At 38.2% G+C, this 144,179-nt stretch overlaps 2 protein-coding genes and 1 pseudogene across 2 annotated transcripts; all 3 read right to left on the reverse strand.

Annotated features, from left to right (window-relative positions):
* Positions 1 to 74,886: 74,886 nt before the first annotated feature.
* On the reverse strand, positions 74,887 to 79,651 carry LOC123946518 (annotated as a pseudogene).
* Positions 79,652 to 86,224: 6,573 nt separating this feature from the next.
* LOC123946519 (putative ankyrin repeat domain-containing protein 20A5) lies at positions 86,225 to 94,526 on the reverse strand. Its single transcript, XM_046011880.1, has 5 exons — positions 94,303 to 94,526; positions 91,349 to 91,463; positions 91,018 to 91,191; positions 88,397 to 88,503; positions 86,225 to 86,309 (listed from the first exon to the last, which is right to left on the reverse strand). Exons 1-5 carry the CDS (start codon positions 94,524 to 94,526, stop codon positions 86,225 to 86,227), a joined length of 705 nt encoding a protein of 234 aa, XP_045867836.1.
* Positions 94,527 to 99,056: 4,530 nt separating this feature from the next.
* On the reverse strand, positions 99,057 to 113,355 carry LOC123946520 (ATP-dependent zinc metalloprotease YME1L1-like). Its single transcript, XM_046011882.1, has 12 exons — positions 113,292 to 113,355; positions 109,962 to 110,114; positions 109,276 to 109,408; positions 107,887 to 107,949; positions 106,880 to 106,896; positions 106,538 to 106,633; positions 104,860 to 105,015; positions 104,155 to 104,306; positions 103,357 to 103,483; positions 103,000 to 103,073; positions 101,850 to 101,936; positions 99,057 to 99,200 (listed from the first exon to the last, which is right to left on the reverse strand). The coding sequence occupies exons 1-12, from the start codon at positions 113,353 to 113,355 to the stop codon at positions 99,057 to 99,059; spliced, it is 1,266 nt and encodes a 421-aa protein (XP_045867838.1).
* Between the last annotated feature and the right edge of the window lie 30,824 nt (positions 113,356 to 144,179).

Raw genomic sequence — 144,179 nt, forward strand, 5'->3', positions numbered from 1 at the left:
GAATAGTCTTTTTAACAAATGGTACTAGGACAAATGGATATCCACATGCAAAGTAATAAAATTAGACCTCTACCTCATGGCATATATACAAAATTTACTCAAAACATAAGAGGTAAAACTATAAAACTCTTAGAAAAAAAACATAGGTGTATCATTTGTGACTGGATTTGGCAACAGTTTCTTAGATATGACACCAAAAGACAAAAATGATTAAGTATACTTCATCAAAATTAAACACGTCTTTGCTTCAAACATCACCATCAATAAAGCGAAAAGTCAAGCTACTGAATAAGAGAAAAGATTTGAAAATCTTATATCTGATAAGGGATCTGTATTTAGGATACGCAAATAACTCTTACAATAATGAAAAGACAATCCAATAAAGAAATGGACAAAATAATTGATTCGGTCTTTAAGGAAGATATAGAAATGGATAATAACACACGTAAAAAGATGAGATGCTCAACTCAACATAATTAAATTTTTGTGGGTTTTTTTTTTTTACATTTAATTTGTTTATTTGACAGACAGAGAGAACACAAGCAGGGGGAGCTGCAGAGGGAGAGGGAGAAGCAGGCCCTCTGCTGAGCAGGGAGCCTAATGCAAGGCTTGATGCTGGAGGCATCACAATTCCAGACTTCAAGCTCTATGACAAAGCTGTCATCATCAAGACAGTGTAGTACTGGCACAAAAACAGACACATAGATCAATGAAACAGAATAGAGAGCCCAGAAAGGGACCCTCAAGTCTATGGTCAACTGATCTTCAACAAAGCAGGAAAGAATGCCCAATGGAAAAAAGACAGTCTCTTCAACAAATGGTGCCATGGGCGCCTGGGTGGCTCAGTGGGTTAAAGCCTCTGCCTTCGGCTTGGGTCATGATTCCAGGGTCCTGGGATCGAGCCCCACATCGGGCTCTCTGCTCAGCAGGAAGCCTGCTTCCTCCTCTCTTCTCTCCCTGCCTGCCTCTCTGACTACTTGTAATCTCTGTCTATCAAATAAATAAATAAAATCTTAAAAAAAAAAACAAATGGTGCCGGGAAAATTGAACAGCCACAAGCAGAAGAATGAAACTGGACCATCTCCTTATACCACACCCAAAAAATAGACTCCAAATGGATGAAGGACCTCAATGTGAGAGACAGGAATCCATCATAATCCTTCAGGAGAACACAGACGGCAACCTCTTTGACCTCAGTCGCAAGAACTTCTTCCTAGAAACATCCCCAAAAGCAAGGGGCGCAAGGGCAAAAAATGAACTATCGGGACTTCGTCAAGAGCAAAAGCTTTTGCACAGCAAAGGAAACAGTTAACACAACCAAAAGACAACTGACAAAATGGGAGACGATATTTGCAAATGACATATCAGATATAGGGCTAGTATCCAAAATCTATAAAGAACTTATCATACTCAACACTTAAAGAACAAATAATCCAATCAGGAAATGGGCAGAGGACAGGAACAGACATTTCTGCAAAGAAGACACCCAAATGGCCAACAGACAGATGAAAAAGTGCTCAACATCACTTGGCACCAAGGAAATACAAATCAAAACTATACTGAGATACCATCTCACACTAGTCAGAATGGCTAAAATTAACAAGTCAGGAAACATCAGGTGTTGGCAAGGATGTGAAGAAAAGGGAACCCTCCTACACTGTTGGTGGGAATGTAAGCTGGTGCAGCCACTCTGGAAAACAGCATGGAGGTTCCTCAAGAAATTGAAAATAGAGCTACCTTATGACCCAGCAACCACATTACTGAGTATTTACCCTAAAGATACAAATGTAGGTATCCAAAGGGGCACGTGTACCCGAATGTTTATAGCAGCAATGTCCACAATAGCCAAACGATGGAAAGAACCTAGATGTCCATCAACAGATGAATGAATAAAGAAGATGTGGTATATATACACAATGGACTACTATGCAGCCATCAAAAGAAACGAAATCTTGCCATTTGCAATGATGTGTGGATGGAACTAAAGGGAGGGTATTATGCTGAGTGAGACAAGTCAATCAGAGAAAGACAATTATGATATGCGCTCTCTGATATGAGGAATTTGAGAGGCAACATGGGGGTTTGGGGGAGTAGGGAAGGAAAAATTGAAACAAGATGGGACTGGGGAGGGAGACAAACTCTTAATCTCAGGAAACAAACTGAGGGTTGCTGGAGCGGGGGAGGTGCAAGGGATGGGGTGGCTGGGTGATGAACATGGGGAGGGTATATGCTATGCTGAGGGCTGTGAATTCTTGAAGACCGATGAATCACAGACCTGTACCCCTGAAACAAATAATACATTATATGTTAATTTAAAAAAAAAAAAAAGACTGAGAGATGGTGAAATCAACCCAATTAACTGAGAGGATACAAATGTGATGGCAGGGAAATAAAAACAGATGTCTAGACAAGAACTAAATGAACGTTCACAGCAGCATTGTTAATGGCCAAAAAGTGGAAACAACCCAAAGGTGCATCAAATGATGAATGATCAAGGGTTTTAGCCCCCAGTGGAGTACTGTTTGATAATAAGGAATGAAGCACTGATATATGCTATGACACAGATGAACCCCAAAAACATTAAGCGAAGGAAGCTAGTCGCAAAGGACCACACACTGTGTGATTCCTATACATAAGAAATATTCAGAATGGGCAACTCTACAGAGGCGGGAAGTAGACTGGTGGTTGCCTGAGCCTGGGGGCAACGATTAAGGGTTTCTTTTCAGGGTCATTAAAATGTTCTACTTGATGGCAGTAATGGTTGCTCAACTCTATCAATATACTCAGAAACATTGAACTACACATATTAAATGGGTGAATTGTATGGAATGTGTATTCTATCTCAATAAAGCTTTAAAAAAAATCCAATGGCAACACCTAGATAATTTTCTTAATTCTCTCTTTTGGGTGTATACATGATCTAAATATTTCTGTGCATTTATTATATATTGAAGAGGAAAAGAAAACAAAGGAAATGTCTAAGTTCAACTGGTTTGGGAAATCACTTTTCTATACAAGTTATCCTGAAATCAGTACAGATTCTGTATCCATTCAAAAGAGTGGAGATGAAAAATAAGACAAGTTTCTGGAACATTCTATTAAACATTATCTTCTGCTTTTACACGGCTTAGCTCATCACGATAACAGAGATATCATTAAAAAACATTGTTTAGCGCACCTGGGTGGCTCAGTTGGTTAAGCATCCAACTGGGGATTTTAGCTCAGGTCATGATCTTATGGGTCATGGAATCAAGCCAGCATGGGGCTCTTTCTGGGAAGGGGTCTGTTTGAAATTCTCTCCATCTCCCTCTGCCTCTCCGACCCCCACCCCCACCACAAATAAATAAATAAGTCTTTTAGAAAAATTATTTAGTAGGAAAAAAGTCCCAATTTCTGTGAGGAATGACGTGTAAGTTTCAACTTTCCTAAGGGTAACTACTATAAGAGAAAAATGTATAACACAAATAACAGAATGAGAGTCAAAGTTTAAGAAATAAGTACATTGTGGGGATACTAAAATTATATTAAATTAATTATAATGAAAATACAGAAGGAAGTGGTCCATGGAAATAAGCATCCTAAAACACTTCATATTATTTAACCAACTACAGATTAACTTGACATGTGACATTTCATACATACCTGATTCCTACTCTGAGCCAGTTTTTTCTTTAAGTCCTGTACCTCATCTTCTAAATTCGTACGACAACGTGATGTCTCCTCCAGTGAAGCCTCTGACATAGATAGTTTTTTTAGGGTATCGGCCAGTTCTTCTTGAAGTTGTCTCACAGCGACCTAATAAGACATTTCTGTTACTGGTTTTATAAATCATCTTACTATTAAATTATGTTAACAACATATAACTTTAACCTATGTACTCGGAAAATTTCAGTACAAACATCAGTTCATCTCCTTTTCCTATCATGTACACATTATGGCTGTTTAATGAATTTGGTTAAAGACACAAAAAGATGTTATCCTGCCTAGTCAGTATTATGTTACTGAGATAATTAGTTCAGCCCCACTATCCATTCCTTGTGGATGAATTTTCGCAAAGCTTCCCAATCGACTGAAGTCTCAAGAACAAATGGGTATATAGGTGGGACTAACACTGGTAAATTCTACCGTATGAAATGTTTTCCCTCTTCTTTATTAGAGGCTTCAGTTAATGTCAGAGTTCCTCACATGTTCAATCCTCTGCTCAAACCCTTTTAACAGATAACTATCTCAGAACATAAGTGAAGTCATTCTAATGGCCTTCAAGACCCTAGATGACCTGGCTTTCACCTCTCCCCCTGACCTCCATTCCTGCTACACAAGAATCCTGCCACCCCTCATTAATCTGAAAATGGAGATCCAATGCCCAATTAATAAATTACAGAGCTACAATTCTCCTTGTGTTGGACAAACTTATGCCCAAATGATAGTAATTGAGCTTTGAAATGAGCAAATTATTTGTAAAATTGCTTAAAAAATTATAAATAGCAGTGGGAAGATTAAATCAAATATAGTTTTGCTAAAGCTCATCACAGTTGTCCCAAATTATGATTTAATGAAAAGTAAGGGCCTTCAAAGGATTAAAAGGTCATAAGAATACATGATTTCAGACTAAAAATTCAAATTTATATAAATAGGAATAAAATTATGCCAGCCTAAAATGTATATAAAGCTACCATGTATAGTTTGTATAAATGTATAAATGTTTCAAAGTATATATGTATATGTATATATACATATATTTATGCTTATATATATATATATATATATACTTATACTTATGTATATATGTATAAAAAGTACTGAGATACTGTACATCCTAGGATAACATCCTAGCCCAAAGCCAGCCTCAATAGCCCAACATGTGCATGAACGAGGTTTTAGAAGATTCTAGTTCCCAGCTTCCAGTCATCCCAGGTGATGCCAAATGAAGAAGAAATGAGTTGGCCTTACTCAGCCTTGTCCAAAGATTTGTGAACAAGATAAATGCTGTTTTGAGCCACTAGGTTATGAGATGGTTTATTATACAGCAATAAATAACTGAAACAGACACTGATATTAAAATGGGATGCTGCCATTAAAAATAACCCAAAAAACTAAAACTAAACCTTCTTTGAACCAGGTGGTGGGTGGAACCTGAAAGAAAACTAAGAGTGAGAAGCAGAGAAGAGTAAGAATGAAAACCAAAAGGGCTTCCAATGACTGTTTGCGGAAACCTGACGGCCCTTGAAGAGGCTTACAGCAAAGGCTTCTAGACAAGTGAAGAAAATGACACTAGAGGGAAAAGGAACTCGTGCCACAAACCACTTGAAAGTAAAACTGACAGGAGAGAGAAGCTAAAGAAAGACTATTCAATATGAAGGAACCAGGACTTACTGGGTTCATCTACCTGTTCCTCATTTACAGCCTCTCCACATGCTGTATTGTCAAATAACGCTAAAATAAAGAAATGGCTTCTGAGATAAAAGCAAATCCTGGAAGACACGGCCTATGGGTGAAGCCAAAACTATAAACCCTTTATTAAGACTTGAGAAGGATTTAAGATGTGCCTCAAATTTCTTTAAGGATCTTAAGAGTATGAGAATTTGAAAGGCATTGTCAAATGAGAGCTGCACAGGAAACCTGAGGTGAAAAGCTTATCTCAAAAAGACCCAGGAGAATGGCTTTTCTAATGGCATGAAATCCAATCATATTCACGGAAAACTCAAAAAACGAAGAGAATTATAGTAGCAAAAACAGTGTTTGCGAGCTTGGACTAAAAGAGACCAAGATAGTACAAACTAAAAATAGGCCATTGAGTCTTAGAAGTCCCACCAGGAGGAAGCAGGCTGAAAAAGCAGCTACAAACACAGGTCATTCCTTAGGAAAAGGACAGAACCAAGAGCTCAAAGAGTAAAGCAAACAGCCATGGAGAAGCATTCGGGTGGTTAGGACCAAGTCCTAACTGAAGAACTGACAGCATGCTTCAGGGTGTGTTTCCAAACTGCTATGGACTAGTGTGCCTCCCATCTGCTTTCAATGGGAGAGTCCTCAGCAGGTTACCAGAGTGTTCCATTCTGAGTGGTAGAGAACTGTCTTCCTTAATTCACAAGGGTTCACTTGCACTCAAGGGACTATACTTCAGGCACCTTATCCCTGCTGTACCTGACTAAGATGATAAGATGTTGGACTCAGGCCTAAACCCAGTGCCAGGAGAACTGAGATTTATGGGAGGTATGGTGGGGAGGTGAGTGTATTTTTCATGTGGGAGGAATATAAAAAATTGTGGCTAGTGGGTAAATCACGCTGCTTTTTAAATGTGTGCATAGGTTTTTGTGTTTTCTTTTTACCTATTTTTAATTAACTTATTTATTTTTTCAACGTAACAGTATTCATTGTTTTTGCACAACACCCAGTGCTCCATGCAATACGTGCCCTCCCTATTATCCACCACCTGGTTCCCCCAACCTCCCACCCCTGCCCCTTCAAAACCCTCAGGTTGTTTTTCAGAGTCCATTTTCGCCTATGGTTCGCCTCCCCTTCCAATTTCCCTCAACTTCCTTCTCCTCTCCATCTCCCAAGGTCCTCCATGTTATTTGTTATGCTCCACAAATAAGTGAAATCATATGATACTTGACTCTCTCTGCTTGACCTATTTCACTCAGCATAATCACTTCCAGTCCCGTCCATGTTGCTCCAAAAGTTGGGTATTCATCTGTCCTTTTTTTTCTTTTTAATAAACATATAATGTATTTTTATCCTCAGGGGTACAGGTCTGTGAATCACCAGGTTTACACACTTCACAGCACTCACGATAGCACATACCCTCCCCAATGTCCATAACCCCCTCCCCCTCTCCCAACCCCACCTCCCCCCAGCAACCCCCAACATGGGGGGTTAGGGGGATAGGAGAAGAATAAATGAAACAAGATGGGATTGGGAGGGAGAAAAACCATAAATGACTCTTAATCTCATAGGTTTTACATATTCATTCCATTAAAAAAAAAAAAAAAAAGACCATGGGCCTATCTTAGTGACTTTCTCCTAACACAATATGGTGAATTGTGAGCATCACAATGTGTATTCCAAGGCTAGGTTGCAAAAGACAATAGAGCTTCTGCCTTGCTCTGCAGCTCAGGCAGCTTTGTTGGAATTGAGCCCCCCATCTTGTAAGAAAGTTCAGGCCACAAAGAGTCCAGGTGTGCCTTCAGTGTTTCGGGTGTTTCGGGTGCCTGCCCCAACGATAGCCCTAGGCAATAGCCAGCATCAACACCACCAGATGTGAGTGAACAAATCTTCAAACAGGTCCAGCCCCAAGCCTTTCAGCTGCCCCACCTGAAGCTAGGGGAAGAGAAACAAGCTGTCCTGGCCACGCTTTTCCTAACAGTAGATTTGTCAACAAAATAAATGTTATTTATTTAAGCCACTAAACGTTGGGGAGTTCGTTAAGAAAAAACAAACAGATAGAAAAACGGATGACAAGAAGAGTTAATAAGATACATAATTTATACAGTAGAAACTAGTCTCCATTAAAGTGGGAAGTAATAAATGTTAAGATTAATTTTTTTTAATTTTTTAAAATTTATTCATTTGGGAGAGATATGGAGAGACAGAGCACAAGCAGGGGGAGAGGCAGAGGAGAGGGAGAAGCAGACTCCCTGCTGAGCTGGGAGCCTGACATGGGACTCGATCCCAGGACCTGGAGATCATGACCTGAGCCGAAGGCAGACATTTAACCATCTGAGCCACCCAGGTGCTCCTAAGCTTAATTTAATAATGACAAACAGTGCTAATCAGAAGAAGCCCATAACCAGAAGCAAGATCTAAGAGGTTTTTCTTTCCGTTTTCCCCCATTTAGGATGTCATTACCTGTGCATTTTTTATATATGACCTTTATTATGTTGAAGTATGTTCCTTCTAAACCTACTGTGTTGAGGGGTTTTGTTTGTTTGTTTGTTTGTTTAAGATTTTATTTACTTATTTGACAGAGATCACAAGTAGGCAGAGAGGCAGGCAGAGAGAGAAAGGAAGAAGCAGGCTCCCTGCATAGCAGAGAGCCCGATGTGGGGCTCGATCTCAGGACCCTGGGATCATGACCTGAACTGAAGGCAGAGGCTTTAACCCACTGAGCCACCCAGGCGCCCCTGTTGAGGGTTTTTATCATGAATTGATGTTTTACTTTGTTATCATGAATAGATGTTGCACTTTGTCAAATGCTATTTTTTTTAAAAGATTTTATTTATTTATTTGACAGACAGAGATCACAAGTAGGCAGAGAGGCAGGCAGAGAGGTGGGGGGGAAGCGGGCTCCCTGCCGAGCAGGGAGCCCGATGTGGGGCTTGATCCCAGGACCCTGAGATCATGACCTGAGCCAAAGGCAGAGGATTTAACCCACTGAGCCACCCAGGTGCCCCTCAAATGTTTTTTCTACATCTTTTGAAATGATCAGATGATTCTTCTCCTTTTATTAATTTAGTGTATCACAATGATTGATTTGCTGATATTAAAACACCCCCATAACCTAGGAATAAATCCCATTTGATCATCGTGATGATTTTTTTAATGTATTGTTGGATTCCGTTTGCGAGTATTTTGTTGAGGATTTTTGCGTCCATGTTCACCAAAGAGATTGGCTTAGAGTTCTTTTTGGGGTGTCTTTGTCTCATTTTGGTATCAGGGTAATACTGGCCTCATAGAATGAATTTGGAGTTTTTCCTTCCTTTTCTGTTTTTTTGAATAGTTTGAGAATAGATACTAACTCTTCCTTTAAATGCTCGGTAGAATTTGCCTCTGGTCCTGGACTTGTGTTTGTTCATAGTTTTTGGATTAATGATTCAATTTTTTTGCTGGTTTTCAGTCTGTTCAAATTTTCTATTCTTGTTTCAGTTCTGGTAATTTATATGTTTCTAGGAATTTGTCCATTTCTTCTACATTGTCCACATTGCTGGCATATAGTTGTTCATGATATCCTTTTATAATTGTCTGCATTTCTGTGGTGTTGGTTGTTATTTCTCCTCTCTCATCTGTGATATTATTTGGGTCCTTCTTCTCTTCTTTCTGATAGCTCTGGCTAAAGCTTTATCGGTTTTATTCATTTTTTCAAAGAACCAGCTCCTGGTTTCATTGATCTCTTCTATTTTTGTCTTTTTAAAGTTTCTATAGTGTTTTCTTCTGCTCTAATTTTTAAAAAAAAAAATTTATTTGAGAGAAAGAGAAAGTGGGGAGAGGGTCAAATGGAGAGGGAATGAGAGAATCCTCAAGTAGACTCCCCACTAAGTACAGAGCCAAAAGCAGGGCTCAATCCCAGGACTCTGAGATCACGACCTGAGCTGAAATCAAGAGTCTGCTGCTTAACCAACTGAGCTACCCACTACTACTACTGCTCTAATTTTTATTATCTCCGTCCTTCTGCTGACTTCAGGCTTCATTTCTTGTTCTTTTTCTAGCTTCTTTAGGTGAAGGTTAGGCTGTTTTTAGATTTTTCTTCTTTCTTGACGTAGGCCTGTATTGCTATATACTTCCGTCTTAGAACCATATTTACTGTATCTCAAAAGTTTGGGCAATTGTGTTTTCATTTTCATTTGCTTCCATGTATTTTTTAAAAATTTATTCTTTTATTTCCTTTTGGTCCATTCATTGTTTAGTAGAATGTTACTTAACCCACATGTATTTGTGGTCTTTCAGAGTGTTTCCTGTGGCTGACTTCTAATTTAATAGTATTGTGATCAGAAAAGGTGCATGGTATGACTTCAGTCTTCTTGTATTTATTAAGACCGGTGTTGTGGGGATTATGGAGGGCACATATTGCATGGAGCACTGGGTGTGGTGCATAAACAATGAAGTTGGGAACACTGAAAAAAAAATAAAGTTAAATTTTAAAAAAAGACTTATTTTGTGGCCTAATATGTGATCTATTCTACAGAATGTTCCAGAATGTGGATTCTGTTGTTTAAGGATGGAATATTTTGAATATATCTCTTTAGTCCATCTAGTCCAGTGCATCATATAAAGCCACCGTTTCCTTGTTGAATTTCTGATCTGTCCATTGATGTAAGTGGTGTGTGAAAGTACGCAACTATTGGTTATTTCTATTCCTTCCTAAAATATCTGAATTGTACATTGTCTTCATGGATACCTTTGCAATTAGGAATAAAAGCAATGAATTTCATTTAAAACATATATAATAAAATTAAAGGGCCCTAGTATTATTGTATTATTATCAATTAGTTCTTTTATATTAGTCATTAATTGTTTTATGTACTTGGGTGATCCCATGTTGGGTGCATAAATATTTACAATTCATAGCTCTTCTTCCTGTCAGACTGTCCTCTTTATTATGATATAGTGCTCTTGTCTCTTACTACAGTCTTTCTTTTAGACTCTCTTTTGTCCAATTTAAGTCTTACTATTCTGACTTTCTTCTGATATCCATTTGCAGGATACATGTTTTTTCCATCCCCTGACTTCCAATCTGCAAGTGTCCTTATGACAAAAATAAAACTCTTGCAAGCAGCTTATACATGGGTCTTGTTTCTTCTTCTCCTTCTCCTTCTCCTTCTCCTTCTCCTTCTTCTTTAATCCACTCTGACATCCTGTGTCTTTTGATTGGAGCACTTACCCCATTTATATCCAAAGTAATTATCGATAGATATGTATTTGTCATTTTACTACTTGCTTTGTGGTTGTTTCTGGAGATTTTCTCTGATCATTTTTTGTGTCTTCGATGTTTTACTGGTTTTAGTGATATATTTGGATTTCTTTCTCCTCTTTGAGTGTTTATCAGTGGTTTTGATTTCTTTTTAGAGAGGGCACAAGTGGAGTGGGGAGAGGGAAAGAGAATCTTAAGCAGACTCCATGGCCGGAATAGAGTGCAGTGCAGGGATCAATCTCACAACCCTGAGATTATGACCTGAGCTGAAATCAAGTCAGATGCTTAACCAACTAAGCCACCCAGGCACCACTATTAGTGGTTTCTGATATGTAATTTGTATATAACCACTTCTGCATATAGCCGTCTATATTAAGCTGCTGGTCTTTCAGTTTGAGCCCATTCTTTTCTCTTCTCCCCATGATTTAGGTAAGGTATTATATTTTATATCCTTCTTTCCTGAGTTCCTTATTTTTTATATAAATGTTCATTTTTTGCTACTTTTGTGTTTCCTGCCTTATACTGTCACATTTGGTCTCTTCTTTCCACTCAAAGAGTCCCCTTTAATAGTTCTTGTGGCAGTCACAAACTCCTTTAGTTTTTAATCCGGGAAACTCTATATCTCCTATTCTGAGTAATAGGCTTGCTGGATAGAGTATTTTTGGCTACAGATTTTTCCCATTCACCACATTGAATAGATAATACCACTCCCTTCTGGCTTGCAAAGTTTCTGCTGAAAAACTTCCTGCTAGCCTTAAGGGGTTTCCCCTGGAAGTTACTGACTTGCTTTCCTGCTTTTAAGATGTTTTCTTTATCAGTATATTTTGAAAATTCAATTACAGTAGGTCTTGGTGTTGGCCTACTATTGTTGATTTTGATAGTTTTCGGTGTCTCCTGGATCTTGATGTCTGTTGCCTTCCCTAGATTAGGGAAGTTTTCTGCTATTATTTCTAGAAACAAGTTTTCTTACACCTTTTTTCTCCCTTCTTCTACTGGGACTCCTATAACATGAACGTTATTATATTTGATGGAGTCACTGAGTTCCCTAGGTCTGGTCTCATTTTGCATAATTCTTCTTTCTCTCCCTTCTTTGGCTTCATTGCTTTCCATTAATTTGACTTCTAAGTTGTTAATTTGTTCCTCTGTTTTTTCCAGCCTGCTGTTCATTTCATTAGGTGTGCTTCTTGTCTCATTTATTCCATTCTTCATCTCTGATTCTTTTTTAACTCTTTTATCTCTGTTGTAAGGGTCTCACTGATGTTGTCCATCCTTTTCTCAAGTCCGGTGAGTATCCCTATGATCACTGCTTTAAATCCTCCATCAGCCATGATATTTACGTCTGTCTCACTTAAATCTCTGGACCCGTGGCCTTATCCTGTTCTCTCATTTGAGACAAATTCCTCTGTTTTCTCATTTTATCTAAGTGTCTACCAGCTTCTCTGTGTTAGAAAAGCCAGTTACATCATCTGCTCCCAAAAGTAATGGACTTATGTAAAAAGACATCATGTAGTGCCCAGGGTCTCGTGCTTAGGGGAGTATCTAGTGTGTGCTGCATGCACTCTGCTGTTGTGTTCTGGCTGCTCTATCCTTCAGGCCAGATATCTGCAGAGGCTCTCCCTAAGCGCTGTGGGCAGTGTTTGGTACCTGGCCTGAAGGTAGCAACTTTGAACTAGGTGTGCTCTGGTGTGCTTGTGAAATGAGACCTGTCACCACCTCCACTGGAACTGAGGCCCTCCCGAATCTGGTCAGATGTGGTGTGGGCAGGGGCTTGTGCTGATTTTCTGGGGGAAAGGCCTGCTGTGGTGGAACTGAGGCAAGAATGATTGAGCAGGGCAGTTCCACTGGAGTGCAAAGCGAGGGTGCTCGGTGTAAGCAGATTAGGCAGCCAGTGTCCGAGCTGCACTGCTTCCCACAGATGGCTCTCTGCTTGTGCTGAGAGGCAGTGGAGGGAAATGGCCTTTGTTCCCATAGAGGGGTCTCTGTGAACACTGCCTCTCAGGGAAATGCTCTGAGAAGAGTAATTTCCCTACTGTATGCCCCAGACAGCATTCAGATCACTGTTTCCATGCTGTATGTTCCCGGGTTGTTTGCCTGCCTTCTCTCCAAGAGCAGCACAGCGCCCTACAGGCTCTATCCCAGCCAAGCCCAGTGACCTTTATAAGTCCAGGTTTTAAGTCCCCCTGGTTGTAAGAACTCATGAAATTAAGCTCCTTTCACTTTCCAGTGTAGCCAGTGGCTACAGGGAAATGTTCTCTTTGTGCAGTCCCATGTCTCGCTCCTGCCCTTCTCCATGACCAAGACTCCCTTCTCCTCTGCAGCAGCCAGGACCTGTTTCTCTCCTTAACGACATCTCTGTACTTCCTACCTTCTTTGATGTGGCCTCTTCTCTCTATTAGTGGACTTTGTTCTCTTAGTCTTCAGGGATTAGGTGAACCTAGGCTCCTCTTACTCTGCCACCGTCTTCCTTTCTCTTAAGATATTTTTCTAAGATTCCCTTCAATTACAAATTATTACAACTGGCAGGAACGCCTTTTCAGAATTTCCCCTCAAGCTAGGGGAAAAGAAAAACTTGCAAGCAGAGAGACAATGTGATTTGAAGTATAATAGCTGAAAAATTAGAAATAGTTTAATAACCAAAATCTGACCTTTTACCTGATCTCCATTAACTGAAATTCTTAAAGAAATAGGCAGCTTTGAGTATTTTTTAATCAATCTAATACTCAATCTTTATTCTGTTTTCATCAGTGAGGAAATAAAGAGAACATTATGGAATCATTTTTAATCTTTTCATTAGAAAACCAAATGTACTATCCTTTGGCATTCTTTAAATTGAATATAACCTTCTCCTTTATCTTACTCCAAGCTTGTTTATGTGGGCAGATAAGTAAGACCACCTCGTCTTTACGTTGTGCCACAAAGCTTTCCCATATCATACAAACAGGCTTTGAAGTTTTTTTTTTTTTTTTTTTTGGAACTTAAACTGATTATCTACTACTTGTCTCTGATAACTCCATTAAATAAAACCTGATAATTTACAGCTGTATTCTGGAAATAATGTAATAAATGTTTATTCCATTAATTATGTATTGAGCTATTAAAGTACATATCTTTCTATTTAAACTAAAAGAAGATGGATAAAGACAACTGAGTTTTCTGAGAATGTAGGATCTGTGCCAAGAATAGGATCAACACGAGTGCTATACACAAGAACCAGGTCAAAAGAGTATCGAATTGTGAGTTGCAATTTTGGATTAGCAAGATTTCAAAACAGGAAAGCTGAAGGCCCAGAGTTCATCTTTTCCGTCCTAGATGGTGAAATTTACGGATGAGTCTACACTTTATAACAAGTTCATAAAACATAATGAAGTAAATAGTAGACAGCAGATCCTACAACCAAGATCTGATGAAAATGGATATGCGAGGCACTGAGTGAGAGACTAGAGATATGAATGGAGAAAAGAAATAGGACTCTAGCTTTTTGAGCCTAATTTCTCATTGGATCAGGGAGTCAGCAAGGCATAAGTTGGTAAAAGTCTCCTTTTTAAGAAGCAAAAAATGTCTACAGGAGTAAGGTTAAGCTCTACTACAGTGACTTTTATTATTACATAAGTGAGTGGTAATTCACCAGAGGACTAGGGAAGATGTCTCATAAAATTTGATTGGACAGTGACATAAGGATAGACATATAGATCAATGTATTAGAACTGACAATCTAAAAAGAAAATGCTACATTATGGTGAACTGACGTATAACGAGGGTATAAAAACATTAAATGGAATAAGAATAGTCTTTTTAACAAATGGTACTAGGACAAATGGATATCCACATGCAAAGTAATAAAATTAGACCTCTACCTCATGGCATATATACAAAATTTACTCAAAACATAAGAGGTAAAACTATAAAACTCTTAGAAAAAAAACATAGGTGTATCATTTGTGACTGGATTTGGCAACAGTTTCTTAGATATGACACCAAAAGACAAAAATGATTAAGTATACTTCATCAAAATTAAACACGTCTTTGCTTCAAACATCACCATCAATAAAGCGAAAAGTCAAGCTACTGAATAAGAGAAAAGATTTGAAAATCTTATATCTGATAAGGGATCTGTATTTAGGATACGCAAATAACTCTTACAATAATGAAAAGACAATCCAATAAAGAAATGGACAAAATAATTGATTCGGTCTTTAAGGAAGATATAGAAATGGATAATAACACACGTAAAAAGATGAGATGCTCAACTCAACATAATTAAATTTTTGTGGGTTTTTTTTTTTTACATTTAATTTGTTTATTTGACAGACAGAGAGAACACAAGCAGGGGGAGCTGCAGAGGGAGAGGGAGAAGCAGGCCCTCTGCTGAGCAGGGAGCCTAATGCAAGGCTTGATGCTGGAGGCATCACAATTCCAGACTTCAAGCTCTATGACAAAGCTGTCATCATCAAGACAGTGTAGTACTGGCACAAAAACAGACACATAGATCAATGAAACAGAATAGAGAGCCCAGAAAGGGACCCTCAAGTCTATGGTCAACTGATCTTCAACAAAGCAGGAAAGAATGCCCAATGGAAAAAAGACAGTCTCTTCAACAAATGGTGCCATGGGCGCCTGGGTGGCTCAGTGGGTTAAAGCCTCTGCCTTCGGCTTGGGTCATGATTCCAGGGTCCTGGGATCGAGCCCCACATCGGGCTCTCTGCTCAGCAGGAAGCCTGCTTCCTCCTCTCTTCTCTCCCTGCCTGCCTCTCTGACTACTTGTAATCTCTGTCTATCAAATAAATAAATAAAATCTTAAAAAAAAAACAAAAAAAAACAAATGGTGCCGGGAAAATTGAACAGCCACAAGCAGAAGAATGAAACTGGACCATCTCCTTATACCACACCCAAAAAATAGACTCCAAATGGATGAAGGACCTCAATGTGAGAGACAGGAATCCATCATAATCCTTCAGGAGAACACAGACGGCAACCTCTTTGACCTCAGTCGCAAGAACTTCTTCCTAGAAACATCCCCAAAAGCAAGGGGCGCAAGGGCAAAAAATGAACTATCGGGACTTCGTCAAGAGCAAAAGCTTTTGCACAGCAAAGGAAACAGTTAACACAACCAAAAGACAACTGACAAAATGGGAGACGATATTTGCAAATGACATATCAGATATAGGGCTAGTATCCAAAATCTATAAAGAACTTATCATACTCAACACTTAAAGAACAAATAATCCAATCAGGAAATGGGCAGAGGACAGGAACAGACATTTCTGCAAAGAAGACACCCAAATGGCCAACAGACAGATGAAAAAGTGCTCAACATCACTTGGCACCAAGGAAATACAAATCAAAACTATACTGAGATACCATCTCACACTAGTCAGAATGGCTAAAATTAACAAGTCAGGAAACATCAGGTGTTGGCAAGGATGTGAAGAAAAGGGAACCCTCCTACACTGTTGGTGGGAATGTAAGCTGGTGCAGCCACTCTGGAAAACAGCATGGAGGTTCCTCAAGAAATTGAAAATAGAGCTACCTTATGACCCAGCAACCACATTACTGAGTATTTACCCTAAAGATACAAATGTAGGTATCCAAAGGGGCACGTGTACCCGAATGTTTATAGCAGCAATGTCCACAATAGCCAAACGATGGAAAGAACCTAGATGTCCATCAACAGATGAATGAATAAAGAAGATGTGGTATATATACACAATGGACTACTATGCAGCCATCAAAAGAAACGAAATCTTGCCATTTGCAATGATGTGGATGGAACTAAAGGGAGGGTATTATGCTGAGTGAGACAAGTCAATCAGAGAAAGACAATTATGATATGCGCTCTCTGATATGAGGAATTTGAGAGGCAACATGGGGGTTTGGGGGAGTAGGGAAGGAAAAATTGAAACAAGATGGGACTGGGGAGGGAGACAAACTCTTAATCTCAGGAAACAAACTGAGGGTTGCTGGAGCGGGGGAGGTGCAAGGGATGGGGTGGCTGGGTGATGAACATGGGGAGGGTATATGCTATGCTGAGGGCTGTGAATTCTTGAAGACCGATGAATCACAGACCTGTACCCCTGAAACAAATAATACATTATATGTTAATTAAAAAAAAAAAAAAAGACTGAGAGATGGTGAAATCAACCCAATTAACTGAGAGGATACAAATGTGATGGCAGGGAAATAAAAACAGATGTCTAGACAAGAACTAAATGAACGTTCACAGCAGCATTGTTAATGGCCAAAAAGTGGAAACAACCCAAAGGTGCATCAAATGATGAATGATCAAGGGTTTTAGCCCCCAGTGGAGTACTGTTTGATAATAAGGAATGAAGCACTGATATATGCTATGACACAGATGAACCCCAAAAACATTAAGCGAAGGAAGCTAGTCGCAAAGGACCACACACTGTGTGATTCCTATACATAAGAAATATTCAGAATGGGCAACTCTACAGAGGCGGGAAGTAGACTGGTGGTTGCCTGAGCCTGGGGGCAACGATTAAGGGTTTCTTTTCAGGGTCATTAAAATGTTCTACTTGATGGCAGTAATGGTTGCTCAACTCTATCAATATACTCAGAAACATTGAACTACACATATTAAATGGGTGAATTGTATGGAATGTGTATTCTATCTCAATAAAGCTTTAAAAAAAATCCAATGGCAACACCTAGATAATTTTCTTAATTCTCTCTTTTGGGTGTATACATGATCTAAATATTTCTGTGCATTTATTATATATTGAAGAGGAAAAGAAAACAAAGGAAATGTCTAAGTTCAACTGGTTTGGGAAATCACTTTTCTATACAAGTTATCCTGAAATCAGTACAGATTCTGTATCCATTCAAAAGAGTGGAGATGAAAAATAAGACAAGTTTCTGGAACATTCTATTAAACATTATCTTCTGCTTTTACACGGCTTAGCTCATCACGATAACAGAGATATCATTAAAAAACATTGTTTAGCGCACCTGGGTGGCTCAGTTGGTTAAGCATCCAACTGGGGATTTTAGCTCAGGTCATGATCTTATGGGTCATGGAATCAAGCCAGCATGGGGCTCTTTCTGGGAAGGGGTCTGTTTGAAATTCTCTCCATCTCCCTCTGCCTCTCCGACCCCCACCCCCACCACAAATAAATAAATAAGTCTTTTAGAAAAATTATTTAGTAGGAAAAAAGTCCCAATTTCTGTGAGGAATGACGTGTAAGTTTCAACTTTCCTAAGGGTAACTACTATAAGAGAAAAATGTATAACACAAATAACAGAATGAGAGTCAAAGTTTAAGAAATAAGTACATTGTGGGGATACTAAAATTATATTAAATTAATTATAATGAAAATACAGAAGGAAGTGGTCCATGGAAATAAGCATCCTAAAACACTTCATATTATTTAACCAACTACAGATTAACTTGACATGTGACATTTCATACATACCTGATTCCTACTCTGAGCCAGTTTTTTCTTTAAGTCCTGTACCTCATCTTCTAAATTCGTACGACAACGTGATGTCTCCTCCAGTGAAGCCTCTGACATAGATAGTTTTTTTAGGGTATCGGCCAGTTCTTCTTGAAGTTGTCTCACAGCGACCTAATAAGACATTTCTGTTACTGGTTTTATAAATCATCTTACTATTAAATTATGTTAACAACATATAACTTTAACCTATGTACTCGGAAAATTTCAGTACAAACATCAGTTCATCTCCTTTTCCTATCATGTACACATTATGGCTGTTTAATGAATTTGGTTAAAGACACAAAAAGATGTTATCCTGCCTAGTCAGTATTATGTTACTGAGATAATTAGTTCAGCCCCACTATCCATTCCTTGTGGATGAATTTTCGCAAAGCTTCCCAATCGACTGAAGTCTCAAGAACAAATGGGTATATAGGTGGGACTAACACTGGTAAATTCTACCGTATGAAATGTTTTCCCTCTTCTTTATTAGAGGCTTCAGTTAATGTCAGAGTTCCTCACATGTTCAATCCTCTGCTCAAACCCTTTTAACAGATAACTATCTCAGAACATAAGTGAAGTCATTCTAATGGCCTTCAAGACCCTAGATGACCTGGCTTTCACCTCTCCCCCTGACCTCCATTCCTGCTACACAAGAATCCTGCCACCCCTCATTAATCTGAAAATGGAGATCCAATGCCCAATTAATAAATTACAGAGCTACAATTCTCCTTGTGTTGGACAAACTTATGCCCAAATGATAGTAATTGAGCTTTGAAATGAGCAAATTATTTGTAAAATTGCTTAAAAAATTATAAATAGCAGTGGGAAGATTAAATCAAATATAGTTTTGCTAAAGCTCATCACAGTTGTCCCAAATTATGATTTAATGAAAAGTAAGGGCCTTCAAAGGATTAAAAGATCATAAGAATACATGATTTCAGACTAAAAATTCAAATTTATATAAATAGGAATAAAATTATGCCAGCCTAAAATGTATATAAAGCTACCATGTATAGTTTGCATAAATGTATAAATGTATCAAAGTATATATGTATATATGTATATACATATATTTATACTTATATATATATACTTATACTTATGTATATATGTATAAAAATACTGAGATACTGTACTTTTTATTCAGTTCATTTGGGAAATCTGGAGCTAACTCTCAAGTTAATCCACTTAACTGAATCTCAATTTCAAAAATATGCATGCTTTAAAAATCCTCTATACTTGCAGTGTTGGCTTTTAAAATATATATACACATATAAATGGAGAAAATATATATATACAAACACATATATATACATATATATTTATACATATATATATATATACACATGGAGAATATATATATATATATGTACACACACACATATGGAGAAAAAATAATAATTTCAGAAACTAAAATATATATACATACAAATACATACAAACGTGTACTTCAAAATAACTAAAGAAAATACCACAGAACTACTTTTGTTATCCATTTCTATCTCCTTTTGTTTGCAAAGGTGATTGTTTAGAATTCCAATTTGTAATATTCTGGCATCCTGTTCTCGACAAAGTTGTTTCTTAACATCATTCCGTTCTTCCACAACCTAAAGACATATTTCATTAGGATTTTGGATGACACCGTTAAAAAAAAAAGTCAAAAGCTTAAGAGAACTTAAAAAAAAATGTTCAAAAGAAGAAGCCTTTTTAAGTACAAGGATTTTTATCCTACATAAATAACTCATATTTTAATTTAAATGACAGCTAAATTTGTCATAGAGTAAAAATACAGGAAGATATAGTATGTGAAATAAAATTTCTTTACAAAACATTTAACTAATTCCATCATAGTCTCAAGGTGATTTAGCCTGTATTTTAATATAAAAAATCCAAAACTGGGGTGCCTGGGTAGCTCTGTTGGTTAAGTGTCCTACTCTTGGTTTCAGCTCAGGTCATGATCTCAAGCTTTTAAGATCCAACCCTGAGTCAGGCTCTGCACTCAGAGTCTGCATGAGATTCTTATCCCTCCCTTTCCCTCCCCCTCTACACATTCCCCTACTCATGCTCTCTCTCTTAAAATAAATAAAATCTTTAAAAAAAAAAGCCAACATGCATATTTATCTCAATTTACCCTCCATCCCTTCATTCAGAAAATATACATAGGGTTTATATGAGAAGCCAAGAATTACAATAAATTAATGATTTTAGCTATAAATATCATAGTTCCTATTAGTATAAAACTAAATTTTTTATCTATTTTATACCTAAGTAATATACATTAAATCAAAGGGATATTATAAATAATACTGATGGAAATACGCAACTTTTATCAAAGACTTACCTGATTGAAATCATATCTTACAGTCCTCAATTCCATATCTAGTGTTCTAAGATTAAGTTCAAGTTCTTGTTTCATTTTAATTTCTTTATTATATTGCTTGTCTCTTCTTGTTAGTTGCTCCCGAGTCTTTTTATATAACGTTTCAGCAATTGCTCTGTTCTCCTTTTCTTGTTGTAAAGTAAATCTGCAAATAAATGTGCGTATTTTAAAATTTGTTTTGTAAGCAATAAAAAGCTCATGTTATGATCTGCTTCCACATATGCTGTTTTTTTTTTATCCAAATGAAATTTCTACGTTCTCAATTTTTATTCCTTTCTAGGGCTCATGTTTTTAATTTCTCACTTCAATCTTCTCCAAAAGATACATGTAGTTGAAAAGAAGCAATGAAAAGCATTATGCTGCTTAGTACTAATATCTCTGGGAGACATTGTAGGGAAAGGAATTTTGAAATTATTCAAGAAAGAATGGAAGATTATTGTTTTTTCCACATAGTCATAATTACTCCTCCATTAGAAGAGATACTGTAGTTATTATTTAAAAAGAGAAGTTGCTGTTCATAAAGAAGTTATAATTCACTTAAAGTAAATTGCTACTTCACGAAATATCACAGGTACGGCGTGTAAGACAGCATCTGCAGATGCATTTACAGGTCACCCGCAGACTGCTGTGATCCAGGACGAGGCTAGGGAGTCGAATATCTGTTGCCCTACGATTTTTACGTTTCTTCTTCTGCAATACTCTCAATTTACCTTGCTGATTATTATTCATTTCATTTTTTTGAAGATTTTATTTATTTATTTCATAGAGAGAGCACAAAAAGGTCTCGGAGTAGCAGGCAGAGGGAGAGGGAAAAGCAGGTTCCCCGCTGAGTAAGAAGCCCAATGGGGGACTCAATCCCAGCACCCTGGGATCAGGACCCAAGCCAAAGGCAGACACTTAAACACCTGAGCCATCCAGGTGCCCCTTATCAGTTTTTTTTTTTAATTAACACATAATTTATTATTTGATTCCCCTATTATCCATTTAATAAATCATTTGAAAACCCCTTTTATAACAACACAGGATCTATATTAAGTAAACAATAAAGAGTAATATGTGCTTGCAGGACAGACTTTTCAATTAATTTTATCAACATATAAGAGAGATGCTGAAAAAACATAGCAGTAATCATTTTCCATTTTACTTTTTAGTCACACCAAAATTAGTTTTAAAAAAACTAGTTTTTAAAAATTTTTCTGTCTCGAGAAAAATGGCCATTTTATACCCTATTGATGGGTCCAATTTAAAAATAAGATCAAAGAACTTTTTTTTTTTTAAAGATTTTATTTACTTATTTGACAGAGAGAGATCACAAGTAGGCAGAGAGGCAGGCAGAGAGAGTGAGAGGGAAGCAGGCTCCCTGCCGAGCAGAGAGCCCGATGCAGGGCTCGATCCCAGGACCCTGAGATCATGACCTGAGCCGAAGGCAGCGGCTTAAACCACTGAGCCACCCAGGCGCCCCAGGATCAAAGAACTTTTTAAAAAATTTTTATACTTCAAGTAAACAACAGTACATTGAAGAATTTATTCCAAGTAACCAGAAATGTAGAAACAGATTTATATAAAAAACATTCCTTACAGCATTAATTAAAGTATAGAAAAATGGGGGTAAAAAACCCAAAATTCAATTTGTTAAATAATGAGGTTTCCACATGGTGGATTTCTATACGGTCATTAAAATTATGATTTGGAATATTCATTAAATTATTAAAAGTATTTACTGTTAAGAACTTGCTGTATTATTTTGAAGAATCTCATACTTCACAATACTAAATAAGTTTTCTTCCCTATAAAATCCCAGAAAGTAAGTTGGCAATTTTAAAACTTGTACACATCTGTAGTATAAAAGTAAATAATTCAAGGGGTGCCTGGCTGACTCAACTGGTAGAGCATGTGACTCTTGATCTCACGGCTGTGTGTTCAAGCCCCACATATATTGTGTGTGGAGCCTATTTAAAAAAAAAAAAGGTAAATAGTTCAAGTATTTCCTTAAAACCAAGATTATCATACCTCAAACTGCAGAGTTCTTGTTCCCATTCTATTTTTTGAAGCTCCAACTTCGATATCATTTCTTTTGTTTCTAATAGCTCCTTTTGTAGTCCCTTAACCTTATTTTCCATTTTTTCATTTTTTCTTTTAAGTTGTCCACAGTGATATTTTTTACGTTCTATTAATCTTTCATATGAAAGAACCGCATCCTGGATTTTCAATAAACTGACAGAATCTACATCAGAAAAAAAACAAAAACAATTAAAATATATAGGGCACCTGAGTGGCTCAGCTGGTTAAGCATCTGATTCTTGGTTTCAGCTCAGGTCATACATAATCCCAGAGTCGTTGGATCGAGCCCTACATCGGGCTCCACTCAGCATGGAGTCTGCTTAAAATTCTTTCTACCCTTCCTCTCTCCCCCTCTGTTCTTTTTTTTTTTTTAATTTATTTATTTGACAGACAGAGATCACAAGTAGGCAGAGAGGCAGGCAGAGAGAGAGAGGAGGAAGCAGGCTCCCTGCTGAGCAGAGAGCCCTGATGCGGGGCTCGATCCCAGGATCCTGGGATCATGACCTGAGCGGAAGGCAGAGGCTTTAACCCACTGAGCAACCCAGGCACCCCTCCCCCTCTGTTCTTTTCCACACCCCCAGTCATGCTTGCTCTCAAATAAATTAATTAAATATTAAAAAAAGAAAAAGAAATAAAATATATGAGTACTTTTTGCATATAAAGGGTTATTACCTGCCTGAATTACAGTTATGGTTTCATATGCATATATATATATGTCAAAACTATCAAATCATACACTTCATACATGTGCAGTTGCCCTAACTTAAGCTGTTGAGGGGGAAAAATCTCTATTGTAAGGAAAAATATCTAAAACAGTGGCTGAGACACGGAAAGAAGGATATGACACAATGCAAGATGAAGCTGAGGACTGTGGTCTTTCACCCCAAAACGATGAGAAGTAATAGCTAAGCTTTAAGCAAGGGGGTCACGTGATGAAATATAAATTTTTAAAAATATATGGTAACTATGGTTGCAGTGTAGACCAAGATCCTGGGAGGTGGAATGACAGGGAAAACAGTCCGAGGTCGTTTCAGTATTCTAGGACAAATATAGTAGTAACCTGACCTTGGGTGAGGGCACGGAAGAGGAGAGTTAACACACATCAGGTGTGCCATTCCCATGACGAAAAGCATAGTGGAAATTACAGCTCTTTGGCTAAGAGTATTCAACATTTCTCTATTTTCATACAAAACATATTTCTGAGATGAGTAGCTCTATAACACATCAGTGTTGTACGGTACAGCACGAGACAAGAAGTTCACATATTACTATAGTAATGTACATACAAAGGCTTCATATTTACACAATGGTCTTACCTTTACAATGCATGCCATGTTGTTCAATTAGCGACATGCAAATCTTATGATTAGAGCAAGGCATGTGGAAATCCTCCAAAATTGTTTCAGAAGATGGAGTTAAGTCATCAAGATCATCCATAGAATCAAGTTTCTTTTTGACCTACAAATAAATAATACTACTTCAAAATGTCCCCTAAATATTGATAAAATATACTAAGTGTAGAGAGATGATAAATACCCATATCTTTTTATAAGAGCAAAAAAAAGGTACTTTCAAAAGGACTGATTTTTATCAAAATGACCTTTATCAATAACTAGTGTTTCTGAACAACTTTTTCAAAGTATATGTCTGTACAACAAAGGCAGATTTTCTATTTTTTCACTATACTTTTCCTAAAGTAATATTTTATCATGGAATAATATTTCTGATAAACATTATTTATCAAAATAACATCATAAAATAAAAATTTTAAAATTAATAAATGGAAAAAAATTTATATATATATATTTACCTCTTCCAAATCACTAGATATTTTCTTTATAGATCTAAAAAAAAAAACAAGTCTTTTCAGGCAAATATTAAATACTTAAAATACAAATAATATCTAAATCATATCTAAATTATATTATTAATAATTTTAACAAAGCATTAAATTTAGATCAAACTGACAAAAAGCAAAGGAAAATCATAACGTTACTTGCATTATTTGATACGAAGAAACATACCACATTTTTTGTTGTCATTTTCAATAAAAACAAGCTTTTACTGGTTCTAAAAACTATTTGGAAAGTGCAAGTTAAGTTCTTAAATGAAAGAAACCCTTTTTTAATAATCATGATATTAGTGTTTTGAGGATCTACTGTGTAAATACTATGCATTATTATGAAAACTTCGCATGTTTTAAAGGTATTTTAAGCCTCACAACAATCTTATAAACATAGGTAATCATATTAGGTATTTTACACAGGAAGAAAATGGGGCACAGAAAAAAGTAACTTCCGAAAGCTGGTACAGGGGGTCAGGAGTAGACCCAGCATCAAATCCAGGAAATGTGCCTTCAAAACATGTGTTTTACAGTATATGGTGAAAGTAATATTTAAGTGTTTTTAAGTTATCTGATAGCAAAGGAATCTATTAGTATTCCAGTTTTAGCTATAATTGTAAATATTAATTCATGAATCTTAATCTTTTTTTAAATAAAAAGACTTCATATGTAGGCAATATTGAAAATCTACTTTCAAACAACTCAAGATTTGCTTCCTCTAAATAAGTTGATCAATGGGCATTCATTTATTCATTCAACTGTTTATTCACAGACACTTATTGAGCACACTATATATGTGTCAATGACACTGTTGGTACAGGAATCTTCAGCTTTTGTAATTTAGAACTTTATAAACCAAAAGTAATAATCTATGATAGATTGATAGTTTATTTTTCAATTATAAATAAAATCTTTCCCCTTCCCCCAGAATCTAAACAAATATTAAGTAAATATAACCAGATAACTCAAAGTCCCTAATAAAAACCATAGCTATTCATGATACTGTCAAAGGCACTGAATATCTAAAATTATCAAGGAATGGGGGCACCTGGGTGGCTCAGTGGGCTAAAACCTCTGCCTTCAGCTCAGGTCATGACCCCAGGGTCCTGGGATCAAGCCCCACATTGGCTTGCAGCTCAGCAGGGAGCCTGCTTCCCTTCCTCTCTCTCTGCCTGCCTCTCTGCCTACTTGTGATCTCTGTCTGTCAAATAAATAAATAAAATCTAAAAAAATTATCAAGGAATGATTAGTTCTATTCACAATGGCCTAAGGTTTGTATATTTACTATTATACGTATTGTTTTAAATCAATGAATGATAGTATCTGCATATTCAATTATATGACAATACTCCACTGTGGAAGCAATTCTGAATAAACAATTTCTTGACACAAAACTACATGAATAGGAGTACTAAGGACAATTACTACATCATCTTTAAAAGAATGTAATACAATCAATAAGCTTTCTAACATTTGGAAATATGAACAAAATTAAAATAAATAACCATGTCTATCTCTATTGGATCATTGCTGGGAGCATACAAAGGTATTCTAAAAGTTCCCATCTTAAAATTCAAAAATAAAAAAAATTCTTTTAAACTCCACATTCTTTTTCAGGTATCATCCATTTCTCTATTACCTTTCCCTGAAAAAATTCTCTAAGGAGTTATTTATACTTATTCATTACAGTTCAACTTCCATGGTGACTGTCCAAACTGCTCCTTGTCAAAGTCACTTGTCCTCATCTTAACCTTTCAAGCAGTGTGTCTAATATACTTGAGTATTTCTTGTCTTCTCCTGTACCTACACTACAGCATTTTATTTCCATAAAAAGTAATCACTGTTAAAATTCCTTCAGAGGGAAATAAAGAATTTATAGATTTTACCTTCCTTCATCCTGATCCGTTCCACTTGAAGTGCTGTCATCATTCATTTGTAGTGGACGAGAAATTAGAGAAGGGGCTTTTGCAAACCTTGATGTAATCACAGATTCTTGTGATATTTGTTTTTCTTTATCCCCTTTCCTTACTTCCTTTATATCCAAAGCAGGATCACTGTTTTAAAAAATCCATTTAAAATATCCATTAAAAAGCTAATGTTTTCGGGAGCCTGGGTGGCTCAGTTGGTTAAGCCACTGCCTTTGGCTCAGTGGTCTTCTCCCCTCTCATGCTTTCTCTTACTCTCTATCCCTCTCTCTCAAATAAATACTCGACCATTCTCTTATACCATACACAAATATAAACTCGAAATGGATAAAAGACCTCAATGTGAGGCAGGAATCTATCAAAATCCTAGAGGAGAACATAGGCAGTAACCTCTTCGACATAGGCCACAGCAACTTCTTTCAAGACATGTCTCCAAAGGCAAAGGAAACAAAAGCAAAAATGAACTTTTTGGGACTTTCTCAAGATAAAAAGCCTTTGCACAGCAAAGGAAACAATCAACAAAACAAAGAGACAACCCATGAAATGGGAGAAAATATTCACAAATGACACTACAAACAAAAAGCTGATATCTAAGATCTATAAAGAACTCCTCAAACTTAACACACACAAAACAGAAAATCACATCAAAAAAATGGGCAGAGACATGAACAGACAATTCTCCAAAGAAGACATACAAATGGCTAATGGGCACATGAAAAAATGTTCATCTTCACTAGCCATCAGGGACATTCAAACCAAAACCACATTGAGATACCACCTTACACCAGTTAGAATGGCCAAAAGCAACAAGACAGGAAACAACAACTGTTGGAGAAGATGTGGAGAAAGGGGAACTCTTTTACACTATTGGTGGGAATGCAAGTTGGTGCATCCACTTTGGAGAACAGTATGGAGATTCCTTAAGAAATTAAAAATAGAGCTTCCCTATGACCCTGTAATTGTACTACTGTGTTTTTACCCCGAAGATACAGACGTAGTGAAAAGAAGGGCCATCGGTACCCCAATGTTCATAGCAGCAATGGCCACAATCCCCAAACTGTGGAAAGGGCCAAGATACCCTTCAACAGACGAATGGATAAAGAAGATATGGTCCATATATACAATGGAATATTATACCTCCATCAGAAAGGGTGAATACCCAACTTTTGTATCAACATGGATGGGAATGGAGGAGATTATGCAGAGTGAAATAAGTCAAGCAGAGAGAGTCAATTATCATATGGTTTCACTTATCTGTGGAGCAAATAATAACACGGAGCACATTGGGAGATGGAGAGGAAAAGTGAGTTGGAGGAAATCGGAGGGGGAGACAAACCATGAGAGTGATGGACTCTGAGAAACAAACTGAGGGATTTGGAGGGGTGGGGGTGGTGGGTTGGTTGAGTCTGGTGGTGGGTATTAAGGAGGGCACATATTGCATGGAGCACTGGGTGTGGTGCATAAACAATGAATATTGGAACACTGGGAAAAAATTAAATTTAATTTAATTTAAAAAATCTTTTAAAAAATTTTTAGAAGATTTAAAAAGCCAATGTTTTCTAATAATTTTACTGGTAAAGAATAAAAAAAAACAATTTTTTGTAAAATTCTGCTACCCATCTCAATTCCTTTATTACTTCACAGAACAGTTATGAAGTCCAACCATATATAAGCAAATACACATCCCTTGCTTCAAAGACTGATAAATATGCAATTACAGTACAACGTCTTTGTGGTGACAAAGCAGCTGTGGACCTCTTTGTAGGAGCTGTGGAACCAAGCACCATAAACCAAGGGACCTAGGAAAACTCTTGCCTACCCATGTATCAGACAACAGGCACACTCACTACAGTCCCAGCTGTGGATCCAGCAATAGCTCATACACTGGCTCCAGCCCCTTCCTCTCAACCACATCTAGCAGCCCCTGGAAAACACTTAGATAATCACCTATTAAAAAAAGAGCATTTTGAGTGAGGAGGAGTCAAGATGGCGGAGAAGGAGCAGTCTGAAACTACATCAGGTAGCAGGAGATCAGCTCGATAGCTTATCTAAACATTGCAAACACCTACAAATCCAACGGGAGAGCAAAGAGAAGAAGAACAGCAACTCTAGAAACAGAAAATCAACCACTTTCTGAAAGGTAGGACTGGCGGAGAAGTGAATCTAAAACGACGGGAAGATAGAACGCGGGAGGAGGGGCCGGCTCCCGGCAAGCGGCGGAGCAACGGAGCACAAAATCAGGACTTTTAAAAGTCTGTTCCACTGAGGGACATTGCTCCAGAGGCTAAACCGGGGTGAAGCCCACATGGGGCCAGCGTGGCCCCAGGCCCCGCAGGGTCACAGAAGGATCGGGGGTGTCGGAGTGTCGGAGAGCTCGCAGGCATTAGAACGGAGAAGCCGGCTGCAGAGACAGAGCCGAGGACTGAACTCTCAGCTCGGGGTTACCTTGAGCTGGTCGCAGGCTGGGTGAGCTCGGAGCGCGGCTAGAGGCTGGGGATACGGGAGTGATCGGGTGCTGTCCTCTGGGGGCGCACTGAGGAGTGGGGCCCCAGGCTCTCGGCTCCTCCGGGCCGGAGACTGGGAGGCCGCCATTTTCATTCCCGTCCTCCGGAACTCTACGGAAAGCGTTCAGGGAACAGAAGCTCCCAAAAGCGAACCCGAGACGATTACTTAGTCCGGCCACCGGTAAGGGCGGTGCAATCCCGCCTCGGGCAAAGACACTTGAGAGTCACTACAACAGGCCCCTCCCCCAGAAGATCAACAAAATATCCAGCCAGGACGAAGTTCATCTATCAAGGAGAAAGCAGATTCAATTCCTAAGACAGCAGAGCAATTCCAGAGGAGGAGAAAGCAAAGCACGGAACTCATGGCTTTCTCCCCATGATTCTTTAGTCTTGCGGCTACTTCAATTTTTTTTTCTTTTTTCAATTTTTTTTCTTTTTTCAATTTTTTTTCTTTTTTCAATTTTTTTCTTTTTTCTTTTTTCTTCTTCTGCTAAATTTTTTAAAACTTTTACCCATTTGTTTTTTAACGTTTTTTGACTAGTTCATCTAAATATATATATTTTTTCTTTCTTTTTTATATTTTTTTATTTGTTTTATTTTTTAAATTTTTTTCTTTTTTTTTTTTTTTTCAGAACCTGTTTTTATCCCCTTTCTCCCCCCCACAATTTGGGGTCTCTTCTGATTTGGTTACAGCGCATTTTTCCGGGGTCTTTGCCACACTTTTAGTAGTTTATTTGCTCCTTCATACCCTCTTATCTGGACAAAATGACAAGGCGGAAAAAATCACCACAAACAAAAGAACAAGACACAGTACCAAAGGCTAGGGACCTAATCAACACAGACATGGGTAATATGTCAGATCAAGAGTTCAGAATGACGATTCTGAACATTCTAGCCAGGCTCGAAAAAGGCATGGAAGATATTAGAGAAACCCTCTCTGGAGATATTAAAGCCCTTTCTGGAGAAATTAAAGAACTAAAATCTAACCAAGTTGAAATCAAAAAAGCTATTAATGAGGTGCAATCAAAAATGGAGGCTCTCACTGCTAGGATAAATGAGGCAGAAGAAAGAATTAGTGATATAGAAGACCAAATGACAGAGAATAAGGAAGCCGAGCAAAAGAGGGACAAACAGCTACTGGACCATGAGGGGAGATTTCGAGAGATTAGTGACACCATAAGACGAAACAACATTAGAATAATTGGGATTCCAGAAGAAGAAGAAACAGAGAGGGGAGCAGAAGGTCTATTGGAGAGAATCATTGGAGAGAATTTCCCTAATATAGCAAAGGGAACAAGCATCAAAATCCAGGAGATGCAGAGAACCCCCCTCAAAGTCAACAAGAATAGGTCCACACCCCGTCACCTAATAGTAAAATTTACAAGTCTTAGTGACAAAGAGAAAATCCTGAAAGCAGCCCGAGAAAAGAAGTCTGTAACATACAATGGTAAAAATATTAGATTGGCGGCAGACTTATCCACAGAGACCTGGCAAGCCAGAAAGAGCTGGCATGACATATTCAGAGCACTCAACGAGAAAAACATGCAGCCAAGAATACTCTATCCAGCTAGGCTATCATTGAAAATAGAAGGAGAGATCAAAAGCTTCCAGGACAAACAAAAACTGAAAGAATTTGCAAACACCAAACCAGCTCTCCAGGAAATATTGAAAGGGGTCCTCTAAGCAAAGAGAGAGCCTAAAAGTAGTAGATCAGAAAGGTACAGAGACAATATACAGTAACAGTCACCTTACAGGCTACTAATGGCACTAAATTCATATCTCTCAATAGTTACCCTGAATGTTAATGGGCTAAATGCCCCAATCAAAAGACACAGGGTATCAGAATGGATAAAAAAACAAAACCCATCAGTATGTTGCCTACAAGAAACTCATTTTAGACGCGAAGACACCTCCAGATTTAAAGTGAGGGGGTGGAAAACAATTTACCATGCTAATGGGCATCAGAAGAAAGCTGGGGTGGCAATCCTTATATCAGATCAATTAGATTTTAAGCCAAAGACTATAATAAGAGATGAGGAAGGACACTATATCCTACTCAAAGGGTCTGTCCAACAAGAAGATCTAACCATTTTAAATATCTATGCCCCTAACGTGGGAGCAGCCAACTATATCAACCAATTAATAACAAAATCAAAGAAACACATCAATAATAATACAATAATAGTAGGGGACTTGAACACTCCCCTCACTGAAATGGACAGATCATCCAAGCAAAAGATCAACAAGGAAATAAAGGCCTTAAATGACACACTGGACCAGATGGACATCACAGATATATTCAGAACATTTCATCCCAAAGCAACAGAATACACATTCTTCTCTAGTGCACATGGAACCTTCTCCAGAATAGATCACATCCTGGGTCACAAATCAGGTCTCAACCGGTATCAAAAGATTAGGATTATTCCCTGCATATTTTCAGACCACAATGCTCTGAAGCTAGAACTCAATCACAAGAGGAAAGCTGGAAAGAACCCAAATACATGGAGACTAAACAGCATCCTTCTAAAGAATGAATGGGTTAACCAGGAAATTAAAGAAGAATTGAAAAAATTCATGGAAACAAATGATAATGAAAACACAACAGTTCAAAATCTGTGGGACACAGCAAAGGCAGTCCTGAGAGGAAAATATATAGCGGTACAAGCCTTTCTCAAGAAACAAGAAAGGTCTCAAGTACACAACCTAACCCTACGCGTAAAGGAGCTGGAGAAAGAACAAGAAAGAAACCCTAAACCCAGCAGGAGAAGAGAAATCATAAAGATCAGAGCAGAAATCAATGAAATAGAAACCAAAAAAAAAAAATAGAAAAAATAAATGAAACTAGGAGCTGGTTCTTTGAAAGAATCAATAAGATTGATAAACCCCTGGCCAGACTCATCAAAAAGAAAAGAGAAAGGACCCAAATCAATAAAATCATGAATGAAAGAGGAGAGATCACAACTAACACCAAAGAAATACAGACAATTATAAGAACATACTATGAGCAACTCTACGCCAACAAATTGGACAATCTGGAAGAAATGGATGCATTCCTAGAGACATATAAACTACCACAACTGAACCAGGAAGAAATAGAAAACCTGAACAGGCCCATAACCAGTAAGGAGATTGAAACAGTCATCAAAAATCTCCAAACAAACAAAAGCCCAGGGCCAGACGGCTTCCCAGGGGAATTCTACCAAACATTTAAAGAAGAACTAATTCCTATTCTCCTGAAACTGTTCCAAAAAATAGAAATGGAAGGAAAACTTCCAAACTCATTTTATGAGGCCAGCATCACCTTGATCCCAAAACCACACAAGGATCCCACCAAAAAAGAGAACTACAGACCAATATCCTTGATGAACACAGACGCAAAAATTCTCGCCAAAATACTAACCAATAGGATTCAACAGTACATTAAAAGGATTATTCACCACGATCAAGTGGGATTTATTCCAGGGCTGCAGGGTTGGTTCAACATCCGCAAATCAATCAATGTGATAGAACACATTAATAAAAGAAAGAACAAGAACCATATGATACTCTCAATAGATGCTGAAAAAGCATTTGACAAAGTACAGCATCCCTTCCTGATCAAAACTCTTCAAAGTGTAGGGATAGAGGGCACATACCTCAATATTATCAAAGCCATCTATGAAAAACCCACCGCAAATATCATTCTCAATGGAGAAAAACTGAAAGCTTTTCCGTTAAGGTCAGGAACACGGCAGGGATGTCCATTATCACCACTGCTATTCAACATAGTACTTGAAGTCCTAGCCTCAGCAATCAGACAACAAAAAGAAATTAAAGGCATCCAAATTGGTAAAGAAGAAGTCAAACTATCACTCTTCGCAGATGATATGATACTATATGTGGAAAACCCAAAAGACTCCACTCCAAAACTGCTAGAACTTGTACAGGAATTCAGTAAAGTGTCAGGATATAAAATCAATGCACAGAAATCAGTTGCATTTCTCTACACCAACAACAAGACAGAAGAAAGAGAAATTAAGGAGTCCATCCCATTTACAATTGTACCCAAAACTATAAGATACCTAGGAATAAACCTAACCAAAGAGACTAAGAATCTATACACAGAAAATTATAAAGTACTCATGAAAGAAATTGAGGAAGACACAAAAAAATGGAAAAATGTTCCATGCTCCTGGATTGGAAGAATAAATATTGTGAAAATGTCTATGCTACCTAAAGCAATCTACACATTTAATGCAATCCCTATCAAAATACCATCCATTTTTTTCGAAGAAATGGAACAAATAATCCTAAAATTTATATGGAACCAGAAAAGACCTCGAATAGCCAAAGGAATATTGAAGAACAAAGCCAAAGTTGGTGGCATCACAATTCCGGACTTCAAGCTCTATTACAAAGCTGTCATCATCAAGACAGCATGGTACTGGCACAAAAACAGACACATAGATCAGTGGAACAGAATAGAGAGCCCAGAAATCGACCCTCAACTCTATGGTCAACTAATCTTCGACAAAGCAGGAAAGAATGTCCAATGGAAAAAAGACAGCCTCTTCAATAAATGGTGCTGGGAAAATTGGACAGCCACATGCAGAAAAATGAAATTGGACCACTTCCTTACACCACACACGAAAATAGACTCCAAATGGATTAAGGACCTCAATGTGAGAAAGGAATCCATCAAAATCCTTGAGGAGAATGCAGGCAGCAACCTCTTCGACCTCAACCGTAGCAACATCTTCCTAGGAACAACGGCAAAGGCAAGGGAAGCGAGGGCAAAAATGAACTATTGGGATTTCATCAAGATCAAAAGCTTTTGCACAGCAAAGGAAACAGTTAACAAAACCAAAAGACAACTGACAGAATGGGAGAAGATATTTGCAAACGACATATCAGATAAAGGGCTAGTATCCAAAATCTATAAGGAACTTAGCAAACTCAACACCCAAAGAACAAACAATCCAATCAAGAAATGGGCAGAGGACATGAACAGACATTTCTGCAAAGAAGACATCCAGATGGCCAACAGACACATGAAAAAGTGCTCCACGTCACTCGGCATCAGGGAAATACAAATCAAAACCACAATGAGGTATCACCTCACACCAGTCAGAATGGCTAAAATTAACAAGTCAGGAAATGACAGATGCTGGCGAGGATGCGGAGAAAGGGGAACCCTCCTCCACTGTTGGTGGGAATGCAAGCTGGTGCAACCACTCTGGAAAACAGCATGGAGGTTCCTCAAAATGTTGAAAATAGAACTACCCTATGACCCAGCAATTGCACTACTGGGTATTTACCCTAAAGATACAGACGTAGTGATCCGAAGGGGCACGTGTACCCGAATGTTTATAGCAGCAATGTCTACAATAGCCAAGCTATGGAAAGAACCTAGATGTCCATCAACAGATGAATGGATAAAGAAGAGGTGGTATATATACACAATGGAATACTATGCAGCCATCAAAAGAAACGAAATCTTGCCATTTGCGACGACGTGGATGGAACTAGAGCGTATCATGCTTAGTGAAATAAGTCAGTCGGAGAAAGACAACTATCATATGATCTCCCTGATATGAGGACATGGAGAAGCAACATGGGGGGTTAGGGGGATAGGAGAAGAATAAATGAAACAAGATGGGATTGGGAGGGAGACAAACCATAAATGACTCTTAATCTCACAAAACAAACTGGGGGTTGCTGGGGGGAGGTGGCATTGGGAGAGGGGGAGGGGGCTATGGACATTGGGGAGGGGAGGCGAACCATAAGAGACTATGGACTCTGAAAAACAACCTGAGGGTTTTGAAGGGTCAAGGGTGGGAGGTTGGGGGAACAGGTGGTGGGTAATAGGGAGGGCACGTTTTGCATGGAGCACTGGATGTTGTGCAAAAACAATGAATACTGTTATGCTGAAAAAAAATAAATAAAATGGGGCAAAAAGAGCATTTTTAGAAAACTAGATTTCCTACAGTAAAGTTCCAGCACACCACTGGAGCAAAAACAAAACAAAACAAAACAAAACAAAATCGGGTTTGGATACACTGGAAAGGAAGTCATTAAAGACTACTTCAAATGCAAAGACAGCAATGTAAAACTTCAAAGAATATAAAAAGTCAAGGAAATATGATACCACGAAATGTCACAATAATCTTCCAGTAATTGATTTCAAACACATGAAGATCAGTAGTTTATCCAAAAAAGAATTCAAAATAGCAGTTTTAAGTAAACTCAGTGAGCTACAAGAAAACACAAAAAGCCAATTCAGGGGTGCCTGGGTGGCTCAGTCGGGTAAGGTCTGCCTTCTGCTCAGGTCATGATCTCTAGGTCCTGGGATTAAACCCCAAATCAGGCTTCCTACTGAGCTTCTCCCTCTCCCTTTGCCCCTCCCTCCTGCTCATACTCTCTCTCTCTCACAAATAATTTCTTTTTAATTTTCTTAAATAAAATGATTTGGTAACTTTTGTATACTTTTAGCTTACTATTTAATCCTAATATAAAAAGCTAGATTTACTAATATAAAATTATAATTACTTTTTCATGTACTAAATGCATGCAAGAGAATATTATTAGCATATAGCTACATAAACTCACAAAAAGACTAAATTTCCCACAAGAGATTATTAATTTAGGAATTGAACATGAGCCCCTAAGAGCACTGAAAACAAAAACAAAGCTAGCAATTATTGTTTTGTTAAAACTGTTAGATAATTATTTTAGTTAAAATTTAACATTCAAAAAAGAAGGATCTTACTGAAAGCAATTATTAAACAATCTTTCTCGACCTAAATTTCAAAAATAAATCTATAATTACAGAATATGAAATAGCTTTCATTTTGAACACAGTTGATAGAAGCAACTTTTAAATAGAAAAAATCTAGTTAAAGTCGCCTCAAACTTAGGGTGGGGGGAACCCAACTCTGAAGCGATAGTAACAAGAAGCCACCAGATGCAGTTTTAAATGTGTGTAATTGATCGAGGCCTACTGGCCTCACTCGCCAACCAGGCAATGTCAGCTCCTCCTTTCTAAAAGAAAGCCAAGATGGAACAAAATCACTCCAATACACATGCCCTGAGTGCCAGCCAACCAACAACAGTCTCACCCAAATTACCATGGTGTTTCAGATGATGACAAACCACTTAATTCTCTGACAGTCCCCCAAACCTTAAACTCTACTCTTCCCAAATCCTTATATAATAACAGACTGCTCTGTCAGAAAAGACTGACCAGCATAGTTCTCACTTACTAGCAGGCAATAAATTAGCTTCATCTTTTTATTTTACATATTGAGGGCTCATAATCCGTTCGCAAGAATTGTTAAAGTCTTATAATAATTTACCATCATATTTCATTTTCCCTAATAAAATATAAATGAAGTTTGTGATTCCTTTGATCCATTTTACTATAATTAAAACTAACATAAATACCAGTAAAAGAATAAGTAGCAAGTAACCACAATATTGGGCCCCCCAAAAATTTAAAAAAAAAAAATGTATACAACTGACAGGTTAAATTGGTAGAAGGGACCCATGTCAAACTTTCCTTTTGTTTAAGTGAGAATTAGTATTATGTTAAAAACAATACATGCAGGTTAAACTCCATTCACTCAATATATATTTATTGGATAAAACTATATATGCTAGAACGTTTTCTAGGCACCAAGAACATGGCAATGAACAGATAAAAATCCTACTCATGAGTGAAGTAAACACACAAAAAAAATAAACTACACAGGCAAAATAGCCAGTAATAGAGGAGAAAAACTAAAGCAGAGAAATCAAATTTTGATGTGCTCTAGGATAAGAAAGAAATCAGGACATTTCCCAAAATATAGGATAACCAAGAAATCGGGATAACCAAGAAAAGTCTTAAATTTTTTTTAAGATTTTATTTATTTATTTGACAGAGAGAGAGATCACAAGTAGGCAGAGAGGCAGGCGGGGGCGGGGGGAGCAAAGAGCCCGATGTAGGGCTTGATCCCAGGACCCCCACATCATGACCTGAGCTGAAGGCAGAGGCTCAACCTACTGAGCCACCCAAGCACCTGAAAGGCCTTAATTTTTAAGCAAAAATTTTTTTAAAAAAAGGAAGGCGCAAGGAGCAAGCAAGCCATAAGAGTATTGATGGGAAAATCACTCCCGACAGAGTCAACAGCAAGTAGAGAGGTATGCTCAAAGTGTTTATAGTGAGCAAAAAAAAGAAGCGAAACATTCAGTGTGCCTCGACAGAGTGAAAAGGACAGAAAATAGGAGTTCAAATCAAGGAGAGGTGGTAAGCAATAGGGAAAGACCCGAGATGAATAGATCATACAAGTCTTTGTAGGTGTTAGAAAGAACTTCGGCATATACTCTGAGTGAAATGGGAGGCAACTGGGGTTTGAGCAGAGGAAGACATAATCTGACTTATGTTTTAAAAGACCCACTGTGTTTAGAATTAATGGAAAAAGAAAAGACAAAAGAACAAACAAGAAGACCAATTAGTTAATTATTACACTTATACAGACAACAGATGACAGTGGCTTGGTCATGGAGGATGTGTTTGGCTTCTGGATATATTTTGAAGGAAGACCTGACGAGACTGGCTGACAGATTAGATGGGATGTGTGTGAAAGAGAAAAAGACAGGAGTCAAAGATGATACCAAGTTTTTTGGCAGAGCAACTAGAAGAATTGTCATTAACTTAATTAGGAAAGACAAGAAGGGCAGGTATAAGAAATAATATCAGTAGTTCAATTTTGGACATGTTAAGTTTGCAATACCTAATAACTATCCCAAAGAAATATCAAATAGGTGGTTTTATATGTACGTCTGGAATTCCACAGAGAGATGTGGACTGGAGATACAAACTTGAGGATTATTAGAATATACAAGATAGCAAAAGTCAAGAGAAAGAAGATCAAGGACTGATTCCTGGAAGGAGAATCAGGAGAATGAGGAGAAAGAAGCAAATCAGGCTGAGATGCACAGACTAGAAAGGCAGGGGGGAAACCAGGTGAGTGAGTGATATCCTGAAAGCTAAATGAAGATAGAATTTTGGAGAAGAGAGTTTTCCAATGGGTCAAATATTGCTGATAGGTTAAAAAAAATGAGATCTAAGAAATTATGTCTAGATGTATTAAAATGAACATCAGTGGTAACCTTTGAAAAATCAATTCTGGAGTAATGGGAGTAAAAATTACTAGTGAGAATTCAAGAGTGAATGGGAGGGAAATAAGGATCATTGAGTGTACATGGTTCTTTTAAGGATTTCATAGCTAAGTGGAATGATCATAGATGACTTAATTTTCTTGTTTAGTTCAATCCTTACACAATGGTGATGTAGTATTTTTGTAATATTTTGAAATTTTTTAAATTGCATACATGTAGCACTAATTTTTTTTTTTTAAGTGCCTGACCAAGGGGACGCCTGAATGGCTTAGTCGGTTAAGTCTCCGACTCTTTTGTTTTGGCTCAGGCCATGATCTCAGGGTTGTGGGATCAAGCCCTGCACAGGGCTCTGCTCTCAGTGCCAAGCGGTCCCTCTCCCCACCACCGCACCTCACCCCCACTCTCTCTCTAATATAAACAAATAAAATCTTTTTAAAAAGCCAGACCAAGGCATTAAAAATTCATGAAATTATACAAGCAAAAGACTCCTTAAAATTTTTTCTAGATATATAATATTATATAACCTGATTATCATTTTTCTCATGCTTAGAAAGACCACAGAAAAACTCTAAGTTCCAACAGCAGTATTTCATGCTTGATAAAAATCATCGAACTCTAGGATATCTTCTACTATCCAAAATCATTAGTCATATTAAAATTCTGTAAGTAAAGTACAAGGGGTTTAGAATGTAGAAAATATTCCTATTTTGTAAACTGAATTCTCATAAATTCTATAATATGAAGTCACTATTGAAAATTTTGGTGGGGTGCATGTAGAAATAGATTCTCTTTAAAAAGGAAGGATAATAGCACACATGCATGGTACCTTAAGAAGATTCAACGCATTAGAGACATCTTGGTTTATAGCACAGGGATCAAATCAAATGTTTGTATAGAACATGGGACAAGTTGCCATATGAAATCTCTTGGTAATACTCAGATCAATTTGAGGGTCCAACATTTGAGCACTCGTACATTAGGAACCAAAAACCAAAACCTAGTGACTAGCAATTTTGTTGGAAATAAGAGTGCCAGTATAGCAGGTAACTTCTTTTTGCAACACAGCAGATTTTAAAAGTATTCCATTTTCCACAGAACTCGACCATTCTCCTACACCATACACAAAGATAAATTCTAAATGGATGAAAAACCTCAATGTGAGACAGGAATCCATCAAAATCCTAGAGCAGCACATAGGTAGTAACCTCTTTGACATCAGCCACAGCAAATTCTTTCAAAACATGTCTCCAACGGCAAGGGAAACAAAAGTGAAAATGAACTCTTGGGACTTCCTCAAGATAAAAAGCTTCTGCACAGCAAAGGAAACAGTCAACAAAACAAAGAGACAACCCACGGAATGGGAGAAGATATTCGCAACTGACACTACAGATAAAGGGCTGATATCCAAGATCTATAAAGTACTTCCAAACTCCACACCCAAAAAACAAATAATCAAGTCAAAAAATGTGCAGAACAACAGACACATGAAAAAGTGCTCCACATCACTCGGCATCAGGGAAATACAAATGAAAACCACAATTAGACACCACCTCACACCAGTCAGAATGGCTGAAATTAACAAGTCAGGAAATGACAAATCCTGGTGAGGATGTGGAGAAAGAGGAACCCTCCTAGACTGTTGGTGGGAATGCAAGCTGGTGCAACCACTCTGAAAACAGCATGGAGATTCCTCAAAAAGTGGAAAATAGAGCTACCCTATGACCCAGCAATCACACTACAGGGTATTTATCCTAAAGATACAAATATAGTGATCCGAAGGGGCACGGGCACCCGAATGTTTATAGCAGCAATGTCCACAATAGCCAAACGATGGAAAGAACCTAGATGTCTATCAACAGATGAATGGATAAAGAAGATGTGGTATATATATATATATATATATATATATATATATATATATATATATATACAATGGAATACTATGCAGCCATCAAAAGAAATGAAATCTTGCCATTTGCGATGACTTGGATAGAACTAGAGGGTATTATGCTGAGTGAAATAAGTCAATCAGAGAAAGACAATGATCATATGATCTCCCTGATATGAGGAAGTTGAGAGGCAACATCAGGGACTTGGGGGGTAGGAAAGAAATAAATGAAACAAGATGGAATCAGGAGGGAGACAAACCGTAAGAGACTCTTAATCGCACAAAACAAACTGAGGGTTGCCAGGGGGAGGGGAGGAGGGAGAGGGTGCTTGGCTTATGGACATTGGGGAAGGTATATGCTATGGTGAGTGCTGTGAAGTGTGTAAACCCGGCAATTCACAGACCTGTACCCCTGGGGCTAATAATACATTATATGTTAATAAAAAAAAAATTTGTTAAAAAAATGGGCAGAAGACATGAACAGACACTTCTCCAAAGAAGACATACAAATGGCTAAAAGACACATGAAAAAATGTTCATCATCATTAGCCATCAGGGAAATTCAAATCAAAACCACATTGAGATACCACCTTACACCAGTTAGAATGGCCAAAATTAACAGGACAGGAAACAACAAGTGTTGGAGAGAATGTGAGAAAGGGGAAACCTTTCACACTGTTGGGAATGCAGGTGGGTGTAGCCGCTTTGGAAAATAGTGCGGAGGTTCCTCAAAAAGTTAAAAACAGGGCACCTGGGTGGCTCAGTGGGTTGGGCCTCTGCCTTCGGCTCAGGTCATGATCTCAGGGTCCTGGGATCGAGTCCTGCATCGGGCTCCCTGCTTGGCAGGGAGCCTGCTTTCCTCCTCTCTCTCTCTGCCTGCCTCTCTGCCTACTTGTGATCTCTCTTTTTCAAATAGATAAACAAAAATCTAATACACACACACACACCTATATATATATTTTAAAAAGTTAAAAACAGAGCTACCCTAAGACCCAGCAATTGCATTACTGGGTATTTACCCCAAAGATACAGATGTAGTGAAAAGAAAGGCCATATGCATCCCAATGTTCATAGCAGCAATGTCTACAATAGCCAAACTGTGGAAGGAGCAGAGGTACCCTTCAACAGATGAATGGAAAAAGAAGATATGGTCCATATATACAATGGAATATTCTGCAGGCATCAAAAAGGATGAACACCAACATCTGCATCAATGTGATGGAACTGAAGGAGATTATGCTGAGTGAAATAAGTCAAACAGAGAAAGACAATTATGACATGGTTTCACTTATTTGTGAAACATAAGGAATAGCATGGAGGAATTAGAAGGAAGGGAAAAATGAAGTGGGGAGAATCAGAGGGGGAGAAGAACCATGAGAGACTACGGACTCTGGGAATCAAACTGAGGGTTTTAAAGGGGAATGGGGTGGGGAGTTAAATGAGCCCAATGATGGGTATTAAGTAAGGCATATATTGCATGGAGCACTGGGTGTTATAAACAAACAACGAATCACAGAACACTACATCAAAAACTAATGATGGACTGTATGGTGACTACCATAACGTAATTTAAAAAAAAGAAAAAGAAAAAGAAATGCTGGGATAGAAAAATAAATGAGTAAATAAAAGTATTCTAAAATTTGCATAAAACATGACATCAAACCAAAAATTTTAAATATACTTTGTTAAACAATCAGTACCTTATAGACCTAAACTCATTTTTTCAAACAGTCACATACTACATTGTTTTACAGGGGTGAAAATTTACTTCCCTATTGACAGATACTTAGACTATCTTCAACTTTTTTATATGAAAATAATGCTATAATAAATATCCTTAACATATGTCATATTTTATATCTATAAAAATGTATAATAAATATCCTTAGAATAATGTGTGTGTGTGTGTGTGTTTACACAATTCATGTTTTCCTCTAGGATCTAGTCCTGGCAATGAAGCTCTTGGGATAAAGGGACAGAATATTTAAAGTTTTTGAAACACACTGCTAAATCATCCTTCAGAAAGAGTTTACCAATTTTATTGAACAACAGTGTATAAGAATTCCCTTTTCTTCACATCTGCTAACTTTGGTTGTTAATTTTTTAATAAAATATTTATCATTATGATTGCAAAAAATGCTATCTCATTATTTAAATTTTTCTGATTAGCACCCAAGATGAAATAGCCTTACTAAAAAACATAAAATTTGTTAATCATGAATGTTAGCTCCAACTAGAATTTGTTTTATAGGAAAATAATAATTACTTACTATTTAATATTGCTATAGGCTTACCCATCAGAATCTTCATTTTCCGTAATAGGACATAGGTTGTTATCAGTTTTTCCACTCGCTATTGGATGCATTAGTCCAGCAGCAGCAGAAGCATATACGCTTTCTAACACTGCCATTTCATCATTTTGGTGCTTCTCCGTTTCTTCAATCTTTAATGGAAGTTTGATACAAAGGATAATCGTTACTAGTTTATTCATTAAAAAGAACTTTTTTCATTAATTATACATGTTTTAAAGATTTTATTTATTTATTCATCAGAGAGAGAGAGAGAGAGCACAAGCAGGAGGAGGTGCCGGCAGAGGGAGAAGGAGACTCCCTATTGAGCAGGGAGCCCAATGCAGGACCCCATCCCAGGACCCTGGGATCATGACCCGAGCCAAAGGCAGACTCTTAACCAACTGAGCCACCCAGTCATCCCAGAACTGTTTTCAATAATTTCAATCAAAATCAATCATTTGACTCTTAGCTTTTCATAATTTTAATTGATAAAAATATTTTGTGTTTATCATTACAAGTAACTGCAATTTTTATAAATTCTGCTTCATTTCTGTTTCAATAAAAAGAGAGGAATTGGGACCCATGGGTACCTTGTTGGTTAAATATCTGCCCTGGGCTTAGGTCATGATCCCAGAGTCCTGGGACAGAGTTCAGGCCTCCTTCTTCTGCCAGTACTTCCCCCTGCTTGTGTGCACACACTGTCTCGCTCTCTCTCTCTCTGACAAATAAATAAAATCTTTAAAATAACTAGTTTGGTTTATACTTTTTGCCATTTGCATGTCAAACTCTTGGTCTTCTTTCACTTCAAACGTAACCCGTGGGTTCCTTACTTTTTTATTTTCTCTGTCACTATCAAAACTCATTTTTGTTAAAAATATGCTCAAAGTCTGATTTGTTATCATTTTCATAGTCTGATTTATTTTCACTTAAAGAAAGATCAGAAGATGACTGGCAACTATGATCTGAGGATGAATGGGAAAGAACAACATTTTCGGGTCTAGACTCTTTCTGTTCAGGTAATGCCTGAAATGCTACAAAGACAGGCACTGCAGATGCAACTCTTTTTTCACAATCAAGTCTATCATTTGTCAAATTAGAAGGTATTTCCATTAGGTTTGCTCCTTCTTTAAAGTGACTATTTAGTGACTCTTCCTTAGGATAAGCAGTAATTTTGTTGTTTGTGTTTGTTTTTTTTTCCACAAATTTCACCAAACTTCTGCTTTAACTCTCTGGTGATGAGTTTTAACTTATTTTTCCACTCTAATTTGTCTTGTTTGGTCTACATGTCCTCACACTTTTGAACAGAGGGGTGTTCTGAATATAAAAATATATCATCCTTTCTATCACATTCCTTAATCATTTGGGTTCTTGAGCCATTTTTGATAGATACAAAAATGGAAAGTTAAAATGCTGTATTTGATTTTCAGATGTCCTTTCTGTCAGCATACGTGTTTGTAAAATAACTTTATCCTTAAGTAATCAAGTATGGACAAAGAAAAAATTAGAAAATAATTAAAATTTAACTGTTAAATTTCTTAATCTATGTTAAGCTGCTCCCAAGTCACTGGATTGTAACTAAGAAGCGAAAATAACTTGCCCTAGCCTGAGACAGAAGAAAAACACAAATCCATAAACTTAACTTTGTCAGTTTTTTTAAACTAAACAATTCATTACATGTTACAGCTACCAAAAAATGAATTAGATGATTTCCAATGTTACAAACTTAAAAATATTTTATCTTACCATACCTTAAACAGTGAGCCCCAATAGTGCATTTGAGGATTTTTTTAAAGATTAATAACTAGAGAACAGGCAAACTTATTATTAGGAGCCAAAATCAATAAACATCAATCAGAAAGAAAAATAAATTCCTAAATTTTAATGCAAATTACATACTATGATAGTGTCATACATCACTATAAATTATCTGCCTGTATCCAGCTATTGTAACGTCCACCGAGAGTGGATAAGAAAAATGTTAATAACATCTACAGATTCCCTATACGGAAATGAAATAACTGAAAAAGTGTCAGTTTATTACCCAAACACAAAAGTCCCATTCTGGAAGGTTTGATTCTACAACAGGCAATTATGTTGATTTTATGACCCCTACGCTCTGAAGTCAACTACACAGAGATCACAAGGCAAAATAAATCTTTAGTCTTGGCATTAGTGACTGGCAATACAGAAGTGCACATTTTGAACCACTGAGAACTGCACATTAAGAACCACTAAGAACCATTCCTTCTACATGAATCTAGGTCAGTAGTCATCATTGTTGTACTGCTCATAATTTCAACTGCTTAAACAAACAGTTCAGTATTTGATGTTACCTTTTCAGCATGTAAAAACTTACAAAAATGGAAGAAGCAAGCAATATTCAGGAATTTTTTTGGTCCAATTCCAAGGATAAAGTTTAGCTATAAGTTACTATAAATTATAACAATATTTTAAATTTGGTAACATTATAAAATTTTACAAAAATATTAAATATTAACTTATAAATTAATTTAAATATTAAATTATAAATTAATATAAATATTAAATTATAATCTATCAACTTCAATACGTTCTCTTCAGAAGATAATTTCAATTGAACTATTTTACATTCTTAAAGCAGGGAAAACAATATAAAATTGGAAATTGAAATTTAAATTTGTATATACCTGCAGGTGTTTATTTTCACTTTCACTAAGACTTTCTTCCTCTTCTTCTGTTGTCATTTCTAAGTCTAATTCTGCTGAAAAATCTATATGTGTAATTAAAATGGACAAATTAGAATGGTTAGATAAAAGCTATAACCTTCATAAAAATAGAAAACAACATCTTATCAATTAAGAGTTTAAATTAAACTTAATCTTTAGCTGAATATTTACTTTAAGAAATACTTTTAATTATCAAAAACTTCAACAAACCATTTGGGAAATACTAAATGTCACTAGGTTGAAAGCATACAAACATCTGAAAGAATCACTCACAAATTCATCCACCTAACACCAAGGAACAAAACAATCAGAAGCAAAATTTTAAAATGCATCAGAAAGATATAAAATCACAACATACTATTCTTTACCTTGTTACAGTACCTCTTAAACAACACCCTAAGCTTCAACTACAACATTACTCATGGTTTCCAAAATTACTAGTATTTTTTATGCCTTTATCAGTGTACAACCTTCCTACAGGTGTATTTCCCTGATGAATGTAAACCTTCCTAAAATGTTTTCCTCCACTACTTGACAAATTTCTTCACATCTCGTAGGACACAGACTGCTACGTAAAGTCATCCTTGATTAAGGCTACCCTTCCCTAGATAAACAGATCTCTTTCTTTGGGGCTACATTAGTACTATACAGATTTTTCTAGTGCATCTTCACCACCAGAACTGTAAGTTATTTCTTTATGTATATATATTCCTTTTGTTACTAGACTGTATGGAACAACCTCTCTCTCTCTCTTTTTTTAAGGGGGGGGAGGAGAAGAGGGGGAGAGAATTTTGACCAGGCTCCACGCCCAGCACTGAGGCCCACATGGGGCTTGATCTCACAACTCTGAGATGATGACCTGAGCCAAAATCAAGTGTTGGACATTCAACCGACTGAGCCCCCCAGGGGCCCCTGTATGGGACAATCTCTTAAATCATCTCTCTGTTAAGACAATCTCTTAAATCATCTTTATTTTACTCAGTAATTATTTACTGAGTTCTCAGTAAGTGCTAGGCACAGGTTTAAAGAAGCATGTAGATAAAAGGTGTCAGGAATGGATTTTGTAGAGATAATGCCTGAACTGAGACAGCAACACTGAGGTCAGCCGGATTCAAAGGGGTTAGAGGGCAGAAAATGGGGGGAGTATAGAAGCCTGTTGTAAGACAAGGGAGAGAAACACACAACAGGATAAATATCTGTCTACAATATAGGAATCAAAGAGCAGTTCAGAATGCCAGAGAAAAGGGCAGAAAATAGAAAGGGCTAGAGAGCTTAGCAGAATTCAAAATTATGAAAGCTTTGTATGTAATTTTAAGATACCTGGACACAAACATGTTTTCAACAATGGTTCACAATCATATTTGCATTTGAGACAGATCACTCTAAATGCTGTGGAGAGGGATGAATTTGAGGGGCATTGTAACAAAAGACGGGAGATGAATTAGAAGGCACTGATGCAAAATAAAGATGAAGCACACCTGAACTGACAGATGGTTCTAGAAATATTGAGGATATAAAATTATCAGGGCTGGTACCGAACAAATCTACATTAAATGAATAAACACACAATCTTGGATCCCTAGCAACCAACTTTGCTCATTACTTTATGAAAGGCATCAAGTGGGAATTATTCTACATGAACTGTTTTAAGTTGCACGTATTTATTTTATAATTTTTCTGCTCCATGTCTTCCTGTGTTACAGGAGCCTGTGAGTACTTTGTTTTAAAAGTCCTGCTTCTTGGATCCACCAAGCTCATGAGGAAGTAACAGGAACAAGTCACTTGCAGAGGTAAATAACTTTTAATTCATTGTCTGCATTCACTACTCTAGGAGATAATTTAAAATCTTTTGAAAATATAGTGTTAATTTGACAAGTAAAGAAAGAACTTAAAACTACAGGGGTGAAAAAAATACTGTACAATTTATTAGTACCAACCTGATCATATGACTGACGAAAGGCACTGAGTTAACTGGTACATTAAGTAGAGCACACATTAGATATGGTTAATCAATAGATGGAGTAGATCAGGAGAATATTATTTTTAAATGATATAGTACACCTTAAAACCAATATTCCACCTATTCATCAAAATTAATGAAGGGGGGCACCTGGGTGGCTCAGTCAGTTAAGCGGCTGCTTTCAGCTCAGGTCATGATCCCAGGGTCCTGGGATGGATTCCGGCATCAGGCTCCCAGGTCAGTGGGGAGTCTGCTTCTCCCTCTGCCCCTCCTCCCACTTTTTCTCTCAATCTCTCTCAAATAAATAAAATCTTTAAATAACAACAACAACAATAATAATAATAAAGGGCATCTGGGTGGCTCATTGTGGTAAGTGTCTGACTCTTGATTTCAGCTCAGGTCATGATCTAAGGGTCATGAGATCGAGCCCCACATCAGACCCTATGCTAAGTGTGAAGCCTGCTGCTTGGGGTTCTCTCTCCCTCCCTCTCCTTCTGCTTCCCTCCCTCCCTCCCCACTTTCTTGCTCTCTAAAACAAAAAATAAAAATAATAAAACAAGGAGATAGACTATGCGTACATAGTTGAGAAGATGGTACTATATAGTAAATTATCAATGATTCCCATTATTGCTGGGAAAACCAACTCTAAAATGAAGTCATAGAGAATGTAGGAAATATTTTAATATTTGGTTTGGGTAGTTGCTTTTTCTAGTTACATTGAATATAATTTGACCAATACTTGTGAATTTAAAGCTATAAAAATAAAGCTAAGAAACTGTGTTTTAAATAAGCAATCTTTAGACCTCTACCTAGTATTCCTAACTGGGCACAAACTTCTAAATATAATCCTGCCACCCACTCTCAAGTGAATGCTAAAAACAGCCTAAAAGAAATTATTTTCTCCTAGTTCTTTTTTAAAAAAAGATTCTATTTATTAAAATAAAAAATATGTATTTCAGAATTAGTGTCACACTTACTGATAATAAAAATTTTAACATTTAGGGAACCAATCCCGTATTTCTATAGTTTCCAAAAGTAGTTTGATTTGGTAGATCATATCAGTCTTTCGAGGGTTTTTGGAAACAGCTATCGTATCAAAAAATTAAATATCTTTCCAAAAAAAAAAGCCATAGCTTCCGTATCTCATTTGAATAATGAATACCGACGTAACCTGTATCTTTGATGTCCAATAGACCTGAGGAGGATGAATACGTGGCTATGATTGACCCCATGTCTAGCGCTCCATCTGCTTTCAGTATTCTTCGTGGAGCAGCTGTGATTGAATCTGTTCTAGTGCAAATACCCTCCAGCCATCTCAAGTGAATTCCTGGAGTTTCTTCCACAACTCCAAAATTTACCAGCTAAGGTGCCTTTCCCTTTTCCCTCATTCCCCCTTCACTATGCCCCTTCAAAAAGTAATTTCTGGGAGTGCCTGGATGGAATAGTGGATTCAGCATCCGGCTCTTGATTTTGACTCAGGTCTTGAGGGCAGGGTCCTCAGATTGAACCCTGCATCGAGCTCCAGGCTCAGAAGTAAGCCTGTTTGAGGAATCTCTCTCCCTTAGCCTTTGCCCCTCCCCCTGATCGTTCACTGTCTCTCTCATTCTGGCTCCCTAAAACAAATAAAGAAAATAAATCCTAATAAAAGACTTACTTGTGGATCTATGGTCTTGATTGCTCTGCTTTTACACCCTTTTTATTAGGGATTATCTCCACCACTTCTTTCCTCTTTATTTAGCACTAGGATCTTACATCTATAACCTCTCTTTCTGCATCTCCACGCGCCCCTCTAGCTAAAAACATGCTCACAATAAAAAACAAAATAATGGGTTTTCCTTGATCCTATGGTGTCTTGAAGTATCCAGTGGCCTTTCCAGATGTCTCTGTGTGGAAGTACACCCTTGCTACGGAGCACATGACCCAAGGACCTTTGACATTCGCATCATCTGACAGGTCAGAATGCAGGATCCCAGACCTGCTGCTCATAATGTTCATTTTTTTTTTTTAATTTTTTCAAAGATTTTATTTCTTTCTTTGACAAAGAGAGATCACAAGTGGGCAGAGAGGCAGGCAGAGAGAGAGGGGGAAGCAGGCTCCCTGCTGAGTAGAGAACCCGATATGGGGCTCAATCCCAGGATCGTGAGATCATGACCTGAGCACAAGACAGACGCTTAACACATTGAGTCACCCACGCGTCCCTCACAATGTGCATTTTTAACAAGGTCTCCAATGATTCAGTAAAATTGGAGAAATTCTGGTCTATACTGAGTCTGCTGCCACAATCCTTCACCTTAACTTCACCTTCCAGAAGCAAGCCTCACGTTCGTCACTATCAATTCTTCAAAACTGGAAATGTCTTAAAAGTCATAAACTTTCTAACGGACTTTGAATCATGGCTAAAGCTTCCTTGATTCCCCTGAACTGACCCTGCTCTTTTGTTCCTTCCAATTCCCTTACTTTGCACTCAATGATACTATTTATGAAGTACCACCATTTTATAAGCTATTAATACAGACACACTTATTGCTGACTAGGACATAGCTCTGAATAATCAGCCATGTCAGTCCTTAATGTCTTCCCAACCATGAGGAAAGCAGGAAGAGGGGGAAATTTTTGGTACACTACTCTGACGGGTTTTGGTACCAGAAACTCACTTGATATTATTCTTGCATTTCAAATAGTCTGCTCTTCCTTTTAAAAGAATTGAGCTAAAGCTTACATTTTTCAAAAGCTCTTTTTCTTAGGCTTGTAAATATCTTTTGTTCTAACATGGTTATCAGCAATAACATTGACCTTATTTATATACAATCCTTCACTTAAACTTAGCCAAAAAAAATAATAATTCAGAAGAAGACTGTGAGCATTTCAAATATTTAAATATACTTCTTTCCATTATTATATTTCTATTTAAAAAAACCTGATTTGGATGTTTGTTTTTCCTCCATTTCTCCTCCTTTCTTAGGAACAGAATCTTTCTCCTCGACAGTAGGCTGAAGAGGTATTGAAACAATATGATTAGTACGTAATGTACATTTCATACAATCTGTAGTTAAAAATTCAAAATAAAAATATAAGCTTTACCTTCAAAAAAGAATATTTTCCTGGAGAGTCTAAAATGCAAAAGGGACATATAGTTAATTATATGTACATATGAAAGCCAACTAAATATTCATACAGTTAGTACTAAGATGAATCCTCATGCCTGGCTGTGATTACATTAGGTTTTCATTTTCTGTTTCTAGAGATAGGAAGGTGGGTTAGGACAGTGACAAGACAGAAATATGAACCCATTATAAGTACTGAAGAAAAATACAAAATATAAGCTCAACAGAACATGCAGTTAGGATTTCAAAAGTCAGATGATGTTTCAAAGGAGCATAACTAATATAGAAGACTGCACGTATACCAATGTGAACATGCTGACTGATGGGGAGAGAAGCAACTTTTAATGAGAGGAATAAATCATGACCCTGAGTGGACAAACATGAAAGCCAATGGCAGAATGCAACAGCACATCCTTAATGCAGTACAGCAGAATCCTTTTTACCATTATACTACAAGTATTAACAACGTTCTTCCATTTTGTCCTGTAATTTAGGCAGTCCACGTTTGTAATGATAGCTCAACTGAATGCATAGTTGAGTTTTCATCAGAGAAACATTATGAATTTATTGGCTTGGATATACACTTGTAGGATAATGGTTAATAAAAGTACTCATTTTGGGCGCCTGGGTGGCTCAGTGGTTTAGGCCGCTGCCTTCGGCTCAGGTCATGATCTCAGGGTCCTGGGATCGAGTCCCGCATCGGGCTCTCTGCTCCACGGGGAGCCTGCTTCCCTCTCATTCTCTCTCTGAATGCCTCTCTGCCTACTTGTGATCTCTCTCTGTCAAATAAATAAATAAAATCTTTAAAAAAAATAAATAAAATAAAATAAAATAAAAGTACTCATTTTGTCCATACCCATGTGGGCTACTTGTATGCCTACATTTCTGGTATCCTCTAGTTTAGCCATCTTAGTTTCTCGATCCACTCATGCAAGAAGATATATAAAACACATCTAAGAAATAATGTACAATAAGCTTTCAATATGGAAATATGAATATCAAAATGGAAGAATTCTATTTAATTGCCTCAGAATACTTAGGCACTGAAAATCTTTTGTATTTCAGAATCAATGTCATACTTACTAACAATTTTAGCATGTAGGGAACCAACCCTATGATTTCTTTTGTTTCCAAAAGTAGTTTGATTTGGTAGACAAGGTCAGTTTTTAAAGGGTTTTTGGAATCAGCGATAGTATCAATAAATTACTACATTAAAAAAAAAAAGCTATAGCTTCCGTATCTCATTTAAATAATGAATACCGATCTAACATATATCTTTGATGTCCAGTAGATCTGAGGAGGATGATTACATGGCTATGATTTACCCCATGTCTAGCACTCCATCTGCTTTCAGTATTCTCTGTAGAGCAGCTGTGATTGAATCTGTTCTAGTGCAAAAACCCTCAAGCCATCTCAAGTGAATTCTCTGGAGTTTCCTCCTCAACTCCAAAAATTCTCAGCTGACGTGCCTTTCTTTTTCCCTTGTTCCGTCACTATCCCCCTTCTTCAAAGTAATTTCAGGGGGCACCTGGCTGGAGTAGTGGATGGGCCATCTGGCTGTTGATTTTGGCTCACGTCATGATGGCACGGTCCTGGGATTGAGCTCCGCATTGGGCTCTAGACTCAGAAGTGAGCCTGTTTGAGGCATCTCTCTGCCTCTGCCTTTGCCCATCCCCCTAATCACTCACTGTCTCTCTAATTCTCTCTCCCTAAAATAAATAAAGAAATTCTTAAAACAGAGTTATTTCTGGATCTATGGTCTTGTTGCTCTGCTTTTATACCCCTTTTATTAGGGTTTATCCTCACCAATTCTTTCCTCTTTATTTAGCACTGATATCTCACATCTATAACCTCTTTCTGCATCTCCTCGCACCCCTCTAGCTAAAAAACATGCTCACAAATAAAAAAAAAAATACTTTTCCTTGATCCCATGGTGTCCTGAACTATCCACTGGCCCTTCCAGATTTCTCTACAGAAATCCCTTGCTACAGAGCACATGACATAGGGACCACAGACATTGGCATCACCTGAGAGGTCAGAATGCCGAATCCCAGACCTGCTGCTCACAATCTGCATTTTTAGCAATGTTTCCAATGATTTACTAAAGTTGGAGAAATACTAGTCCATACTGTGTCTACTACCACATTCCTTTACCTTAACTTAACCCTCTAGAAGCAAGCCTCACGTTCGTCACTATCAACTCTTCGAAACTGAAATGTCTTAAAAGTCATAAGCTGGGGAGCCTGGGTGGCTCAGTGGGTTAAAGCCTCTGCCTTCAGCTCAGGTCATGATCTCAGGGTCCTGGGATCGAGCCCCACATCGGGCTCTCTGCTCCGCAGAGAGCCTGCTTCCTCCTCTCTCTCTGCCTGCCTCTCTGCCTGCTTGTGATTTCTCTCTGTCAAATAAATAAAATATTTAAAAAAAAAAAGTCATAAGCTTTCGAAAGGACTTTTTATCACGGCTAAAGTTTCCTTGATTTCCCCCGCACTGGCCCTCCTCCCTTCTTCATTCCAATACTCTTACTTTGCACTCAATGATACTATTTATGAAGTACCACCATTTTTATGCCATTAAGATACACACACTCATCGCTGACGAGAACATAGCTCTGCATCATCAGCCATGGCAGTCCTGAATGTCTTCCCAACCATAAGGAAAGCAGTAAGAGCAGGAAAATTTTGGTATCCTACTCTGACAGGTTTTGGTACCAGAAGCTCACCTGATATTATTCCTGCATTTCAAATAGTCGGCTCCTCATTTAAGAGAATTATTTTGGTGGGGTTATGGACATTGGGGAGGGTATGTGTACACCTGGAGATTCACAGACCTGTACCTCTGCAGCTACTAATACATTATATGTTAATAAAAATTTTAAAAAGAAAATTAAAAAAATAAAAGAATTTCTTTATTTTACCACCTTCCACTCTAAGAGCTGCTTATTGTCCTTCATTTACTCCCTATATTCTCTGACTTTCTCATCAGTCACTCTTTCGATCGTTTCCACTTATTTCCTGACGTTCCTTTGGTCTTAGAGTATCTTGAAATGGAACCACTGATTTAGCTCCTTCGTGGCACCCTCGGTTTCACCTGTTCCTGACACCTGATAAGACTTCAACTTATCTCCTTTTCAGTCTTTCTCCTATCTATTCAATAGGTGATTTTCTTTGGATATTTAAATATATCAGTATTCCCATTTTACATCAATATTTTATCAAGTGACTTTCTAATAAAATCCAATTCTTACCTTCTAGTTGTTCATTTAATGTACTTGTCCCTTTCTGATCTGCATTTCCTGATAAATGATCAGTGTATTTCTTTGGAAGACTCTCAGAATTACTCTGTTAAAATGGACAACAAAAATGAGTTGTATAAAGATTTCCTAATCCTTTTCTAAGAAAATATCTGAATTTTCTACTTTGATAGTAATCAGACTCACAAATAAAAAAGCATGTACTGGAAACTGAAACATTTAAAAACTTCATATATGCTTTCTAAATTAAGTGGAACGTTTAACCTTCATTTGGCCACTGACTGTAAACTGAACATCAAATGCCAGAGTAAATATTTTCTTGGACAGAACACTGACTTATATGTACATTTCAACAGGAACTAACAAAAACACCTAACTCTCCTTTGCATTCCCCCCCCAAAATAAAAGGACATTAAAAATATGCATTTAAATAAATTCTTTAATAAGTGTATTTCCTACAAATTTAAACTGTTCCTAACAGCAGAACCTTTTTCCATGTTAAAATAGGACACCTGACATAAGAAACCTTGGAGTAGGTCATGTTGACTATAAAGAGTACAGTGTGGTTACTGCTGCTTCATTTGGATAAACAAAGGCTTGGAAACTTTATTGACAGGATGATGGTTAGATGCAATGGCAAAGGAGGAAGAAACACTTTTCTTGGAATTATGTTTAAATAATAGCAAAAAATTTTAGATATAGGTATGAAACTCTCCAAAAAGTATAATAAGCTTTCATAAGGGAATAAGAAGAATATGTATTTATTAATTACCTAAAAGGTACCAGGCACTTATTTTAGTATAAACATTTTCTTTTCTACAAACAACAATAATACCAGTGGCTATGACAATGGGGTGGATCTTCCTGCCTCCTGGTCATTCCAAGACATTAGAGTGAAATGATGAACAGGTGTGATCCACGGTTCTCTCTGTCTAGAAAGTCTAGAAGGTCTCCAAGACCTTCAAACAGCTGGTCCTTCTCATCCTTCACTGGGCAGCTCTTGCCACACTCAGAGAGATCATTTCTGACCAACAAAATTCCATTCGCATTCTCATCCCCATCCTAACTACAAACTCTCCCAATATTCCCTAACCTAACATTTCCATTTTCTTTATATGAACCACTAACAGTGACTTACAGTGGGTTGTTGTTTCCTTATTTTTCTGCTCCTACCACTACAGCCTAACCCCTCAACTTGTACAGCCTGGTACATAGCTGGTATTCAATAACAAATGTATTTAAGGTCAAAAAACTTAAAATAATGTCACAGAGGGGGCGCCTATATGGCTCAGTCAGTTAAGCAACTGACTGTTGATTTCAGTTCAGTTCATGATCTCAGGGTTGGGAGATTAAGCCCCATGTTGGGCTCCACGCTGAGCATGAAGCCTACTTGGGAATCTCTCTGTCCCTCTTCTTCTGCCCCTCCCCACCCCTCTCACATGCTCTCTCTCTTTTTCTCTAAAAAATAATAACAACAAGCTCACTGAAAAGGTCTCAAGTACCAAGTCACCATACTAGGTATCGAACCCTTGCACAATGCAAGGCTTAAGGGCATTGATAGCCATGCAGTCCAAACTCCACATCTAACTTTGGATTCCCCAAAAACTTTACTAATCTCCTATTGAACTTCCTACTTCAAAAGCAATTATACTTAAAAATAGCAAAAGTGGGGGCGCCTGGGTGGCTCAGTGGTTTAAACCTCTGCCTTCGGCTCAGGTCATGATCCCAGGGTCCTGGGATCGAGCCCCGCATCGGGCTCTCTGCTCAGTGGGGAGCCTGTTTCTCCTTCTCTCTCTGTCTGCCTCTCTGCCTACTTGTGACCTCTCTCTGTCAAATAAATAAATAAAATATTTAAAAAAATATAGCAAAAGTGTATATTAAAAACCAAAATATTTAAATAGAGGACCTTAGATCTCTAGAGTAGAGATCATTAGATCTCTAGATCTAATCTATTTCTTAATCCTCATTTGACCATTGACTCTGTAAACTGAGCACGGAAGGTCAGAGTAAATTATAACCTAAAGCTGACCTTACCAATAACGTAAAGTCAATTAACACATTTTGTATGTCCTATATATTATATACTCTATTCCTACAATATAAACTAAAGAAAATGTTTAATCAATATGATTAAGAAAATCATAAGGAAGAGAAAATACATTAACAGTACTGTCCTGTATCAAAAAAAATCTGAGTGTAAGTGGACAAACAATTCAAACCCATCTTGTTCAAGGGTCAACTGTATACCACACAATGTCACTGAAATTTAACACACCCCAAACTAGAAACCCACCTGCCCATTCTAACTTTCCTCTTCTTTTGACACTACTGCCATTTATTTTATTGCCCTTCAAAAATCTTCACATTTCAAAAAAGTGTCCTCGATATTTAGTAAACCACTAAATACTGCTGTGATCATTTTTGTCTTGTATTTCTACAGCGCCCTTAACAGTTTACAAAGTGTTTTCACATTTGTTCATTACACATACCTGAGAGGTAGGTATTAGAACCATTTTTATAAATGAGGTCTGTGACATTCAAACAGGTTAAACAAGTTTTTCTGGGATCCCACAGCTACCGAGTGACAGAACCTGGATGCTACCCTATCTTTTGACTCAAACACGGTGCTTGCAGCGCTGTGGAGCACCTCCTTGTGCTAAGAGATCAGGCCCTTCTTACCTCCTTCCACAGTGTGACACCTTAGAAAAGGTCATCATTACCTTACACTTACGCTTCTACAAGTACGGCTGCCACAAAGATACCCGAGGCATACTATTTTAACGATCCGAAATAGTTTTTACCTGTTGAAAACACCACTAAACCGGGGGTGCCTGGGCATTTCCGGGATCTAGCCCCATATGATACTGGGGAGCCTGCTTCTCCCTCGCCCTCTGCCCCTCTCCCCGCTCATGCTCTCTCTCTCTCTCTCTCTCTCTCAAATAAATAAATAAAATCATTTAAAAAATAAACAAAACACCACTAAACCAGTGGTAATAATACCACTAATACCATTATATTATTACAATTTTTATTATAATCCCAATGCTCCTTGTAAATCTACTTCACAATCCAAATATAAGAGTTTCAGGGTCCCGCAATGGTTCAGTTGAGCTCTGTGCTCAGACTGGGGTCTGCTTCAGATTCTCCCTCTCCCTCCCACTCACTCACTCTCTCTCTCAAATACATAAATACACAAAATATTTTAAAAATATACATATACATATGCATATACATACAGATAGATAGAGAGAGAGAGAGATACACTTTCAAGTCCCAGGCATTATCTTTTCAAGTTCCAACTTGTAAAAAACTAAAATCCGAACTCTTTCTAGATCTCACTAGGAGTTTTGCACATCCATATACACCACAGAATCATATATCTGGCCATAAGCTGGCCTGGAGTAATTATTTGGTTATTTAGATAATTTCAAAACACAAACTAATTCCTTATCACTTCTAAGCCTCCGTTTTCTGCAATAATATTACACAGCTTTCATTAGGTTAAGTTTGTAAATTAATAGAACTGTATTATGCTGAATTATTATATTTAGCACATAAATATTTTATCAATTACAGGTAAAAAGCATAAGGAAATAGTTTGTATGGGCAAATGCAGAGATGAGAGAGTAAAGTCTAAGCTTCCCTTTTACGTTTTAAAATCACTCCATGCTTTCATTTTAAAATAATAATAAAACAGTACCTCAGAATCCCAAGGTGATTCTTCATTTTGTTCTGCCAATCCTAATGCTGACAGCGTCACTATAAAATATAGTCACAGATACATTAATGAGAACATGTATTATGAATTTTAAATGTATATACAAGCCTATCCCCCTTCATGAATACTTCAATAAAATAAAAGTCAAAGCAGTAAAGATTTTCAGAGGGTTGAAGAATTTTCAGGAAGAAAAAGCTGGTTTACTTAAATAGAAAGACAGCAAAAAAAAAAAAAAAAAAGACACGAAAAATATCTTAAAGAAATGGGTAACGGGGCGCCTGGGTGGCTCAGTGGGTTAAAGCCTCTGCCTTCGGCTTGGGTCATGATCCCAGGGTCCTGGGATCGAGCCCCACATCAGGCTCTCTGCTCAGCAGGGAGCCTGCTTCCTCCTCTCTCTCTGCCTGCCTCTCTGCCTACTTGTGATTTCTCTCTGTCAAATAAATAAAACATTTAAAAAAAAAAGAAATGGGTAACATAACTGGATCTACATACTGTGATATTTTTTATACTAGCATTTAAGCCTAGAAAAAAATGCATCGATGTTCACTAACTTACCATGTCTATCATTTTTATCTGCCCCATCAGCAGAAGTCAAACAGTCATTAACTGTTTGCTCGTGTGGAACACTTTCAGTAATACCATCGTCCTTTGTTCCAATTGCTGGCTGCTCCTCTCCTTCCTATAAAAACAACACAAAACAAAAACCCAACTTCAGAAATCATCACATCAATTCACGTGCTCATCACTCACTCACTCACAAAGACAAATCTGTCAAGTCATGGGCACTGTCCTAGGAGAAGCTGGAAAAACAAATAAAAGAGACTGCCATATATACTAGTAGGGGTAGAGATGGACAAAAACAAGAACAGAAGAGTATCATTTACTAGATCTACAGGTGAAGAGAATAAAGCACAGTGAAGGCACAAAGGGGAAAACAGTTGTATATGGGAAGCTCGGGAAATGCTGCAAAGGTAGGGCTGTATCTTGAGAGAGAGATACACAAAGATGGTGTGAAGGGCATTCTAGAAAAGGTAGAATGAGCAAAAGGATGACGTATGGAATAACACAGTAATTGACGATAGCTACGGAAGGTGGCAAAACTGGAACACAATTTTTGGGAGTGGGATAGAGACAGAATCGGAAAACCAGGACTGAAACAAAAAAGGCAAGTGTCATGCTGGAATATGGACTTTCTCCTTCAGGTAATGGGTATCCACTAAAGAAGCAGAGGAGTTACATCACCACAAATATATTCTAGAAAGGTCACTCTGACAGCAATGAGGCACAAAGGGGCACCTGGGTGGCTCAGTGGGTTAAAGCCTCTGCCTTCGGCTCAGGTGATCAGGGAGCATCAGGTCATGATCCCTGATGCGGGTGATCGAGCCCTGCATCGGGCTTTCTGCCCAGCGGGGAGCCTGCTTCCTCCTCTCTCTCTGCCTGCCTCTCTGCCTACTTGTGATCTGTCTGTCAAGTAAATAAATAAAATCTTTAAAAAAAAAAAAAAGGAACCCAAACCAGAAACCAGAAGAGGATTTCAAAATTGTAGGTGAGAGAGGGAATTATAGTAAGATATGAAAAATGGGAAGCAGGTACAAAATAATGAATGGAGAGTGACTGAATGTGGTGATTTTTTTTTCTTTTTTTGCTTTTTAATATTTTTTAAAGGTTTTATATTTATTTGTCAGAGAGAGAGCACAAGCAAGAAGAGTAGCAGGCAGAGAGAGAAGCAGACTCCTCGCTGAGCAAGGAGCCCAACAAGGGACTCAAGCCCAGAACCCTACGGTCATGCCCTGAGCTGAAGGCAGATGCTTAGCCGACTGAGCCTCCTAGGCACTCCTTTTTCTAATTTAAATTCAATTAATTAACATAATGTATTATTGTTTTCAGAGGTAGAGATGTGATGATTTTTTTTCTAAAAAGATTTAATTTATTTATATTTAGAAGGAGAGGGTGTGTGCATGCAGGTAAAGGGGCAGAGGGAGAGGAAGAGAGAGAATCCTCAAGTAGACTCCCTACTCAGTATGGAGCCCGACCCGGGGCTTCATACCAAGACCCTGACATCATGACCTGAGCCAACACCAACAGTCGGATGCTTAACTGAGCAAACCGCCCAAGTACCCCTGGATGTAGTAATTTCAGGGAAGTTTGGAGTCCAGGATTTTTCCTACTTCAGTGTTTCAGTGGTGCTATCTACTAGGATGGGGAAAACAAATGACAGAGCAGATTACAAAAAGTCAGGGAAGAAGAAAGGGTCAGAAACAATGTCTTCAATCTGGGACATACCAAATTTAAAGCACCCAGGAGACTTTTTTTTTAAAGATTTTATTTATTTATTTGTCAGAGACAGAGAGTACAAGTAGAGGGAGGGCAGGGAGAGGGAGAAGCAGGCTCCCCGCTGAACAAGAAGCCCAATGCAGGACTCAATCCCAGCACCCTGGGATCATGACCTGAATCAAAGATAGATGCTTAACTGACTGAGCCACCCAGACATCCCAAAGCACCCAGAAGACTTAAGAAGAAAATTCTAGACAAATACATTTGGAGTAGGAAAAATGACATTACTTATGGTTAAAAAGATAAATATCGGGTGCCTGGGTGGCTCAGTGGGTTGAGTCTCTGCCTTCAGCTCAGGTCATGATCTCAGGGTCCTGGGATCCAGGACCACATCGGGCTCTCTGCCCAGCGGGGAGCCTGCTTCCCCCCTCTTTCTGCCTGCCTCTCTGCCTCCTTGTGATCTCTCTGTCAAATAAAAACATAAAAATCTTTTTTAAAAAAAAGATAAATATATATACTAAAATATACCAACCTGATATTATTAAATAATGTAAACCTACACAGAACTCTTGAAATTTTCAGAACAAAAATAAAAGCAGAGGGGGAAAACCATGGGATTCAATATCTCAATTACATACTTCAACATTAGTTTCAAGGATAGAAAATATATTTTTATTAATGTAGGCAAGTTAATGGGCACCTGGGTGGTCAGGTGAGATCCTCAGGTGAGGATCTCAGGTTTGTGAGACTGAGTCCCACATCATGCTCCTGCTCAGCGGGGAGTCTGCTTCTTTCCTTCTCTCTTCCTCTCCCTCTGTCCCTCCTCCCCCCCAACTCTGTCTCTCCCTTGCTCTGAAATAAATCTTTAGAAAAAATATATACATAAGCAAGATTCATTTCTGTAATGAATACCATTTTTAAGATTAATAAAGATTTAACTGCAAAACACCAATTCAAGATTTTTGTAAGAATACTCATTTTTAAAAATTAATCTTAAAAGATTTATATTAATAAGAGAAATATGGGATTTTAGAATTCTGAGGCATTTTTAAGTACTACGATATATGAGAAAAATATAAAACTCTATTTTAAAATTCACATGGTTTTCTTATTCCACTATGAGCAGCATATTTCACCAGTAGTTAAGGACCAGAGAAAGAATCTAGTATTAAAAAATAATCATGATCATCCAAGTTAAAGGTTTTAAAGCCTCCAAATACATGTGTCATTATCAAGCAGGACCCAATATTCACATGAGGAAAGAAGAAAGGGACAAAAAAATAAATAAATAAAATCACCAGTACTTCTGAATTTCAGATATAAAAGAATTCACATGTTAAATTTAACAACTGTGGGAGCTCCTGGCTGGCTCAGTGGGAAAAGGGTGTGACTCTTGATCTCAGGGTTGTGAGTTCAAGCCCCATGCTGGGTATAGAGATTACTTAAAATTTTTTAAATCTAAAAAGAACCCCCCAAAACTAATAGCTATGAATACTAATGTTTCCTAGTAATATAAAATGTTTCCACTATTGGAGATATTTGAAAAAGTAAAAATCATCTCCCAGAAATAATTCTGTATACTCCATTAGCAACCTTTCCTTCCTTATGATTCTATAATGACAAATAGTTCATATTAGGAAAAAAACTATAAACTGTGAGTTCATTCATTTGATGTGTGTGTATGTATATGCAGATACAATTAAAAATAAATCAGAAACTTAAAATAATTTCTACCATATTTTATAATGTAGAGTATCTGCTCTCCCATAGCCCCACTACTGCTATTGTGTTTTTATCATAATCTCTCTCAACTCTGCAAGTTTACATTCATCTCACCCTTCTTAAATGAATTCTTTCCCTTCGTGTCCTCCCGCATCTTCACATCCACCTACAGCTGTTCTTTCCAGTTGCTTTCTAATTCTGTCCTTCCATAATGGCATCCCTAAGAACTGTTTACTCCCACCAACCTTTATAAATCTCAATCCAATTACCTCTCTACCATTATGACACTGTTTTCTCTTATGATCTCGAGGACTTCCCTTTCTTCCTACGATTCTTTTCATTATAAGGATCAAGAGGATGAAATATGAAAAAAACATCGGGAAAAGTTTAAAATGAAACAACGTACCTTTGTAAGACCAAGGCCTAACAATGTGAAAGGAGGTTTTAGAATAGAATCTGGTGATGGCAAAGCAGAAGAGTCACAGACGTCGACTGATGGTTTGGAAGGAACGCCAACCGTATCTTCACATTTGTTATCAGAATTATCATCCTCAAATACAGTTTTATCTCCCGGTGATACAAGGCCAGGTTTTGTTTCCACTTAGTAAAAAACAAAATAAAGAGTATATGAAAATATCTGTAATTTCGAATTACTGACTAACACAAGAACGGACAAAAATCAGTGAATAACACAAGTCTTCAAAGAGCTTACAGTTCTTGAAAAGCTGAGAATCAATCATTAGTTGTCTTAAGTTTGGTTTTGAGGTATTCTAGAAAAAAAATTAATAGTATTAAGGATTACAAATAACACATTTGGTAAAATAATTGTAATATTCACCATTGTCAAATGAGCACCACTACACAAAGAACATGGGTTTTGGAATCATTCAAATGTAGATTCAAATCTGTTCTGCCATTTACTAGCCTACATTTTCTCATGGGGTGAGGATTATGAGAGATGTGTGTGTTCCAAAATTCATTGTGTATGCACCACACCCAGTGCTCCATGCAATACGTGCCCTCCTTAATACCCACCACCAGGCTCAACCAATCTCCCACCCCCCGCCCCTTCAAAACCCTCAGATTGTTTTTCAGAGTCCATAGTCTCTCATGGTTCTTCTCCCCTTCCAATTTCCCTCAACTCCCTTCTCCTCTCCATCTCCCTATGTCCTCCATGTTATTCCTTATGCTCCACAAGTAAGTGAAACCATATGATAATTGACTCTCTCTGCTTGATTTATTTCACTCAACATAACTTCCTTGCTGTTTTCCAGAGTGGTTGCACCAGCTTGCATTCCCACCAACACTGTAAGGAGGTTCCCCTTTCTCCGCATCCTCTCAACACTTGTTGTTTACTGTCTTGTTGATTTTGGCCATTCTAACTGGTGTAAGGTGGTATCTCAATGTGTTTTTGCTTTGAATATCTCTGATGACTAATGATGATGAACACATGGAACTGGCACAAAAACAGACACACAGACCAGTGGAACAGAATAGATTCCATATATGAACCCTCAACCTATGGTCAAATAATCTTCAACAAAGCAGGAAAAAAAATACAGGAGAAAAAAGACAGTCTATCTAAAATTCTAAGCTCACAATTAGAGGATAGTAAAAAATATACTGTAACCTTCTTTCTTATTTATTTATTTCCTCAACATAATTCATTTGCACTTATAAATACTAAACATGAAAAAGGAATATAAATTTTTAATTATGTATTTTTAAAATTTTAATATTTAATTATAACTTATTATGCACATTACATTACTTATAACATTCCATTATACAGAATTCCATCTGTCTGCTCATTAATTCACATTCAAAAAATATTAAAATTGCTTCTTCAGGCAAGGTTTTATTCTAGGTGTTCCAGGAGATGCGCAATTATGTTTCCTAACATCCAATAGCTTATCATGATGCAGGAGCTTTAACATGAATATTCAAATAAATATAAAGTGACTGAAAGTTTAAATCTTAGAATCTGATACAAAGATTATGAGTAAATATTTTTAAAAACTATAATATAAAAGGTTTCTGAAATTAGACAATTTACCATATGGATATGAAAAGCCTGTCCTTCTAGTGTTAATTATTATTTTAGGCAAAACATGTATTCTTCCCTTAAAGAGTTTTAACTATACTCTTTATGGAATTATTTTGAAAACACAGTAGAATGCCTTTGCAATATAAATTTTGAGAGGCAGTTTAAATTTCTGAATTTCTGCAATTTCCAAACTTATTTTGGTCTAAATGTAAAACAAGGGATAGAAAAAGCGAAAAAAAATCTTCTTTCATAAAACTACATGCTACCAAAATAAAAAATGTCCAAGAAAAAGCAATCTGCAATAAAAAACTGGGTCCACTAAAGACTCATTGAGGCATGAATACTATAAAAGTCATGTTAGAAAGAGAGAGAGAGAGAGAAAGAGAAAGGAAAAGAAAAGTCATGATAAGATAATTTAAAACTCACAGTAAGAATCCTTATCCTTGACCAAATGTCATATTTCCTCCATCATGGGAAAGCTTTTCCCAATATAATTTTCCTGTCATTATATATTTCCAGCCCATTTTTTCCACCTTCGATATTTAACAGAGTTAAAAAAAAAATTCAACTTCTCATATTTCTATAAAATGGTTTGTTCTGACCAACATTCTACTTCAAACATAAAATGATGATAGGCAAGCCACTGTTAAATTTTAAGAGTAAATAATACACAAAACTAAATTCAGAGCAGGAAAATTAATTTCACAAGAGTGTACATTACCTTCATAGTCAAACTTAAGTCTTCATCATCTGATGTAGGCCATGAAGCGTTACCATCACCAGGTTTAATGGAAATACTTTAGAGCAAAATATACAACAAAAACAAGTTCATGAAAAAGAAAAATCGAGTGAAAGTTCATCTATTTATTTATTGAATAAAGTTTCTTGATGTAATTGAACTTTGGCCTCTGTTTTTTTTATTAAGTTTTTATTTTAATTCCAGTATCATTAACACACAGTGCTATATTAGTTTCATGTACACAGTATAATGATTTAGAAATTCTATCACCCAGTGCTCATCACGACAAGTGCATTCCTTAACACTTAGCTCCTATTTCACCCATTCCCCCACCCATCTCCCCTCTGGTAACCATCAACTTGGTCTCTATAGTTAAGAGTCGGTTTCTTCATTGTCTGTCTCTCATTTCTTGTTGTTTTTTTCTTTGCTCATTTCTATTGTTTCTTAAATTCTACATATGAGTGAAATCATATGGTATTTGTCTTTCGCTGACTTAACTCCACTTAGCACAATACTCTCTAGTTCCCTCCATTTCACTGCAAATCACAAAATTTCATTCTTTTCTATGGCTGAATATTCCATTGTATATATATGCCACTTCTTCTTTATCCATTCATCTATCAATGGACACTCGGGCTGACTATTGTAACTAATGCTGTAGTAACCACAGGGGTACATGTATCCATTCAAATTGGTATTTTCGTATTTTGGGGAGTAAATACCCAATAGTGTCATTACTGGATTGTAGGGTAGTTCAGTTTTTACCTTTTGGAAGAAATTCCATACTGTTTCCACAGTGGCTGCATTAGCTTGAATTCCCACCAATAATCCAAGAGGATTCCTTTTCTCCACATACTTGCCAACATTGTTACTTATGTTTTTTATTTTAGCCATTCTGACAGGTAGGAAGTGGTATCTCATTATAGTTTTGATTTCCATTTCCCTGATGATGAGTGATGCTGAGTATCTTCTTAGGTGCCTGTTGGTCATCTGTGTGTTTTCTTTGGAAAAATGTCTGTTCGTGTCTTCTGATCATTTTTAAATTCGGTTGTGTTTTGGGTGCTGAGTTCTATCAATTCTTTTTATTTGTATACTAACCCGTTATTGGCTATGTCATTTGCAAATATTTACTCCTATTCCATAGGTTTCCTTTTTGTTGTGTGGATTGATTCCTTCACTGTGCAAAACCTTTTGATTTTGATGTGGTCCCAACAGTTTCTTTTTGCTTTTACTGCTCCTGAGGCAAGAGCAGTAAGCAAAAATAAACAGAAACAGACTCAGAAATACAGAGAATTCTATATTGCCAGAAGGGAGGGGGGTGGGGGATGGACAAAATGGGTAAAGGGGAATGGGAGGTTCAGGATTCCAGTTAGAGTAAGTCACAGGGATCCAAGTACAGCATAGGGAATACAGTCAAGGGTATTGTAATAGCATCATGCAGTAAGAGAGAGTAGCTACACTTGTAGTAGGCATGGTGTAACATTCAGAGCTCTTAAATCACCTGAAACACAACATAACATTATGTGTCAACTATGCTTCAATTTTAAAAAATAAGCAAACAAATATACAAATGTTAAAGAACAAATTTATGTCATTAGTGGGAATACTGTTCCCAGAGAGATTAAAAACTATAAGGTCCAACTTTTTCCCTACACAGGTCCTGCCTTATTTAGGTATATGAACTAGCAACACCTTAAAAATCATCATAAGTGAGGGAGGAGTCAAGATGGCGGAGAAGTAGCAGGCTGAGACTACATCAGGTAGCAGGAGATCAGCTCGATAGCTTATCTAAACATTGCAAATACCTAAAAATCCAACAGGAGATCGAAGAGAAGAACAGCAATTCTAAAAACAGAAAATCAACCACTTTCTGAAAAGTAGGACTGGTGGAGAAGTGAATCCAAAACCACAGGAAGATAGACCGCGGGGGGGAGGGGCCGACTCCCGGCAAGCGGCGGAACAACGGAGCACAAAATCAGGACTTTTAAAAGTCTGCTCCACTGGGGCGCCTGGGTGGCTCAGTGGATTAAGCCGCTGCCTTCGGCTCAGGTCATGATCTCAGGGACCTGGGATCGAGCCGCGCATTGGGCTCTCTGCTCAGCAGGGAGCCTGCCTCCTCCTCTCTCTCTGCCTGCCTCTCTGCCTACTTGTGATCTCTCTCTCTGTCAAATAAATAAATAAAATCTAAAAAAAAAAAAAAAGTCTGCTCCACTGAGGGATATTGCTCCAGAGGCTAAACCAGGGTGAAGCCCACACGGGGTCAGCGTGGCCCCAGGTCCCGCAGGGTCACAGAGGATCGGGGGTGTCAGAGTGCCGCAGAGCTTGCAGGTATTAGAACGGGAAAGCCGGCTACAGAAACAGAGCCGAGGAGTGAGCTCTCAGCTTGGGGTTACCTTGAACCAGTTGCAGGCTGGGTGAGTTCAGAGCACGGCTGGAGACCGGGGATACGGGAGAGATTGGGCGCTGTTCTCTGGGGGCGCACTGAGGAGTGGGGCCCTGGGCTCTTGGTTCTTCCGGGCCGGAGACTGGGAGGCCGCCATTTTCATTCCCGTCCTCCAGAACTCCATGGAAAGCGTTCAGGGAACAGAAGCTCCCAAAAGGGAACCTTAGTGGATTACTTAGTCCGGCCCCAGGTAAGGGCGGTACAATTCCACCTCAGGCAAAGACACTTGAGAGTCACTACAACAGGCCCCTCCCCAAGAAGATCAACAAAAAAACCAGCCAGGACAAAGTTCGTCTACCAAGGAAAGCAGGTTCAATACCAAGGACAACAGCGGAATTCCACAGGAGAAAGCAAAGCACGGAACTCATGGCTTTCTCCCCATGATTCTTTAGACTTGCAGTTAATTTAATTTTTTTTTCAAATTTTTTTTCTTCTTCTACTAAATTTTTTTAACTTTTACCCTTCTCTTTTTTAACGTTTTTTTAACAGTTTATATAATATATATATTTTTTCTTTCTTTTTTATATTTTTTCTTTGTTTTCATTTTTTAATTTTTTCTTTTTTTTCCTGAACCTCTTTTTATCCCCTTTCACCCCCCCAGATTTGGGGTCTCTTCTGATTTGGTTAAAGCACATTTTTCTGGGGTCGTTGCCACCCTTTTAGTATTTTACTTGCTACCTTCATATACTCTTATGTGGACAAAACGACAAAGCAGAAAAATTCAACACAAAAAAAAGAACAAGAGGCAGTACCAAAGGCTAGGGACCTAATCAATACAGACATTGGTAATATGTCAGATCTAGAGTTCAGAGTGATGATTCTGAAGGTTCTAGCCGGGCTTGAAAAAGGCATGGAAGATTTAGAGAAACCTTCTCTGGAGATATAAAAGCCCTTTCTGGAGAAATAAAAGAACTAAAATCTAACCAAGTTGAAATTAAAAAAAGCTATTAATGAGGTGCAATCAAAAATGGAGGCTCTCAATGCTACGATAAATGAGGCAGAAGAAAGAATTAGTGATATAGAAGACCAAATGACAGAGAATAAAGAAGCTGAGCAAAAGAGGGACAAACAACTACTAGACCACAAGGGGAGAATTCGAGAGATAAATGATAACATAAGACGAAACAACATTAGAATAATTGGGATTCCAGAAGAAAAAGAAAGAGAGAGGGGAGCAGAAGGTATATTGGAGAGAATTATTGGAGAGAATTTCCCTAATATGGCAAAGGGAACAAGCATCAAAATCCAGGAGGTGCAGAGAACCCCCCTCAAAATCAGCAAGAATAGGTCCACACCTCGTCACCTAATAGTAAAATTTACAAGTCTTAGTGATAAAGAGAAAATCCTGAAAGCAGCCCAGGAAAAGAAGTCTGTAACATACGATGGTAAAAATATTAGATTGGCAGCACACTTATCCACAGGGACCTGGCAGGCCAGAAAGAGCTGGTGTGATATATTCAGAGCACTAAACGAGAAAAACATGCAGCCAAGAATACTATATCCAGCTAGGCTATCATTGAAAATAGAAGGAGAGATAAAAACTTCCAGGACAAACAAAAACTGAAAGAATTTGCAAACACCAAACCAGCTCTACAGGAAATATTAAAACGGGTCCTCTAAACAAAGAGAGAGTCTAAAAGTAGTAGATCAGAAAGGAACAGAGACAATCAGTCACAGTCACCTTACAGGCAATACAATGGCACTAAACTCTCAATAGTTAACATGAATGTTAATGGACTAACTGCCCCAATCAAAAGACACAGGGTATCAGAATGGATAAAAAAACAAAACCTGGGCGCCTGGGTGGCTCAATGGGTTAAGCCGCTGCCTTTGGCTCAGGTCATGATTCCAGGGTCCTGGGATTGAGTCCTGCATCGGGCTCCCTGCTCAGCAGCGAGCTTGCTTCCCTCTCTCTCTCTCTCTCTCTCTCTCTGCCTGCCTCTCTGTCTACTTGTGATCTCTCTCTGTCAAATAAATAAATAAAATCTTTTTTAAAAAAAATCTGTATGTTGCCTACAAGAAACTCATTTTAGACCCGGAGACATCTCCAGATTTAAAGTGAGGGGGTGGAAAACAATTTACCATGCTAATGGACATCAGAAGAAAGGTGGGGTGGCAATGCTTATATCAGGTCAAATAGATTTTAAGCCAAAGACTATAATAAGAGATGAGGAAGGACACTATATCCTACTCAGGGGGTCTGTCCAACAAGAAGATCTAACAATTTAAAATATCTATGTCCCTATTGTGGGAGCAGCCAACTATATAAACCAATTAATAACAAAATCAAAGAAACACATCAATAATAATACAATAATAGTAGGGGACTTTAACACTCCCCTCATTGAAATGGACAGATCATCCAAGCAAAAGATCAACAAGGAAATAAAGGCCTTAAATGACACACTGGACCAGATGGACATCACAGATATATTCAGAACATTTCATCCCAAAGCAACAGAATACACATTCTTCTCTAGTGCACATGGAATATTCTCTAGAATAGATCACATGCTGGGTCCTAAATCAGGTCTCAACCGGTATCAAAAGATTGGGATCGTTCCTTGCATATTTTAAGACCACAATGCTCTGAAGCTAGAACTCAATCACAAGAGGAAATTTGGAAAGCACCCAAATACATGGAGACTAAACAGCATCCTTCTAAAGAATGAATGGGTCAACCAGGAAATTAAAGAAGAATTGAAAAAATTCATGGAAACAAATGATAATGAAAACGCAACAGTTCAAAATCTGTGGGACACAGCAAAGGCAGTCCTGAGAGGAAAATATATAGCGGTACAAGCCTTTCTCAAGAAACAAGAAAGGTCTCAAGTACACAACCTAACCCTACGCGTAAAGGAGCTGGAGAAAGTACAAGCCTTTCTCAAGAAACAAGAAAGGTCTCGGGGTGCCTGGGTGGCTCAGTGGGTTAAAGCCTCTGCCTTCGGCTCAGGTCATGATCTCAGGGTCCTGGGATCGAGCCCCGCATCGGGCTCTTTGCTCCGCAGGGAGCCTGCTTCCTCCTCTCTCTCTGCCTGCCTCTCTGCCTGCTTGTGATTTCTCTCTGTCAAAGAAATAAAATATTAAAAAAAAAAAAGGTCTCAAAAGTACACAACCTAACCCTACACCTAAAGGAGCTGGAGAAAGAACAAGACAGAAACCCTAAACCCAGCAGGAGAAGAGAAATCATAAAGATCAGAGCAAAAATCAATGAAATAGAAACCAAAAAAACAATAGAACAAATCAACAAAACTAGGAGCTGGTTCTTTGAAATAATTAATAAGATTAATAAACCCCTGGCCAGACTTATCAAAAAGAAAAGAGAAAGGACCCAAATAAATAAAATCATGAATGAAAGAGGAGAGATCACAACCAACACCAAAGAAATAAAGACAATTTTAAGAACATAGTAGGAGCAACTCTATGCCAACAAATTTCACAATCTGGAAGAAATGGATGCACTCCTAGAGACATATAAACTACCACAACTGAAACAGGAAGAAATAGAAAACCTGAACAGACCCATAACCAGTAAGGAGATTGAAACAGTCATCAAAAATCTCCAAACAAACAAAAGCCCAGGGCCAGACGGCTTCCCAGGGGAATTCTACCAAACATTTCAAGAAGAACTAATTCCTATTCTCCTGAAACTGTTCCAAAAAATAGAAATGGAAGGAAAACTTCCAAACTCATTCTATGAGGCCAGCATCACCTTGATCCCAAAACCAGACAAGGATCCCACCAAAAAAGAGAACTACAGACCAATATCCTTGATGAACACAGATGCAAAAATTCTCACCAAAATACTAGCCAATAGGATTCAACAGTACATTAAAAGGATTATTCACCACAACCAAGTGGGATTTATTCCAGGGCTGCAAGGTTGGTTCAACATCCACAAATCAATCAATGTGATACAACACATTAATAAAAGAAAGAACAAGAACCATATGATACTCTCAATAGATGCTGAAAAAGCATTTGACAAAGTACAGCATCCTTTCCTGATCAAAACTCTTCAAAGTGTAGGGATAGAGGGCACATACCTCAATATTATCAAAGCCATCTATGAAAAACCCACTGAAAATACCATTCTCAATGGAGAAAAACTGAAAGCTTTTCCGTTAAGGTCAGGAACTCGGCAGGGATGTCCATTATCAGCACTGCTATTCAACATAATACTAGAAGTCCTAGCCTCAGCAATCAGACAACAAAAGGAAATTAAAGGCATCCAAATCAGCAAAGAAGAAGTCAAACGATCACTCTTCGCAGATGATATGATCCTATATGTGAAAAACCCAAAAGACTCCACTCCGAATCTGCTAGAACTTGTACAGGAATTTAGTAAAGTTTCAGGATATAAAATCAATGCACAGAAATCAGTTGCATTTCTCTACACCAACAACAAGACAGAAGAAAGAGAAATTAAGGAGTCCATCCCATTTACAATTGCACCAAAAACTATAAGATACCAAGGAATAAACCTAACCAAAGAGGCTAAGAATCTATATGCAGAAAACTATACAGTACTCATGAAAGAAATTGAGGAAGACACAAAGAAACGGAAAAATGTTCCATGCTCCTGGATTGGAAGAACAAGTACTGTGAAAATGTCTATGCTACCTAAAGAAATCTACACATTTAATGTAATCGCTATCAAAATACCATCCATTTTTTTCAAAGAAATGGAACAAATAATCCTAAAATTTATATGGAACCAGAAAAGACCTCGAATAGCCAAAGGCATACTGAAAAAGAAAGCCAAAGTTGATGGCATCACAAGTCCAGACTTCAAGCTCTATTACAAAGCTGTCATCATCAAAACAGCATGGTACTGGCACAAAAAGAGAAACATAGATCAATGGAACTGAATAGAGAGCCCAGAAATAGACGCTCAACTCTATGGTCAACTAATCTTCGACAAAGCAGGAAAGAATGTCCAATGGAAAAAAGACAGCCTCTTCAATAAATTGTGCTGGGAAAACTGGACAGAGACATGCAGAAAAATGAAATTGGACGATTTCCTTATACCACACACGAAAATAGACTCCAAATGAATGAAGGACCTCAATGTGAGAAAGGAATCCATCAAAATCCTTGAGGAGAACACAGGCAGCAACCTCTTTGACCTCAGCCACAGCAACATCTTCCTAGGAACATCGCCAAAGGCAAGGGAAGGAAGGGAAAAATGAACTACTGGGATTTCATCAAGATCAAAAGCTTTTGCACGGCAAAGGAAACAGTTAACCAAAAGACAACTGACAGAATGGGAGAAGATATTTGCAAACAACGTATCAGATAAAGGGCTAGTGTCCAAAATCTATAAGGAACTTAACAAACTCAACACCCAAAGAACAAACAATCCAATCAAGAAATGGGCAGAGGACATGAACAGACATTTCTGCAAAGAAGACATCCAGATGGCTAACAGACACATGAAAAAGTGCTCCATATCACTCGGCATCAGGGAAATACAAATCAAAACCACAATGAGATACCACTTCACACCAGTCAGAATGGCTAAAATTAACAAGTCAGGAAATGAGAGATGCTGGTGAGGATGTGGAGAAAGGGGAACCCTCCTCCACTGTTGGTGGGAATGCAAGCTGGTGCAACCACTCTGGAAAACAGCATGGAGGTTCCTCAAAATGTTGAAAATAGAACTACCCTATGACCCAGCAATTGCACTACTGGGTATTTAACCCTAAACTTACAAACATAGTGATCCGAAGGGTCACGTGTACCTGAATGTTTATAGCAGCAATGTCTACAATAGCCAAACTATGGAATGAACCTAGATGTCCATCAACAGATGAATGGATAAAGAAGATGTGGTATATATACACAATGGAATACTATGCAGCCATCAAAAGAAATGAAATCTAAAATCTATAAGGAATTTAGCAAACTCAACACCCAAAGAACAAACAATCCAATCAAGAAATGGGCAGAGGACATGAACAGACATTTCTGCAAAGAAGACATCCAGATGGCCAACAGACACATGAAAAAGTGCTCCACGTCACTCGGCATCAGGGAAATACAAATCAAAACCACAATGAGGTATCACCTCACACCAGTCAGAATGGCTAGAATTAACAAGTCAGGAAATGAGAGATGCTGGTGAGGATGCGGAGAAAGGGGAATCCTCCTACACTGTTGGTGGGAATGCAAGCTGGTGCAACCACTCTGGAAAACAGCATGGAGGTTCCTCAAAATGTTGAAAATAGAACTACCCTATGACCCCGCAATTGCACTACTGGGTATTTACCCTAAAGATACAAACATAGTGATCCGAAGGGGCATGTGCACCCGAATGTTTATAGCAGCAATGTCCACAATAGCCAAACTATGGAATGAACCTAGATGTCCATCAACAGATGAATGGATAAAGAAGAGGTGGTATATATACACAATGGAATACTATGCAGCCATCAAAAGAAATGAAATCTTGCCATTTGCAACCAACTGAATGGAACTAGAGGGTAGCATGCTTAGTGAAGTAAGTCAATCAGAGAAAGACAACTATCATATGATCTCCCTGATATGAGGACATGGAGAAGCAACATGGGGAGTTAGGGGGATAGGAGAAGAATAAATGAAACAAGATGTAATTGGGAGGGAGACAAACCATAAGTGACTCTCAATCTCATAAAACAAACTGAGGGTTTCTGAGGGGAGAGGGGGTTCAGAAAGGGGGAGTGGGGTTATGGACATTGGGGAGAGTATGCGCTATGGTGAGTGCTGTGAAGTATGTAAACCTGGTGATTCACAGAACTGCACCCCTGGGGATAAAAATACATTATATGTTTATAAAATAAATAAATAAATAATTTTAAAAAAAAACAAAACACCATCAAAAGCACTGAGACACCCAAGAAGAGAGACTGCTATAAAAATAGAGTCCTGGTAGCTAGCTGTGCCTCTATTTCCCTATACACTGCCTAATATTTTCTTTCTGTGAGCTCTTAGATCACTCTTTTATAGGGCTCAGTGGTACCCTCCAACCTTTTAAATCTTTAGCCTATGAAACCAGATTCCCAAAACAAGCATAGCATCAAATGACCAAGAGCAGGAGCCATTTCCTGCTCCTGGAGGACAAGCTAAACAGAATTTTCATCCATTTGATCATCTCAATGTAGACATGTTACCAACTACCCAAATGAAGCTCTTTTACTGATTTGACAGCCAGTCTTAGCCCACCAAATCCTACCTGTACATGGGAAGGACATCAAAGAATTAGAAAAAGAGGTGGAGTGAGGAGACCACTACCTTGGCCATACATCTGTGTAGTTCAGAATCTCCATTCCCCCATTACTCGAGAGGATCTAAGCCAAGATTGGGGTGGAAGTAGATGATATCACTTTCCTATATGCTGTAAAAAGCCTTCCCCATGGCTCAAATGATTTTAATACTTCTCAACAGAAAACCTGAGGTATGCCAGTTCATTCAATTAAACCAAAAAACAAAAAAACTGCTCATGATTTTCTTGAACCCTCTATTTTAATATGCTTTTCTAAACAACTCCCAATATCCTGTGTCCTTCATTCTACTGTGTGTGTGTGTGTGTGTCCTTCACTTCTGTAATCCGTCTTTATCTAACTTATCATAAGTCCAAATATTCTGACATCTTTACTAAAACTCTTATTCCTATCCAACCCAGTGTCGTTATTCTTGAAACTTGACCTCTCATGCCAATTCCTTCCTTACGCACCTTCACTGTGTTCACTGGACCCACTCCCATCTTTCTATTATTAAAACATTCACCTATTAAGATGAGAAAAAAAGGAAAAAACCTGAATGTAAATCTCATTTCTGTCACTTATCATATCCAAATAAGTCACTTAAATCTCTTTTGCGTTTCAAATTCTCCATTTAAATAATCACTTGGTGAGGATGTTAAACACAGGTTGTAGTACCAGAGGGTATTTTGATTAATTCATCTCTAAGATGCCCTAAAATCCTGAAATTCTATGTGCTTTTGATTTTGTCTATAGAAAAACAGAGAATACTTAGCTGGCAGAAAGGGAAAAAATTAATAGAATAAAAGCAACACCAAGAAAAGCAGAGAAGAAAGGAAAAAAAAAAAAACAAGAAAAGATTAGAGAAAAGTCAATGGAGAAAAGGAAAAAAGTCTACAGAAAAAAGGAAAAGCTTCAAGGAACTGGTCAAGGGAAGTAGCCTAAAGGGAAAACTAGAGTGGGAAGTCAGTAAACAGAGAATCATTTAGAAATATCCTCTAAATAGATTATAAAATTAATTAACGTATCATGGCCTACACCTAGATTACATATCCATCACTTCTGGAAAAATCATTCATCTCAAGGAGAGCAGACATCTCTATATCTAAGAATTTGCCTGATTAGGTCTTGCTTATGTAAAAGCTATGTACTATGGCCAGGGTAATGAGAGCCATCCTAAAATCTTTGACAGTAAAAACAAGAGACTAGTTACCATTGCACTATTTACCCCTAGTTATCACTAGTTGTCAAATATATTAGGACAAATTCTTGGACTAACCTGGTTTCTTAAGAAAACTCTAAATGTAAACACATAACTAAATTTGACTCTCTGAGTTGATCTGACTAGAATCTGTACCTTAATTAACCCCAGTGCTGCTGAGGGACAGAAGAATGGATGTGGGAATCACGCAGGCTGACAGTCAAATCATGGGTCTACTACTCATTTTTTTTTTACATTGAAGGATGCCTTTATATTATGATACCCTCCTTAAACAGAAACACAATTCAAATAGAAACACACTTGTAAAACTCTTATTCTCTTAATCAAACCTTCATTTACTACCACACTCAGCTACTAGCGGCATTTGGATGCAAAGGTTTCACTTGTGCTAATCTGGACAAGCCAAGGCAGAGACTCTGATTTGGAGACTTAACAGACACCCCTGCCAGTGGGCTCCTGCGGCTGCTGCTGCTGCTGCTGCTGCTTCCAGATAGCGCTGGTGGCATCTATTTAGGTTTTCTGCTTCCAGCTGAAGGTTTGCATATTTGTAATGATTTCCAAGTGGCCTCTGAAGAAAGGGAAGCCTTTTTTGGTGAAAGCTGAGATTCTGATTTCCAGGCAGCTGGAGCACAGTCTCTTGAAGTCACTTCCAAAGTATCACGTTTGGATTTAGGTTTCTTCACCTTTTTTCCAACTGGGGATTTTACCTTCATTTCTTTCTTTTTAATTTCTTCCACTTTATTTTTTCCCAGAGTGACGTTCGCACCATCATCTTCGCTCTCCCTAAAATCAGAGTCATCCTCAGACTCTCCACCAGGTGGCTGGTTCAGAGTCGTCAGCACTACGGCCATCACTGCCTTCCCAAAGAATCTTCCTCTGTCCTACCACAGCTGTTGATGCTGCTTTTCTTTTCCCTTGAGCACCGTACACATCATCTTTCTCGGTAAGCTAATCCAAATCTAAATCATCACTGGCTACACTGCAATCGGAGAGATGGGGAGCCTTAGTCATTGTCCCAATTTCACTGCTGCCACATTTTTTTGGTGCTTTTATCTGGAGCCTCTCCCACATCGATGGTGACCGCTGGAAGTTCCTTCACGGATAAAGCTAGCGCCACTTCCAAGTCTCGCTGGTAGAGTTCGTCACCTAAAGCCATCCTTTTTAAGGGGTTTTCTCTTGTAGTGGGATATCTTCTTTCTGGAGATTCTTCAGTTTAGGTTTCCTTGTTTCTAGTATTAACTCCTTTGGTGTTGTTCTGGGCTTCTTATTCAAAGGTGTGGTTGCAGAAACAAAGTCCTCATCGCTGCCAGAATTTTCAAACTGTGAGTAACTGACTAGTTTCTTATGCCTCACAGGGGGCACCACGGCCCCCTCCAAGACGGAAAATTCGCAGCGTTCAAGCTCTTGTTAGCAGCAGTGGTGGTTTCTGGGTCTGCTACTCTTTAGCTATGGAATCATAGGTCAATTAATCAACGTTCCTGAACCACAGCTGACTAATTAACAAAAAAATTGGCTGTAACAGCACAGCTACTTTGTGATGCTATTGTAATGACTATATAAGTAATAAATGTCAAGCACATAATATAGTGCCTAGCGCACAGCAGAACTCTCAATAAATGCTTTTCTCTGCATTCCCTTGTTAACACAGAATTTGTTTAAAAATCCATAAAAATCCTACCTGCTTAAAGAGTCTTCTTCAGAAGTCTTATTCGCCACTAAAGAAAAGAGCAAAATACATTTTGAATCAACAGAAAAATACAGAATATTCAAAGTGTAAGACTGATGATGTGTTAAAAAGTATTCTTCGGGACCACACCTGGCAACCACACTGGAGTGAATATTAATTATACTATTGGTAGGCAGTTAACTCACTAAGAAATCTTACTTTCTCCTCTACATTTACCAAATGCAAGAAAAGAATGGTATCCATCAGAATTTGATACCTACCAAGGAGATTTTATAATGACCACAATTTTAACCAAACCCTTGAGACTGACAGAAAATGGTGTCATTAGCAGAATCATCATCATAGACTGACAATGTCGGGATTCTTCTGGATTCCTCAGGACTTTCACTATGAGGCGCAGTTTAAAAAGACTGTACTTATTTTGCTGTAACACAACAGAACTTCTCCAGATCTCCAGCAGGGGCTGTTAAGATTGGGGTGAAACACCTCATCACAAAGTTTGGTCTACAGCCACTGTACTTTGCAGCATGGCAAAACAGAGCAAACAGACTCTCTCTGGCCTTATTTCCAATTGCAAGATAAGTATCAAAGCTTTTAGTGATTTTAGTGATTTTGGTTCTATAAAGTAAAACCTCTTGAGACGACCTACTTTGATTGCTGGAGAGTCTATCTGGATCCACCTCTTAGACGACAATGGTACCAATGATTAGCACTGGGTAGTAGGATATGATGTCATTGTTCTCAACCCTCCCCACTATGTGACGAATGTCTGTAGAAATCACACGTTTTCAGTCAGTAAGGCATATGTCATCAGATCCTACACTGATGAACATAACAAAGGACAGAGATTATCTTGAATCACTATATTCAATTACCTCGGAATTTTAATTTTTTAAACATTCAAGAAGATATCCACTGTATGATTGCAACTATATGACATTCTGGTAAAAGTAAAACTTTTTTCTTTAAGATTTTTATTTATATATTTGACAGACAGATCACAAGTAGTCAGAGAGGCAGGCAGAGGGAGAGAGGAGGAAGCAGGCTCCCCGCTGAGCAGAGAGCCCAATGCGGGGCTCGATCCCAGGACCCTGAGACCATGACCCAAGCCGAAGGCAGAGGCCTTAAACCACTGAGCCACCCAGGCGCCCCAAAAAGTAAAACTTTTTAAGTTAGGAGTTAAGGGTTACGGCAAAGGGAGGGATGAACAGGCACAGCACAGAGTACTTTTAAGGCAGTGAAACTATTCTATGTGACAGCACATGACAGATACATGTCATCACACATTTGTTAAAACCCATAGAATGTACAACACCAAGACTGAAGCCTGATGTAAATTATGGACTTTGGATGATAAAGATGAGTCAATATAAATATAACAATGTATCACTGTGGTTCAGGATGTTGACAACAAGGCTACGTGTGTAGAGGAACACGCGGTAAATGGAAACTAACTGTACTTTCTGCTATATTTTGCAATGAACTTTAAAACGCTGTAAAAAATAAGGCCTATTTACTGTGAAGGGGAAAAAAAAGTATCCATTGAGACTGTTAAGTGTTGGTACAGACCAGGTGAATTATCAAGTACTTACAACTTGATTTCCTTCTGGGAACCTGGAATTTTGATATATGCTAGGGAGAAGATGCCTTAAAGAAAACTTCAGGCACTGAGCATCTGTAAGATTCTTGTATTGGCAGACAACATCTCACATGAGTTGTCATGATTTGATGCTGGAGGAATTAAGCACACCCATAGGCAGTGGATTCTTAGAAGCCTGCACTTGGCTTCGTCTAGACTTCACTCCATGCACCTTTTCTTTGCTGATTTTGCTTTGTTATCATTTCACCATAATAAACTGCAGGCATGAGTACAAATATGCTGAGACGTGTGAGTTCTTCCAGTGAATAACCAAATCTGGGTGTTATTTTGGGAGCCTCTTATACAAATGCATCATATGCAATTTTTATGATTAAGGTTGATGTTTTAACACACAATTACAGTTAGAAGGTTATTTCACAGAACACCTTTCCTCTGTTTTTAGTATTTGCCTGGGAGATTCCTGTATTTCTACATCCATTTGAATAAAGGCATAAAAGGAATAGACGAAATAATGTCAGAAAATAATGTGAAACAAGCAACAATCATATTTTAATTGGGGAAAAAAAGAATTCTGATGATTATCAGTATGTTCTACAGTATAAAAGTTCCTATAAAAACACTAAAAGGTCACATAAATTTTCTCCACCTAAATAGGGCTTAATTCACTTTTTTGTAGTTATGAATCAATAAGGTAACTGGGATAATTATAGAAAAATATATAACTATCGTACACAGTATAATAACACACTATTGATTATAGAGGTTTTTTGTTTCCACTCATTTTCTTAATTTCTTATAGAATTATAAACATAGTTCACCTATTAAAGGCAGTTGTTGACAAACTGGTCAAAAAGTCAGAAATACTACATTTAAAATGTAGGATGAGTCAGCCACTCCATCCTGAAAATAGTGGATTTGATCCTTAAAGATCAACAGGATTCATTTGGGGGAAAACAAAGTGAGTTATCTTATATTACATAGATGGTTAAAAACTTGTCAATCTAATTGGCCACATATTCTTGTTAAGCCACAGTTTACCAATTTCTGAAAAAATATAAAAGCATGTCACATTAAAACTGTTATCAGGTAAAAATTTCTGACCGTCCAGAAAATGCCTTCAATCTTGGCCAAACATCATCACTAATCCTGTCACTGTGGTACAGGTACAAAGAAGTTTAGCATAAGAAACAACAAAATATGAAATACATTTTAGATGGGGTAGCCTGTTACCTTAGAAGGAAATACACATTTGGTAGAAATGTGTTCCAATAGTGATAGATTCCAAGACAGTTTTCCTTAAAGCTTTCTTTAGAGATGAAATTCAGCAAGGAGCGGTAAAAGTGGAGATATCAGAAGAAGGCAAATGGAAGAGGATGGAGAGAGACAGCACCAACAAAAATAGTCCAGTGTTGACTTTTTTTACTGACATAGAACCCTAGCAAGTGAGAACAGTATATTCAACATATCACCTTATATTTTCTCCTTGGTATTATACTAGTTTTCTGCAATAAAATACTTAAAAGTGGCCAGTTTCTCCCAAACTGCTGGTCTGTATAAACTCTTTCTGATCAAAATTTAAAACTGTCAAAATACAGCTGCATCATGATTCCATATCAGAGATAGGGCCTGACAGTGGCTTCCTGCCTATTGCTTCCAGATTTTTGTTCTGGTATTCATCCAGGAGAGTGTACCAGGGACTTGAAGAAAAGCTCAAGTATCTCTACACGAAACAGGTAAGAAAGACAACACTTTTCCTCACACTTGACCCCTATGTTTTGACAGTTATGGAAAAATGTTGGCCAGTCTACTCACCAGGGTGGACCATTTCCCCTTGACCCTGTCCAGGTAGATACTGCAAGTTACAAAAAAGTTAGGGAAGACCTTACTTGATGTGTTATTTTTCCATATTTGGACACAGAGTGTACCAATCGTGTAAATAACAGACCTGTCAACTCAAAAATTGTTCTTTTGAAAAGGTTACCACCAAAGAGCTTTTAAAAATTAAATCTAACTTTTTTTTAGTGATTTTATTTGATACAAATAATACTCCTTGAAAAAAATTTTTTTAAGTTTTTCAACAACATTTCCTCTAATTCCTCTCCTTTTCCCCAGCCACTTCTCAGTCTTCTCTACTAAGTCTTACACCTCCGTCCACCCCTTATATATTGGTAGTCCCAGGGTTTGTTCACTCGCCTTCGTCTATTTCTATATGTTTTCCATCATGGACAAGCTCAATCTTTGTCCAAGCTATGACTTTGCCTAATAATTCTAATCAGATTATTTCAAATCAGCACCTCCAACCTTGATGCTCTATCTCCAGCTAGAAACTCCTAGTATTCGATTATCCAATTACTGAAAATATACTACAATGGATATTCCATCAAATTCAACATATACAGAAAATACTTGGTCTTCCTTATTCCCACGGCACTCCGATAAAGTCCTACTCATTCTTCATGTCCAGTTTAAATGTTAGTGCACAACCTGGGAACGTATGACTCTTCTAAGATTTCCTCTCCCCACCCCCCCATTTTTTTTTTAAGATTTTATTTATTTATTTGACAGAGAGAGAGAACACAAGCAGGAGGAGTGGGAGAGGGAGAAAGCAGGCTTCCCATGGAGTAGGGAGCCCAATGCAGGGCTTTATCCCAGAACCTTGGGATCATGACCTGAGCTGAAGGCAGCCACTAAATGGCTGAGCCACCCAGGCATCCCCTCTCTCCCCTTTCTACATTCAATAATCATGAAATCGTATTAACTATACCTCTTTTCTATCTCTGCTTTATATTTCCTCTGCCGCTGCCCTATGCAAACATGAACTCTTAACTGATGACTTCCAGAAGGAAAAAAAAAAAGCCACCAACTAATATTGTTATTTCTTAAATGAATAAAAAAATTTTAAGCAAAACAAATGAGAAAGGGGGCACCTGGGTGACTCAGTTAAGCGTCTGCCTTCACCTCAAGTCATGGTCTCAGGGTCCTGGGATGAAGCCCCGTATCAGGCTCCCTGCTCAATGGGGAGTCTGCTTCTCCCTCTCCCTCTGCCCCTCTGCCCCACTTGTGCTCTCTCTCGAATAAATAAAATCTTTTAAAAAGTTTTAAATTTAAAAAATGAGAAAGACATAAGGCCTAGAAAAAGAACAACATTGTAAATTGAATAAATTGAGCCTCCTGACTTTTTCAGTATAGAGGAGTGAACATTTCATAATGGACTGATACTAGACTGAGGAAATATAAGCGTCCTTTTTCTTCCAGTCTCTTTACATGGTTTTTTTCCAATCTACCCGCCACATGAAGGGTGACCAAACTATGGCCACAGGCCAAGTCAGACCAGTCACATGTGACTGTGCTCCCATAAAACTTTATTTACAGAACCAGATGGTTGGTTCTTGCTATTCACCTACGTATTGCTATGGCTGCTTTCACACTATAATGGTACTTGTAGTTGGGAAACCACAGGGCCTAAAATAGTCACTACCTGGCCCTTGAGAGAAAAAGCTTGGTGATCCCTATTTTGTGCCACAACCAGACGGCCCTAATTCAAATCTAATCTTGTTACCCTTCTGCTTCACATTATCCAGTGAATCCCTGCATCAAGTACTGCTGGCTCCCTCCCCGATAACCATGCCATAGTTTTGATTCTTGCTGGAGAACCACAACTTCATTTGGATATTTATTGTCCCAAACACAAAGAAGGTGGCCTTACCCTAGCTTCAAAAGGAGAAATGATTATTCTAAGCTAATCACAGTACCTGATTTACCAGTGGCTGGTTTAGGAACAAGCATGAGATATAACTTAGCTTATAAGATGTTAGAGGAAATTACTGCAAGCCTCTGAGTTTTCTTCCTATTTAAAAGAAACATAGAGGGGTGCCTGGGTGGCTCAGTTGTTAAGCATCAGCCTTCGGCTCGGGTCATGATTCGAGGGTCCTGGGATCCAGCCCCACGTCAGGTTCCCTGCTCAGCAAGAGGCCTGCTTCTCCCTCTGCCGCTTTCCCCTGCTTGTATTCCCTCTCTGTCTCTCTCTCTCTGTCAAATAAATAAATAAAATGTGGTTCTTCTCTCTTCTACTATTGATTTGCTCTATCACATTGATTGATTTGCGAATGTTGAACCATCCTTGCAACCCAGGGATGAATCCCACCTGATCATGGTGGATAATCTTTTTAATGTGCTGTTGGATCCTATTTGCTAGGATCTTTTTGAGAATCTTAGCATCCATATTCATCAGTGATATTGGTCTGAAATTCTCTTTTTTGGTGGGGTCTTTGCCTGGTTTGGGGATCAGGTTAATGCTGGCTTAAAGACAGTCTCTTCAATAAATGGTGCTGGGAAAACTGGACAGCTATATGTAGAAGAATGAAACTCAACCATTCTCTTACACCGTACACAAAGATAAACTCGCATTGGATAAAAGACCTCAACATGAGACAGGAATCCATCAGAATCATAGAGGAGAACATAGGCAGTAACCTCTTCGACATTGGCCACAGCAACTTCTTTCAAGATATATCTCCAAGGCGAACCATAAGAGACTATGGACTCTGAAAAACAACCTGAGGGTTTTGAAGGGTCAGGGGTGGGAGGTTGGGGGAACAGGTGGTGGGTAATGGGGAGGGCACGTTTTGCATGGAGCACTGGGTGTTGTGCAAAAAGAATGAATACTGTTACGCTGAAAAAATAAATAAAATGGAAAAAAAAACCAAAAAAAAACAACAACAACAAAAAAAAGATATATCTCCAAAGGCAAAGGAAACAAAAGCGAAAATGAACTTTTGGGACTTCATCAAGATCAAAAGCTTCTGCACAGCAAAGGAAACAGTCAACAAAACAAAGAAGCAACCCATGGAATGGGAGAAGATATTTGCAAATGACGGTACCCAGGATTTATAAAGAACTCAAACTCAGCACACACAAAACCTTGTCAAAAAATGGGTAGAAGACATGAACAGACACTTCTCCAATGAAGACATACAAATGGCTATCAGACACATGAAAAAATGTTCATTATCACTAGCCATCAGGGAGATTCAAATTAAAACCACATGGAGATACCACCTTACACCAGTTAGAATGGCCAAAATTAGCATGACAAGAAACAACGTGTGTTGGAGAGGATGTGGAGTAAGGGGAACCCTCTTACACTGTTGGTGGGAATGCAAGTTAGTGCAGCCACTTTGGAGAACAATGTGGAGATTCCTTAAGAAATTAAGAGAGAGATTCCCTATGACCCTGCAATTGCACTGCTGGGTATTTACCCCAAAGATACAGATGTAGTGAAAAGAAGGGCCATCTGTACCCCAGTGTTTACTGCAGCAATGGCTACGTTCGCCAAACTGTGGAAAGAACCAAGATGCCCTTAAATGGATGAATGGATAAGGAAGATGTGGTCCATATACACTATGGAGTATTATGCCTCCATCAGAAAGGATGAACACCCAACTTTTGTAGCAACATGGACGGGACTGGAAGAGATTATGCTGAGTGAAATAAGTCAAGCAGAGAGAGTCAATTATCATACGGTTTCACTTATTTCTGGAACATAACAAATAACATGGAGAACATGGGGAGATGGAGAAGAGAAGGGAGTTGAGGGAAACTGGAGGAGGAGATGAACCAGGAAAGACTATGGACTCTGAGAAACAAACTGAGGGTTTTGAAGGGGCAGGGGTGGGATGTTGGGGGAGCCTGGTGGTGGGTATTATGGAGGGCATGTATTGCATGGAGCACTGGGTGGGGTGCATACACATTGAATTCTGTTACACTGAAAAGAAATTTAAAAAATAAAGATATTAAGAAAGAAAAAAAAATAGGGGCCCCTGGGTGGCTCAGTTGGGTAAGCACCTGCCTTCAGCTTAGGTAAAGATCCCTGGACTCTGAGATTGAGTCCCACATTGAGCTCCCTGCTCAGTGGGAAACCTGCTTCTCCCTGTCCCACAGGAGAGCCTGTGCTCTCCCACTCTCTCTCTCTCTGTCAAATAAATAAGTAAAATCAAGAGAGCAAGAGAGAGAAAGAGAGAGAGAGAGAAAGAGAAAGGAAGAAAGCAAGAAAGTGAGCTTATACAATTTACACATTGGGGTTTTTTTCCCACTGCTCTTTCATAACAAAACTTCCTTACTCTGACTTCATCTATGTGTCCACCAAAAGCACTTCACTCTGAAAAGTCTTACCTGGATTGCTATTTTGCGAAAAATTTGTAAGTCTTCCTTCTGTATATTTGGCAATTATTTGGTGATTGCTACATATAAAAAGGGTGATAAACAATGTTACTATTTTAATACTGATATGAAAAACATTTACCAAATATATCAAATTCATAAGAGCATTTTGAATAATATCAGAGCTAATATCAAAACTTAAATTACCCCATATACTTCAAAGTAAGGTGAACCAGTCTGAAGTAGTAACTGAGCAATTAGTAGTGTTAGCTTGCCATAATGGAACATGTCTTGAACTCAAGTGGTCCTAACTCTATAACCACAGCTATTTGCTCTCGGACGAGCCACTTCTCTCTGGCTCCAAGTCTTCCTCTATAAAACAGGCATCTTTCTGCCTTATTTCACAAGGTTGTTAAGGGATTTAATGAAATATTATACCCAAAACATGGCCTCTCAGGAAAGGTGATGCCCACTACTCTGGGAAGCGCAGTATGAGACCTTTCATCACCTCATAAGAAAAGGCACTCCCCGGAATTTAAAGCAGGCTTGAGATATAGGCCTAGTAACAAAGGAGAAAGGAAAGTCCAGGCTCTTCCTGTAGCATTATTTGAACCTCTTTAACAGCTTAGAAGGGTCCCAACTACCATCTGCTAGCAGGATAGACAAGCGAAATCCTCAAGGGATACTTCATTATGAAGGTCTGTGCTAACATATGGGCTTCATGTAAGGCTTTTGACTGAAGGGAAGGGTGTGTGTGGCTAAAGCCAGGGGGCCTAGCGGCCAGAACAGGGTGCTGGTACCTTGGAATAGCAGCTGAACATACAAGCATATGTCGTAAACTAAAAAATGTTGTAACTTTGAAGTCTCATTGTGGATCACCATGAAGACTGAGGAATGTGGATCAGCAAGGGCATCCTGGGAGCAAAGGTCAATCATAACCAGACTGCAGAAAAATAAAATTGCCTTCTAGAGGACAGGTCTGTATGAAATGTTATTTGCAGGGGTGCCTGGGTAGCTCAGTCATTTAAGCGTCTGCCTTCAGCTCAGTCATGATCTTGAGGTCCTGGAATTGAGCCCCACATCTGGCTCCCTGCTCTAACCCCTCCCCCTGCTCATGCTCTCACTCTCTCTCTCTCAAAAAGTAAATTCTTTATTTTTATTTCTTTCTTTTTTTAAGATATTTATTTATTTATTTATTTATTTATTTATTTATTTGAGAGAGAGAATGAGAGAGGGAGAGAGAGAACATAAGAGCAAGGAGGGTCAGAGGGAGAAGCAGACTCCCCACTGAGCAGGGAGCCAGATGGGGGACTCAATCCTGGGACTCCAGGATCATGACCTGAGCAAAAGACAGTTGCTTAACCAACTGAGTCACCAAGGCACCACACAGCAATGTTGCACCAATAGAATCAAAGGAAACAAGGGAATGATAAGAATGTCCTTTCTCCCCTCCAAATGACTTGCAAAAGAGGATGGTCTCTTTGGTCTTAGGGAACTCCCTAGGTTCTTGGAAAATTCAAGGGGGAAAGAATAGGAGACAACTCTCAAGAGAAAGTATAAGGTTTGCTACTAAACTGAACATCTTGGGACCCAAGTAACTAGTTGGGGGGGGGGGGAAGAGGTGATGTTGGGGCACCTAGGTGGTTCACTTGGCACTTGGTTTAGCATCTGCGTTCAGCTCAGGTCACGGTCTTGGGGTCCTGGGATTGAGCCCCACGTCAGGCTCCCTGCTCAGCAGGGAATCTGCTTCCTCCTCTGTCACTACTCTGTCCCTCTCTGAAATAATTATAAATAAAATCTACAAAGAAAGGAAAGGAGGAAGAGAGGAAGGGAGGGAGGCAGGGAGGCAGGAAGGAAAAAAACACAAATGTAACATTCTTTGTACCCCATGTATAACAGTTATCCTTGGAATGAAACAGATACAGTTAGGATCCCTAAAGATAAAGGTCTCAATAGTCCTGAGATAAAAAAAAAAAAAAAAAAAAAAAAAAAAAAAAATATCCTGCACTCATTTCTAATGCTGACTAGTCTAGCCTTTGTCTTGGTTTCTGGCAAGTGATGTGGGCTAACTCACTGCGGTCCCAAAATTGCCAGAATCAAACTACGAACTCTCATCCGTTGCATAAGAACTAAGAGTTAAATTATTTCAAACTTCAGTTTAGTGATAGCTAACATTTTAATGTACGCCACCCAGGCGCCCAAGAACAGCATAGTCTTCTGCCGTCCATCCACATTCATCTCAAGAAGAGGGATTAACACCTTTCTGAAGAAGAAGCCTGACTACATCTGGAGATTTAAAAGTTGCAGCAAGCATGAGGGCTGTTCTAAAATAACAGAGACATAACTTCACCCTTAGGAACTCAGAGTTATCTAAACAGCAAATTTCATATACTTTACCAGGTTAATATCTTGCCTGTTGGTACAGAATTGACCACTAACACAGTCAAGTGTTTATCTTTGTAAATTACATCCATGGCTAAAATTAAAGGACAAAAAAGAAGCCTCTTGTCCCACCTGGGTATGATAGTAGAAATTGCTAGTTTAAAGTCATTTGATGAACAAGAAATTGTGCTGAGGTCACTTAACTGAAGAAGTGAAGATTTTAAAAAAGAATTCCCCATTTCTTCCTTAAGCTGATTCAGTGTACTTCCCAAGCCTTCTAGAGGACAGGTCTGTATAAAAAGTTATTTGCAGGGGGGCACCTGGGTGACTCAGTGGGTTAAGCCTCTGCCTTCGGCTCAGGTCATGATCTCAGGGTCCTGGGATTGAGCCCCACATCGGGCTCTCTGCTCAGTGGGGAGCCTGCTTTCCCTCCCTCTCTGCCTGCCTCTCTGCCTACTTGTGATCCCTCTGTCAAATAAATAAATAAAATCTTTTTTAAGAATATGTTATTTGCAGGGGTGCCTGGGTGGCTCAGTCATTTAAACATCTGCCTTCAGCTCAGTCATGAACTTGGGGTCCTAGATTTGAGCCCCACATCTGGCTCCCTGCTCTAACCCCTTCCCCTGCTCATGCTCGTGTGCGCTCTCTCTCTCAAAAAAATAAAATCTTTAAAAATAAAAAAACAAAAGTTGGGTATTCATCCTTTCTGATGGAGGCATAATACCCCATCGTGTATATGTACCACATCTATGCTGAGTGAAATAAGTCAAACAGAGAGAGTCAAGTATCATATGGTCTCACTTATTTGTGGAGCATAACAAATAACATGGAGGACATGGGGAGATGGAGAGGAGAGGGAGTTGAGGGAAATTGGAAGGGGAGATGAACCATGAGAGACTATGGACTCTGAAAAACAACCTGAGGGTTTTGAAAGGGTGGGGGATGGGAGGTTGGGGAACCAGGTGGAGGGTAATAGAGAGGGCACGTATTGCATGGAGCACTGGGTGTGGTGCAAAAACAGTGAGTATTGTTACCCTGAAAATAAATAAATAAATACAAAAAAATACAAAAATAAAAGCTACTTGCAGGCTTAAAATAACAGCATTCATACTAATAGTAATAAAAGAGTCATAGTTGCATTTAATGATACTAAGATAAGCATGTATTAGGCACTAAATTAAATACTATATATATAAGATATTATTTACACACAACAACCCTTGAAGGATATATTATCCTCCTTCTCATATCAGAGAACGTAGCTGGTGATGATAAGTAATGTTCCCAAAGTCACATACCCAGCAAGTAGGAAAGGAATTAGACCTAGTCTTGTGTCTATCTAAAGTCCATCTCTTTTCTCTTTATCACCAACCTATGATTTGTCCTCACTAAAAGAAAAATCTATTCAATTAAAGTTATCTTTCATCCTTCGACCCTTACCAATAAAAACAAACAAACAAACAAACAAACAAAATATATATATATATATATATATACTGAACATGAAAAAGGATGATAAGCCCACACTATCTGGTAATAGTAATTAATAATCACTTAGGGATCATCTAACATCAGTATTCTTTAAAAAAAAAAATTTAAAGCAACGAGTCATCCAAAAGATAAAACAACTCCTATTTATGTTTAATATGCATCTTTTAAGGAAAATATATATGAAGTAGAAGTTTCCAAAAAAATACAAAAGGGTTAAGAAGTTCAGTATTGTGTCATAAAATAAAAGGAGTCTACACTTTATAATAAAACTAATATGAAACCCATTTAACTAACATAAAATCCTATGGCAGAAAAATAAAAGCCTACAGATCACATCAATCAATGATATGAAGGAATATAAATTCTGCCGCATACTGTTCTTCATGTTGCCCTGTCAGAATAATTGTTTTAGGCCTAACTGATGACATGTCGACATTTCTCACTATATAATTATAAATTAATCTTCTTCTTATTAAGTTAATCTGACTTAATGTTACCACACTAGAACAATATAAGGTTTAAAAAAAAACTACTGTACCTTTTCGACTCATCAACCACGTGTACATCTGCTTTTATTCCAATTAACAATTCCACCATTTGGTGTTTGTTTTCATTTACAGCAAGTAAAAACGGTGTGAGTTTGAACTGTTAAAGTGTAAAAACAATTTATAATTTACAAAATTACGTATTTCCATACTGAATTTTAAAACCTATAAAGGATCCTCTAACCTTAAACACATATATAAATACTCTCACTCCCCCATCTTCCCCACCCCCCCCCACGTCCCCTAACCCCCTGCTTTCACAGCTGCTCCTTCTCTTTACAATAGCCCCTCTCAGGGGGCCTGGGTGGCTCAGTGTGAGCTTCTGCCTTCAGCTCAGGTCATGAGCCCAGGGCCCTGGGATCCAGCCCCAGGTCAGGCTCTCTGCTCAGTGGGGAGTCAGTTTCTCCTTCTCCCTCTGCCCCACCCCTCTGCTCCTGCTCTCTCTCCCACTCTCACTCTCTCAAATAAATAAATTTTTTTAAAAATAAAATAAATTAAATTAAGTTAAATAGCCCTCCTCCACCTCTTCAACAGATTAACTGTACTCATTCTCCAAAACTTACTTCAAACATCGACTGGTTCCAAGAATCTCGGCTTCGATCACAGCATTTATCGTTGTATACTCCACTTATTTTATTGCACCCATCGAGACCAAGAGCTTCTTGAGGGATGGGACTACTTTTTATCTCTATACCTCCAAACTCTAAAATATAGCTTTAAAAGCTTAAAGTACTTTTACTGAGTTAACAGCCTAAATGATTATCTCTGGAGTAGTGTTTCTTAAATTATATCCCAAAGAATAGATACTTTGCTGGAAAGTGAGGATTCTGCCTCAATAGAAAGATTCAATGATCCTCTGTGTTTGAGAAATATTACAGAACTGCACTATATCTCTAGCGCAAAAGAAATCTGTTTAAATTTGCTTATCCCCATTTGACAATACTTCTCATGGCAAACATTAACATTTTAGAAATTAGAGTTTCAGGGATACAGTGTTGAGAGTTTCCAATAAAGGTGAAGGTTTTCTCCAGGTTATACCAACATGCTTGATTCTCTTCTATCAACGGTATCAGGATCCCAGATGTCAACATAAAGCACTCTTGCTCCAAATGGGTCACTAAGGAGATGGACTCTGAATTAAAACAGCAGCTCTGGGGCATCTGGGTGGATCAGTCAGTTAAGCGTCTGCCTTTGGCTCAGTTCATGTTCTCCGGGTCCTGGGATCCAGCCCTGCATCAGGCTTCCCTACTTTTCCCTCTCCCTCTGCCCTTCCTCCCTACTCATGTGTGTTCTCTCTCATTCTCTCTCTCAAATACATAAAATCTTTCTTTAAAAAAAGTTCATTAAAGTGAAATCTTAAAACTGAATAACTGACTTGACAGTTTACAGCACTGTTAGCCAAAGCCGGCTTTTTTCAAAACTTGAAGAAAACCAACACTTGGGTCAACTAAAACTTAATAACTATAATCAATTGTAGATAATTGCTGCACTTAAGAATGAAAATGTATCAAAACTAGTATCAATATCAACTGAATCATAGAGACAAAGATCACTTCTCTATCTCTATAACTAGATCATGGTCTTAGAGCAGAATAAGGCATATTCCATGTAAAATTACTCAGAATTACTACTTGGGTTAGAAGTCAAGGCATGAAAATTCTTGCTATGTAAAGAACATGCTTCTCTTCTTATAAGTCTGTATATGTGCTTTCTTCCTGCTTTCTTTCTTTACAGTCCCTACAAAAATGTATTTCTAAAAAGTACACTCAAGAAAAAAAAATTTTAAAAAAAGTGAAATCTTAGACAATTAAGTTATTTCAAAATATTTTCATTCAGGGAATGCTCGAGCTTCTACATATGAAAAAATTGACCCTACCTATGTCAACCAACAGTGCTTCCTTAAGGAGAGTGGTAGGACGTAATGCATGTCAAAGAAATAACAAGTGCAATAGTGAGCGCGGTCCTCCACTACTCCCCACGCACAGCTACTACCCCCCTGAGGACCTACACAATGCTGAGCAGGAACTACTCTGGGAAATGGGAGACCCCAATGCGGTGCATGGCAGGCAGAGTGGCTATGAGCACAACTAGATGCCGCTGTAGGATGTCATGACCCGATCCCCTTGCTCTCATCTTCAGAACCTTGGGGCCTGGAATGCCCACGGACTGCAACCTGCTGCTTTCTCCTCCCACTTGCACTCACCCAAGTTACCCTACTGGGTCATGGTCTCCCACCCATTCCCAGCAGCACTCATTTCCTAAGTCCCTGCACAGCACCCAGCCTCCATCATCACCTCACTCCCCTCCAGGCCTTCAATCCTTTGTGGGCTCTGAGCCCACCAGCCACTCCCAAGAACTAATGGGAAGATTCTCCTTCTGGGGTGGAAGGGTGGCTGGGAAACAGAACTCTGCCCTTTCTGTGGGCATCGTCATTCTCTAGTCCTCCCTACCCTGGTTTTGGAGTTGTTTCCATGGTGACAGGACTTGATGTATAAAATTCAGTATTTAGTATTTATTACATATATGAATAAATATGTAAATAAATGTTTTGTGGCTAAAAAATTTATATACAGGTTTTAAAATTTCAAATACTTTATAAATAAAGTTGACGTACCTTGTTTCTTGCTTCAATATTTGCATGGTATAAAATCAGCTTCTCTACTATTGACGTGTCCTCACCAGCAACAGCATAGTGGAGGGCAGTATTGCCAAAATTATCAGTAAGATTTGGATTAGCACCGTGTTCTAAAAGAATAGTTACACATGGCTCTTCTTGAAATTGTACAGCCTGTCAGTAGTATACCAAGAAACAGAGTGTAAATTCTAGGAATTTAAAGCAAGCATGCCATAGTTTTCACCAATTAGTTACATTTAATTGCAATAAATTTTCATTCTAAGTAACTAAATCAAATCCATCGCAGGCAGACACAGCTGCTACCACACACCTTCATTAGAGGAGTCCTACATTCTCTATCATAGAGGTCAAGCTGGCATTTCTTCTCTACAAGAAGAGTCACTATGTCGGCATGGCCGATGGTACAGGCCAGATGAAGAGGAGTCCTATGAAAGTGAAAGAACGTTTTAGGAAATTATAGTGCACTATTTCAAAACATGCAATTAATTCATGTAATTGTAAACATTAAATAGCATCTTATTCCTTTGACTCAAAAACAAACATTTAGTTTTCTTTTGAAGAAAGTACAATATTTATCAGTGATTATTCACCATACTAGTAGAGGAGGCGGCTATCTGACTTGGTAGAGCGTGACCTCAGGGTTCAGCTCAACCTGGGTTTAATCCTACTTAACTCTGTCACTTCATAGTTATGGCTCAGCCTTATCCTCAATTTCCTCATCAAAAAAAATGGAGATAAAAATAGTTATCTTATGTCCCCTGCCCTGCTCAGTTTGAAGGTCATGTGACTCTTGATCTCAAGGGTCATGAATTCAAGCCCCATGTTGGCTATAGAGATTACTAAAAACTAAAAAAATAAATAAAGAATAGTTATCTCACAGGACCTCGTCACCATGCTTAAATGAAGATCTATGCAAAGTTTGTTACATATTATTATTATAACTATTACTATTGCTACTATTATATAAAGACAACACTCCCATTAGGTAAAGTGATACAATTATGCCTACTTCTCAGATATGTTTTAAATATTCACAAGAATACTATATCTCAATGATTCTAGGAGGCTCATTTTGTCACCTTTTAGTATCTCTGACATTGGAATGTGATTTATAATTCAAAATGTCTTACAACTATAATTGACAGAATTTTTTAAGATTTCTTATTGGTATATAAAATGGTGGGGCATCACACAATCAATGTGCCTTACGTTAAATGAAATAATGGTATATACATACAACAATTATACTGCAGTTCTAGTCACATGGTTGGCATTTCAATAAATTTTAGTTCTTGAAAGCATTATGGGGAAAAAGGACTAAAATAATGAAGGCTTTTCGGTTCCAAGTTTTATAAAGTCAACTTTAGTTCTTTTAAGCTGTCTAGTCATATCTGAGTCTTTTCAAATATGACATTCCAGTCAAAGCCTTGGTAAAATAACCAGTGTTTCCAATGGTGTCCTGTTACAAGGAGAACAGATTCTTACTGAACTTATGCAAATGACTGATTGCCATGGAAGAAAGAATACTGACTGAGACCTTTTGGTTTCAGAGGGTTCCGATAGAAAGAGTTGAATACCTTGATTTGTTTACAAATGACTACTTTTACATCTCTGTAAGTTACAGGAAACTTAAGAAAAAGTTTCCCTAGCCTGGAAGAGCAAACATTACAGAACCAGTAATGTTTAAAATAAGACAAAACATCAAGAGATACAACATTACAATCTTTCAGTTCATCTAGTTCCATGTTACTAATTCTGGTTTAGTCCCAATGCAGCTTTTACTTCTGGAAATTCTTACCCATTTCAGTTCCAGGATTTTAACATATCAAAGACCTGTATTTGTCCTGAAAGTCTTCCCATATGAATTTCCTTTAAGGCAGAAGTCATTTTACAAGATAATGCTTAGAAGGCAAATTTATGAATCAGTTAAGTACAAAACATGTTTACCAGCAGATTTCAAAAGCACAAACCCAGTTCCAGCAACCAACGCTCTAGCATTTTATCCCATTTGGTTAAGACCTAGATGACCAACAAATTTAATTCCATTTGCCATTCAAGCAAACCTTCAAACCTTCACAGTTTCAGGTTACCAAAGACTTTGAGAGCTACTTTAACAATTACCCATTAATACCCTGAGACAGACAATTAGCCATCAGTTTAGTCACCTCTTTGCTATCAGATTTCACGTTCCATCTGGGCCCACTCCACTTTAGACGCCATGCTCTCCTGCCAGCAACGGGGAGGGGCTAGGCAGTCCACATCGGGCCAGAGAAGACAGGAACGTCCCCAAAACAAAAAGAGTTTCAGCAGCTGCTTGGGGATACTCCTTAAAGTCTCTGTCTTGAGTTAGACTAACCCCAGTTGGCTCGAGTTATAGCCATTAAAAGTCAGAATCCCCTCACTCTCTGCTTGCCCCATTTCTTCAAACACAGAAAACAACACAACAGACAACAAAAAGACAAGACAAAGACAACTGCAGGCCCAGCGGTCCTGCCACAGGTGAGGATTTTCTAGGGGTACTCAAACCCCCTGACCACCTGCCTAAGAGGACTCGAACCCCCTGACTGCCTAGGGGGACTCGAACTCCCTGGCGATCTACCAGTGGAGGGAAGGAGTGTCCCTGCATCCACTCCAGCCCTGGGGAGCACGGCTGTGTCCAGCTTCTCCCCGGTGGGCCATACCCTGGAGCTCCGCAACCAGACAGACAGGATCCCGTGATCTTACGTCCGGAGGCTTTTCCCAGAAATTCTGATGCTGGCTCAGTTCTCATCATTTGATCCCGGATGAGCTCCCAATGTTAGGGTCCGTAATCAAAGGAACGAGACTGGTACAAAGCGAAGGTCAAGCAAAGCTTTATTTCATGCCAAGCATCAAGAACCAAACTGACTGATCAGGGCTGTCTCTTGGAAAAAAAGCGACCCCTCCCAGCCTCACAGACTAACTTCTATAGAGGTAGTTTAGCTGGGCTATACACAGGTGGCCAATGAGATTGCAATACACAGAGAAAACTGCACAGTCATGCTAGGTCTGCACACACAGAGAAAACTGCTAGATTACACACGGGTAGCCAATTGAATTTCAATTTACCCTTGTGGATATACAGTAGGGCCCCACTGATTGGATGTCTTCACCTGGCCTGACCCGCCCTTGTATCTAGGCTTTGCAAGTGAGTTCCTCTTGGGGGGGGGGCAGGGTAAATCTAAGTTCACTACATAAACACAAAATGACTCCCTCTGGCTAACCATGCCCTTACATCCCTATTACCGTTTCTTCTTGTCTCTTTTATTCACGTCTTTCCCAAGCAGTAGCAACTGCTGCAATCTCAATATGTTGCCCATGACAGCAGCTCTGTGGATCTTTTTGAGATGTTTCATTCGGATGTTATACCGGCGCTGGGGCTTGTTGTCTTCTTCATTCTTGTCAACCGGGGCCCCCAAGCCATTCACCACCTCCCTGCGAAAGGTCAGGGATGAACACACCTTCCCCATCCCGAAAGAAAAAAACTTCTTCATTGCAAAGCCTAGAGGATTCACCAACACTTCACCTTCCACTGGGCTTTTTGCCACTTCTAGACACCAACACTAGCACTAGAGATAAGCCCAACCGACTCACAATGGTTTGGAATGTTGGAGCACCTAACAACCGTAACCATGATGCCAAGCACAAATGCGCTTGCGCACCTCTGAAACCCGCGTGGCTGCGTCTGCGCATAAAGGGCCAGCGACTAAAGGTACCCAAAGCGCATGTGCAAGGCCCAACCCTCTCACATCTCAGTGCTGCGGGGCCTCTGCTGGGCTCGCCACTGGGGGGAGGGGGGGTGGCGGGGGGAGGGGGGGTGGCGGGGGGAGGGGGGTGGCGGGGGGAGGGGGGGTGGCGGGGGGAGGGGGGGGTGGCGGGGGGAGGGGGGGGTGGCGGGTGGCGGGGCCTCCGCTCGGCTCACAGCTCCGGGGCTATAAATCTGGATAGTATTATTTTAAAGACTCTGAAGACCTACAAGAAACTAAGAAATGTTTATTCATGAAAATTACTAAAGTTTGGTTAGAGCTGTGTGAGTCTGTGGTGTGCTCTCACTTCCCATGCCAGAAACTTGTCACTTAGAAAAGGGACTTGCCTGACCTGAGGCAGAGTAAGTCAAAGAGGTGTGGCCTCCATGCTAAGCACACAGAGTTCTCTAACCTGAGGTTGCAATGCTGTTTGGGGGAAACAATATAAGAGTAGGAAGGTATTTAACTGTGAGCTCTGAGAGGTCAGAGAGCCATCTGGATGTGATAAGCACTCCACATAAACTCCAGGTTTACCCGAGGCATGCAGTAGAAACTGAAGCTGGTTCAAGCCACCCACATGCCCATGGTTGCCAAGCCATGCACATACAGGCAAAAAAGCAAAAAACTTGTTAGAAAGCAGAAACCAGGTAGCCTTGAAAATGACCCAAATGTTGAATGGACTAATAAGCTAATAAGCCCACACAGATCCCTCAGCAGAGGAGAAAGCATGAATAATGAGGTCTGCACACAACATCTGCCCAATCTTTGGCTAAATGCTAAAGGATGCAGGCACAGCAGCAACATGTAGGAAGCAAGACTTAAAAATTTAAGAAATGAACAGAGACATCAATGGCTGCACACTGCAGGAGAGACAGACTTCATAAATTTACTGGAGGCAAGTTACTAAACAAGACAACCCCCTGGGGAGGAAATAAGAACCCATAATTGCTACATTACCTGAAATTCAACAAGATTATAAAACAAAGAGACAAGAAAGATGACCCTACTACGAAAAGCATTAAGGAGAAACCATCTGAGTATTTCCAGATGGTAGATTCAGCAAAGATTTAAAAGATTTAAAAGCAGCTACATGAACATGGTCAAAGACTAATGGAAATAGTGTTGAAAACCATGATGAAAATGACACAACATATGAAGAGTCTCAATAAAAAGATACAGGGGTGCCTGGGTGGCTCAGTGGGTTAAGCCTCTGCCTTCAGCTCAGGTCATGATCTGAGGGTCCTGGGATGGAGGCCCACATCAGGCTCTCTGCTCAGCAGGGAGCCTGCTTCCCCCTCTCTCTCTGCCTGTCTATATGCCTACTTATGATCTCTCTGTCAAATAAATTAATCTTTAAAAAATAAAAATAAATAAATAAAAAGATACAAAGTAAATTAAAGATTTGAATGGAAACTTACAGCTGAAAAATATAGAACCTGAAATGGAAAATTCAACTGATTTGAGATGACAGAAAAATCAGTGAACATGAAGAATCAACAGAAATTATTCAATCTCAAGCAGAGAGGGAGAAAAAAAAAATGAAGAAAATGAACAAAGCCTGAGACCAGATCAATGATAAGTGTACCAAAACATATGTAAGGAGACCCCCAGAAGGAAGACAGAAAAGGATTAATAAATATATTTGAAGAAGTAATTGCCAAAAATTGCTTAAATTTGATGAAAACCTAATCTGCAGATCTGTGAAGCTCAGTAAATCCTAACTAGGAAATAGACAAGGACATCCACACCTAAACAAGTCATCATGGGGTCAAACTGCTAAAAGTCAAGGATAAGCAAACAAAAACAAAACCTTGAAATCTGCAAGAGAAAAAAACCAACCTATCACAAAAGGAGACCAAAATTATGATTAACAGCTGACTTCTTACAAAAAAATAATGGGAGCTAGGAGTCTATGGGATAACATAATCCAAATGAAAAAAAATAATGGAAGCTAGAAGTCTATGGGATAACATAATCTAAATGATTAAAGATTTTTTAAAAAGGCAACCGCGTATTCTTTATCCAGCAAAACGATTCTTAAAAAAACAAAGGCAAAAATAAATGATATTCCCAGAGAAAGACTGTGGAAATAAGATTATATAAAGCACGAGTTATGTCACTGTATTGTTGAGTTGCTGTAACATGCACAGATACAACATATGACACTGGGAGCACAGAGAAGAAAATGAGATATACTGAAACAAAGTTCCTACATTTGACCAGAATTAGAGTAGACTGATAAGATGCACAAGTCACACCTAGATCAATCACTAAGATGTAACTCAAAAAAGGAGAAACAGAAGGATCTCTTGAGATATGAGAAAAACAGAAAAGAAAAAGCAAAATGGGACGTGTAGAAACAAGTACATCAAAACTAAATCTGAATTAACTAAACACTGCACTCAACAGAGATTAAAAAAAGCAAGATTGATAAAGAACTTGTGTTCAGAATATATCATCTCTTACACCACATAATAAAACAATGCAAAAGGGACAGTGAGGGTGCTGTGAATGGATGTTTCTCCAAAGAAAATATACACATGGCCAATAAAATAGGAGAGGATATCACTAGTGTAGATAAACGTATGTTAATCTATGAGATATTATTTCATTCACACCAGAATGACTTTATCAAAAAGACTCTAAGAATATGCTGTAGAAGATACAGAGAATGATGCATTTCATCAGGTCCGTAAAAAGGTAAACTGAAACTTACTACATGACCCAGCAATTTCTACCCCAGAAGTGTACCTAGGAAAAATAAAAACATGCATCCACACAAAGACATGTAAACACACAGGGAGAAGGAAGGAAGGAGAGAGGGACAGGGAAGGATGAAAGAGAAGAGAAAAGGGAAAGGGAAGTGGGCAATTAAAAAATGGGACAATGAATCTGGACCAAGGGTATACAGGGGTTCCTTGTATTATTCAAGTAACATTTCTGTAAGTTTGAAATTAGATCAAAATTTAAAGCTACAAAAAAAAAAGGGCAAGATACTGTATAGCAAACTCCCTCTATCAACTTCTTCAATGAAGACCATATACAGCTTAAAAGTTATTAGAAAATTGTAGGTAATTTTAATAAAATCACTTCAAGAATATAATCTGGTTGTAAAGCCAATACAATGAGCTCTAAAATAATTCTCTATTCAGTTAAATAAAGTCATCTGTAAACCCTGTAACAACATGTTCATATTCACAAAATCTGAATGAAAAGCAAACATGACTTTCCATAACCAGGAGGGTAATTCAAAGTTCACTTTGAAAGGACTGAGACTTGGGGTTAATCTCTCTTTTAATACCAAGCATAATTATATAGTTATTCGGATTTTGAAGTGACTCACTTTTTATTTAACAAAATATTTGCTGCTCTGAAATAAATTTCATTAGTAAGAATGATGATGTTTTAAAAAAAAAAAAAAAGACCATGAAAATGCAAGCTGCATTTCTAAAAGGTTGTAATCATTTAAATTCTGATAAATCTGTACATTTACAATTCTCTCTTAGACAAAAACAGAACTATTTTATATATGGACAATCTGGAGCACAATAATTAAGTGCATCTTAATGAAGTTTCCACCGACCTATGTAGAAATATACTTCACATGAGCCAAATGGCAGCATTTCTTCATCAAAGATAAATGGTACTATCTAAAAACAAAGATAATCCTTTGATAATTTTACATTGCCAAGTAAAAGTACTTTCCAAGAGCTAAAGGCACAATTTTTTTAAATTTTTTTTTTATTTATTTAAGGAGAGACAGTAAGAGAGAGCATGAGAAAGGAGAAGGTCAGAGGGAGAAGCAGACTCCCTTTGGAGCTGTGAGCCCGATGTGGGACTCGATCCTGGGACTCCAGGATCATGACCTGAGCCAAAGGCAGTTGCTTAACCACCTGAGTCACCCAGGCGCCCTAAAGGCACAATTTTTATTCACATCTAGTAGAGGAACCAACCATAAAATCATTACTTATTTTCAACTGAATAACTGATTAACATTTCTCAAATAAGCTGTTTCCAATCCTAATAGTTCTTTATTTTCTTTAACATATTTGCTATGGGCTGATAATTTGCCATAGGTGTCATCATGAGAATAACCAGAATTAGATTAAATGTGACAAAAGAGAGACAAAGTGTTTCACACTCTTGAGTGATACCAAGGCAAGAATCGGAGAAAAGCATCGCAAAAGGAGACTACCGAAACGCTACTTATATATTCCTGCAGCAAAACCAGCAATGCGTCCACTTTAAGAGTTATCATCTCACTTCCAATTTCTTTCCCTCAAGAACAATTTGAATCTCTTTGGCATCCAAAGTCTCATAGGTTAGTAAAGCTTCTGCTAGATTCTTACGCTCTTTTGCATGAGTCTTCAAGATATGTTTCGCTCGTTCATATGAGTCCTGAAATGAAAAAAAGGAGGTATCTAAGAGACAGAAAACTTAGTAGAAGCTAAAATCATGAATAAGAAAAAAATGTATATAAAAAATGTGAACTATATTCATTTCTATTTATAAAAGATAAAAGCATGAAGCTCTTTTTTAAAATTAACATAGAATGTATTATTTGCCCAGGGGTACAGGTCTGTGAATCATCAGGCTTACACACTTCACAGCACTCACCACAGCACATACCCTCCCCAATGTCCATAACCCAGCCACCTCCCTCCCTCCCACCTCTTCCCCCCAGTAACCCCCAGTTTGAGTGAGATTAAGAGTCTCTTAAGGCATGGAGCTTTTAAACACCCAGCCTATTTGATTGATTGATTAATTGATTGATTGATAAGGCAAGCTTGATTCTCAAAGATTAGTTTCATACTTGCAAACATTCTATTTTTAACCTCAAAACGTATCACATGGATAAGTGAGGACTACTTAGGTAGTTATACTTAAAGATATATAAGTATATACTATACTTATCTGCTTTTTAAATAAGGTCTGAGAACAAAGAAATCTATTTCTCTATTCAATATACATGTTAAAAAGGAAAGGCAGGTTTGCTCCTTTTGCCTTGTGAGATTTCACCAGTTTATTCACTTTAAAGGGTGAGAAAAGATCTACTTTTCTATTCTTATTTGGTAACAACTTACCTGTCAGTCAGTGACTATACCTCTGTAAAATGAGTTTACCAATACCAAGAAGCATACGTCATATAAAAATAACACAATTATGAAAAATAAACATCATTAGACATTCTGAACAAAACTGTTATGGTCAAGTGAAATATCAAATTAAAGAAAACATATAAAGTATTATAAATATGTCATGGAATATTGAAACTAATAACCTAGGATGAATTAGTATTAACTTTAAAAACTCCATTGGAATGAAATCCTTACACTGTAACAAGTAAGACTATGATAAGGTTTTTATATTTCTAAGTTTCATACACACTTGAACCTAAAATGTATACTAGCTAATCATAATTTTCCTTAATAACAACCTAAGTGTGCCATCTAGTGGAAAGAGTATCTACCACCCTCGCAAGCTTAACATTTCAGAAGAGTATTAAGAGCAAAGAAAGTATTTCCAATGCTCTAATACTAGAAGAGAAAATTTACTCAAAATAACAAAATAGTAAAAAAGAATGAAGATTCAGGCAAGGGAGAGAGAATTCCTCTTCTGAAACACCTTCTAAACCTTTCCATCATATAAACTTTTCATAAACTTAATGACTTTAAAGCTTTTACCTCCTTGAGTTAATCAAAACCAGGCCTTCCTGGGGAGACTCCAAATCCCTCAAGTGACAGCTACTGATTCACGCCTATCCCAGATATTTCAGGGTAAAGAGGGGACCTTCGCTCCCCTCACCGCTGACAGACTATTACTTTATGACCCTCTTCTATAAAGCATGATTCCTTTGAAGTTAACACCATCTGACTTCAACATCCTTCATTCTGCCACCTACAACCCTAATTCCAGTTCTTGTTCACTAGACTTTCTGCCATTTAGCTCAGTCTTTTCCATTCCAAGACCCACCTTCGTGTACATCCAAATGGAATGCACATATCCAACCTCTGCACTAAGCACCAGACCCACGTATCCCTCCCCATGTGAAATCTTCACTAAGACACCTCAAATTCAGGGGCGCCTGGGCGGCTCACTTGGTTAAGTGTCTGCCTTCGGCTCAGGTCATGATCCCAGAGTCCAGGGATCAAGCCCCACATCAGGCTCTCGGCTCAACCCGGAGTCTGCTTCTCCCTCTGCCCTGCACCCACCCCACTTTATGCTCATGCTCTCTCGCTCTCTCTCAAATAAACAAATGAAAACCTTGAAAAAAGAAATCACTTCAAATTCAGTATGTATAAAAACTCAGCTCATAATCTACACACTTCCCCACCTTAGACCATCATCAGTGTTTTCTCAGTCAACAGCACACACAGCTAGATGGCGGCACCAGGCAGAAATTGAGAACACAGCTTTGTTACTTAATTTAGCTGCTCTCTCACCCAAACCTCAGAAAGGCATTCAATTCCACTAGATCAGCATCTCTTGAATGCATTCACTTTTCTCAATTTCCCCTCTCACTGCCCTAATCCAAGCATCTGCGGTGCCTTAAGGAGATTCCGCAGAACCTACTAACTCATCTCACTGAATCGACGCTCACATATTCCGTACTGGACCCTACAATCAAAAAGACTTTTGTTTTCAAAGACCTTTATGCTTCATTCTCAGCATATATATACAGTGAGGCACAAAGCGACTAATATTTGTTGAATATAATCTATGTCAGAGTGAAAAACCAATAAAGACTCAAATAATCAAATACCCCCCCTATTCTAACAACACTATGGTTTTACAGATGAAGTAGAATATTTATAATTACTGATATTAACTGTTCCTAGCCTATGGTCAGAATAAAATAAAGATTCAGTCTATGACCAGAGGCTCCCAACTACATACTGAAATCATGGCTTCAATGGTGCACTCATTCTCTTGATTATATATAGCGACAGTTTTAAGCAGGGGATAACCATTATCTTCTGGTAGCACCTAACTATTTAGGCACATTAATGACTAGATAGATGAATAAGCACAGAAAAACAGCATTACCCTTAGAAGGATTCTAATTTCTGGTTCAATAGCAGATTGAGTTTCTGGTCTCTGTTTCCCAGTATCACTGTAGGTCATAACTGCAAGCTAAAACAAACGAAAAGAAAGGAATTGAACAGAAACACATCAAACCACTAAAAATGTTAACAGAGGAAGTATTATCCTATACTTAAGGAAACCTCATCAAGGGCAAGAAAGAAATTCAGTATAGAAATTTCATCATTCTTCTAAAAGTGTAAGACTAAAAAGTATGAACAAGAGAGAAACTTTAAAATCCTAAGGATGGTTCTGAGTACCTTCTTAGAAAACCTTTGCCACTATTCCAAATCCAGAAATCCACAATGTAGTGTATTAGAAGTGCTGTGTGAAGCCACAGTGATAACGTAGGAGAGTGAAATACTGGGAAGGGTAAAGTAAACAAGCTTGGCAAACAGAAGCTTTAGGTCATATGAACAGAAACAGAGTATCTTCTCATTTGCTTAACTCATGACATACTATTATTGTCCAAGCAGCCAGAATGGAAAGTGAATACTATGTTTTCGTGCTTAAAAAAAAAAAAAAAAAGTTTAGAATGAGCTGTGACAAATCTACTCGGAATGAGACAGGGGGAAAGTAAATGTTAGCAATTTATAATGAGAACCCTCTCCCCTACGGTGCCTGGGGTAGCTCAGTGGGTTAAGAGACTCACTTCAGGGGCGCCTGGGTGGCTCAGTGGGTTAAAGCCTCTGCCTTCGGCTCAGGTCATGGTCCCAGGGTCCTGGGATCGAGCCCCGCATCGGGCTCTCTGCTCAGCAGGGAGCCTGCTTTCCTTCCTCTCTCTCTGCCTGCCTCTCTGCCTACCTGTGCTTTCTGTCTGTCAAATAAATAAATAAAATCTTAAAAAAAAAATAGAAAAGGAAGGAAAACTTCCAAATTCATTCTAAAAAGAGACTCACTTCAGCTCCAGTCACGGTCCCAGAGTCCTAGGATCACTGCACTGGGCTCCCTGCTCAGCCGGGAGTCTTCTTCTCCCTCTGACCATCCCCCCTCTCATGCTCGCTCTCTCCAATAAAAAGAAAAATAAAGTCTTAGAAAAAAGAACCCTGTCTCATAAGGAGACACTTGGCAAATCATCATTTGATATATGAAGGGGGATAAAATTAGCTATTACCTTTTCACTCATTACAAATTTGGTAACCATCTGCTTTCCAATTTTGGTTGCATTATCAAAATCACTGGAAGCACCTAAAATTTAAAAATATACATAGACTCAATATTTAAAAATATTTTTTTTTAAGATTTATTTATTTGACAGAGAGAAATCACAAGAGAGGCAGGCAGAGAGAGAGGAAGGGAAGCAGGCTCTCCGCTGAGCAGAGAGCCCGATGTGGGACTCGATCCCAGGACCCCGAGATCATGACCTGAGCTGAAGGCAGCGGCTTAACCCACTGAGCCACCCAGGCGCCCCTTAAAAATATTTTTAAATCAGCAAGCACAATCTGACCTAAGGCCATTCTTTACAGCCAACCTGTTGTGATATGGTCAGCTCCAAATATAAGCTCCTCAGCCACTCTTCCTCCCATACTAACATCCATCTGTGCAAGCAGCTGAGCTCTAGTTTCATTCCATCTGTCATTCTCAGGCAAGAGGGACACCTGGACAACTGGAAACAAAGAAAAACTCCAGACACAGTTGGAAATGCTTCTATTAATGATCAGAATTACCGTCTGGCTCTTGCTATAGCACTTAATGTCATGATGCTGACAGCTCAAAGACATTTAGTAGAGAGATGGTCTCAGGCGACTAATGACAAAACTGGCATTATGCAAAGGAAGAAAAATTCTTTATAAAGCAAAAGTTCAATTTACATGTCATAGCTATATAATCCTGCAATAGGATAATGCTGCAATAGGATGGATTTGTGCCCAGGTGCCAAAAAAGGCTTAAAATGTCTATCGTTAGAAAGATAAGAAAATGAAACTTGTACTCAGTGAGAAAAATCTTAGAAAGACTATGGAACCACTAACCTAGTTTCTTTGTGGAGGGAAAAAAGCAATGACATATTTAAGAATAATACTTTGTTGTCATTCCAGACTTAAATTTCATCATGTAAATATATAATATTTGAAATATTAGTATTCTTTATTAGCAGGTAAGTTTCACGAGTATCTCTGATCTCACAATGGTTCAGAACATTAAAGAAGAAAGTTACCAGCAAACTTAGAACTTAGTTGAATGTTCTTTTTAAGTATTTTCCTCAACAGTTTCCTACATAAGCTTTTGGAGAGTGTTATTTGAAAGAAAAGAAAAAAAACAAGATACTTACATGTCCAAGTGTTGGCCCTCTTGGCATGATTGTAGCTTTGTTGATAGGCATCGCGTCCTTAGTGTAATATGCAATGATAGCATGACCGGATTCATGATACGCTGTGATGGTTTTGTTTTTATTGTCGATTTCCACACTTCGACGTTCAGGCCCTAAGGATAAAAATGTATTGAATAAAATTATTCCGTTAGCAAGGCATATTTAGATGCATGAAACCCACTTGCCTTTAAGTAATTCTAAGAGTGACATGACTTAATATCGTTATTAAGTTATTTTAAACCAAAATAACTTGCGAACTGACAACAAACTTGTAAGAGCTGTCCTCTTACTCTTTACTATCAACCAGGAAAGTTTAATTCTATTTCCAGAAAATAAATTTAAAGAAATGTCACAGCTAAATTGTTCTGAAGCCAATTCAAGATTTAAAATCAAATACTGAAAATTAGCAAAATTTCTTTTATCTGTACAATTATTCTTTTATCAGCAATACCAGATAAGAGTAAACAGTGTACCCCCTGCGCCCAAACAGTATAATCATATAAACTGTATTTGCTCTGTAAGAGGCCCAAATGTGTGGCTACTTTTGAGTAAATATTTTCTTGCTCCTGTACCTTTCTTTCTTGTAACATTTTTCTCAAAAATAATGTATTCTCTAACATAACGAACAGTGTAAGACAGGGAAAAGAAAAGAGAGAGAAAACCTACCCATTAGAATTTTATCTTTGGAAAACTCTAGTTCCTTCATGGTAACCATTTCTTTTCCATCAACAGCTTCCTTTAACGCAGCCTGGTTCACAAGATTCTCCAACTCTGCTCCAGAAAAGCCAACAGTACCTCGAGCTATAATTTCTGGATCCACAGCTACGTAGATAAACACAATATTAAAATTCCAAAACGACTCTTCACAAATGACTCATATTCCAAGAGAAAAAAGAAAACAGCTATCCTGAACGAGAACTTAAAATACTTATATCACTGTAACTACAAAATAAACTTACTTTTTCTAAAGGAAAACCAAAACTACCATTAAATAGATCATTAAAATCCCACTGGGACACATCACAAAAGTTCTTGAATTTAAATAACTTTGTGAAAAATAAAAAAAATGCAGAGTTGCCAGACATGACTGATAAACCTTCAAATTATGACCTAAACTGTTACTAGCCTAAGCACAACTGAGAATGTATACTCGTAGATAACATTTTGTTTTCTGAATTTCATCTTGAAATACTTTATACATAAGTATTTAGTATTATATGTACATTAATAAAAGCTCCCCTTATTAGAGGAAATATCAGAGGTTTTTTATTTTAAAATTTTATTTATTTTTATTTGAGACAGAGAGAGTGAGAGAAAGCATGATAGGGAAGAAGGTCAGAGGGAGAAGCAGACTCCCCATGGAGCTGGGAGCCCGATTTGAGACTCGATCCTGTTACTCCAGGATTGTGACCTGACCTGAAGGCAGTCACTTAACCAACTGAGCCACCCAGGCGCCCCAACATATCAGGTTTTATGAATTGATTCACCTATCCTTGAAAATACTACAGCTTAATTTAATAGCTGCATTTATTACTCAAGTGGGTCCATAATATTTTCATATGTTTTGTTTTACAGTTTGCCTCTTTTGGGCCCAAAGTGATGATATTTTATGTGCTTTTTCTACTATTTCATATTTTACATTCATCTAAAAACACTTATATTTATCTGCAAGTATTATCTGAAAACTCTCAAGAAAACATTCTTTTTTTAAAAAAGGAATTTTTTAAAATTTAAAAATTTAAATTAATTAAATTCACTAAATTTATTATTTTAATTATGTTTAATTTATTGTATTGTTTTATATCTAATTATTCATTTATAATAATTTTATTTATAATTACTTATATCTAATCATTTTAAATTTATTATTTATTATTTCTTTAATAAATTATTAATTAATTTATTATTAACTTAGTTATTTAATATTAGATTTCTTTTTAAATTTTAAAATTTTTAAATATTTTTGAGAGAGTGAGCAAGCAAGAGCACATGAGCAGGAGCAGAAGGAGAGGGACAAAAAGACTCCCTTGTTGAGCATTAGCCTGATGGCGGGGTTTGATCCCAGGACCCTCACAACCTGAGCCAAAGGCAACCACTCAACCAACTAGGCCACCTGGGAGCCCCAGGAAAACATCCTTTAGGGATTCAAACGACAGAATGTCCTACATATGTAATTATCAAGAAATAAACTTTTTAAAAAGGAAATACAAATGGAGAGAAAAGAGGACATAGAAAAAACTGGTCTTCTGAGACATTTATCAAGTAAGGACCACAAATAGGGTGGAATGAAATATTACCATTACACAGAGATAATAATAAAGTTTGTTTCTAGAATGAGTCTTACACTGATCAAACTTTATTTTATTGAGATACCATTTCAAAATTTCTGTTCGACCTTTTACATCTGGTCTTGGAACTGTAACGTGCATGTCAAAACGACCAGGACGGGGCGCCTGAGTGGCTCAGTGGGTTAAGCCGCTGCCTTCGGCTCAGGTCATGATCTCAGGGTCCTGGGATCGAGTCCCGCATCGGGCTCTCTGCTCAGCAGCGAGCCTGCTTCCTCCTCTCTCTCTCTCTCTGCCTGCCTCTCTGTCTACTTGTGATTTCTCTGTGTCAAATAAATAAATAAAATCTTAAAAAAAAAAAAAAAGCTCTAAAAAAAAAAAAAAAAAACAAAAAAAACGACCAGGACGTATTAAGGCACTAAAGGGACAATATGAGAAGAAAATATAAATTAATCTGAGTACTGAAGGTCAAGTTAAATAGGACACTCTGAAGACAAGATGGAAAGATAATGACAACCATGGCAACAAAAACCATGGATGGAGTTTTGTTTCTTATTTTAATTCCAGGACAGCCAACATCTATGTTCGTTTCAGGTGTACCATACAGTGATTCGACAAGTCCACACATCACCCACTGTTCATCCCAAGTGCGCTCCTTAATCCCCATCACCTATTCCACCCTGGACTGGAATTCTGAATATAAATATTCACAGGACTCCTTTAAAACATGGCTCAAGTAACAGTTTCAATAACCAGAAGGCAGAACAAAGGTTGATAGGAGATAGATGGTACGCAACCCTCATAAACAAAAACATGCAAGCTAGTCAATCAAGGAACAATAATTCTACAGCAGTCTATTATGAGAGCTACTCTGTGATAGCTTCCTATCACAACTGCTGTAAGTATAAAATGTTAAACCACAGACTTAGGCAAAGATTAAAAAAAACTATTAGATCAAATTAAAATATGAATACCTTCTATGACAAAATCAAAAATTTAAAACTGTAATTTTATTTTAAAAATGTTCTCCCATCACCCCCAAACTTTTGTGATATAAAGTTGTCAGAAGATTCTTTTAACAACTTTACTGAAATTTAATTCACACATCACAGATTTCAAAGTAGATAATCCAGTGGTTTTTAATATACTCAGAGAACTCTAACTTAAAAATATTTTTATTCCCCCATTCCAAAAAGAAACCCCATAGCCACCAACAGTCACTCTCCATTCTTCCCTCCTTCTGGCAGCCACTAATCTACTTTCTGTTGCTATCGATTTACTTATTCTAGACATTTCACATAAACAGAATCATATGTGATGTTCAGTGATGGGCTTCCTTCTCTTTTAAAGTTCATCTACGTTTCAGTACGTATTGGTACTTGTCAAAAAAAAGTCTTTTAATACGTACTTATCTAATGCCTCTGGGAAGTTTGTGGCTCCTATTATGATAACTCCTTCATTGGGTTTAAAGCTAGTAAAAAAGAAGAAAAACAACATTTCACTGAAAATTAAAACAACACACATACAGATATGCTCTACACAAAACTATCATTAAACTTAGTAACAGTAAAGAAAAGGGACTGACGCTTTTTACACTCAAAGTGATAAGACATTCTCTATCATTTTTTAAAAAGAACAAATGTTATTACGCTAGTACACTTCAATAAAACTGCTAACAATACATCACAAAGTCATCTATGATTACATGCCTTCATAGTATTTGTTCTACTTAGGAAGACATGACCTGACAGAAAAGGCTAGGGAACCTGACTAATTTGTGAAAAATTATTCTCAAGCTAACCAATTCAAATTATTTGCTCCTAGACTTCCCATTTGGTTCCAAAAGGTCATAGACGGTTTTAAGAAGTCCTTCCTTCTATCAAAGCAACCCCACCTCTTGCTCTTTATATTTTAAAAATTGATGCAGGGGCGCCTGGGTGGCTCAGTGGGTTAAGACCTCTGCCTTCGGCTCGGGTCATGATCCCAGGGTCCTGGGATCGAGCCCCGCATTGGGCTCTCTGCTCTGCAGGGAGCCTGCTTCCTCCTCTCTCTCTGCCTGCCTCTCTGCTTAGTTGTGATTTCTCTCTGTCAAATAAATACTAAGAAAAAAAAAAAACTGATGCAAACTTTTATTTTTTTTTAGAGTTTTTTTTTAAAGATTTTATTTATTTATTTGACAGAGAGATCACAAGTAGGCCGAGAGGCAGGCGGGGCGGGGCGGGGCGGGGGAAGCAGGCTCCCTGCTGAGCAGAGAGCCCGATGCAGGGCTCGATCCCAGGATCCCGAGATCATGACCTGAGCCCAAGGCAGAGACTTTAATCCACTGAGCCACCCAGGAGCCCCTGATGCAAACTTTTAATCTACCACAACACTAAAATCGAGTCACAAACTGTAGGAACAAGCAAACACTCTTTAAGTCTCCAAACTAGTATTCTCAATAGGAACCATCACTTTCCTGTCATGCTACAATCAATGAAAAAAGGTATAGAGATCAGCAGTTAAGAAGAGCTGATACCTCAGTCACCCCATTAGTAATGGAAAGAACACAATACAGAGAATCCAGCTTGTCTTGACTTCATGCACAGGGACTACTCTGTTGCCTACATGTTTTTCCTCTTTCTTTTTTTTTTTTTTGAGATTTTATTTTTAAGTAATCTCTATACCCGATGTGGGGCTCAAATGTACAACTCCAAGAGGAAGAGCTGCATGCTCCACTGACTTAGCCAGATGCCCCGCTATTTCTCGAATGTTCCCAAATATATTACCACATCCCAAAGACAGACGAAGATTCAATTACCCATCCATTTCAGCAAGAAGCTGATTTATAGTCTGCCTTGAATATGGATGCATTGGAGACTCAATTCGCTTCCCACCAACAGAATCTAATTCATCAATAAATATAACACAGGGAGCATTTGCTTTTGCTTCCCCTAGGAAAAGAGAAAAGATACAAATAAGTTTAATGAAATCAATGTTTTTTGAACAAAATCATGTAAGTATTAAAAACCTGTAAGACTGTCAAAGGCAACCAAAGACATTCATTAAGGAGAGAGTACATAAAATGAGATCTCTTTCGTTTAAAACTGATTTAAGAACAGTATCCTCAGGAAAAAAACTGTACCATACAAAATGATACATAATAAAAACTGAGTATTCATTCTTCTGACTGTACAAGCCACAGTCAGATTTGAGGCTAACTATTCCTTAATTACATACTACTGAATTAATGAATAAGATAAAAAGGACAACAACAACAGAAAACCCAGCTTTTCAACAGGCCCCAACCTCACCTAACACTTCTAGCTCCTCTATTTGGGAAAGTACAGTTCTGTTTAGGTCACACATTAAATTACCTAAAACCAAAACCCCACAATGGTGAGGTCAGCTATCAATCATAATTGAATAGGAAATAAAGGGTAAGAATCCCTCTTCCCCTAAAATTAACAAAATTTCGTATTGTATGAAAGATACATTAAAACGTACTAAATAGATTTCTGATACGGCTGGCTCCCACACCCACAAACATTTCATCAAATTCTGATCCAGAAGCGTAATAAAAAGGAACATCAGCTTCTCCAGCCACAGCTCGAGCAAGAAGCGTCTTTCCTGTCCCTGGTGGTCCAACTAAAAGTATTCCTAAAAGAGAAAACAAATTCACTGATTCAACTTAAAAAATGAAAGTAAAACCTGACGTGAGCCTATGAAACAAATAGTTATTAATTAATGCATACATAGTTTTGAGGTGGAAAGCACATGACTATTATTTTGAAACAAAGCAAAACATATGTCTCTGGTAATGATTCACTACAGGAACTTCTTCGAAACTAATTTCCCTCTACCATTCATATCTTGAGAGAATGGAACATAATAAACTTATCTGTCATTAAACAAGTACGATAAAATTCACATAAACACAGGTTAAAAGATTAAGCAACCAAATGTGGCACATGAACCCTTGACTTCATGTTCTTCCATAAAACACATATGTAAGAAACTGATGAAAATTTGATTTGGACATCTGATGAAGATTTGAAAAAATTCCGGAGTACAAGATATTAAGGAAATAGTATTCAATTTTATTTGGTAGGATAAATTATTCTCTTTAGGATAATGTCCCTAGTCTTAGGTGACACATAACAAAGTACGGAGAGGTAAAGTAGTTCATGTCTACAGCTTTGTAACTCTTCCTGTGTTCGAAAACTTTCTTAACAGCAGTACTTTTCATAAGTTGGAATAACAGATTTCTCTGGTCTCCACGACTTTTCATTTTTCATTTAAAAAGGCAAAAAAACAAAAAAAATAAAAAATAAAAAGGCAAAAAACCCTTTATTAATGCTATATTTTAATATAAAAAACTATTAAAGGAAATTTGTTGAAAAATACCCTTAAGACTACCCCCTTGTATTGCCATGTTATTGTTATTCTTAACTGGTTTAAACGGTAGAATATATTTTTGTAACTGAGAATTTTCCCACAATTTTACAAAATATCTCTTGTGATTAGAAAGAAAAGTGTTTACCTATTCTATGACTTTAAACTTTAAACTTTCTGATGTTATAGTACTGATTTTAATAAATGAATCCTAAATTAGCAGAGATTCATGCGAACAGTTTTATATACTGCTGAACACTGTCAGTAGAAATAGTGGGCGGTGTAGAAACAAACCTTAAATATGAGTGCCCCATTTAACTTACCAATTCCACCACTAGAATTAGAATCAAGAATAACGAATAAATAAATGAGTAAATCTAGAATTTATTCTAAAGAGATAATTAAGGACGTAGGCAAAGCCTTGAGATAATAAGATGATCATCACAGTGCTGATTTTATTATTTTAATTAAAAATGTCTGAGTATAGTTGACACACAGTTACATTAGTTTCAGGTGTACAACATAGTGATTTGACAAGTTTCAACATTATGCTGTGCTCACAAGTGTAGCTACCCTGTCACCATACAACACTATTACAGTATCACTGACTATATGCCTTTTACACCTCTGACTTACTCATTCGACAACTGAAAGCATGTTTCTCTCTTTCCTCTTCATACATTTTGCCCAGCCCACACACTGCTAATTTTAACCACAAAACACTAGAAACCATAAAAGCTTAATGTGATTACAGCATAGCATGATCATATAGTCCAAGGACACCCAAAGTCATTACAATCTTGTACCCAATTCTAGCAGATGGTTTTCCCTCACACCAACAAACAATTCACCAATACCAGTCGGCACACTAACATTCAAATCAATTCTGATGCTACCCACGTGGAGACAGCATCAAATACTGTAAGTTAAGGACTTTGTCCCCAAAGACTGCAGAATACATACTAACTTGTGGAAAGTTCCAGCCCTCTTATCACATGGTTGATTCTCCTGGCAACCAGCTGCTAACCTTAGGTGTGCCCTAAAAGTTGACTCATTAACAGAAGACAAATCTATTCCTGTCATCACTATAAAACTACAAGAAATGGGACTAAGACATATGTATTTCTTTTCTTTTAAAGATTTTATTTATTTATTTGACAGACATAGATCACAACTAGGCAGAGAGGCAGGCAGAGAGATAGGTGGAAGCAGGCTCCCTGCCGGGCAGAGAGCCCGATGCGGGACTCGATCCCAGGACCCTGGGATCATGACCTGAGCCGAAGGCAGAGGCTTTAACCCACTGAGCCACCCAGGCACCCCTATATATGTATTTCTAATTATAAATCACAACAGTCATTAAAAGAGAAAACGTCAAAGACAAACAGGACTATTCCACAAATTAGTATGTTTTAAGGTCATGAAAGATCCACACCCACTCCCACAATAACAGAGTGAGGAGGGGAGCCTGGGTGGCTCAATCAGTTAAACATGTGACTTCGACTCACCTCATGATAGGGTCGTGAGACTGATCCCTGCATGGGGCTCTACACTCAGTGCACAGTCAGCTTCAGATTCTCTCCCTCTGCCCTCCCCGTCCGGCTCCTGCACTTGCATGTGTGCTCACTCTCTCTCTCTCTCTCTCTCTCTCTCTCAAATAAATAAATAAATAGGCTAAACAACTTTTTCAGACTGAAGAAAAATCAAGGGATGCCTGGGTGGCTCAGTCAGTTAGGCAGCAACTCCTGATTCTGGTTCAGGTCATGATCCGTCTGCTTGAAGATTCTCATTCTCTTTCTCCCTCTGTCCCTCCCCACTGCGTGCTCTCCCTCCCTCTTTCTCTAAAATAGTTTTTAAAAAAAGATTAAAGAAAAATCTAAATGTATAAACCTGGATTGAGTCCTAAACCTGGATTTGGGGTGGGGGATGGGAGGACCTCACTACAAAGGGTATTAATAAGAGAAATGCAGAAATTTGAATATAACTAAATTCCATAATTAGTTCTGGAACTGTGTGAAATTTCCTGACTTTAATAACTATACTGGAGTTATGTAATAGAATATTCTTATACTTTAGGAGATATATAACGAGGTATTTGGGGTTAAAGGAGCATGATATCTACAATTTACTCTTAAACAGTTTTAAAATACATTTATGTAAAGAATGTGAGCAAATGGGACAAAGTGCTAAAAAACCACTGAGTTTGGTTAAGAGTACAGAGAGTTCTCTGCACTATTCTCACCATTTAAAATCTGAAATGTAATAAAATTCAAAATCCCCTTCCTCTCAAAAAAAGTTTATACAATGGTATGTTCGGAATGAACACTTATTTGTAAAATAGCCTTTAATAACTAAACCTTAAGCTTTTAAATCGGTAAAAATTAAATTAGCAATAGATTATTGTTTGTTTAAATGTCAAGTCATGGTAAAGGGAAGGTACCTTACCTTTTGGAAGTTTACCTCCAAGCACAGTAAATTTTTGTGAATTTGTCAAGAATTCAACAGACATCATTAAAAATGTTAGCTATCGGGGCACCTGGGTGGCTCAGTGGGTTAAGCCTCTGCCTTCAGCTCAGGTCATGGTCCCAGGGTCCTGCGATCAAGCCGCACGTTGGGCTCTCTGCTCAGCAAGCCTGCTTCCTCCTCTCTCTCTCTCTGCCTGCCTCTCCAACTACTTGAGACCTCTGTCTGTCAAATAAATAAAAATAAATAAATTTTTTTTTAAAAGTTAGCTATCAATTTAAATTAGAAGCGCATTTATGTGTGTAATTTTATGTATTTATTTTAAATTACACTGGTCTAATAATACATTTGCAGCCAATTTGCCACCCTGTATTAGACAACTTTAAATAGTTCTCAGAGGGGAAAAAAAGAACTCAAGTACATTGGTCAGGGTTAAAAAGAAACTACCTGACAAGAAGTATACTAAAACATGAAACATCTCTGGGCTGAAGGGCATTATGGAAATTTAGAATTAAACTCATGACTCTCTTAGATTTTCTAAATGAAAATTTAGAATTAAACTCATGACTCTTAGATTTTCTAGGACTTTCTGTAGGAAGTATACAATCGTTACAGAGTAAACAAGTTTTTTTAATTAGGCTTAGAATGGTCTTTGAAAGTTACTGATTAAATTATTAAAACTAAATAAAATGTTTGTAAAGTTAACAATTGTATGTAAAGCTCTGTCCACCCCTAAGGAGAAACGCATACATATGTTCACCAAGAAACATAAGAGATCTTCATAAGAGCACTCTTTAGGCCAAAACTAGAAACAACCCAATGTCTACCTAGTGGAACATACACACTATTGTGATCCATAGAATAATCCACAATGGGAATGAATGAAGTAAAACTTCATGTAAAAACATGGATGGATCTCATAAACATCATGTTGAATGAAAGAAGCCATATACACTACATGTATTCTGTTTATGTAAAATTCAAACACAGGCCAATTAATGTATATGTTATGAGTCAGAACAACGATATGCTTGCGGTGGGAAGAAAGGGACACTAGGAAGTTTCTGATAATATTTCACTTCTTGAGCTGGGTGCCAATAATATACTGATTTCACTGTGTGAAAACTTACTAAGGTACAGATTTGTGATTTGTACAGTTTTGTGTGAATGCTAAGCTTCAAAATTTATGTTTATAAAGAGATCTGGGGGGCTCAGTCAGTAAAGCAGCTCCCTTTGGCTCAGGTCACGAGCCTGCTCATCCCTCTCCCTCTGCCACTCCCTCTGCTTGTGCTCTCTGGCATGCTCTCTCTCTTGAATAAATAAATACAATCTTGGAAAAGAAATAGCATTTCCCCCAAAACTTAAAAAAAATATATGTATATAAAAAGAGATCTAGCCCTTTATCTATTAAAATACATTTTTTAAATATTCAAAGATATCCATATACTAAAAGAAGGCCAAAAGACATTTGGTTAAGGTAATCAACAACTTTAAACTGTAGGAAAAAGGGAAACAGATTAGATGGAATCTACTGCTAAAGCTACATTTCCTCTGCTCAAACTTTGTGTCAAGAAAATTCCCAACTGAGGTATATAAAATCTACAGAGAATAGAGTTTAGGGATCAAGACAATGAATGAAGTTATAAAAGCCTTTATTAGTATTTTTATAGCAATTATATGTAAAATTATTCCTACAGAACCAGAAATTCTAGGCAAGGAAATGAAATTCCTATACTAGCTCTTTAAGAGTCGGTAAAACTGATCACAGGTACCACCTACTGACCCACCTATTTTGGTAAATGTTATAAATTACATTGGTCTATATAAATTTAGATTCTATAGTGATGATAGTAATATAAAATTTAAAAAATAATTATAATATTTGTTTAGATTAGCACAGAAAACTTTGTGATAATCTACAAACTTTGTGATGACCCCTTTCTAGTATTATCAATACGTCTTCTTTAGCTTCATAATCAGAATTGGACGCATTCCAAAAGAAGTGTAGCCTATTGAGTACTGAGTATAGACACTGCAGGGAGAAAGGAAGAACGCCTCGCTGACCATAGTCTCAGCACAGGTTCAATGTAGAGCAGGCTGACTGCGCATCTTAAAATGGGCAGGGCCCTCTGCACTAATCAGTTTTCAAATACTCACCGCACCAACCTCTTCCTCAGTTATTCTCTTTTCGCAATTCCAACAGGGTTCACAGCTGTTTAAATTGCCAATGGAAGGGAAGAACTACTTGGTATAAAATTATCATAGTGACTCCTGATACTTTATTCCCTAATAGTCGAGGCTGTGAAAAATATTTATGCATAGAGAGGGAACAGAGTGTGGAAAGAGTAGGTGCTCTCATTCTACTCCATATTAAAGTGAACTTTTGACTGGTCAAACAAGTCAGGCACATTAACTCTCAGGATCTTTGCTCTCTCTCTCTTCCTCCGGCTAGAAGTGTCCTTTGCTCAAATACATACATGGTTTAGGCACACCTGCATGGCTCAGTCAGTAGAGCATGTGATTCTCGATCTCTGGGTTAAGTCTGAACCCCATGTTGGGTGTAGAGATTACTTAAAAATAAAATTTAAAAAAAAATGCATGGTTTACTCCATCATCTTCAAATCTTCACTCAAATGTCACCTTCTCAGTCAATCAGACACTGAATATCCCCATTTAAAACTGTGATCTTTCTCTCAAAACTCCCAATCTTCTTCACGCCATACCATAGTTTTCCCGTAAGATTTCATCACATTTGAATATACTCTATTATTTCCTTATATGCAATATCATGGTTTAGTTTCTGTTAGAAATGACAGCAGAGACTTATTTCTTCTGTCCCAATACCTAAAAAAGGGCTGGAGAATACGCAGTGAAGCTAAAACTTCCAAGGTTCTAATCATGGCTTCGTTTTTTTCTAGTGTCCAGCCCCACCCAGGACCCCACCAGAGTGGCCTCATACAAATGACAGTGCCATCGCCCAGGAAATTCCTAAGGATTTAGAAGCTCTGTGTCAGACATCAGCATCAAAGACCGAACTGCAGAAGCAAAGATGCACTTAGTACTCTTGGCATTTAGGGAATTACAAGAGTTTTAGCACCTGGAATTAGAGGTAGAGACCAATATATATATTTTCTATTTTATACCTTTAAAATCAAATACTGGCCTTATATAATTAGATAATATTTGAAGAGTGCAGGGTAAACTTTTTAATTTACTCCTTTAACATGTTCAAAGGTGACATTTTTCATCTGGACGGGATCTACTGCAGAGTCAAACCCCGTTGTTGTCCAGAAGCAGACTAAAGAGAAAAAAAAAATATTTATTTATATATTTGATAGTTTCATAAAATTTCAACCACCCTATTATTCAGATGTAAGAAAGTACAGAAAATTATATCTAAGTTTACATACATTAATTCATAGTGAAGTAAAGAAACTACATCTTCCAGATTTCTAGACCATGTTCAAGGAATAAATGACTCACATTAAAATGACATCTTTTTTTTTAAGATTTTATTTATTTGACAGAGAGAGACACAGCAAGAGAGAGAACACGAGTAGGCGGAGTGGGAGAGGAGAAACAGTCTTCCGCCAAGCAGGGCGTCTGATGTGGGCTCGATCCCAGGACTCTGGGATCATGACCTGAGCTGAAGGCAGACACTTAACGACTGAGACACCCAGGTGCCCCTAAAATAACATCTTTATACCTTCCAATTAAAATAAAAAATTGGGGTGCCTGGGTAGTTCAGTGGGTTAAGCCTCTGCCTTCGGCTCAGGTCATAATCTCAGGGTCCTGATTGAGCCCTGAACCAGGCTCTCTGCTCAGAAAGGGAGACTGCTTCTCCCTCCCACTCTGCCTGCCTCTCTGCCTGCTTGTGATCTCTCTCTCTCTGTGTCAAATAAATAAATATTTTAAAATTAAAAATTATTTCCCTCTTCCCCTATATATCTAACAAGAGAAATTTAAACCAATCATTCTCAAACTCAATTCTGCATAAAAATCACTTGAGAAATGTACAAATGCAAGTTCCCAGGCCATGGCCCAGAACTTCTGGTTTGTAGTTTTAGAAAAAGGTCCAGGAGAGTTTGCATTTTTAACCATCACCCTAAATTATCCTGATACAACTGGTCAGGGACGCACACCATGAAATACACTGCCTTAAACCTAGCATAAAAACTGGCATTAGCATTTTTTAAAAGGGTAAACCTTAAAAGAGATTATTTCACTTTTCATGCAGCCTCCTCCTCTAGCAACTGTTATTACTTGCCCTCAGATGCTATATATCAGTAATGGCATCATTAAGAAAGAAGTGAAAGCTTGGAAAGACAGTAAAATACTTCAGACCAACTACAGGGAACTATTACAAAACTTTCTTAAAACCTCTCCCCTTTGGTTAAACTTCCCTACTGAACAGATGTAAGTGAGTAAATAGAACAATTCCTAATTTCCTCAGAAGAAGACAAAACTATTGTCTTTAAGACAGAAATTTAGATGCAAAAAAAAAAGATCAGTAAGCAAAACTAGAGTTTTGTTGAAAACACTTAACATACCAAGAATACACAAGTTGGCAGAGCAAATGTAATATAGTAATTCTACATTGGACACTAACAGTTTTAGCCCACTACATTGTTTATTATTTAAGGAGCTACACAGAGGGACTTTATCAATTATGCAAACTAAATTTATAGCCAAACCACTTGAACCTTATAAGAAATTACAAGGCAATGCATTTCATATTTTGATATATTTTTTGTTTAATATAAGAAATTAAGAAACATAAAACAATAGCCAGAACTAACCCCACCCCTCCAATATCAATCATATGGTGTCCCTACACTGGTTGTGTTTTGAAAATGAGGAGACAAAAGAAGATGACCTAGCTATAAAAAGAATATTCTGGGGGCGCCTGGATGGTGGGTTAAGCATCTGCCTTCGGCTCAGGTTATGATCTCAGGGTCCTGAAACTGAGCCCCACATCTGGCTCCCTGCTCAAAGGGGAACCTACTTCTCCCTCTGCCTGCTGCTCCCCGTGTTTGCACTCACTCTCTGTCAAATAAATAAAATCTTAAGAAAAAAAAAGAATATTCCTGGATGTTAAATCTCATCTAAGGTTTGATGACACAAAAACTTAAAATATTTGGGGTAACATGAAAGTTCTGGGATGAAGTCCTGATCCAGACCCACTGTTATTCTTTAACTGTTACCGGTTTTTTTTCTCTCAAGGTAACAAATCATAAAGAACATAGAAAACATGAGGTAAAAACTGAATAGCTGAGAAAGCAACAGGAACTACTTAGGATGGGCATTATTACTGCATTTTAGACTGGCAAACTGAGAACTACGAGAATCTCTTGAGGCAATTCTTAATTATATACTATATTTATATGTGTGTGTGTGTGTGTGTGTGTGTGTGTGTGTATTTTAAGATTTTATTTATTTGAGGAGGGAGAGAGAAAGCACACAAGTGGGGGAAGGCGCAGACGCCTTGATCCCAGGACCCCGAGATCATGACCTGAACTGAAGGCAGATGCTTAACCAACTGAGCCACCCAGGAGCCCCAGATTTTTATATACTTATGTATTATATATAAATTTTTCATAAATTTATTAGTGTGTCTTTGAAATAGGGGACTATTTCATTTTGTATTATTATTATAAGATTATTCTACATGTTTTTAAATTTTATAATTGGACAGATGTAACTTTCTAGAAGTCTGGAAAACCAACCATTAACGGAAGCTAAGCTAACATTTTTGCTATAACATAATCCTTGGAACATTAACAAAATATTAATTATTTTCTCAAAATAAAACTTGAAATTTGTAGTGTCTGAAGGAACTTTTCTTGTAACCCACAAAGCAATGTAAATATAATGAGCCCTGATAATGCAGTTGGCATGTAACCGTAACAGATTAAAACGTTTCTATTTCAATGCAAAAAACCACCTCAAATTGACCCAATCTGTGAAGTGTTGACTTAGGAAAGAAAGGCCTAGACACCAGAACAGTAAATGCTGGGGCACCTGGGTGGCTCAGTGGATTAAGCCTTTGCCTTTAGCTCAAGTCATGGTCTCAGGGTCCTGGGATCAAGCCCCACATCAGGCTCTCTGCTTAGCAGGGAGCCTGCTTTCCCCGCTCTCTCTGCCTACTTATGATCTTTCTCTCTCTCTGCCAAATAAATAAATAAAATCTTTAAAAAAACAAAAACAAAACAGGAAATGCTTCTTCTCTCCTGTCTAAGGCAGACTATGAAAAAAAGTCGAGTATTTAAAAGATTAAAAATAAAAGTCAGATAAATAAAAAGAGCCTTTACCAGACAAAAATGGATTTTTTAAGAGTCCATAAATGCCAAACAGCAGCAGAACAAAGAGAATCAGACGAGTTCGTCTCAGAGAATCTGGAGGAGGAAAAGAAAAAAAAAAAACTTAAATCAAATAACAACAGTGACAAATGATACCTTGATGAAGCAATTAGGTTATTGACGGTAACCATATTCCATCAAATGCAATTTTGAAACCTGACATTCTTTTGTATAATTTCCATGATTTCCTTTCAGCACCCTATTATCAAAAACCTCATGAAGGCACTCATGCTTCTGTCCTTGACTTTGGTTCTCATTTGAGAAAAGGGAGAATGTCAACAGTTATTTCCATTTTGACACAGCTTAAGTTACAAATATAATGGAATATAACCAATGAAAAGGTGCATATGTGTTAGAAAAAATATGTGTAATCACTTAAAGGTAGGACTAGGACTTCCTTTTAGATATTATTCCCAAATATGGATGGTGTCTAATCAACTTACCATTGGTTGATGGTTTTTTGCGTTAGGGCTTGAGCTTTCAGAAAACCCTCTGCAAAACCAGTTTTAAATGCATCTTGGTGAGCTTCAGGTATATTATTGGTTTTCATGAGTTTGTCCAAACTCTCAACATCTGATCCCCTGTCCCGCAACAGGAACCCCTAAGTACACAAACAAGGCATCAGTACTGACTTACTATATAGATAACACTGCCCAATAATATAATGATCACTTACAAAAATATCCTTTCAAAAATTCTATAATTTCTAGTTTTTGCTGACCATTAGAAGAATTACGCTGACTCAAAAATAAATTACTTGGGGCGCCTGGGTGGCTCAGTGGGTTAAAGCCTCTGCCTTCGGCTCAGGTCATGATCCCAGGGACCTGGGATCGAGCCCCACATCAGGCTCTCTGCTCCACAGGGAGCCTGCTTCCTCCTCTCTCTCTGCCTGCCTCTCTGCCTAGTTGTGATTTCTCTCTGTCAAATAAATAAAATATTAAAAATAAATAAATAAATAAATAAATTATTTAATCAATGGCAAGGAAACTAACTCTGGAACTTACACTTCCATCCATTGATTAAGAAAGAAACTCTCTGTAAGAACACTATACTGAAAACAGTAGGTCGCATGTGGACTTAGGGTTCCAGTGGTTTGATGTTCACACTCCTTTATCTCTACTAGAGGAAAAACCTCATTAATTTATTAAATGTTTACTGAGTACCTTTTACAAACTTGGACTTGTATAGGTTGTGAAAATGTAAAGATAAATAACCAATGATCAGAAAGAATGTTCTCAGTCTACTGGGGAGAGATGAACAAATAACTAATTTTTTGAAATCATTTGATATTATGTTAGAAGTTCTAGGTCTGGGAGCACCTGGGTGGCTCAGTCGGTTAAGCATTCGACTTTTGGTTTTAGGTCAGGTCATCGTCTCGGAGTCATGGGATCAAGCCCATCAGGCTCTGAGCTCAGCAAAGAGTCTGCTGAAGATTCTTTCCCCTCTTTCCCTCCCCTACCTTGCTCTTCCTCTGGTCGCATGCATTCCCTCTCTCAAATAAAGAAGATCTTAAAAAAAAAGAGGTTCTAGGTCTGGTGGTACTATAAATGCTACCTCAGAAGTCAAGAGAGGCATCACAGAGAACAGGATTTCTAAACCACAGGGAACACAAAGCATAAACAATCTGACAGAGCCATGAAATAACAGGCCTTAACACTCAGGAACGGCAAGCGATCTTGTAATGACAGGACTTTAAATGCCAAGAAACAAGCGGAGTAGAGGTTCAGAGGGGGTGCCGTATTGAAAGAGGAGAACAGAAAAATGGTTGGCAGAGGCCAAATGGATACTACAGCAGGAAACTGACAAGAAAGCAGTGGAATACAATTATTACATTAAAACATTTTAGACAGATAGATGGTGGGTTGGTGGCAGTCTGGAGGCTGGAGTCTGAAGAACTAGCCTGCAGCTCAGAGCTTTTGACCTTGCCTCTCTGCCAGGCTCAGCATGTCTCTCGTCTGCAGACTAGTTCCCATGTCACAAGCTGGCTGCAGCCTTCTCAGGACCCCATTCAGACACAACAGCATTGAGCAGAAGGAGGGGGACTGCTTATCCACGTGCCTCTGATAACAAGAGAAGAGCCTTTTCTCCAAGAACACGAAGGCCTCTCACATGCAGTGGCATACCCGCATCCGATTCAATAACTGACAAGGGAACTGGGTCACAATGACTGGCTTAGATCTATTAGGATTTCTTGCTGGGGTCTGGATACTATATCTTTCTCAACACGCATGAGTTAGGGTTACACACTGGAATGTAATAAAGGCTCTACATCCCGAGAAAAGGTGGGAACAGCTTGTAGGTAGGCAAACAAGATTTTTATCTTGGGTAACACTTCCGGAAACTTCGACATGCTTCCCAACGTGTATGGAAGAACACCAATTGCAACGGTCCACAGCCAATCTCAGACCACCTTGACTATCCTATAATGCTATCCCATCCCAGGAATAGTGTGAGACTTCATCTGAAACTGTGCTAAATTAACTTGCTCCATTTAGTCGGCTTTTTAGGTGGCTAGAGAGGAAATAAGGCAGGAGCAACATCTATTTCTTCTGAGAAATTGTGCTACTCTATCCACAACCTCCTCTGAAAGAACATACGCAGTAGCCTGCTACATCCCTTTCATGTATGCCATTGAAGGTTCTGCTGGCCACTTCAGAACAACGCTCAAGACAACCCAAACCTAACAGTAATCACACACCACTTTCTTTTAGATAGAAAAGTAAGTCGTAAAGCAATATAAGCAATCTTTCATCGAACAACTGTTTATTGAGCTCCTATTACATTCTCTTACCTGGGACTACGCAATTAATGATTGGCAGACAAATAATCATGACCTTGTAGAGCTTGAGTCCAGTAGGGAAGACAGGCATTATTGGCTAACAATAATAATAGAAGCAAATGTAAAATTATCAGTGATAAGCGCCAAGAAAGAGCTGCAAGGCAGGTCCACAAAGGCAGATTTGAGGAGCTAAAGCTTGAGCTTATGTTGCGGGAAGACAGGAGTCCACTTGGTAAGTAGTGGAGAGGTAGAAGAGTGACCAGACAGAAGGAGCCTCGTGTGAGAAGATTCTGTGGCAAGAGAGAACATGGCCAGAGAGGCTGGAGCATAGAGGAGTGAGGGAAGTGGTGCAGGAGAAAGCCAGAGTCTAAGCGAGGGGCCAGATCATACAGGCACTGGGGACTTATGTTTAGAAATAGAGTCTTCATCCTAAACGTAAAGGGGAATTTCTGAAGTGTCTTGTCTAAGTGGTGGTATCAACAGATTCATATTTGAAAGGGTTATTCTGCCAGGGTGAAGGTCAGGTTGCATACAAGAAAGCCATTTTTAAGGCTAATGATGCAGTATTCCACATTAAAAAAAAAATGTTGTTCAGACTATGGTGGAAACTGACAGAAGAATTCAAAAGATATTTTGAAGGTAAAAATTTCAGAATTCAGTGGTTGATAGGATGAGAGATAAACTAGCCTGTCCAAATGAATGGTGGTGCCAGTCAATGAAAACAGACCATAGAAATAGGACTTGGAGTAGAGTGGATACCAAAAATACATGAAGATCTCATACAACTCAATAGCCAAACAAAACAAAACACAGTCTGATATTACAATGAGTAGAGGCTCTGAATAGACATTTTTCCAAAGAAGACATACAGATGGCCAACAGGTACTTGAAAAGATGTTCGACATCTTTCACCATCAAGGAACTTCCAATATACGTGCCAACTTTTCAGATGTTGTGCCCCGTTAGCCCACTAAGAATGGATGATTGTCTATCTCATTTCCTTAAGACCCATAGAACAATTAACAGGGTAGAAATTATTCCTTAAAGTCAGGCTTCTTACCTGGTTTTTGGTTCATTACCACTCATACAGAACCTTTCTTTCCACAGATTTGCTGTCAAAGTAAATGTTAAATACTCTGAGAATGCTGTGTAAAATAGTGTAGAAACTGTCATTGTTAAGACTATGATCAATTCTCTCAAACTAAACAATCTAGTTTTCATAGTGGGGGGGGCAGAGGGACATTTTATTATTAGTCTGTTTCCAAGTTTTCCACAAGAAAAGCACAGTCAACATGTTAATATAATGGGTCGACCCTTTACAAAATAAACTTAGCCTAAAATATATGAGTATATAATTAAACTTCTCAGTATGCTATAGAGCTCTACAAAAGCTTCTAATACCTGGTACCAAGAATGTTGACCCAGAAGAACTCTTCTTTTCTTTTTTTTTTTTTAATATTTTATTTATTTATTTGACAGACAGAGATCACAAGTAGGCAGAGAGGCAGGCAGAGAGAGAGGAGGAAACGGGCTCCCCACTGAGAAGAGAGCCCGATGCGGGGCTCCATCCCAGGACCCTGAGATCATGACCTGAGCCGAAGGCAGAGGCTTAAGCCACTGAGCCACCCAGGCGCCCCTCTTCTTTTCTTATATTCTCCAAATTGGTCAAGAGCCATCTTCCCTGGCACTCACTACAGAACACTTATTACCTTTGTGAGATGGAAATTAATGAAAGTAACTACATCTAGACTTTCATTATTGGCACAATTACATGACCACACATCAGTATAAGGAAACATCTCCAATTCCCTGCTTTGAACACAAAGATTTTAGTCCCAAGATTTCTGTTGAATGTCTCATTTTAGGATTCTGAACAAGTCCTACATACAATGGGTCAAAGGAAATCCAGTCACATTTGGTGATGGGGTGGGAAGGTACAGAGGGAGGGATAGAAGGAGGGTGAGGGAAAAAGACTGATTTTAGTTCAGGAGACTCTGAGACCAGAAATTCTTCTCGAGTCAACCTGCCCACCATTATGCTTACCCATAGAAGTAAACGGCTAAAAAGAACAGGAAATACTAGAGAGTAACAACAGATCAAACCTTTAATTCTCTCTGAGAGACTTTCCTCCTAGGTTGAAGATCTCCAAACATAGATCTAGTCCTTATCCATAATTATAAGCTGTGCATTTTCCCTGCATTTAGTAGATTAGTTCTTACTGCATTGGGAACATTGGCCTGAGGCCATGTTACTATCAGATACTTTCTTAGGAAGATGTAATGGACATGGATTATATTTAAAATCAGTCCATAAACCTTTTCTTTTCGGTATTGCACCTTGTGTGGTCCATATAATTCTTATGCCAAGTGGACACACAACCCAGACCCATCATTGAGGGTCTTTGTAGGAGTACTGGGAGAGAAACTAATGGCTTCTGAGATTGATGGCTATGAAAATCATGAAGGTCTAGTGCTGCTGGGGCAATCTTTCCTGCAATCTGGACAGATGTGAGGAAGGATGAAGACAATGGGGAAAACAACAACAACAACAACAGAACCAACAGTGGACCAGCTATATGCAGCTGTTTGAAGTTATTCAAACCCTGAACTTTTAAGTCTCATGTGTGGATAAATTCCCTTTTGTTTAAGCTACTTTGCACTGGGTTTCTACTACTTATAACCAAAAGAGATTGGACTGATGAAGAGAAGGAGAACAGGGAATGAAGGGACGGTGAGGACAGGAAGGTCTTATGACTATAGCTAGACAACAGCCTTACAAAAGCATTTATGACAGGAAGGGGGCTGGTTCCCCACTGGTTCCCTTCATTTGTCTTTTGTAGGCCCAGGACAGTTTGCTAAACCAGAATATGTTAACAGAGTTAGGTCAGAGCTGAGAAGTGGGTGGAATTGCCTTCTACTTTTTGCTTCTGCCTTAGGCACGCTTCTCCTCTGATCTCTTCCTTCTCCTTCCTCAAACACAACCTCAGTACTCCCCTCACTTCAAAATATCATTTCTAGGAGAGTTCAACTCTCAGCACAGCTGACATTCTTACCCTCCTTCTCCTCCTGACTATATTCTCTGCCAGCTCATAGCCTTGGACCAGACAGGGAACTCCTGGCCAAGACGACTTCACATCTGACTTCTCATGGTGTAACCCAGTTTAAGTTGCCCAATGCCCTTTTCACTTACAAAACTCCCAGAAACTCCTTTCCCTTGGGCTGAGATTCCAACCATTTAAACCATTTAAATCCTATGCATATGCGATACATATTATAAATCTTATTCCACCTACAAATTCTTATTTAACACCATAACTCCAGCCTTATAGTCTATGAGCCCGTATTTGAGGGAAAGTTATAACCACATGTCCCCAAACAGCTTGTGATCTTTAAAAAAAGTAAAAAATGGAAAACAGCAGTGTCAAACTTTTAAAAATAGGAAACTGGTGCCATCTTGTGGTTACAAAGAAGTAAAAATAAAAATTTTATCTCACTTTTTCAATATATTAAAAAATCATTGCCAAAATCAAGCCCACCTTAAACAATCATTTCCCTCAGTGTTCTGAAATTCCCAGATAAAACCTCTTTATTCCTCCTTTAGAATATTGTTCATGTGGAGAGTTTTCCTTGTCAATCAGACTTACTCACAGACCTGTACCCCTGGGGCTAATAATACATTATACGTTTATTTAAAAAAAAAAAAAGACTCCCTGTCACCTCTGCCTTTGCCCCTACCATATGCTCTCTCTCTAAAATAAATAAATCTTTAAAAAAAAGTCTGAAGAGAGAAAGAGACAAAACCATAAGAGTGGAAGACTTTAATACCCTATTTTCAATAGTAGATAAACCATCCAGACAGAAAATCAACAAATGAATAAATGTTAGAGTAAAATGGGCAATAATAAATATCAGAACAGAAATAATAAAACAGAGACCAGAAAAATAATAGAGAAAATTAACAAAACTAAACCAGGGTTGCCTGGGTGGCTCAGTGGGTTAAGCCTCTGCCTTCTGCTCAGATCATGATCGCAGGGTCCTGGGATAGAGCCCTACATCAGGCTCCCTGCTCAGCAGGGAGCCTGCTCCCCCCACCCAGTTCTCTGCCTGCCTCTCTGCCTCCTTGTGATCTCTCTCATTCAGATAAGTAAAAATAAAATAAAAATAAAAAACTGAACAAAACTTTGGCTACACTAAGACTAAAAGAGAAGAAGACTCAAATAAATAAAATCAGAAATGATTTTCTATTTCTTCCTGATTCAGTTTTGGAAGATTATATGTTCTTAGGATTTTATCCATTTCTTCCAGGTTGTCCAATTTGTTGGCATATAATTTTTCACAGTATTCTCTTATAATACTTTGTATTTCTGTGGTATCAGATGTTACTTCTCCTCTTCCATTTCTGTTTTTGTTTATTTGGGTCCTTTCTCTTTTTTCTTGGTCACAAAATACTTCAAATAGTCATAGCAATCTTGAGAAAGAAACACAAAGCTGGAGATATCACCATTCCAGATTTCCATAATCAAAACATTATGGTACTGTCACAAAAATAGACACACAGATCAATGGAACAGAAGAGAGCTCCAAAATAGACCTATACTTATTAGCTCAATTAACCTATGACAAAGGAGGCAAGACTACAAATGGGGAAAAGACAGTCTCTTTAATAAATGGTATAGGAAAACAGGACAGCTTATAAAAGAATAATAGACCACTTTCTAAAACCACACACACACACACACACACACACACACACACACACACACACACACTCAGAATGGCTTAAAGTCCTAGATGTGAGACCTGAAACCATAAAAATCCTAGAAAAGAACACAGGCAGTAATTTCTCTGATATCAGCCATATCAACATTTTTTTAGATATGTTTTATATATATTCTCTAGGCCAAGGGAAACAAAAACAAAAATAAACTATTGGGACTACATCAAAATAAAGAGCTTTTGCACAGCAAAGTAAACCATAAAGAAAACAAAAAGACAACCTACAGAATAAGAGAAGATATTTCCAAGAGACATATCCAATAAAGGGTTAATATCTAAAATACATAAAGAAGGGGTGCCTGGGTGGCTCAGTGGGTTAAACCGCTGCCTTCGGCTCAGGTCATGATCTCAGTGTCCTGGGATCGAGTCCCGCATCGGGCTCTCTGCTCAGCAGGGAGCCTGCTTCCCTTCCTCTCTCTCTCTCTGCCTACTTGTGATCTCTCTCTGTCAAATAAATAAAATCTTAAAAAAAATAAAATAAAATACATAAAGAACTTCTATAACTCAACACTTAAAAAAATTCCAGTTTAAAAATGGGCAAAAGACCTGAAAAGGACTTTTTCAAAGAAGACATACAGATGACCAAAGACCATGAAAAGATGCTCAACATCACCCATCATCAGGGAAATGCAAATCAAAATGACAATTACGTATCATCTTATACTTGTCAGAATTGCTACAATCAAAAACACAAGAAATAACAAGTGTTGGAAAGGATGTGAAGAAAAAGGAATTCTTGGGTAGTGTTGGTGAGAGTGCACATTGGTACAGACACTGTGGAAAACAATATGGAGGTTCCACAAAAAATTAAAAAATGAAAATACCATATGACCCCATAATTCCTCTACTATTTACCCAAAAAAATGCTAATTTTGAAAAGACATATACATCCCTATATTTATTGCAGCACTATTGACAATAGCCAAGATATGAAAGCAACCTACATTTCTATCAATAGACAAATGGATAAGGAAGAAGTAGAAAATGGAACAAACTTAGGGTTTTAGAGGAGAGGGGGTGGGGGAATGGTGATGGGTATTAAGGAGGACACTGGGTGTTATACACAAACAATGAATCATGGAACACTACATCAAAAACTAATGATGTACTGTATGGTGACTAACACAACATAATAGGAAGGAAGGAAGAAAGAAAAGACGAGACAAGAAAAGAAGAATGAAAGGAAAAAGGAAGGAAGGAAATAAAGAAAAAAGCAATAAAGAAAGAGAGGGAGGGAGGGAGGAAAGAAGATAGGAAGGAAGGAAGGGAGGGAAGAAGAAAGAAAGACAGAAAATGGAATTTTATGCAGCCTTAAAAAGGATGAGATCCTGCCATATGCAACCAAATGGATGGACCTGGATGGTATTATGCACAGTGAATTAAGTCATACTGAGAAAGACAAATGTGGAATCTAAAAAACTCAAATGAATAAACAGACCAAATGCAGAATCAGACCTATAAGTACAGAGAATAACCTGATGGCTTCCAGGGGAGTAGGAGTGAAGGGATGGGCAAAAATGTATGAAGGGGAGTGGAAGATATAGACTTCTAGCTATGGAACAAATCAGTCATGGAAATAAAAGCCACAACATAGGGAATATAGTCACTGTTATTGTAATAGTATTGTATAGTGAAACATGAAAGTTACAGGGGCACCAAGGTGACTCGATCAGTTAAGCATCTGTCTTCGCCTCAGATCATGATCTCAGGGTCCTGGGATTGAGACCTGCATTGGGCTCCCTTACACAGCAGGGAGTCTCCTTCCCTCTCTCCCTCTGCCCCTCCCTCCTGGCTTATGCTCTCGCTCTCTCTCTCAAATAAATAAATAATCTTTTCTTTTTTAAGTGGTTTTAAAAAAACATGGTAGCTACATTTGTGGTGAATATAGCATAACGTATAGAGAAATTCAATGACTATATTGTACACCTGAAACTAATGGAACATTGTGTTAACTCTACTCAACCAGAAAAAAACAATTAAATAAAATCAGAAATGCAAAAGGAGACATAACGGACACCACAACTATACAAATATCATAAAAGATTGCTGCGAACCATTATATGGCAATAATTGGAAACCAAAAAGAAATATATAAATTCATAGAAACATATAACCTGTAAAGACTGAATCATGAAGAAATAGAAAATATGAACAGATCAATAATAAGTAAAGACATTGAATCATTAATCAAAAACCTCTCAATGACAAGAAGACCAGGACCAGATAATTATATTGGTTGAATTCTACCAAATATTAAAGAAGCATTAACAACAATCCTTATCAAACTCGTCCAAAAAATTGAAGAGGAAGGAACACTCCCAAATTCATTTTACATGGCCAGCATTGTCCTGATACCAAAGCCAGATAAGGACACTACAAGGAAAAAGAAACCAAAAAACCACCAACCAATATCCTCTCCGAACATAGATGAAAATTTCTCAATAAATATTAGCAAACCAAATTCAAATCACAATAAAAGTACCATACACTATGATCAGGCAGGATTCATCCTTGTGATACAGGGATGGTTCAATACATAGAAATCAATAAAAAACATAATAATAAGAAGAATAGATAATAAATAACATCTTTAATAGAATAAAAGATAAAAGTCATATGATAATTTCAGTAGATGCATAAAAAGCAATTGACAGAATTCAACATCCATTCATGATAACACCCTCAACAAATTAGACAAAGAAACATACCTCAACATAATAATAAAAGCCATATGGGATAAGCGCCCATATATCATACTCAATGAGGAAGGCTTGACAGCTTTTCCTCTAAGATCAGGAACAAGACAAGGATGCCCACTCTCACCACACAAAGTCAGTGCAATCAGGCAAGAAAAAAAAAACCTAAAAGTTTTCTAAATCAGAAAGGAAAAAGTAAGATCTGTCTATTTGCAGATGACATTATTTTATATACAGAAAATCCTAAACATTCCACAAAAAAACTGTTAAGTGTAACTAACAAATTCAAGAAAGTTGCAGGATACAATATCAACATACTGATACCAGTAGTGTTTCTATACAATAACAACAAATTATCTGAAAAAGAAATTAAAAATCCCATTTACAATAACATCAAGCACAATAAAATACTTAGAAATATATTTAACTAAGGAGGTGAAAAGATTGTGAATAGCCAAAGCAATCCTGAGAAAGAACAAAGCTGGAGACATCAGACTTTCTGATTTTAAACTATATGTAGTAATAGAGCTATAGTAATCACACAGTGTAGTATTATCATAAAAATGGGCATTTAAATGGAACAGAAAAGAGATCCCAGAAATAAACCCATACACCTAGAGTCAACTAACTATGACAAAACATCAAGAATATACAATAGTGGAAAATGGTCTCTTCAATAAATGATACTGGGAAAACTGGATATCCATATGCAAAAGAATGAAACTAGACTCATTTCATCATACACAAAAATCAACACAAAAAATATTGAGGACTTGAAGGTAAGACCTGAAACAACAAAATTCTTTGAAGAAAGTATAAGAGGTAAGCTCTTTAATGTCTTGGCAACGACTTTTTTTTTTTAATACCAAAAGCAAAGGCAACAAATGAAAAATATATGTATGGGAATGCATCACACCAGAAAACGCTGTGCAAGGGTGTCTTGCTGGCTTGGTCAGTAGAGCATGCAACTCTTGATCTTGGGGTTGTAGGTTTGAGCCCCATTTTGGGTGTAGAGATTACTTAAAAATAAAATCTTTTCTAAAGAATCAAAAAAGAAAAAGCTCTGTGCAGCAGAGAAAACCACAACAAAACAAAAGGCAAGCTATGAAACAACACAAGGATGTCCACTTACCACCTTTATTACACATATTACTGGAAGTTCTATCCACAGCAATCAGACAACAAAAACATATAAAAAGTATCCAAATTGGTAAGGGAGAATTAAAACGTTCACTATTTGGAGATGACATGATACTATATATAGAAAACCAAAAAGACTCCCCACAAAACAGCTAGCACTGATAAACAAATACAGTAAAGTTGCAGGATACAAAATTAATGCACAAAAATCTGTTGTATCTCTATACAACAAAAATGAAGCAACAGAAAGAGAAATTTAAAAAACAATCCCATTTACAATTGCAATGAAAATAAGAAGATACCTAGAAATAAACCAAAGAGATGAAAGGTCTGTACTCTGTAAACTATAAAAAGCTGATGAAAGAAACTGAAGATGACACAAAGAATGGAAAGACATCCCACGCTCATGGATTGGAAGAACAAATATTGTTAAAATGCCTTTGATACCAAAAACAATCTACACATTTAACACATTCCTATCAAAAAACCAATAGTATTCTTCACAGAACCAGAACAAACAGGTTTAAAATTTGTATGGGATCACAAACGACCTCAAATAGCTAAAGCAATCTTGAAAAACAAAACCAAATCTGGAGGCATCACAATTCTGAAATGCAAGTTATATTACAAAGCTGTATTAATCCAAACTGTATGGTACTGGCACAAAAATAGACACAGAGATCAACTGAACAGAGTAGAAAACACAGAAATAAACCCACAATTATATGGCCAATTAAAATATCTCTGACAAATCAGGAAAGAATACCAATGGGTAAAAGTCCTTTCAACAAATGGTGTTGGGAAAACTGACAGTAACATGCAAAACAATGAAATTAGACTACTTTCTTTCAACATACACAAAAATAAATTCAAATTCAAAATGGATTAAGACCTAAATGTGAGACCCAAAACCACAAAAGTCATAGAAAAGAGCAAAGACAATAATTCCTCTGGCATTGGCTATAGCAACTTTTTTTCTAGATAGGTCCCTGAAACAAGGGAAACAAAAGCAAAAATAAACTATGGAAACTACATCAAAATAAAAAGCATCGAGGAGGAGGAGTCAAGATGGTGGAGAAGTAGCAGGCTGAGACTATATCAGGTAGCAGGAGATCAGCTCGATAGCTTATCTAAACATTGCAAACACCTACAAATCCAATGGGAGATCGAAGAGAAGAAGAACAGCAATTCTAGAAACAGAGAATCAACCACTTTCTAAAAGGTGGTTTAAAACGATGGGAAGATAGACCGCGTGGGGAGGGGCCGGCTCCTGGCAAGCAGCGGAGCAACGGAGCACAAAATCAGGACTTCTAAAAGTCTGTTCCACTGAGGGACATTGCTTCAGAGGCTAAACCAGGGTGAAGCCCACGCGGGGTCAGCATGGCCCCAGGTCCCGCAGGGTCACAGAAGGATCGGGGGTGTCGGTGTGTCGCAGAGCTCGCAGGTGTTAGAACGGAGAAGCCGGCTACAGAGACAGAGCCGAGGACTGAACTCTCAGCTCGGGGTTACCTTGAACTGGTCGCGGGCTGGGTGAGCTTGGAGCACGGCTGGAGGCTGGGGATATGGGAGTGATTGGGTGCTGTCCTCTGGGGGCGCACTGAGGAGTGGGGCCCCAGGCTCTCGGCTCCTCCGGGCTGGAAACTAGGAGGCCGCCATTTTCATTCCCGTCCTCCGGAACTCTACAGAAAGCGTTCAGGGAACAGAAGCTCCCAAAAGCGAACCCGAGCAGATTATTTAGTCCGGCCCCCGGTAAGGGCGGTGCAGTTCCGCCTCGGGCAAAGACACTTGAGAGTCACTACAACAGGCCCCTCCCCCAGAAGATCAACAAAATATCCAGCCAGGATGAAGTTCATCTATCAAGGAAAGCAGGTTCAATACCTAAGACGGCAGCGGAATTCCAGAGGAGGAGAAAGCAAAGCACAGAACTCATGGCTTTCTCCCCATGATTCTTTAGTCTTGCAGTTAATTCAATTTTTTTTTTCAATTCTTTTTCCTTTCTTTTTTCTTGTTCTGCTAAATTTTTTAAAACATTTACCCTTTTCTTTTTTAATGTTTTTTGACTAGTTTATCTAAAATATATTTTTTTCTTTTTTATATTTTTTCTTTATTTGTTTTATTTTTTTAATTTTTTTCTTTTTTATTCTGAACCTCTTTTTATCCCCTTTCTCCGCCCCACAATTTGGGGTCTCTTCTGATTTGGATACAGCGCATTTTTCTGGGGTCTTTGCCACCCTTTTGGTATTTTATTTGATCCTTCATTTCCTCTTATCTGGACAAGATGACAAGCTGGAAAAATCACCACAAACAAAAGAACAAGAGGCAGTACCAAAGGTTAGGGACCTAATCGACACAGACATTGGTAATATGTCAGATCAAGAGTTCAGAATGACGATTCTGAACGTTCTAGCTAGGCTCAAAAAAGGCATGGAAGATATTAGAGAAACCCTCTCTGGAGATATAAAAGCCCTTTCTGGAGAAATTAAAGAACTAAAATCTAACCAAGTTGAAATCAAAAAAGCTATTAATGAGGTACAATAAAAAATGGAGGCTCTCACTGCTAGGATAAATGAGGCAGAAGAAAGAATTAGTGATCTAGAAGACCAAATGACAGAGAATAAAGAAGCCGAGCAAAAGAGGGACAAACAGTTACTGGACCACAAGGGGAGAATTCGAGAGATAAGTGACATCATAAAATGAAGCAACATTAGAATAACTGGGATTCCAGAAGAAGAAGAAAGAGAGGGGGAGCAGAAGGTCTATTGGAGAGAATTATTGGAGAGAACTTTCCTAATATGGCAAAGGGAACAAGCATCAAAATCCAGAAGGTGCAGAGAACCCCCCTCAAAGTCAACAAGAATAGGTCCACACCCCGTCACCTAATAGTAAAATTGACAAGTCTTAGTGACAGAGAGAAAATCCTGAAAGCAGCCCGGGAAAAGAAGTCTGTAACATACAATGGTAAAAATATTAGATTGGCAGCAGACTTATTCACAGGGACCTGGCAAGCTGGAAAGAGCTGGCATGATATATTCAGAACACTAAATGAGAAAAACATGCAGCCAAGAATACTCTATCCAGCTAGGCTATCATTGAAAATAGAAGGAGAGATCAAAAGCTTCCAGGACAAACAAAAACTGAAAGAATTTGCAAACACCAAACCAGCTCTCCAGGAAATATTGAAAGGGGTCCTCTAAGCAAAGAGAGAGTCTAAAAGTAGTAGATCAGAAAGGTACAGAGACAATATACAGTAACAGTCACCTTACAGGCTAATAATGGCACTAAATCCATATCTCTCAATAGTTACCCTGAATGTTAATGGGCTAAATGCCCCAATCAAAAGACACAGGGTATCAGAATGGATAAAAAAACAAAACCCGGCTGGCAGAAGATGGTGGGGAAGTAGGAGGAGGCACCATTTCAACCTGTACCCTAAAGTGAGCTGATTACCTACCAAAGAACTCCGACCACCCATGAAATCAGCCTGAGATCAGAATTATACACGTCTGGATCTCTACAGGAGCAGAAGACGCCAGTGGCAGGTAAAGCAGACTGGGAACGTCCGACTGATATCGGAAGATAAACAAAAGGGGGAGGGAGCCACCAGAGGTGACCGATCGGAAAGTAACACCCCAACACGAGAGTGCTCTGCGTCTGGGGACCAGCATTAACTTGGAATCTGGTTGAAAGCACTCAAAAAACAAACAGCAAAGGATCGCGGGGGGTAATAGTGGGAACCTGGGCAGTTAGGGTCAGGGACCTAAGTCCCCGGACCCAGGACATCCTCCCCTGGCGCGGAGCCAGAGAGAGTGCGGCGGAGAAATCAGGTCTCCGTCCCTGAGCAGCCAGTGCACCTGAACGCCAGCGCGCCCGAGAACGAGTGGGGTCTGGCTCCTGTGAGGGGCTGGGAGCCTGGCCAGACGGCAATCCTGAAATGCGCGCGTCCCACACCCTCCCTTGGGATAGGTGCTACTAGGCGCTAGCCTGGAGCTCTGGCAGCCAGAAAAACCAGACATTCCCAGTCTGGGACAGCGGGAAAATCTCAGTGTGCGATCTCTGCTCCGAACCTCTCTGGCGGTCTGGAACTGCCCAGACAGCCACCGCTGCCCTGGTTTTGGGTACAACGAGGAGCTCCTGCATCCCCAGGGACAGTGACTCAGAAACGACTCTGCCAGCAGCTTTTGTAAAACAGTCTGAGGCTTCTCTCTGAGAGGGAGGTCGGGGTGCTGTTTGCTCTCCTCTAAACCTCCAAAAACCATCAAAAGCTGTCAAGGCGAGAGAAAGCAGATGAAAGAACATAAAAACCCCCAGAGAACAAAAGGCTGAAAAAAACAGTTTCCTGAAAAAAAAAAAGAGCTCACCCCCTTGAGGGGGGCAGGAGGACCTAACTCAGGGAACATCATTGTCTGAAAACCCACGTGGCAGGCCCCTCCCCCAGAAAACCAACCAGGAAGGAAGAAAAAAAAAAAAAAAAGACTACAAGAGAACAATCACCACTACTTCATAAATACAACTTTTATTTTTAACTCTTTACCAATATTCTGGTTCTTTTTTTTTATACATACAGATAATTTTTTAACCTATTTACCATCACACCGAGATGTCCAGTACATCAAATTCTTTAATAACCTTCTAACCTGAACTTTTTGATACATACACCCGTGTTTTTCTTTTGTTTTTCTATTTTTTAATTCTTTTTTAATTTTAACTTAGTTTAGTCTAGTTTATTCTTTTTTAATTTTTATTTTCTACTATACATATAGAGTTAAACTTCAAGGTAATCCCCTTTCCCCAATCAATGCTACCCCTATAGGCAAACCAGTTTCTAATCCCCCTGTAACTTAGGAAAGTTGAGTCCCTTAACAAAAACATCAAGATACCTTCAGGAAGAATCAAAATAACCTTCCTCACCCACACTGAGAATCTATAACCATTCTCCCAATTTTTCCTTCTGTCAGTGTTTCTGTGAATTTGTGTTTGTCCTGATAATATATAAACCTTATACTTGGGGTTCTTTCTGATGAGGTTCTTCCCTTTTTTTTTTTTTTTTGCTTATATATACATATTTTTTTCTCTTGTCATATACTTTTATCACTCTTTTTGTCTGTCTGTTTTAGTTTGTATACTCCACAAATCTTACCTTGTGGCCCATTTGGGCTGAACCTAATCTTTTATCTTCCCTTTTTTTCCTATCTCTCTCTCTCTTTTTTTTTTTTCCTTTTTTCTTTCCCCCTTTTCTTTCTTTCTTCTTCTCTATTTCTTTTTCTTCTCGTTTTTCTCTCATTTGGGTGGGGAATCCTGATTGCACAGAAGCGTTCCAGGGTGCACATTGACTGCACCACAATCGATAAGTCCAGCTGCATCTGTTTAGTCATCTCTTACCAAAATGACTAGGAGGAGGAATACCCAACAGAAGAAAAATACAGAGGATGGGCCTTCTGCAACAGAGCTAATGGCTATCGACATAGACAATATGTCAGAAAAGGAATTCAGACTAACAATTATCCAGGCAATAGCTAGGTTGGAGAAAGCCATGGATGACCAAACAGAATTGATTAGGGCAGAACTGAAAGCCACCAGGGATGATGTTCACAATGTTAGGGCAGAACTGAAAGCCACCAGGGATGATGTTCAAAATGCTCTCAATGAGTTCCAATCCAATCTAAATTCTCTAAAAGCTAGGGTAACTGAGACAGAAGATAGAATTAGTGATCTGGAGGACAAACAGATAGAGAGAAAGGATCAGGAGGAAGCCTGGAACAAACAGCTCAGAAGCCACGAAAAGAGAATCAGGGAAATAAACGATGCCATGAAACGTTCCAGTGTCAGAATTATTGGAATCCCTGAAGGGGAGGAAAAAGAAAGAAGTCTAGAAGATATAGTGGAAGAAGTTGTCTATGAAAATTTTCCCAATCTCACGAATGGAAACAACGTTCATGTACTAGAGGCAGAAAGATTTCCTCCCAAGATTTTAGATTCTCGAAAGTCCTCACGGCACCTTATCGTTAGAATGGGGAATTTTGTTTCAAGAGAGACCCTCTTAAAAGCAGCTAGGACAAAGAAGCTTCTTACATACAGAGGAAAGCCCATTAGAATAACGTCAGACCTTTCCACAGAGACCTGGAAAGCCAGGAAGGGCTGGCAAAATATATTCAGAGTACTAAATGAGAAGAACATGCAACCAAGAATACTCTATCCAGCAAGACTGACATTTAAAATGGATGGAGAGATAAAGAGTTTCCAAGACCGGCAAGGCTTAAAAGACTATGCAACCACCAAGCCGACACTGCAGGAAATATTAAGGGGGGTCCTATAAGAGAGGAAAAATCCTAAGAATATCATTGAACAGAAATACAGAAACAATCTATAGACAGAAAGACTTCAAAGGCAACACGATGTCAATAAAAACCTATCTCTCAATAATCACTCTCAATGTGAATGGCCTAAATGCGCCCATAAAACGACACAGGGTTGCAGATTGGATAAAACGACAGGACCCATCCATATGTTGTCTACAAGAGACCCATTTTGAACCTAAGGATACACCCAGACTGAAAGTGAAGGGATGGAGAAGCATCTTTCATGCCAATGGGCCTCAAAAGAAGGCCGGAGTAGCGATTCTCATATCAGATAAATTAGATTTTAAACTAAAGACTGTAGTCAGAGATACAGAAGGACACTACATAATTCTTAAAGGGACTATCCGCCAAGACGATCTAACAATTGTGAATATCTATGCCCCCAATATGGGAGCACCCAATTACATAAGAAAACTATTAATCAAGATAAAGAGTCATATTGATACGAATACAATAATAGTAGGAGATCTTAATATGCCTCTCTCAGAAATAGACAGATCATCGAAGCAGAAAATTGATAAAGAAATAAGAGCATTGAATGAAACATTGGACCAGATGGACCTCATCGACGTATACAGAACATTCCACCCTAAAACAACAGAATATTCATTCTTCTCAAGTGCACATGGAACCTTCTCCAGAATAGACCACATACTGGGTCACAAAGCAGGACTCAACCGATACCAAAAGACTGACATTATTCCCTGCATATTCTCCGATCAGAATGCTTTGAAACTGGAGCTCAATCACAAGGAAAAGTTCAGAAGGAACTCAAACACCTGGAAGCTAAAGACCACCTTGCTTAAGAATGCTTGGATCAACCAGGAGATCAAAGACGAACTTAAACAATTCATGGAAACCAATGAGAATGAAGACACCTCGGTCCAAAACCTATGGGATACAGCAAAGGCGGTTCTAAGGGGGAAATACATAGCCATCCAAGCCTCCCTCAAAAACATTGAAAAATCCAGAATACACCAGCTGTCTCTACACCTTAAAGAACTGGAGAATCAACAACAAATCAAACCAACTCCACATGCAAGAAGGGAAATAATCAAGATTAGAGCAGAGATCAATGAGGTAGAAACGAGAGATACAGTAGAACGTATCAATGAAACTAGAAGCTGGTTTTTTGAAAGAATCAATAAGATCGATAAAGCATTGGCCACACTAATCCAAAAGAAAAGAGAGAAAGCCCAAATTAATAAAATTATGAATGAAAAGGGAGAGATCACAACGAACACCAAGGAAATAGAAACAATCATCAGAAATTATTATCAACAGTTATATGCCAATAAGCTAAGCAACCTAGATGAAATGGATGCATTCCTGGAAAGCTACAAACTCCCAAAATTGAACCAGGAAGAAATTGACAACCTGAATAGACCGATATCTAGTAATGAGATTGAAGCAGTGATCAAAAACCTCCCAAAAAACAAGAGCCCAGGACCTGACGGATTCCCTGGGGAATTCTACCAAACTTTCAAAGAAGAAATAACACCAATTCTCCTGAAGCTGTTCCAAAAAGTTGAAGCAGAAGGAAAACTTCCAGACTCTTTTTATGAAGCCAGCATTACCCTGATCTCCAAACCAGGCAAAGACCCTACCAAAAAGGAGAATTTCAGACCAATATCACTGATGAATATGGATGCAAAGATTCTCAACAAGATCCTAGCAAACAGGATCCAGCAGCACATTCAAAAGATTATCCACCATGACCAGGTGGGATTCATCCCTGGGTTGCAAGGTTGGTTCAACATTCGCAAATCAATCAGTGTGATAGAACACATCAATAAGAGAAGAGAGAAGAACCACATGGTCCTCTCAATTGATGCAGAAAAAGCATTTGACAAAATCCAGCATCCGTTCCTGATGAAAACGCTTCAAAGTATAGGGATAGAGGGAACATTCCTGAACTTCATAAAATCTATCTATGAAAGACCCACAGCAAATATCATCTTCAATGGGAAAAAGCTTGCAGCCTTCCCGTTGAGATCAGGAACACGACAAGGATGCCCACTCTCACCACTCTTGTTCAACATAGTATTAGAAGTTCTAGCAACGGCAATCAGACAACAAAGAGAAATAAAAGGTATCCAAATTGGCAAGGAAGAAGTCAAACTCTCTCTCTTCGCAGATGACATGATTCTTTATATGGAAAACCCCAAAGACTCCACCCCCAAACTACTAGAACTCATACAGCAATTCAGTAACGTGGCAGGATACAAAGTCAATGTACAGAAATCAGTGGCTTTCTTATACACCAACAATGAAAATACAGAAAGGGAAATTAGAGAATCGATTCCATTTACTATAGCACCAAGAACCATAAGATACCTGGGCATAAACCTAACCAAAGAAGTAAAGGACCTGTACTCGAGGAACTACAGAACACTCATGAAAGAAAATGAAGAAGACACAAAAAGATGGAAGACTGTTCCATGCTCTTGGATTGGAAGAATAAACATTGTTAAAATGTCTATACTGCCTAGAGCAATCTATACTTTTAATGCCATTCCGATCAAAATTCCACCGATATTTTTCAAAGAGCTGGAGCAAATAATCCTAAAATTTGTATGGAGCCAGAAGAGACCCCGAATTGCTAAGGAAATGTTGAAAAACAAAAACAAAACTAGCGGCATCACGTTACCCGATTTCAAGCTTTACTACAAAGCTGTGATCACCAAGACAGCGTGGTACTGGCATAAAAACAGACACATAGACCAGTGGAACAGAGTGGAGAGCCCAGATATGGACCCTCAACTCTATGGTCAAATAATCTTCGACAAAACAGGAAAAAATATTCAATGGAAGAAAGACAGTCTCTTCAATAATGGTGCTGGGAAAACTGGACAGCAATATGTAGAAGAATGAAACTCGAACATTCTCTTACACCATACACAAAGATAAACTCGAAATGGATAAAAGACCTCAACGTGAGACAGGAATCTATCAGAATCCTAGAGGAGAACATAGGCAGTAACCTCTTCGATATCAGCCACAGCAACTTCTTTCAAGATATGTCTCCAAAGGCCAAGGAAACAAAAGCAAAAATGAACTTTTGGGACTTCATCAAGATCAAAAGCTTCTGCACAGCAAAGGAAACAGTCAACAAAACAAAAAGGCAACCCACGGAATGGGAGAAGATATTTGCAAATGACAGTACAGACAAAAGGTTGATATCCAGGATCTATAAAGAACTTCTCAAACTCAACACACACAAAACAGATAATCATATCCAAAAATGGGCAGAAGATATGAACAGACACTTCTCCAATGAAGACATACAAATGGCTATCAGACACATGAAAAAATGTTCATTATCACTAGCCATCAGGGAGATTCAAATTAAAACAACATTGAGATACCACCTAACACCAGTTAGAATGGCCAAAATTAGCAAGACAGGAAACAACGTGTGTTGGAGAGGATGTGGAGAAAGGGGAACCCTCTTACACTGTTGGTGGGAATGCAAGTTAGTGCAGCCACTTTGGAGAACAGTGTGGAGATTCCTGAAGAAATTAAGAATAGAGCTTCCCTATGACCCTGCAATTGCACTGCTGGGTATTTACCCCAAAGATACAGATGTAGTGAAAAGAAGGGCCATCTGTACCCCAATGTTTATTGCAGCAATGGCTACGGTCGCCAAACTGTGGAAAGAACCAAGATGCCCTTCAACGGATGAATGGATAAGGAAGATGTGGTCCATATACACAATGGAGTATTATGCCTCCATCAGAAAGGACAAATACCCAACTTTTGTAGCAACATGGACGGGACTGGAAGAAATTATGCTGAGCGAAATAAGTCAAGCAGAGAGAGTCAAGTATCATATGGTCTCAGTTATTTGTGGAGCATAACAAAGAACATGGAGGACATGGGGAGATGGAGAGGAGAGGGAGTTGAGGGAAACTGGAAGGGGAGATGAACCATGAGAGACTATGGACTCTGAAAAACATCCAGAGGGCTATGAAGGGGCAGCAGGGGGGTGGGGGGGGGTGGGAGGTTGAGGAACCAGGTGGTGGGTAATAGGGAGGGCACGTACTGCATGGAGCACTGGGTGTGATGCCAAAACAATGAACACTGTTATGCTGTAAATAAATAAAAATAAATATAAAAAAATTTATTAATGAAAAAAAAACAAAAAACAAAAAACAAAACCCATCAATATGCTGTCTACAAGAAACTCAATTTAGACGTGAAGACACCTCCAGATTTAAAGTGAGGGGGTAGAAAACAATTTACCATTCTAATGGGCATCAGAAGAAAGCTGGGGTGGCAATCCTTATATCAGATCAATTAGATTTTAAGCCAAAGACTATAATAAGAGATGAGGAAGGACACTATATCCTACTCAAAGGGTCGGTAGAACAAGAAGATCTAACAATTTTAAATATCTATGCCCTTAACGTGGGAGCAGCCAACTATATCAACCAATTAATAACAAAATCAAAGAAACACATCAATAATAATACAATAATCGTAGGGGACTTTAACACTTCCCTCACTGAAATGGACAGATCATCCAAGCAAAAGATCAACAAGGAAATAAAGGCCTTAAATGACACACTGGACCAGATGGACAAAACAGATATATTCAGAACATTTCATCCCAAAGCAACAGAATACACATTCTTCTCTAGTGCACATGGAACATTCTCTAGAATAGATCACATCCTGGGTCTAAATCAGGTCTCAACCAGTATCAAAAGATTGGGATCATTCCCTGCATATTTTCAGACCACAATGCTCTGAAGCTAGAACTCAGTCACAAGAGGAAATTTGGAAAGCACCCAAATACATGGAGACTAAACAGCATCCTTCTAAAGAATCAATGAGTCAACCAGGAAATTAAAGAAGAATTGAAAAAATTCATGGAAACAAATAATGAAAACACAACAGTTCAAAATCTGTGGGACACAGCAAAGACAGTCCTGAGAGGAAAATATATAGTGGTACAAGCCTTTCTCAAGAAACAAGAAAGGTCTCAAAAGTACACAACCTAACCCTACACCTAAAGGAGCTGGAGAAAGAACAAGACAGAAACCCTAAACCCAGTAGCAGAAGAGAAATCATAAAGATCAGAGCAAAAATCAATGAAATAGAAACCAAAAAATACAATAGAACAAATCAACGAAACTAGGAGCTGGTCCTTTGAAAGAATTAATAAGATTGATAAACCCTTGGCCAGACTTATCAAAAAGAAAAGAAAAAGGACCCAAATCAATAAAATCATGAATGAAAGAGGAGAGATCACAACCAACACCAAAGAAATAAAGACAATTTTAAGAACATAGTAGGAGCAACTCTATGCCAACAAATTTGACAATCTAGAAGAAATGGATGCACTCCTAGAGACATATAAACTACCACAACTGAACCAGGAAGAAATAAAAAACCTGAACAGACCCATAAACTGTAAGGAGAATGAAACAATCATTATAAATCTCCAAACAAACAAAAGCCCAGGGCCAGACGGCTTCCCAGGGGAATTCTACCAAACATTTAAAGAAGAACTAATTCCTATTCTCCTGAAACTGTTCCAAAAAATAGAAATGGAAGGACAACTTCCAAACTCATTTATGAGGCCAGCATCACCTTGATCCCAAACCAGACAAGGATCCCATCAAAAAAGAGAACTACAGACCAATATCCTTGATGAACACAGATGCAAAAATTCTCACCAAAATACTAGCCAATAGGATTCAACAGTACATTAAAAGGATTATTCACCACGACCAAGTGGGATTTATTCCAGGGCTGCAGGGTTGGTTCAACATCTGCAAATCAATCAATGTGAAAGAACACATTAATAAAAGAAAGAACAAGAATCATATGATACTCTCAGTAGATGCTGAAAAAGCATTTGACAAAGTACAGCATCCCTTCCTGATCAAAACTCTTCAAAGTGTAGGGATAGAGGGCACATACCTCAATATTATCAAAGCCATCTATGAAAAACCCACCGCAAATATCATTCTCAATGGAGAAAAACTGAAAGCTTTTCTGCTAAGGTCAGGAACAAGGCAGGGATGTCCATTATCACCACTGCTATTCAACATAGTACCAGAAGTCCTAGCCTCAGCAATCAGACAACAAAAAGAAACTAAAGGCATCCAAATCGGCAAAGAAATCAAAATATCACTCTTCGCAGATGATATGATACTATATGTGGAAAACCCAAAAGACTCCACTCCAAAACTGCTAGAACTTGTACAGGAAATTCAGTAAAGTCTCAGGATATAAAATCAATGCACAGAAATCAGTTGCATTTCTCTACACCAACAACAAGACAGAAGAAAGAGAAATTAAGGAGTCCATCCCATTTACAATTGCACCCAAAACTATAAGATACCTAGGAATAAACCTAACCAAAGAGGCTAAGAATCTATATGCAGAAAACTATACAGTACTCATGAAAGAAATTGAGGAAGACACAAAGAAATGGAAAAATGTTCCATGCTCCTGGATTGGAAGAATAAATATTGTGAAAATGTCTATGCTACCTAAAGCAATCTACACATTTAATGCAATCCCTATCAAAATACCCTCCATTTTTTTCAAAGAAATGGAACAAATCATCCTCAAATTTATATGGAACCAGAAAAGACCTCAAATAGCCAAAGGAATATTGAAAAAGAAAGCCAAAGTTGGTGGCATCACAATTCCGGACTTCAAACTCTATTACAAAGCTGTCGTCATCAAGACAGCATGGTACTGGCACAAAAACAGACACATAGATCAATGGAACAGAATAGAGAGCCA

Source organism: Meles meles, chromosome 7 (assembly GCF_922984935.1).
Source record: "Meles meles chromosome 7, mMelMel3.1 paternal haplotype, whole genome shotgun sequence".
Taxonomy (NCBI): domain Eukaryota; kingdom Metazoa; phylum Chordata; class Mammalia; order Carnivora; family Mustelidae; genus Meles; species Meles meles.

Excerpts from the sequence above, each read along its gene's own strand:
- LOC123946519 (XM_046011880.1), bottom strand. The coding sequence starts at position 94,526 with ATGGGGAAGGTGTGTTCATCCCTGACCTTTCGCAGGGAGGTGGTGAAT. Across the intron at positions 91,464-94,302 it reads AAAAGAGACAAGAAGAAACG|GACTCCTCTTCATCTGGCCT; the intron begins GTAATAGGGATG and ends TCACTTTCATAG. Across the intron at positions 88,504-91,017 it reads ATATTGAAGCAAGAAACAAG|TTCAAACTCACACCGTTTTT; the intron begins GTACGTCAACTT and ends ACACTTTAACAG.
- LOC123946520 (XM_046011882.1), bottom strand. The coding sequence starts at position 113,355 with ATGTCTGTTGAATTCTTGACAAATTCACAAAAATTTACTGTGCTTGGA. Across the intron at positions 107,950-109,275 it reads CTTCTTGCTGAAATGGATGG|CTTTAAACCCAATGAAGGAG; the intron begins GTAATTGAATCT and ends CTTTTTTACTAG. Across the intron at positions 105,016-106,537 it reads TAAAATAAAGTTTGATCAGT|CTGTGGATCCAGAAATTATA; the intron begins GTAAGACTCATT and ends TTATCTACGTAG.